Raw genomic sequence first — 144,179 nt, 5'->3', positions numbered from 1 at the left:
GTATGTATGAAAGACCTATTAGAGATAAACACGTTTCCACACATTTGGGGACGATAGGCCAATTTTTATTTTGTCTTTTTTGCCTATTTTAGCTCCCATTGCCTATTTTAAGGTTAAATGCCTTTTTTTTTAGCCTTTTTGCGTCGTAATTGCACATTTTCTACATTTTTACTGCATTTAAAATAAACCGCACATAAATTATATATAAAAAAACAAATAAGAACGGTTGTACAAATTAAAAATTATATTCACCTCACTCAAATATTTGCTGAAAATCTTATTTTCCAGCAATACATATGTTTGCAAAAAGTCGTAAACTTTTCTCCCCTACCGATTCCATCTTTTATGTCACTTAACAAAGATGTTTGAACAGTATAACCTTCAGTGCTCAAGTCAGTTCGGGGTTTACCAATGAAAGAAAGGAGATGAGGGAAGTATTAAAAGCAAATCTCCGGGTCCCGTTACTGTTGTCGCTTGCACGCATAAGTCACGCGTACTTTGAAGTCTCTAATCCCTTCTCACACCCCTCTTTTTGAGACAATACACAATCGGTTTTTCCCGATCTCTGAAAGAAAGTAGAGACAGTCCTTCTGAAATAAGTTGTTTTAAGTTTGCTCCAATCACTTCAGTAGAAGTAGAACGAACTTTTTCCACCATGAAAAACGTTCTCTCTGATAGGCGGCTCACTATGACAGTTAACAACTATGTTGTGACATGTAATCAAGGAAAGTGAGTACCGTATTGGTAGTCTATTAAGTATTTGTCTGTTTTTTGTCTGTTTCCATGAATAATAAATGCCTAGTTCACTGTCTATTTTTACTATTTTAGTGCGTATATGCGTGCCTATTTTAACCAAAATAAATGCCTAAACATCCGGGCTCTAATGATTACGAAAGGTTTCCCTAGCAAAAAGTTTGTGTGGGAATTCTAACTTCCTAGGCCTAACAACAATAGCTGTAAATACAACAAAGAAAACGATCGTGCAAAAACGAATATCATCAATAAACGTTGTTCATTTAATGACTACAATATTTCTGTTCTCCTGAAAGAATATGGAAAACCAATTTTATTTTAACGTGTATGCAATAAAATTATATATGCATATATACTTGAAAAAAGAAGAAAAGCCTTCAAATCCTAAATTGACTTCATTCTTTTCTGAGTTAGATATCATTTTCGGTATTGAATTTACATTTTCCGAAATTGAGGTCAGCTTTTCCGAAATTAAAATGAACTTTTTCCGAAAATGAGATTAGCTTCTCCGATATTGTGAAAGACCGTACTTTATTACGAATTCTATTCGCAATATATGTAGATCCATATCTCATAGTTTATAATCAGCAGACTCCTAAACGTGTTGAAGGTGTAGAAAATGGTTGTATGTATTTGTTAAGAGTGTAATAAAGGATGCAATTATGATATAATAAAATAAACTGCATAGATAGAAGAAACTTTATTCTTTCTTTTACATAGGAGGTTATATGGGCGATCTTTTATAGGGTCTGAGTAAACACTGTTCACAATCGTTTCATCTAAACTTGTACAGTTTCATCCTAGTATACTCACATAGATAAACGTTATTAAACGGTAAAAGATAATGACATTTTAGAAACAAACTTTTTTTTAAAATTAAAATTTAAGAAGTTATTAGCAATACTATATTCCATACTTATTGTTCAATCTGTGTATCTTTCTCGTTCTTCCATCTGATTCCCCTTTCTTTTCTTACCTATTTCCTTGTCTTTGGTTATTTCTTTTGAATTTTATGTTTCCTATTGTCTTTTTTCTCATTTTCAGTCTTATTGTTAATTTATTCCCTTATTTATCTTTCCACTTTATTTTACGTTCTTGTTTTTCAATCTTCTTTATTCTTATTTTACTTTTTCATTTTATTTAATCTTGATAAGAAACGTAAAAAATTATATATTACAGTTATATGAACACTGATAAATATAATATAATTATTAAAGAAATTAGCAATAGTCAGACATGTTTCGGAGATGCTTCTCCATCCTCAGTGACTACCACGACGGCTGGTTCAGGTGATCGTTGTTGCTTGGCTTAAAGGAGACTGACTCCAGCCAAGCAACAACGCGGTTCGATCACCTGAACCAGCCGTCGTGGTAGTCACTGAGGATGGAGAAGCATCTCCGAAACATGCCTATTACTAATTTCTTTAATGATTATATTATATTTATCAGTGTTCATATAACTGTAATATATATTTTTTTACGTTTCTTATCAAATCTATGAACACTGTATAATTGGCCCAATATGTGTGGTTTATCTTTGAATATTATTTAATTTTATTTCAATTTAATTTCCTTTTGGAATTTAATTTATTTCCATTTCTTAATTTTCTTTTCTTTTTTTTTAATTAATTTTCTATCTTTTCCCTTTCTAATTTCAAATTATTTTCTTTACTATCTTTCACTAACCTCTAGGTCTAGAAAGTCTACAGACGTTCGTGGAAACCATAATTTCAGTATATTCATTGATACGTCTAAGTAAAAGTTCAGTAATAAATTAAAGTTTTGAACGTGAATAGATGTACGCACATTAAATCTTAACGGATGTCTCCCAGAAGGGCCTAAAATTCGTTACTGCTCTTATTGGAGAAAGTCTCCTAGTGGTTGCACTGCCGATTTTCCCGTTTTGGGCTCCATCCTCGGTTACGCAATTCCTCCACGCCTCGCAACACCCTCGCAACACGCATTCCAGACTGCCTATCACGCCAGCAGATAAGTTATCACACCAGCAGCCAGCGTGTCTCTGCTGCATCCAGAAATACCCAACTGTTGTTCAAATTAGACTTCCAAGACAAGTCACTTGCTTCGAAAACAGTGGATTTCAATTTACCCTAAATTTACTTCCTAGTCTACGAAATGTAGTAAATAGAAAGTAAATATCTTTTGGACAGAACTCCATGATCGATCTTTCAACGTTCGTTCAATTGACCTTTTTGTTGTAATTCGAGATGCATCATACAAAACTGTCAGGTATTATTCATAAAATATGGCTGAGCTATTTATTTTCATATTATTTGTATGCATGGTATGTTCTGAAATAAAAGACAATAGTTGCTACTATATTTGAAATGTAAGGAAAACAAGCTCATTGAGCTATGAAAATTTTAACTGTGGTCATATGCAAATTTTTCGTAAAAAGTCATTCGAGTTAGTAGATAAATATTTAACTGCATCGTAGTGAACCTCTTTTTGGTGGATTACAACATGCAACTTAGTTGCTATGGATTCTTTCGTCAGGAACAGAAGCAACTAAAAGAGATCTATATTTAGAACGTCTGTTTCATGTTTAATGCTGTTGCCCATAGTTGACAGTCGCTTTCAGAATATTCAGAAAAGAACGTTTAATGGAATGCATTTATCGAAGATAATTTCTTAATCCATATCTTGAATTATATCATGCAGATGTGTTGGTTCCTATTAGTTTAATATGACTGTTTTATTTAACCCTTAAATTGACAATGTATCCTATAGGATACAACAGGTTAATAGGCTATCTATATTTATAATTTGAACTGGTAATGGAAATTACGGGAAAACGGCTGGACGGATTTTGATAAATGACCCCTCATTTTGAAGCTTGGAACTCAAAGTTTTTCGGAAAAATATTAGTTTTCAGTGAAATGTCAATTTTTAAACATAATTTTCCTATTTTCCAAAATCCATCTGTCGTCAGTTTTGATAACTAGCTAATAGCATTCACGGCCGACGTGATACATCCTTCGCTTTTTTGTAAAGGAGAAGCGAAGCGAGCATCAAGTCGGCCGTGTTGCATTTCAGAATAAAACAAAACACATACTACAGTAAACAATATTACACGAAGGCCATGGTCTGCAAGAATGCTGACATATTTAGAGCTCAAATTAAATTAGTTATTAAAAACTTAACTTACTAAAAATAATTTACAGGTTCGATTCTGTGGTGTGTAATTTTCTGGGTACAGCTGTGTATTGGATATTAAAAATTACAAAACTTGAGGTGGTTTGATGACATTATTACCATTAGAAATGAAAGATTATTGTAGTTAATGCCATGATCTGACTATTTTTAATCAATTATACATATTAATGCTATATTGATGATATGAAAGTGAAACGTTTTGGGGTTATATAAGTAGATGTAGAGAACAACTTAAATTAGATTTTGATTTCTATATTTTACTGAGTGGCGGCTATATAGTATATATAGTATATGTTACTGAAAGCTATAAAACTTACGTAAGATAATAATATTATTAAAAATCAAATATTTTTATAATTATTAATCAAGTGGGGTTGGGTCTTTTTCATATATTTAATGGCGGCGTGGTGTAGATATTTATATGCGTGGTTCTTTTCAGTATTGGCTCGAGAGAGAGTATCTTTCATTGTTATGGAAGCAAATAACTTTACGAATGTCTGGTACTCTTCATTGAAAATAAATTTGAAAATAGTAATATACGTTACAAGAGCGGTTTGTTGACGTTTTCATGTTCGAGGAAAAGATTGAAAAAGCGAAACGTAGTTGAGCTTTTTTAATTTCCGAGAACATGAAAACAAACATACCGCTCGTGTATCGTACATTATTTTGTGCGAAGATCGTTTATTACATACCTGAAAGACGAATTTCTAATTAGTTGCAATGAAATCTCCATGTTGGTTTCTGTTTAATGACGGCAACGTCGGAAAACCAAAATATCTTTCTTCAACATTGTTGCTATAAAATGTTTTCTGTGTTTACTATACTCCAGCAGGCCGTGATATACGTCTGTCTTTTTTTCCCCCCCAGTCTATAAATGCGAACTCAAAACAAACGGTAAGGTTATGTAATGATTTATTTTTCATTTTAATATTTTAACAATATTATTTATATAACATATTGCAGTAATAACATCGGCATCTGGAATCTTGTTGATTTTTTCACGGCTTCCTTAATGTTACTTGTATCAGTTTCGTGGAGTAGTAGACTTTACTTAATTTTTGCAAATATTTAAAAACAATAATTAACACTGCAATTTAGGTGAAATTGCAGTGGTAAGTTTCCAATTTATAATTATTACTATGTTAAACGTCTCTAAAAATAATATGTTAAAAGCCTAAAGCAGTAAAATGAATGTGGCGCTTAAGCGGTAAGAAGAGGGAAATTGTTATGTGTGTTACGTTGGGAATACTGAATGTGGTATTTGACACTTACCGCGTATTGGTTCTGTGCGGAAAACAAGCAAATACACACGATCTCGCACGAATGTTTATTTGAACGTCTAATGAACTTAATTTGCAGCATTTGCTGCACAAGCCACTAGTATGCTATAATTTTAATAGAACAATGGAAAAAAAATTGGTAGGAAAATTAAAATTTCACAATACTATAATATTGTACAACATATAAAATATAGACATTACGATAGTTGTTTTCTTTACAGTCCGACAAGGTTTAATAAACTAGTGTGAGAAATGAAGTTTTGCCAATTTAAGGGTTTGCCCATATACTTAGTTTTTGGCCACAGTATAGAGAACTCTCTATACTGTGTTTTGGCCGGAAGGGAGAATTATTGGGAATTGACCGTCATAATAAAATCCGCTCAATGTTTGCCAATGAACTTCGCCGGGCTGGAAAGTATGAGGTGTACTAGGAAACTGGGTGCCTTTCCGCTGACGGATCAACTCGAAGAGTAGATATCATTGTTATAGACCGAAAAAAAAAAATTGTGGATTCATTCTCGATCCCACAGTCCGTTTTGAGAACAGCGAGGAACAACCTAGAGAAGTCTGCAAAGAAAAACGGGCAATTTATCTGCCATGCTGCAGTGATTTGGGGACCAAATATAACATCAAGACATGGGACGTTATAGGAATTATGATTGGGGCTAGAGGCACAATCCCACGGAAGTCCTTAGAAGTCTTCCGAAAATTAAAAGTTCCTGACAGCACCCTGGACATGATATCCTTCACTGCACTGAAATCATCGATTTGCATAATTAATCATTTATATTCTTTATAAAATCTAATTTGTCTTGTAGCCTAAATTGGTTGTTGCATTTCCGATAAATTTTCCAACGAAAGCACCCTTAAAGGGGGTTTCTATTAAAGAAAAAATTGAATTAAATATAAATATTCATTTAGAATTGATTAGGAGGCCGATTATTAAACCCTGGTTGGGACGGCTATCAAATATCTATCATCTAATTTCTTGTCATGTGTATAGTTAGGTCTACATTGGCTTTCGTTTTCAATTTGTCATAATACGAAATATAAGAGAAAGTTTTGTTCAGCTGCTTGTCTAAGCGGATGACGTAAATATGTTAGGAAAAAATTCACAAACTATTAGGGAAAACACGGGAATTTTACTTGATGCAAGTAAAGCGATAGGTTTGGAAGTAAATCCCGAAAAGATAAAGTACCGTATTTGCTCGCGTAATTTGCGCCCCGCATATTTTGCGCACCCTAATTTTTAAGGGATTATTTTGAACTTTATTTTTGCTCCGTGTATTTTGCGCACACATTTTACGTACATATTTTTTTCAGTGTAGTAGGGATTACGTACATATTTTTTTCAGTGTTGTAGGGATTTTCCTTCCCTACAGTCCATCACCAGCAACTGAAGTACCTGCTTCAGAAAGAAACCCCTAAGTCCCGCTACTTTAACAATGCTTGTCCTTGGTAGAGACAAGTTACCGGTATAGAAAATTAGCCCTACCGTAAATACTTACCTATACATATACTAATTGAGATAAACTCAGAACAGGACCTCTTATTTGAAAAATCCGCATATTTTACGCACCCCAATTTTTCAGTGGCCAAAGTTAATTAAAAAGTGCGCAAATTACGCGAGCAAATACGGTATATGATCATGTTTCGTGACCAGAACATAGGGTACGAAATGGAAATATAAAAATTGGAAATTTATCCTTTGAAGTAGGTGGAAAAATTCAAATATCTTGTGGCAACAGTTAACAAATATAAATGACACTCGGGAGGAAATTAAACGCAGAATGCCTGTTATTATTCGGTTGAGAAGTGGGGTATGTAGCACGTATGGGCGAATCCAGATGTGCATATAGAGTTTTAGTTGGGAGACCGGAGGGAAAAAGACCTTTGGGGAGGTCGAGACGTAGATGGGAGGATAATATCAAAATAGATTTGAGGAAGGTGAGATATGATGGTAGGGACTGGATTAATCTTGCACAGGATAGGGACCGATGGCGGGCTTATGTGAGGGTAGCAATGAACCTCTGGGTTCTCTAAAAGCGATAAGTAAGTAAGAGAAAATTTTGTGCTGCTGAAAAAATACAGTTTTGATATTTTTGCGGAAATACACTTCTTAGAACCTCTGATACCTAAAGATTTGATGTAAGTCGCATTTTTGTATAAGTAGCGTGATTTAGCCTAAATTATTGGAAAGATTTTGTTCTTATTCACTTGTTCATCTTTTCTTTTCGTTCTCTCTTCTTTAAGTTATTTGTCTTATTACACCTAGGCATATACGTTTTCTCCTTATTTTGAGTTTTTCTTTTTTCCCTTGCTTTACCCATCTTGATTTTCTTTTTGTTCTTTTCTCAACTTCTCTCTTTTCGTTCGTGTTTGTTTTTCTCTTTTATAATTTTCCTGGTTTAATATTCCTGTTTCTCTTTTTGTATTTTCCGTTTCTTTCTTCGTTTCCTTCTCACCTTGCTCTATTTATTACCTCATTATTAGTTTTCTTCATGTTCTTATGTTTTTGCTTTTTTTTTTCAATTACTTCTTACTATAAATTCACTTCTTCATTTTCCTTTGTTGCTATTTATACCTGCAAAGTGTATTAACTTAATAGTTTTCTGTGGACCATACCGGATAATTTGTTATGGATGATTATATTAGATGCTATTTACCTTCCTCAATGCAAAATTCAGAACGAATTTGAAGACGTTTTAAGAAGAATTAAACAGGGAAAACCTCGATTCCCAAGTTACCTTTGAATAACGTTATGTAATATACTTGTATACTACTGTATATATGTTATGAATTTTATTAAATATTACAATATATTCGAGCATATAATTGGCACGCTTGCTTCGATCTGACATGATTCCTAACCTCCAGATGACGTCACAGCGGACTACGTAACAGCGTTCTTAAAATATAACAAAAGCTTTATTAACAAATTATATCAAAGTTCTTAAACCATGAAAGGTAGCTAAAATCTGAATACATACTTACGTATTTCACTCGCAATATGTATGGATCCAACTCTTGTACTTTGGACATGGCAGCAAGCGATTGAAGATGAAGAGTGAGCGAAAACTGTTGCATGTTTTCAGTAAATACGTAACGACGTGTAAAATGTTCTTTATTAAGTAAAATTAATCATTAAACTTTATTACTCTTTAAATAACATAGCGGTTTGTGTTTATCTTTTACAGGTATTGAGTTATTAGCATTTAACAATGTTACGCGCCAGCATGACTTGCTAAATGTTGTTTCTAGCACTTAAGTACAGAACGGGCCATAAGTCACGGTACACTTAGATATATACAATGTAATGTGCCGTAGAATTACTAAACCTGATGACAAATGGGTGTGGCAGTTGATAACAGTGACCAAAACATTTGATAGCAATGAAAGTAACAGCTGAATAACGATAATGGAATTGTGAGCATGATGGCGGATACGAGTAATTATTCGTTTGAAGAGCGGTTTGTTGCGAGTGTTTGGGTCCACGAAAGGCAGCACACGGGGCAGACAATGCAACCAATTATGATACAGTTTCAAAGGAGATTTGAAAGACCGCCCCCAAGAAAAGCAACATTGATAGCTTGCGAAAAGCGAGCATTCATTACTGGCAGCGTCAAAGACAGTCCCCGAAGTGGTTGACCAGTCGTCGGACTCGACACATGTGCTGTAGTTGCTGGATCCATTGAACGGATTATAAGCACTATTACCACAGTCTAATACATAGTCACGAAACTTCAACACTTTTTCTGCCAACATTCGCGACACTAGCGCCCAAGCGGCAGGCAAGGCACTGGTCATAGTCTCGTTCAGCCAGCACGTGCTTTAAAGGGATGCGAGATGTTATAATAACGTTTTAATCATGCGTCGGAATAAAGGCAATGTGTGCAATGACGAAAATTGCAGTAACAACAAGTTTAAATCTCCGAATTTGTCGTTCTTCAGATTCCCTAAAGACCAAGAGAAAATCATAACTCAGTCATGACCTATAATCCACGTTGTAGATAGCCTACGTATTGTGTTCTATAAAACATTTATTAGTTATCAGTTACCTATTTGTATGTCAGGAAGGAGAGTTCAAATAAAAACAAAGTAAATACCTGTTACAGTGTATTATTTTTTTGCAGAAATCATATGTGTAAATGTGTAACCATTCCGATTTTGGATAATGTATCTACAGTTTTTAATGCAGGTAATTCCATAATTTTTGTATTCGTATTTTTTTCTTTATATTTTTCAAAAGTTGAATGTTATATTGCATTCAAGTAGGGATCATGGTGTTAATTTTTCAAGAATTCATGGAGTATTGTAATCCTTTTGCAAAATATTCACTTCTTGAATAAATCCAGACTGTGTCGATAAATTTCTGATGTGTTGGTGTAGATTCATGTGGCAGACGTATTAAGTTCTCAAGAGCCTTTTTAAATTTAATATAAAAAGCAATCTTTTCTGTAATAATTTGCATGACTGTTATTGGTGTTGATTTTACATTCCCAATGATTATTTGAGCCGTTCAGAGCAGAAGTGGTGTAAGTCAAAATCAGGTAATGAGGTTTAAAATAAATATTCTGTAAAATACAGCGCAAAGTAGCAATTAATATATCCTTCGTGCTATTCACTGACTACTAATAGTTTAAATAAATTCAATATTAACTGCTACTTTGCGCTGTATTTTAAAGAATGTTTACTTTAACCTTCATTACCCATTTTGACTTACACCACTTCTGCTCTGAAAATAAATTTAGGCCTACATTTTCTGAGTTAATATTGAAGTTACAATTTTTTCAACAAAATTGTGTGTTCATTTATTTGTTCTCACCCACATCATATTAACAGTAAGGGCATGCAAATTACGTATTATATAGGTAGGATAAGTTAAAATTAAGCTTATGTGTGAAAACTGGAAATGTAATGTAAAATGCGGTAAACTTGCCATAAACATTTAAACCATAATATCAGCACTATTTGTCACTCAAAGTAATAAAGGAAATACCGGTTCTTAAGAAATGAAAAATAATGAAATTCATAAATCAATGTCATATTAAGGTATAAATCTTCCACTTTTTTATTTTCAAGTTTACCTCAGCGGCCGAGTTTACCCCAATTTGCGGTATGGAAAATGGTTAATTTCTCAGGAAATAGGGAGAGGAGTTCACCACGCAATGTACCCTACGAGATATGCCCTACAATTTTGACTCTTCTCACAGGAAATATAGGGTTCTAATGATTCATAAATATATTTAGGAATGAATTTAATTAACCATCCACGTACGAACAATTATATTATTTCAAACCATGATACGTGAACAGGGCCATGATTCAGTTGTAAGGAGCAGAAAGAATTACGTTTATTCCCAGCTTCTGAAACTTGTAGATTAACTGCGTGTGAAATTCTCCTAGGATTCTAAAGTAAAATTAATAAGAATAATATACACTTACTGTATAGCATAAAAATATAAAACAAATTACGCAAAACCCGTTTTCTGATGTGTTATCATATGTCGTGTGCACACTTTTAACTTGCCTGCCGCTAGAGGGCTATTGTCGCGCCAGCTGTCAAACGTTGGCATATTTTATACGTATGAGTTGCGTGACTGTAAGTATTAGACTGTGCTATTACCATGGCCTCCACGAAGTCCCGACTTGACAACACCGGACAACAGCCTGTGAGGGTACATACAAGAAAAAGTGGCTGCTAGACTACATCAAATGACAAACTGAAAGACGCTGTGCAGCTGCCTTTGAGGACATAATACCACAGCAGTTACGTAAAATGTCACAAAGGACCTGGAGAGGTATTCAACTTTGCATAGACAATGGTGGAGTTCACACACCCATTAGATTTGGTAAGTAAGAAATATTTATGGGTACTGTGACTTATGACCCGCATTGTAGATAAACGTTCTTCAACGTTAAAAGTAAATGGACATCAATGTGTGAGTGAAATGAGCTGTAAAGATATTGAACTTGGTTTCTTAAAAAAAACTGCCAAAAGAGTAGCTTGTTTGAACTTTACACAAAAGCCATAGAAGCCTGTCTTCAAGCCCATTCACAATGAAAATTGAACAAAAACGTAACATAAACACAGAAGTTTGCCGTCAGGTTACCAAAGGGGATTATTCACAACGATTCATATAAACACTGATATTAACATTAGGCTACCGTTAGACTTTAACACGAAAATTTGCAAACTGCAAACTTTCATGCTTATGCTTACGTGATTTGGAAACAATACATAATCGTAGAGCGCTGAAGCATACAACAGAATATGAGGAAATAATGTCGTTATGTTTACATAGTTACCGAGTATCTTTGGGGTTATGTTTATGTTCCCATCGTGAATGATGGTATAGACCCATTCACAATGAAAATTAAATATAAACGTAAGCATTAACTTAAGAATGTAAACGATACCGTAGAATCAAAGAGTGAAGGCTCATTCACAATGAAAATTAAACATAACGTAAGCGTTAACTTAAGAATGTAAACGTTACGGTAAAATCAAAAAGTCATACCATCATTCACGATGGGAACATAAACATAACCGCAAACATACTTGGTAACCATGGAAACATAACGACGCCATTTCCTCATATTCTGTCCTATACTTCAGCGCTCCACGATTGTGTTCTGTTTGCAAATCACGTAAGCATAAGCATGAAAGTTTGGAGTTTGCAAACTTCCATGTTAACGTCTTACGGTAATGTTAATGTCAGTGTTTATGTGAATCATTGTGAATGATCCCATTTGGTAGCCTGGCCGCAAACTTCTGTGTTTATGTTACGGTTATGTTTAATTTTCATTGTGAATGGGCCTTTACACCTTCTCGATGGGAACATAAGCATAACCGAAAAGATATTTCGTAACTATGGAAACACAACGTTATTTCGTCATATATTCTGTTGTATACTTTAGCGCTCTACGATTGTTTAATGTTTCCAAATCTTTCATGTTAATGCCTAACGGCAATGTTAATGTCAGTGTTTATGTGAATCATTGTTAATGATCATATTTGGTAACCTAACCGCAAAAACTTTTGTGTTTTTGTTACGTTTGTTAAATTTTCATTGTGAATGGGTCTTTAGTCTATACAACAAAATGTGACGAAATGACGTCGTTGTTATATTTCCAAGTTACCAAGTGTATCTTTGCGGTTATGCTTATGTCCCTATCATGAATGATGGTATGTCTTTTTGGTTTTACGGTAACGTTTACATTAGAGAGTTTTTTGCCATAACATGCTTCATGTTACCGTAAACTGTAATGTCACGTGACCGAATACGGTACAGTACAGTAGTGGGCTTTGCCATAAAAATACTTTTTGTCCAATTATCTGTCATCGAATGGAAGAAACACATATATTTCGCATTTTATCGGGGATTAGCAACTACAGTAACATACTTAACATGCTTTTAAACATTCAGGGCCATATCCTTAGACATTCTTAGCGCGGGTTTCCGGTGGATGATCAGCGAACTGAAGTTTTTCGTATTCATAAACCAGTGTTTGCGACATGATGTGATATGAATCCTGTACAAGTAATCAGCCGATAGCCGGGGCTAGTTTAGCACGCTCGTAGCACGGGCTAGCGAAATTTCTATGCATAGCACCCAAAATTACTTATTTTGATAGCATTTGGTACATTTCGCATTTATCGTGATTGTGAAAATCTACCACCTCTAATAATTAATGCATATTTATTCATATGTCGTATGTTAAACCAAATATACATAATGTGATAAGCTAAGACCATTGTTGAATAGTTATGAAGCTGTTTTGTTTCTTGCTTTGTACATTAATTTTGTCTGTAATGAAGAAAATACTTTAATTTTATGTTTCACATTATTATACTTACTTCCGTAAGTTTGCATTGTGAAATTTTCGCCATAATTTGATAAAATTATCCATGCTCTTTTATGACTCGTAGGGAGAAAGGTTTTCCAATTGCAGTCACTGTTTTCTCATGAATATCTTTTCACGGACTTAAGTTTTCATAGAGATTGGTTGCAATTACTTCAAGCATTAATATTAAGTCGTCATTAATATTGAAACGTACCCTTTCATGCTACATTCTGCACATGATAAACGAATGGGATTGTCGTGTCACCGTATCACGATTTCCGGTAACGATAATGTGACGCATGCGTAGAACATTGATCATGTGACCACAGTTTACCGTAAACGAAAACCAGTGTGGTAAAAACTATCTATTCTTAAGTTAACATTTATGTTATGTTTAATTTTCATTGTGAATGGAGCTTAAGAATTTTTAATTATGTGCTATCACTAGACATAATATTAACATTACTAATTTTTTTTATATTCCTACTTTCATTTGTTTTTGTTATTATTTCAAAGTTTGTTGTGCTTATTAAGGGATCGTTGCCATTTCAACTTTTGGACATTGAATGTGCGAAGACCGTTTGGAAAGCGATCGACGCGATGAATATGCAAGTTATTCATGAGAGTCCAAAGTTCGGTTTGTGTGCCTTCTCCAGTTGTAAGCTTTTTAACTGCCCTCAAATAACGTTGCAGTACCTAAATGATTTGGCAAAAATTAAGTGTGTTTTCGAACTGTTTATGTTTACAGTCCTTAGGAGCTCGTTAATAACTGCGAATCGTAATGTGAATAATCTATTCAATGTTTTATTTCACATTATCATGATAAACCTTTTATTTTTACTTTTCTATTTATAATTTGTATAAGCATAGTATTTAAAAGATTTTTCATAGAAATTGTCTGCACATTGTCAACGTCCCTGGTCCTGAAAGAAACTGTTTTGATCATGCTGTTTGTCTGTCCGTCTATCCGTCTGTCCATAACGATTGCTGCTGAACTATTGGTCGGATATTGTTCATATTCAGTATTTAAGGGTCGATAAATCCGAAAATGATACATAATTATTAGGTAGTCTCATAAGTAATCTTTTTTTTTTTTTTTTTTTTAAGTTTGGTGTTTTGTATCTAGTGATTTTCTTTAGTTAGACAATGCAATTTACAGGACATTGTAGTTATTATTACATATTGTGAGCATGTGACAGTCGTCAATTGCTAATACAAAGAATATAAAATGGAGGCAATAAAGTCTGATATTAGCATCTTTATAAAGCACTATTGGAAAAAAAAATTAAAATGCTGCCACGGCTCGAAAAATATGGGAAGTTGAAGGTTAAGGTGTCGTGAGTGTAGCACAACGATGGTTCCAGCGTTTCATTCATAGAGAAGGATAGCCTACATAAAAGATTTACAGATCTAAGGTATGGAATATTGAGAATGCATGCAGAGCTTCGAAAGAAAATCCACAAAAATACTATATGTTGTCAGAAGAACTTGATGCTTCAAAAGATACAATACATCGTCACATTAAGACGCTTAGGAAATCATACAGAGGCTGTAGATCTATACTTCATGAATTGACACCTAAACATGCTCAATGCAGAGTAGATATTTGTTGTCAGTTTATCGCTAATCGAGTGGATGATAGATTTATCGGGAGAATTGCCACATGTCATGGAAAATGGGTAGATTACCTCAACCCTGAAACCTCAAAACAGTGGCTCGATCCCCGTCAACCAACTAAAACTGTAAACAAAATCGGTTCGGCCACAAAGTAATGTTACGCGTTTCTTTGGAATTTTGAAGATGTGATTCATTGAGAGTTTGTTCCAAACGGACGTGTAGTCGATGCGGATCACTATTCTCAACAGCTAGAACGAGTTCATGAATTCTTCAGAGAGAGATATATCCTGCATTAGTTAATCGAAATAGAATTCTCTTGCAACAGAATAATGTGAGACACCATACCGCTGGAACAACTATGAACATAATCCAGGAATTTGGAAGAATCGAACTGCTACCACACCAGATATACAACCCTGATCTTGCGTCTTCAGATTCCTGCCATTTCCTGCGTGGAAGAAATTTTCAAAACTTGGAAGCCGTTGAAATGGGTATCACCGAATTCTTTGCATCAAAAACCAGAAGCTCTTACCGACACGGGATAACAAACCTTGGTGAAAAGAAGCTCAAGACCATAGAATCTATCGGCCTTTACTTTGGAGATTAGATTAATTTATTGTAATAACACCAACTAAAATTTTTCTCCAAAATCGACATGACTTACGAGACGGCATCTGTATGACACATATAACACTTAAAAATAATTGTTATACGTATAAGCGGCGTCTACTGCAAGGCAACTAGCGAAACGTGTATAGCGGTTTGAAAAATTGGAGAGTGTAAAATCAATTAAACGTCGTTTTAACAATGAATGGGTAGTTTGTTTGCGTGTTTAGTTGGTATAGTTTATATGTTTAGTTTGTATAGTTTTTGTGTTTAGTTTGTATAGTTTTTGTGTGTTTAGTTTGGATAGTTTGTGTGTTTAGTTTGTATAATGTGTGTTTAGTTTGAATAGTGTTTTGTGTTTAGTTTGTATAGTTTTTTGTGTGTTTAGTTTGGATAGTTTGTGTTTAGTTTGTATAATGTGTGTGTTTAGTTTGAATAGTTTTTTGTGTTTAGTGTGTATAGTTTTTTGTGTGTTTGGTTTGTATAATGTGTGTTTAGTTTGAATAATGTTTTGTGTTTAGTTTGTATAGTTTTTTGTGTGTTTAGTTTGGATAGTTTGTGTGTTTAGTTTGTATAATGTGTGTGTTTAGTTTGAATAGTGTTTTGTGTTTAGTTTGTATAATGTGTGTGTTTAGTTTGAATAGTGTTTTGTGTTTAGTTTGGATAGTTTGTGTGTTTAGTTTGGATAGTTTGTGTGTTTAGTTTGTATAATGTGTGTGTTTAGTTTGAATAGTGTTTTGTGTTTAGTTTGTATAGTTTTTTGTGTGTTTAGTTTGTACAATGTGTGTGTTTAGTTTGAATAGTGTTTTCTGTTTAGTTTGTATAGTTTTTTGTGTGTTTAGTTTGGATAGTTTGTGTGTTTAGTTTGTACAATGTGTGTTTAGTTTGAATAGTGTTTTGTGTTTAGTTTGTATAGTTTTTTGTGTGTTTAGTTTGGATAGTTTGTGTGTTTAGTTTGTATAATGTATGTGTTTAGTTTGAATAGTGTTTTGTGTTTACTCCGTATAGTTTGTGTGTTTAGATTGTAAGCTCTGGACTGGTTCCCCAATTGTAGTAGATCTTCAGCTCATCCTACACTAGTGTAAGAGGCCGTTGCCCTTATGAGACTTCAGGCTTTTCATATTTCATATTTGTTATAAGCTTATAATATATATTTTGATGTACCGAAGTACATATGATATTTCCACGCAGATATTCTGCGTCATCACATGATGAAAGAGAGATGGAACGGAGAAAAATTCTCTCCGGCGCCGGGATTTGAACCCGGGTTTTCAGCTCTACGTGCTGACGCTTTATCCACTAAGCCACGCCGGAACCCAAGAGATGGAGCTTAATCTGAGACGATTCTAAACGGCGTCGGGATTGTATCCGGCGTGGCTTAGTGGATAAAGCGTCAGCACGTAGAGCTGAAAACCCGGGTTCAAATCCCGGCGCCGGAGAGAATTTTTCTCCGTTCCATCTCTCTTTCATCATTAAGCTTATAATGTTCGTAGAAAATATATCACCTTGGAGGATCAAAGTACCATATGTAAATACAGAATTATGCAAATATCTAAAAGAACAAACGAATAAAAACATTTATCAACTACTGTTCAACGAAATCTGTGGAAAATACCCAAACTACCTTCATATTTATGCGGATGGTTCCAAAACTGAAGACGGCACTGCATGTGCAATAGTTTATCCTACTCACAACATGCTCCATACATTACCAACATTTTATACAGTTTACTCTCCTGAACTATATGCAATTAAAAAGGCCTTTGAGAATGAACTAAAACATCCTGATAGCGATCGGTATCTTCACGGATTCTCAATCTGCCATAAAAGCCCTACATAACTAATCCTCTAAATCTCCACTGATCAACGAAATTCAACATTATTACACTGAGATCTACAATCAATCAAAGCAAATTATCATAATCTGGATTCTTTCCCATCAAGGTCTGCATGGAAATGAACAGGCCGATATGGCAGCAAAAGAAGCAATTCGTCTTCCTATACAGGCTATGGACATTGACACTTGGAATAGTGATATAGCCACTCATCTTAAAACAAAGTTAAATGATCTATGGTACTCCAATTGGCTTCAAACGTCTACTAGCAAACTCAGGGAAATTAGAACTGCTTTCAGATTATCATATCCAACTAAACATCTATCAGGCAGGAATCAAGTTCTCATCAACCGACTACGTATTGGACATACCAAGCTCACACATGGTTATTTATTAAAGAAGAAACCTTCTCCAGTTTGTAACACTTGCAGTGAAAAGGCCCATTCACAATGAAAACGCAAACGTTACCGCAACGTTAGCGCAAGACATAAAGACGTGATACAATTCATTCACAATGAAAACGTAAGCGTTAACGCTAGAACATAGCACGACCTCCTAGAATTAACGTGGAAAGGTTATGTGTAGACACTGCCTACTGGATTATCTGATGAAAAGTCGCCTATATATTACGAAACTATAGAAATTGCAACAAATTACATAAGTGATCATTCATCTGTACAATTTATGTTCATGCAAGTTGCATTGCCTTTATAATACGTCTCTTGTCATAAAGACAACGCTGTTCTTGATACAAAGTAATTAACGTTTCATCAAATCATTCCGTAGCAAATGAAAATTATTTACTTGGAACATTGTGAAGTAGAATTTGATGAAAAATGCGGTTTGTAGAAACAGCCAACAGATGGTGTTAGTAAAAAAGCACTCTGCGATCATGTTTTGTTTCAAAATAACATAAACGCAAGCGCAAAAGTTTGGAGTTTGCAAACTTTTCTTGCGTTTATGTTAGCGTTTGCGCTTACATATTTCATTGTGAATGCTTTCATTAAATAACATGGGTCCAAGGTCTTGCGTTTATGTTGTGCTTGCGTTTAATTTTCATTGTGAATGGGCCTAAACTCTTTCTGTGAAGCACATCATCCAGGACTGTCCTCAATACAATCAGTTACGACAACAACTAAAAATCCCTAACGATATAGCATGATCTCTTGGTGAACCTTCTCACTGCAATAGTGTCATAAAGTTTTTCAAGTTGACTGGATTGTTTGATAAAATTGTGTAATGCTTTTTATTTTCTTTTTGTAACTTGCTAAATGTTATGTTAGTGTTAAAATTAATTCGTGTCGCGATATGACTTTTGCTATAAGTTAAAGCGACAATAAACAAATAAATGAAAAGAAAAATATTCGTAGAGTTCCGAATTACAAGTCGATAAGGTCATGGTACCGCATGTCCGCAGAAAGTGGATCTGTTAACATGTCACACACTGTGACCAAAGGCGTGTTCTCGAGACTGAAGCTGCTGTTAGCGCTGGTGTGACAGCAAGTCCCAAGAAGAGACTAGACACTGTACGCAGAGATAACTGTGTCATCCACAACTTCACATTTCCTGAACGTTTACCTCTACCGCATGCAACGTGTTTAGTCAGACATTTCGCGATTTGAATCTCCAGAAATACAACAATTTTGTTTTCCTTACCACAGCTGCAACTGAAAAATGACATGAACATGGTGTTCCAGCAGAATGACTCATTATCTTATTTAACAGGTTGTGTAGATTCTAGATGGCTGTGACCAGGAAATGAATAATAGGGGTATATTATGCGAAGTTTTAACGTCAGATGGCAGGAGCGTTCCATGCGGGGCAACATGTTGTAGGGCTATGTTTTTTCATATGCTACAGTTGATTACGTTTTCCCGCTTATTGGTTTTCTCTGCGTGTCAAAATTATATTTACAGTTATTTTGTATAACCTAATATACTTTAATACGAGGCGTGTTCTTAAAGTAAGTTCCAAAAGGGTGTAGTAAGTAAACGGGAAGATATTTACAAACTGTTTTTGTTGCATTGTATTCCCCACACTTCAATTACTTCTCAACATAATCTCCACCATTATTGAGGCATTTATCGAGTCGTGGCACAAGTCTTTCTATCCCCTCATTGTAGAATTCGCCCGCCTGCGATGCGAACCACTCCCGCACTGCTGTTTTCACTTCGTCGCCATCAAAACGTTGACCACATAGGAACTTCTTGAGGTACAGGAAGAGATGAAAGTCACTCGGAGCCAAATCCGGGCTGTATGGGAATGGTCAATTTGTTCCCAGCCAAATTTCGAGATGAGATTTTGGGTGTCGTCGCCATCAAAATGTTGACCACCGAGGAACTTCTTGAGGTGCAGGAAGAGATGAAAGTCACTCGGAACCAAATCCGAGCTGTAGGGGGGATGGTCAATTTGTTCCCAGCTAAATTTCGAGATGAGATTTTGGGTGTCGTCGCCATCAAAACGTTGACCACCGAGGAACTTTTTGAGGTGCAGGAAGAGATGAAAGTCACTCGGAACCAAATCCGGGCTGTAGGAGGGATGGTCAATTTGTTCCTGGCCTCATGATTTTTTTCATCGACAGCACGCACCAAATTGTCATTGACCAAAGATGGCCGACCGGTATGCTGCTCGTCATGCACAGAGACGCGGCCCACTTTGAACTTCCTAACCCATCTCCTGACCATTCCATCACTAATGGCATCATCACCATACACCTCACAAAGTTGACGATGAATGTCAGCTGGTTTGATGTTTCTCGCATTCAAGAAATGGATAACAGAGCGCATCTCACAGTCGGCGGGGTGCTCGATCACTTTAAACATTTCAACTGATCATAACTAACCCCACACACGGACTGAAGCTCTGAAACTGCATGCACAGCTTGTCTGAAGATTGAAGAAGAAAATATGCATGCGAAAAATAACGATTGCAGCGATGTGACGGCTATAATTGAAAACGGAACTTACTTTAAGAACACGCCTCGTATAATTCAATATTTTTTTACCTCATAATTTAATTTAATTTACAATAAATAATAACGTGAACCTGTATAATATTGAGCGATTCCCCGAGATGGGTGGGGAAATCTGCAGTATGCAGAATATAAATACGAGTAAATTGAATGTTCATGAACATAAACGAGAACTTTGAGAACAATATGCACAAATAAAAAAATATGAAATATGTCGAAAGTGAATAGTGTCCTCTTTAATAATTAAAATTTAAGAACCGTACGCTAAAAACAGGATATGCAGCCACCGATGTGTGTCTTTTTTATAGGGAAGAGACTATCGAGATTGAATTCCTTGTATTTTTCTGTAGTTGCGGAAAGATCAAATGCAATTTTTTATGGGATGATATAATACTGTATGATCGCAGTACTATCACGATTATTAGTGTGTTTTTTTAGGTTAAGGACATGCAGTTTTGAATACTGTGTGGATGATTTCGAAAATTTGAACTTAAAACATGGCTTTAATAATTAGGGTACAGTACATTATGAACATTATTAACGAAATGGATTTCACTAGGGATCGTCCTGGATAATAAACATCCCAGTTTATCGAGAGTTTACTGCAGGCGTAAACTTCGGAGACTCCTACAACTGCATATAATCTAAGCTAACATAGCTCGCTGTCGAGGTTGCATATGTTTTTATAAATTTTTCTTTTCCTCTTCCAAAATGAAACTATAGTCAACAATTCCTTGCTAGCACTTTCGAGGAGCAATTTAATTACTTATATTTTTTAAGGTTTAAAGCATATATTCAGAATATTTCGGGACCTGATTGAAGACAAAAAGCTTTCCCTGGTTTTTACATATAGGAACATAACAAAAGTTTGCCATTTTTAGTTGTTTTTAAGAGTATCTAATAGACTAATACACTACGTATATCCTCAATGTTTATATACCGAAAAACATGCACACGCAAAGCGCATCCCTCATAGTACACGTGCGCTATCTGTTGGTGCTAGTTCAGGATATCCCTATTATCTATCACTATCAATATAAGGGGGAAAAAGCCGTCTTCATAAGTAATTAAAGATGAAAACATTCCCTCAAGGTGAAACAAATGCCGTTGGCGTGAAAAGATTTTTCCGTTTACACAGATTAGTTATCAAGATATTACGCTAAAATCTGTGCACATAAAACTTATTATCCGGTTTCCGTATCTTGTTGGTAACGGCTCTGGTCTCACTGAACAAACTCCCAAGAGTGATCATGTGCTGGTCAACCATTACATTATTCCTTGGGAGAAATTAATCTTTACAATTATCTCTGCTGACATAATGAAAATTGAACGTATAAAGTACCCGGCATCTGTGAGAGGAAGTGACTGCTAATAATATTAATATTGTGAAAGTTTTGCAGTTACGCGTTTGGAAGATAAGACGTATTCTATGGACTGAAATAAATTAACTAATTTCAAGATTTTGTCTATAATTATGCACATTAATTACATTGATTAAAACTGTTCGAAGCTGGACCGCAAATACTGTCATCTGTAAGCGTCTTCCATGAACTAGCTTCCTGTTGAAGGAAATAGGAAGCGAAGAAAGGAAGAAGAAAGATCAGAAAGTTCTCGTAAACATGTCGTTATTATTATCTGATGTTAGTTATGCCTTTAACCTCGTGTACAATAAATTAACGGGAACGGAATTAATTTCTGTTTATATTTATAAAACAAAACAAACATTTCAGATCACTTGGAGGTTTAAATTTAATGATAGGTGTTTTTATAAATACACTTTAAGCTCGTCGCAACCCATTTCTTTATGATGTTGCCAATTATAGTACAATAATTGGCAAATATTTTTTTATAATTAATCTTCTTTAATTATCATTGAAACATATCTATACTAATAATAAATCTGTAGCCGAAATTTTTCTGGTAATTTTCGATTTTCCAAAAATAATTGGTCCTAACATATATAATTAACCACCCTGAAACCGAAAATCGCTTTTTTGACATTTTTGTTTGTATGTCTGTCTGTCTGTCTGTCTGTATGTATGTTTGTTACCTTTTCACGCGATAATGGCTGAACGGATTTCGATGAAAATTAGAATATAAATTAAGTTCGTTGTAACTTAGATTTTAGGCTATATGGCATTCAAAATACATTATTTAAAAGGGGAGTTATAAGGGGGCCTGAATTAAATAAATCGAAATATCTCGCTTATTATTGATTTTTCTGAAAAATGTTACATAACAAAAGTTTCTTTAAAAATAATTTCCGATAAGTTTTATTCTTTGAAAATTTTTGATAGGACTGATAGGACTGATATTTAATAGGACTAATAGGACTGATATTTAATGAGATAAATGAGTTTTAAAATTAAAATAACTGCCATCTAAGGCCGTGTAATGAATTAAAAAACAAATGACTTCGTCTATAAGGGGCCTTGGATAGCAACAATCGAAAGCTATGAAAGATAGCCTACAGAGAATGTTTCTGTGTTTGTATGAAGTAATATCGGAAGCTAAATTAACCGATATGTATAATTAATTATTATTTCACCATTGGAAAGTGTAGTTTCTCTAGATGGACATAATGCTATAATGTTATTACAGTAACTTCTGATATAATATAATATAATATAATATAATATAATATAATATAATATAATATAATATAATGTAATGTAATGTAATGTAATATAATATAATATAATATAATATAATATAATATAATATAATATAATATAATATAATATAATATAATATAATATAATATAATACAATTTAAGTTATTTGAAGGGTTCACAACCATAGTGGGCCATAATTCAATGGAAACCTATAACAAGTAAAATAAAATATACACATTAAATCTAAATGATGTCAATCTTCATTAAACTATGGTTGCATGTAATAAAAATTAAGAAACAGGTTAAAGGAATTGTCATTGCACCAAATGAGTGTCTCTGGACCAAAATGATCGCATTTTAATTATTTGAATGCAATTTAAATTAAGTAACATATTAAACGATTTATCCTTCTATCAAACACGAATGTTCCCTGGATCAAACGTCCTATTTTAATTATGTAATTACTTTATATTTATTTGTAATGGGTGCAGCGGAGCGCACGGGTACGGCTAGTACGTAAATAAAGTCGTTCACTACGCACTGAAGTGGATAAAATTCAGTTCTCTGTATTGCACAAAAAAGACATTTTTGTACAATAAAACGATTAGGTCTACATATCTAACCTCATACAAAGGGTTTAGAGCAGGTATGCTCAAAATTGTAAAAGCGCCGATTACACTGATGATGCTGCACTGCATAACACACACAGCGTAGGGACTGGGCTCCGCAACTACATTGCAGCACCGCCTGTGGCATAGTTCTTACACTCTTACAAATACGGATAATAAACTGAATTTGAAAATTAAAAGAGTATACACTGTAATATTCAGTTATTACATTATTTATTACACAGTAATTAATATATTTATGCTATTATTATATCATAGATAATGTTATTTTCATATTCCACCACACATTGCGGTCTATTCAACATGTGCATTCTTTTCTGCAAGTAATCGGAAATCTATTTCCAACGAATTTACTGCAATGCGCAGCTTCAAAAGATGCTCATCTGTTAATCGGGATCTATGTTTCGATTTAGTAACCTTCATTCTCGAAAATAATTTTATTTTTCGCACACATATGTCAGGCAAAGGTAGCTAACATAGTGGCAGCGAATAAGCTCATCTTGGGATATTTCGTTTTGTTCATTTTTCTAATAATTCTATTCTTGTCAAGTCATATTTCTGAATTTAGTTCAGAATTCTACGTTACTTTGTAGATCAATTAACTCGTCCTGGAACTGCACTCTCACGAATTGTACTAAATTTACTATGAAAGAATTAACAAAAAGATTAATATCACTCTCCATAGTTCAAAATAACTAAATATATATTCTGTGAATTCACATTTGAACTGTTCTAGCAGGCTACAGAGATATAATTAACTATATTTTGATCAGGCACCATACATCTCTTTACAAGTTAACCATCCGTGAAGGGTTTTAGTGCCTTAGCTAATTCCCAACATACTACATAACTTGCTCCTAAACACAGACTCTGAATTGTTCGACTCTCTTCAATGTTTGACCTTTCATTAAGTGCTTTCAATTCTTGAAGCTGTAGTGCACGTTGCACCCCTGGAAAATTATTTTATCAAAACATGTATTTCTGCTGGAATAAAATCACTACACTAATAATAATAATAATAATAATAATAATAATAATAATAATAATAATAATAGTAATAATAATAGGCATAATAATAAATATAATAATAATAGTAATAGGCCTAATAATAAATATAATAATAATAATAATAATAATAATAATAACGTTGGTATATGAATACATATTACAGAAAACAGCATGTTCTGGGTGGCAGACCCTATAATGTTGTTTTATGTTGCTTAGTAGTATTCCTGACAGTACCTTACAATATAGTAAACACTTAATGTTTTCACCGAACGCACAACAGAAATAGTGTTCCTCTCACACTGTACGGAGTGATCGTTTGTCATTGTCCCGCTCTGTTCGTACGTTTACTAAGTACTTGAACTGCCTTCCGCAGCCATCCGTCGAGCTTCGAACGAGGAACAGCACGCTCTACATTGGAAGGTCGCGATTACAGAACGTAATCGGGAGTCAGAGAATGAGCATACTTGGTTTAGAGAGAAAAAAACAGTTGTATCTCCACACTCAGTGAAAATTGGACACAAGTTTTTTTTATTGGGTTATTTTACGACGCTGTATCAACATCTAGGTTATTTAGCGTCTGAATGAGATGAAGGTGATAATGCCGGTGAAATAAGTCCGGGGCCCAGCACCAAAAGTTACCCAGCGTTTGCTCGTATTGGGTTGAGGGAAAACCCCGGAAAAAACCTCAACCAGGTAACTTGCCCCGGCCGGGATTCGAACCCGGGCCACCTGGTTTCGCAGTCAGACGCGCTGACCGTTACTCCACAGGTGTGGACGACACAAGTTTATATGACTTTCTTTTTTTTTTTTACTCAGAATAGTCCATACTACAATCCCTAAAATGTTCACTATTCTTCTTGAATCATCCTGTATGCAAATTGTATAATTTTAAGTACTGTACATGTTTATTATTAATTTTGCACAGCATATAAAATAAAGTCCCGCGCCGTGGCGTCGCGGTCTAAGACATCCCGCCTAGGACTCGCGTTACGGAATGCGCGCTGGTTCGAGACCTCATGGGGGAAGAAATTTTCTCGTGAAATTTCGGCCAGTGTATGGGACCGGTGCTCACCCAGCATCGTGATGCACTTGGGGAGCTACGATAGGTAGCGAAATCCGGTTGCGAATATCAGCTATAACTGCTAACCACACGATACCTCCATTCTGGTTAGATGATCGTCCACCTCTGCTTCGGCATGTGGGCGTGAGGCCAGCAGCCGGCTGGTCGGTCTAGGCCCTTCACGGGCTGTAGCGCCACGGATTATTATTATTATTATTATTATTATTATTATTATTATTATTATTATTATTATTATCATCATTATTATTATTACTATTATTATATAAAATTGCTCGTATATTGTTATCATTTCTAATATTAATTTGCTTTATACACAAAATCGGCATTTTAAGTAAATAGTGAAGTTAAGATTTATTTATGGTTCATACTACACATTTATTAAGGTTTCCATCATGGTCAGAGGCTAATTTCGTCCAAATACAAGTTGGCAAATCTATGCAAGTTGAATGTCAGAAGTGACATCACAAGGAGGTTTGACATTTTCCTGTGTCATGACTACATGTTATTAGTACTGCCCTCGAACGCTGTGTTGTCTGTAATTTGCGTGTTAAATCGAAATGTCTCGCGTGATGAATATGAATGGCAATATGGACTCTTTCAGCCGACATTGTTTCTTGTTATCAGTCAACTGTCCGAAGACAGGTCTGAACCTCACAGGTGGTACCAAGAAGGCACCACTTGTGAGGTACCTAGGCCAGAAGATAATGGGATAGGGTGGCCAGTTCTTTTCCCCCTACAGCTGACATTAAGAAGGATAATTCAACCTTTGAGCACTATAGGTCTACTTAGGGACAAAATAAAATATTTTTCTCTCAGAAACCAGAAAGTGTATTAAACTTAGAATTGGTGTCATAAATATTCACTACGTCTGCTTTAAGGGCAGCGGGCTATGAACGCATACAAAAATTAAGGCAAAACATGCAATAACACTTCTGAAAGTATCTACTACAAGATTTATAATAGCCATACATAAATTTTACCACTGAATCTTGAAAGAATGCTAAATTGAATGGCTTATTGTTCACTTAATTTATGTTATTAAGTTGTCCTTTACAATTTGTTTAATTATACACGTAGGCTACACGATTCCGCTTATCATCGCACACTGAGCGCACAATCCCGCCTATGTCGACGTCCAACCCTGAGTCGGGACGGGACGGGCCTCAACGGATCACGTGCAAAAATTCGCCTGCCGCCGTTGCATCTACTGCGCCCGTCAACAATATGCGATAACGGATTTTTGCGACCCATCATAATGTTCGCTTACCTCATTAGTTGACTGTAGGTGCTAAAACGGCAGTATGAAGCAATCGTTCTTGACATTTTCATAATCAGTATTACGAACTTTGTTTTAATAGAGTATAAACAAATTAGGATGTCCCAAGAAAGTAACAATATATAAGAATTCGCAGTCCATTCTCTATGACAGCAAAATCTTCATACGCTGTAATTCTATCCCTTGCGGAACTAACGCTTTTTTTCGAACCTTCAATACCTAGCAACCAAATTCAGTTTACAGATTGAAATTTACGCCAACAGTTAGTATATTGTTTCACTGGTTGCATGGAAACAAGCTTTGAGAAATGAAAGTGACATCGCTCTATGTCCATATTTTATAACCAATACTTATCAATTCAGGAAATATATAGCGCTTTACTGAAGGCTTCATGAAAGAGTTGCAGAATTTGATGCAGAATTTTATGTAATGTGTGTTTGTTTTTATATTATATTACATTACATTACATTATATTATATTATATATTATATTATATTACATTATACCTTAATATTTTTGTTGATTTCTTCAGTCTGATATTTTTTTTAATGTTCGCCATGGATTACAAACAATACTGTAGAAGTATTATATAATCGCCTTTATGTAGTCAAATCTCTGAACGTTGGACTGTGCTGAATTCTTTACTTTGCTGAATTCTTTACTTAAAGACGCTAGTAGGCATCGTATTATAAACAAAATTCTGCAACTTTTACGAATTCTTCATCTTTCACTATTGCGCTATAGGCTCCATCTTTACAAAACTTTTTATAATTAGTTATAAAAATATGAAATATTACTTGCAAAATTTCACTACCACAAAAGAAAACGTTATGTGGATATTGATGTGCATTCCATGTTTCAAAGGCTGTTTCCATGCAACCAGTCAACAATATATTAATTATTGCGTAAATTTCAATCCGGGAAGTGTATTAATAGGCTGCTGTCTTTGGTTGCTAGGTATTAAAATTAAAGGTTTTTTAAAAGGCACTGATTCAGAAACAAATTAAAAATACAGCGTTTGAAGATATTGCTATTATAATGAATTCGAAGTTATAAACGGGCTGTAAATTTGTACGGACTGTTACTTACTTTGGAGATCGTAAAATGTTTTATACTCTACCGAAACAGAAAGCGTACAAAAAGTAATATTATCTACGAAATAGAAGTTAAAATTTCAAACATGTAATCTTTCTATCTACACACGAGTACGTCAAGATGTGAATACCCATATAAAAAATGAGTGACTCCCTTTTCACTCAACCACTTATGAAAAGAAATACGCTATACGTAGAGTATGTCGTCTTTGATTCTTTGCTGCTCTTGTTCTTTCACATTATGAGTTTCATGAAGGGTGGATAGCAAATCGTCTTAGGTCCCTCTAGGACAGTGGTAACGGTATCCAACCTTTTTTTTTTTTACTAGCGTACCCCAAAATTCTTTTGTTTTATCTTCGTACCTCCAAACTGTATTGCAATTTTATAAGAAATAACAAAAACTATGACTGATACATTTCTGTTACTTGGTTATTTAACGACGCTGTATCAACTATTCGGCTATTTAGCAGAGGTTATATCATCGTCGCCGGTGGGCCGGAATTTTGTCCCGTAGGAGTTCTTTTACATGCCAGTAAATCTACTGACATGAGCCTGTCGCATTTAAACACTTAAATGCCATTGACCTGGGCCGGGATCGAACCCGCAACCTCGAGCATAGATGGCTACCCTAATACCAACTACGCTATCGAGCCCGACTTTAGCATCGACGGGAGTGGTGATAGCGAGATGATATTTGACGAGATGAGGCTGAGGATTCGCCATAGATTACCTGGCATTCGCCTTACAGTTGGGAAAATCTCGGGAAAAAAATCAACCAGGTAATCAGTCCAAGCGGGGATCAAAATCAAGAACCTAAAGAATTGCTTAAGAGGAAATTTTTCCGACCTGAAACTTTTGGGACAACTTTCATTACTAGGCTCAGTTGCCTAGAGTAGCCAGACATAACGAGCCCAAAAGAGTGGGCCACTCTTCAGGTCGTGCCTATGGAAGAGAAGATGGATGCAACCTGTATGTTGTTCCGAAACGTTGGAAATGTGAATTTCAGGACACGGTGGAGAAACCAAAACTCTATTTCTGAAAACTCTGTTGAAAAGGCATTAAATATACAGAGTGAACATAATGTCTTTAATTTCAGGAGATTATTCTTTGAGATATTTAACACATAAAAATTAAATATAGGCCTAATTTTGCTCATTTTTGTTTTGTTTTCGAGACAAAAATTCGTTTTATATGAAACACTTAATAGCGTGTTTTGGGAAAGCCGTTGACTTAATTTCTATTATGCTCAATCTATTTAAGAGAGCGGTGTATTATGATAATAAGTGATTGAAAGAACTGTAATTTCTGCACATTTATTTAAAGGACAAAACTAAAATTCTTTCAATCATTTATTACCATAATACATACTTACTTACTTGCTTTTAAGGAACCCGGAGGTTCATTGCCGCCCTCACATAAGCCCGCCACTGGTCCCTATCCTGAGCAAGGTTAATCCATTCTCTATCATCATATCGCACCTCCCTCAAATCCATTTTAATATTATCTTCCCATCTACGTCTCGGCCTTCCTAAAGGTCTTTTTCCCTCCAGCCTTCCAACTAACACTCTATATGCATTTATGGATTCGCCCATACGTGCTACATGCCCTGCCCATCTCAAACGTCTGGATTTAATCTTCCTAATTATGTCAGGTGAAGAATACAATGCGTGCAGTTCTGTGTTGTGTAACTTTCTCCATTCTCCTGTAACTTCATCCCTCTTAGCCCCAAATATTTTCCTAAGCACCTTATTCTCAAACACCCTTAACCTATGTTCCTCTCTCAAAGTGAGAGTCCAAGTTTCACAACCATACAGAACAACCGGTAATATAAGTTAACTATTTTATAAATTCTAACTTTCAGATTTTTTGACAGCAGACTGAACGATAAAAGCTTCTCAACCGAATAATAACAGGTATTTCCCATATTTATTCTGTGTTTAATTTCCTCCCGAGTATCATTTATATTTGTTACTGTTGCTCCAAGATATTTGAACTTCTCCACCTCTTCAAAAGATAAATTTCCAATTTTTATACTTCCATTTCGTACAATATTCTCGTCACGAGACATAATCATATACTTTGTCTTTTCGGGATTTACTTCCAAACCTATCTCTTTACTTGCTTCCAGTAAAATTCCCGTGTTTTTCCTAATCGTTTGTGGATTTTCTCCTAACATATTCACGTCATCCACATAGACAAGCAGCTGATGTAACCCGTTCAATTCCAAACCCTCTCTGTTATCCTGGACTATCCTAATGGCATACTCTAGAGCAAAGTTAAAAAGTAAAGGTGATAGTGCATCTCCTTGCTTTAGCCCACAGTGAATTGGAAACGCATCTGACAGAAACTGACCTATACGAACTCTGCTATACGTTTCACTCAGACACATTTTAATTAATCTAACTAGTTTCTTGGAAATACCAGATTCAATAAGAATATCATATAAAACTTCTCTCTTAACCGAGTCATTACCATAATACATCGCTCTTTTAAATTGACTGAGCATATTGGGAATTAATTCAATGGGTTTCCCAAAACACGCTATGAAATGTTTCATATAAAACAATTTTTATCTCGAAAAGGAAGTAAAAACGAGCAAAATTGTATTAAACCTTTTTGTGTGAAGTAGTTCGATTAATTAAAATGTGTCTCAGTGAAACATACAGCAGAGTCCGTATAGGTCAGTTTCTATCTGATGCTTTTCCAATTCACTGCAGGCTAAAGCAGGGAGATGCACTATCACCTTTACTTTTTAACTTCGCTCTAGAATATGCCATTAGGAAAGTTCAGGATAACAGGCAGGGTTTGGAATTGAACGGGTTACATCAGCTTCTTGTCTATGCGGATGACATGAATATGTAGGAGAAAATACACAAACGATTAGGGAAAAAACGGAAATTTTACTTGAAGCAAGTAAAGCGATCGGTTTGGAAGTAAATCCCGAAAAGACAAAGTATATGATTATGTCTCGTGACCAGAATATTGTACGAAATGGAAATATAAAAATTGGAGATTTATCCTTCGAAGAGGTGGAAAAATTCAAATATCTTGGAGCAACAGTAACAAATATAAATGACACTCGGGAGGAAATTAAACGCAGAATAAATATGGGAAATGCGTGTTATTATTCGGTTGAGAAGCTCTTATCATCCAGTCTGCTGTCCAAAAATCTGAAAGTTAGAATTTATAAAACAGTTATATTACCGGTTGTTCTGTATGGCTGTGAAACTTGGACTCTCACTCTGAGAGAGGAACATAGGTTAAGGGTGTTTGAGAATAAGGTGCTTAGGAAAATATTTGGGGCTAAGCGGGATGAAGTTACAGGAGAATGGAGAAAGTTACACAACACAGAACTGCACGCATTGTATTGTTCACCTGACATAATTAGGAACATTAAATCCAGACGTTTGAGATGGGCAGGGTATATAGCACGTATGGGCGAATCCAGAAATGCATATAGAGTGTTAGTTGGGAGACCGGAGGGAAAAAGACCTTTAGGGAGGCCGAGACGTAGATTGGAGGATAATATTAAAATGGATTTGAGGGAGGTGGGGTATGATGATAGAGACTGGATTAATCTTGCACAGGATAGGGACCGCTGGCGGGCTTATGTGAGGGCGGCAATGAACCTTCGGGTTCCTTAAAAGCCATTTGTAAGTAAGTAAGTATCTTAAAGAATAACCACATAAAATTAATGCAATTACTTACGATTCATTCTGTATAATAACTAATTCAAGTGAAAGTTAAAAGTTGTAAAGATAAAAGGCTTAACACATTAAGAAAGAGCGTTTCTGACGAGTGAACATCTGACAGACGATCTCGCACATGCGTCGTGCTTACCTGCTGTCGCGGCGTTTGCGATGTTTGATGCACTGCGTTGCCACGGCTACCGAATTGCCCATAGCGGGGCTGAATGAAGAGCAGACGCCTCCTCAGACTTTCATACGCCTGCAGACGTAAGCAGAGCGCAACCACCCAGCCAATTAATGCTGCTCTACGCTCACGGACTCTGCACAGCACACCCTTCCGCCCAGACCCAGACCACTCTGGTGTTCCCTCGAGGTCGTACCACCGTATATAGTGGTTACACACCCGGTCTGATCGATATGTAGGTCAGAATTTATGTAGTTCAACAGTTTTGATAAAGTGACACGACAAAATATTGCGTCCGTTGTCACTGTTTTGTGTCTTTAGTCTGGTGTTCCGAAATAATCGATGTCATGAAGGTGACACACTTTCTCAAAACACACGATTTCCAACAATAAATTGCATCACGTTACCGTCTGTCTAATATACGTAGATGGATTACATACCGGCGTTAAGTTAAAAGGGAGAGGAAGGTAGGTCGGTCACAGGTCCAATAAGAAAATCGTCAAGATGAAAGGAGTTTAATATTTATTTATACCATATTCATAACAACATGATTACATATACAGGGGCATCATTTTATTTTTACTTCAATTTTTATTGTACCTGAGTTTTTGAATGTACTTCACTCCCACCCCTTCTACTAATGAAGTTCAATCGTCCTCCACACAGATCCAAGACCGCATATGCAGGCATAGTAGCCTTACGGTCATAGTAAACAGTACGTTCCAAAAATATGTTCGCATTTTTCAGTGACGAAAGAGATTTCAATATTGCATCATTTTCTATTTGCCTACGTGGCATCCCGGTTTCCCCCATCTGCTTCTATTCGCCTCTCTGTAAATGCTAGTGGCTGGGCTGTCTTAGCTCTTTTCTGAGAACATTAATTTCTGTTAGGAATTGGACGTCTACGCAATATTATACAACTGTTTAAAATAACTTAAATAAAAGGGCCTCGTTAAGTAATTAACTGTCACGTGATCCCCCCCCCCTTCCTACGACCCTGCGACAAAACCACTTGAACTGACAGTAGATAGCATTTCTGAGAAATTTTATCTTTCGGATCGGGCAGAAGTGAAGATTAAATTTACAGTACGTAAGGTACTCTTTTATAGAGTAGGTACAGAATTATTTCAACATGAGTTACTAGTACGAAAGGACGTAACTGCTAATTGGAATTAGGTACAATAGTCTATAGTGCGATAATATGCACAAAAGAACTGAAGTCTGTATCGAAATGAACGGCTACCATTTTCAAAAATGTGTTTAAATATCCATATTATGATTATTTTTCAATTTAACTTCATTCTCTATATCGTACGCTAATGTGCTGTAACAGTACAATATACACTGCATAATTAATACGTCCGAATGGATAGCTCAATTCGTGAGTAAAAACACTAAGTGTTAATACAGTACTGTATTTTGATTAAACAAAAACCTAATGAAAATGATCAAACTCAAAATTTCGATATTTCATAGTTTACATAAATGAACTACTTTTCTTCCCTCTTATACCTAGTAAAGTGATTTGTTGTATTTTACGCCAGTATCATCGAACTCCAGTCTTGGAATGGGGAGCAAGCGGTGTTTCCGGTTCTAGACCTTTAATCCAGGTTCGTATTAAAATGTTAGTAAAAATAAAATGATGTCCCTGTATATGTCTTAAGCTAGGCATTGACAGTCTTGGTTCATTTTCGACCAGAAAGTGACATCCATCATTCTTGCAGTGGGCTCTTCATTTATTTATACCATATTCATAACAACATGATTACATATATTATGGAGCAGCTTATGAAGTAAATGTAAAAAAAAAATGCATCATCATAAAAATAAGTCTAAAATGAAATTAAAAAAATAAGTAAACTTCAAAAGACTTTGAACACGTGCAACTGCCTGTAATATTACCCGAGTAAAATTTGCGCTTACCCGTAACAATATTGACTATAAGGAAATGCAAGGGAAGAGCCACTCCATAATTTATTCATTCATAGTGTTCTGCCTAAGGACTGGTCTTTCACTGCAAATCCAGCATTCTCAAACCTTTCGTATTTTCCGCCTTCTTCTTAGTTTCCGCATGTGATCCATGTATCTTAATGTTGTCTGCTATCTGATATCTTCTTGTTATTGTTGGGTTGGCGGCACAGTTATCTGTTATGTCAGTGTACTGTATCTCAACTATTTTGTTTATGAGGCCCCTCTTTTCCTCACATAACTTCGTGCGATCACCTGGCCTAAGGTGTAACTGTAGAGTATAATCACACTCTAGTATATACAGTCACGAAGCTCAATACGTAATAAATATGCATCCATAGATAGTTGTTAACCACTAGGATCGCTACTATCGCCTAATCACAGACAATGCGAAGTAGTACCTGCACAGTTTATTGTTTCTAATACCCTCAAACTCAAGCTTCGTTACTGTATATACTAGACTGCGGTATAATGTAGTATAGGTACATAGGCCTAATAGTGCGAAATTTAGTATCAATTTAGAATGAAAATAATTCTATTATTATTATTATTATTATTATTATTATTATTATTATTATTATTATTATTATTATTATTATATTTGTACCCCCGGGTTGAGAATCGCTGGTATATACAGGATGTTTCAGGAGGAATAGTAAATATTTTAGGGGATGAGAGTATGGACCATGGATGTCCAATTGTAACTCGTACGAGATAACCCCTGGTGTAAGCAACCCGCAGCGCATAATCGTTTTTCCTATTTTATATGGAAAGTTATTGACCTTAGCAGAGCATGCTTGACGTGCAATATCTCCTGGTACTATAGGCGTTTGGACACCAATGGTATGGACTGTTCTGAGCAAAAAAGTTCATACAAACATGTGTCCAATTCTTATTGGGTACAGAGATACAGCTGTTAAAAAATTCCATGTAACATGTACTGTAGGTATCCAATTTTTATTGGGTACAGAGATACAGCTGTTAAAAAATTCCATATAACATGCAGGTATCCAATTTTTATTGGGTACAGAGATACGCTGTTAAAAATTCCACATAACATGCAGGTATCCAATTTTTATTGGGTACAGAGATACGCTGTTAAAAATTCCATATAACATGTAGGTATCCAATTTTCATTGGGTACAGAGATACAGCTGTTAAAAAATTCCATATAACGTGCAGGTATCCAATTTTTATTGGGTACAGAGATACAGCTGTTAAAAAATTCCATATAACATGCAGGTATCCAATTTTTATTGGGTACAGAGATACAGATATACAGCTATTAGAATGTAACCCAAGAAGATGTTAATCAAAGGCAAATGATTACGTTCAAAGTTGATTTTCATAAATTCCACCACCGACTTCAATGCACTTCGATTTCTCTTGACAACACCACGTGTAGCTCTTCTGAGGCCGTCTTGGCGTTCTTTTATGAGGACAGCATTATTCATAATCCGAACGATTAAATTTATTTATTTCGTCGTTCATTAGTGGCCTGAACATGAGCAGCTAATGCTGCATTTATTTTCTTGCACTGGTTATGATATTCATTTAAAGCTCAACTTCTCTTTTTCATGACCATGTTAAGATTTTTTTATCAAGAGTCCGAACCGGTACAATTACGCAACCACCAACCACTTAAACCTACTACGTATAGTAGGGGTTCTACGAATCCTCTGCCATCTTTTTTATGTAGATGTACTATAGATAAATGATGTTACTCCGATAGCATTTTCTCTGAGGACTGATGTCTTTTACCATAGCGTTTATTCAATTCTCGAAACATAAACAGTGCAATAGAAGCCATTTGATTTTAACATTTTAGAATGGTTGGTTACGAAGAGTATTTACAAGAAGAAGGTATTGCTATACGAGTAATTTGAAATTATTTCTCTCACTGAAATAAAAACGAAATGTGTCGCTGTGTAGTTTATAGGTTAGTGTAATGTAACAGGATATGAACGAACGCTTCTATGGGAATATAGATCATAAAAATGAACTTTAGATGTCAGATACCCAAAGTGCTTTACCTAAAATTCCGGGTTGGCAGCTTAAAGATAGATTGAAATAAAATAATTATATTACATTGATGTAGGTAAGATTCAGTTAAAATTACGAGCTACCGGTATGCTTTCTTAGAAGTAAGATACAGGCTACATGACATTTTAAGCAATTACTTTATTTGTATTTTGTAAGAATATGTTTAGATACTAAATTGCGATTGAAGTGTGTGTTTTTTAATCAGGCATTTTACTCTCCAAGTGTAAAAAACAGTTCTATTGAATGAGGTGGGAGTTGCATATGGCTTATGAAATAAAATTAATCTATTGTGTAATAGTTTAAACTCATGTTTTCTGTCTTCAAGTATGTATACGAAGCACTGTTTTTAATTTACATTTAAATTTTGACTCTATATATTTCCTTAGCCGATATCAGCCAATATTTCTAGTAGAATTATATTTTTTATTAATTTATTTAAAATGCAAACATTCACTATTTTAATTTGCAGTAACTACATATGTTAAAGATACCAGGATGTAAAAAAATAAAAACAAGCATAATTTTGATATGTTGATGCACTTAATTCTGAGCCGATTAATACAGATTACACATATTTTACCATTTTTAATTTCCTTTGTTACTTTTAAATTAGACACTTTCGCTAGACACTGCAATAAATATTGTTTCTTGGAAAACTTTTTAAATAAAAACTAAAGTTTTTAAATTTATATGCACCTTTGTTACGAAAAGAGGTACCGGTAGTTATTATTCTTGTCACTTGTAAGGCCAATGAGTAACATTCAAACGACTGTATCACCATACCCATTGAAAAGTGGGGTAATTATTTAGAAAAACGCCTTTTTTTCCATTCAGAGGTCGCAGCGTAGCATTTCGAATGTATTTTGAGTGCTGAATCCATGGTATAATTTTTATTTGGCACAAATGACCGTAATATAATTAAATTAATGAAGAGAAGTCATTGTACTTATGTCATTTTTACGTAAACATTAAATACACAGTTTCGATATAGAGTGCTGTGATCGAAACTACGTAAGTGTTGTGTTTTTTTTTTTATCCTTTTATTAGATTATTAGTAGAGGCTATGGCAAGAAGTTGTTCGGATGTTCTTGGAACTTGCAGTAAATGGTCATAGAATTTTTTAGATTGTGCGCTGACGAAACTGTTCATATAGCAGAACCACTGCTATCCTGACCATCGAGACCGCGTGTGCACTATTTGTTTAAGGCGACGGCGCGTTGTATTCGCTGCTTCATTATTAAAATTGAAGTTAAAAAAGCGATTGAAACTTTGATCTAGCTATGCAACACACATGGGACCGACATCAGATTTGTGTTGCGTTATTTCATGATGAAATCAAACTGAGAGATAAGGTATAACTTTATAAATACATATACCTATTTATATATAAAAAAAATAAATAAACGAGTTTTCCTAAGGCCGAGAGTCAGTGACAGGTTAGGTTTGGTTTTGTTGAAGCTTTTGGTGTGTCTCATATATACTTTTTTGGTAGGTAGGTAGATAAAAAGCGAGTTTTCGTAAGTTCGATGATTAGTGTCAGGTTATTTTAAGTTTGTTCTAGCTTTTGATATGCCTTGCTTTACAGATTTTTTTGATCAATTCCAACATATTTTCATAGTTTTAACACATGAAAATATTTATTTTTGGCGCAAAGACCGTATAAAAAGTTAGCAAATATGCCAGTCTTGCTCTCACCAAAGTCGATCAGTTTCGTTGGTATTCTCAGAACAAGAGACTGTAGTCATAAAAACAACCGTTCCTAAGCAACGATTATTATTGTGGAAATCTCTCAGCGAAAAATGTTGTTGTTTTCTAATGCCAATGTTTGACAATAAAGTCATTTGACCTCTTGTACTCCAATATTTTTCAAAGATATTATCATGACTAGCCACTGAAGCACAGATTTTGAGGTGTTCCGAATCCATTTCTTGGTTTGAGTTGCACAATGGGCAGTTAGGGGACTGATATATTCCATTTCTATGCAGGTGTTTGGCCAAACAATCATGACCTGTTGCCAATCTAAATGCAGCTACAGACGATTTTCGTGGTAAATCGGGAATTAACTGTGTATTATGATGCAGAGAGTTCCATTTTTTCCCTTGAGATTGTGTTGTCAAATTTTGTTTGTTGAAGTCTAAGTATGTAGATTTAATAAATCTTTTCACAGAGTAATACGTAGATTTAGTAACAGGTCTGTAAGTAGCAGTGCTGCCCTTCTTTGCTAAAGCATCCGCATTCTCGTTTCCCAAGATTCCACAATGGGATGGTATCCATTGGAATACTATTCTTTTATTGAATGATATTAATTGAGAGAGCATTTTAGTTATTTCTGCCGTTTGAGATGAAGGTATGTGTTTAGAGACTATTGATAGAATAGGTGCTTTGGAGTCTGACAATATAACTGCATTCTTAAATTTATTGATGTGGCATAGAAGATTCCTGAGACTTTCACTTATTGCAACGATTTCTCCATCAAAACTTGTTGTTCCATATCCAAGAGATCTATAAAGTGAGAAGAGACAGCACGTAACACCTGCACGGCACCTTGTTCTCTGGAGATCAAGGATCCGTCAATGTATAAATGAAGCCAGTTTTGTGGAGGGTACCTAATATTAATTGTCTCTAAAGACAATTGTTTCATTATTTCAGTGTTTACTTCTGATTTCAGTATTTCTTCTGTTAAATTTAGATTATATTCTATATTTAATAGAGTTAAAGGGTTTTCAGCGAAAAATGTAAGTTACATTTTGTGGACCATCTAAGCAATATGTTTTTAACGTGTTTAAAAAGTGACTTGAAACAGGCTCTGGTTTAAACAATAAAAAGACAAAATGTAAAGAGAGCCGTCACAGAAAATCTTGACGATGTGAGAACAAGATTGTTGTGAAGTCCAAGTCAAATCTTTCAAGTCTTGTTTGCCATGCGAGGCACGTTTTTTTTTTAGTTGGTTATTTAACGACGCTGTATCAACTACTAAGTTATTCAGCGTCGAGACTGGTGATAGCGAGATGGTATTTGGCGAGATGAGGCTGAGGATTCGCTATAGATTATCTGGCATTCACCTTACGGTTGGGGAAAACCTCGGAAAAAACCCAAACAGGTAATCAGCCCAAGTGGGGATCGAAACTGCGCCCGAACGCAACTTCAGACCAGTAGACAAGCACCATAACTGACTGAGCCACGCCGGTGGCGGCACAATGTTTCTTTGGCTAACTTAAGGCCCATTCACAATGAAAATTAAACATAACTGTAACATAAACACAGAAGTTTGCGCCCAGGCTATCAAATGGGATCATTCACAATGATTGACATAAGCATTGACATAAACATTACCGTAAGACGTTAACGTGAAAGTTTGCAAACTCCAAACTTTCATGCTTATGCTTACGTGATTTGCAAACAGAACACAATCGTGGAGCACTGAAGTATATGACAGAATATGAGGAAATGGCGTCGTTGTTATGTTTCCATGGTTACCAAGTATGTTTGCGGTTATGTTTATGTTCCCATCGTGAATGATGGTATGACTTCTTGATTTTACCGTAACATTTACATTCTTAAGTTAACGCTTACGTTATGTGAATGAAAATTAAACATAACCGTAACATAAACACAGAAGTTTGCGCACAGGCTACCAAATGGGATCATTCACAATGATTCACATAAGCATTGAAATAAACATTACCGTAAGACGTTAACATGAAAGTTTGCAAACTCCAAACTTTCATGCTTATGCTTACATGATTCGCAAACAGAACACAATCGTGGAGCACTGAAGTATACGACAGAATATGAGGAAATGGCGTCGTTGTTATGTTTCCATGGTTACCAAGTATGTTTGCTGTTATGTTTATGTTCCCATTGTGAATGATGGTATGACGTTTTTATTTTACTGTAACGTTAACGCTTATGTTATGTTTAATTTTCATTGTGAATGAGCGTAGCCAACACTTACCGTACATGAAAAAGAATAGGATGAATTTAAAAGAAAGACACACCATTTATAAAAGTTAACACTGTTTTATTTGGTTCACAAATTGAGAAGAATAGGACAGTGTTTCTTCATAACTTCATGCATAACAGAGATGTCTGACTTCTTGGATGATCACACAGAGAACATGGCAAGCCTAAGAGGCTGGTGATGCACATTTGTACTTTCAGCCCTGCAGAAGTCAACAGCAGGGGGGAAAAAAGATGATTTTATGATCTTGTTATCAAAATAAAGCCCATATTTCAGCAGCTACACATTCTTTGTAGCATACGACCAATGTTAATTATAAATAATCATCACAGACAATGAAGACAATCGGTTCTGACTTATATCTACATAATCACCAGGTCAAATTGACTTCTGATGAAGTCTCACAGGCATGCACCATATTTGCATACACCTAACACTTCAGACCTCTATGGTCATGAAAGAAATTGTGTCAAATATCTTGGAATTACTACATTTTTAAGAGCATTGCTACATATTGCATACATATTGCTAATTCTGTTGTGATTGTATTACAGTTTTATTAATAACAAAATTATTTTTACAGTCATGGCAACTTTTTTATATTAACTTGATTAATAAATAAGTGATATTCAATTATTGTGAAAATGAAGAGACTTTTCCTTTCTTACACCAAAAGAAATAAATATATGTTATGATCTATGAAGTAAGAAAATGAATATGAAATACAATAGAACCTCGATTAACTGATCTGTGGACTATCCTTCGTCAAAAAGAAGAAGGCGATTTTTTAAGTATTGTGCATAACAGTCTTTCCTAGTTTCTAAATCATGTCTACTCTGATCACATAACCTTTGTTCGGTTCTTTATCAAGTTATATAATTACCTTTTGGACTAATGTAAAAATATCCCTTCGTACACCCTTAGAATATTTATTATTAACTAGTAAGCTTAAGGTTCATCCACAATAAACTGGGAATGGCAATCAGAACGAGAATGAGTGAGTATGGAAAGTGAAGGGTGTAAACGGTGAAGATCTTTTATTAAAAGAAAACTGAGAATGGAAACAATTATGCATATCCATACATGTGTCAGCAACAATATGTAAAGTCGACATTACGCACTATGATGTTGTGTATAAATGAACAAATATCGTCGTCTTTCGTTAATGAAAGCATCTTGGAAAGCTTATGTACAACATATAAATATCTGTAATACTCTTCTTCGTGTTGATGACTGCCATCCATCTCCACAATGTTAGGGACCTTGTAAGCGAAAACGTTTCTGCTCTGTCAAAATTGAATATCACAGCTATTGATGCTATCAACTGGTCAGGTCGTAAAATTCGTAAACACTTAAGAAATGACGCATTCCAAACTTGGACAAACCATACATTGCGTGGTAAAGGGGTTATTCTTTATAGTGATCTCCCCAAGGCTAACTCATTGGTAAGCAATCGAAAGGGCCTATCTTCCTCAGAATGGACCAATGCTTTAAAAATGTCGAGCAATATTTTGGCGGTTCGCACAATACCGGGCAGAACTCTAAGCACAACCCGCTGCCGTCATCCAGACTGTAGTGAGCTTGAAACACTTGGACACGTGCTTGGACAATGCCCTAAAGGTGAGCTGCTGATCAATGCTAGACATCATCGTGTGCGACGTGCTTTGGCGACATCGTTAAAAACTTTAAATTGGGAGATTCATGAGGAGGTACATTGCATATCATCAGATGGTTCTTTCAGACGGGCAGACATTATTGCTATTAACGGACGCTTAAAACAGGCTCTTGTTCTTGACCCTACTATCCGTTTCGAAAGAAACCTAAATCAGGCCACCGAAGTTGATATTGAGAAGAAGTCCATATATGAACCTTGTTTGCCTTATCTTTCTCAAAAGTACAACGTCCCTCTTAAACAATGGTCTGTCATTGGTTTGTTGTCTGGCAGTAGAGGTTCTATTTCCAAATTCACATGGAATTATCTTAAGGAACTTCACATTCCTTTTGATTATGTAATGTCTGTCCTTATAAATATTATCAAGGATTCCTTCAAATATTACATCATCATCATCATCATCATCATCATCTCTATTTCAATTAATCCACTTATATTTGCCTTCAACAATTTCTTTTTTCTTTAATGTATCACATCACATTATATTGTACATGTTTATTGTATTCAGGACCCTTGTGGTCACTCAAATTCTTAGCTGATGTCTATAATTTAGAAAATATATGTCATGAGTATAAGCCAGCCAACATAAACACAGGTTAACCAACTTCAAAATTTATAACACGTGCATCAGTCTGTCACATATACACGTAGCATATATCGAAAGTGATATTACTGAATTTCTGTGTTAGTTAGAAACGATGGATAAAGAAATTATGTCAAGAGTTCCTTGTTACAAAATATTCGACGATCAAATAGCTTAATGATGACAACATAAGAATCTAGAAGGCTGTGATTGGAACAGATAACGGCAAAGTTAAAACTTCAACTGTCATGTTCCCATTCCCAAACTCCAGCAAGCTTCTTGTTAAATGTGAATGCTTACATTTAAATCTATTTATTTTAACAATTTTTCTGTTCTTGTAATTTTTGTTCCCAGTTTATTGTGGACAGGCCTTAGAGTGGATGAAAGAAAGAAAATTATTTGTAGGAAAGTGCAGAAAAAAACGACGTTTTTTTTTTTTAACATTCTTAAATGATACTAGGTAGATTTATACCAATTAAAAGTTATCTAGATAATCGAGGTTTTACTGTAATTTTATTTGTATGTTACTTTCATACATTATATACACACACACACCAAATAAACTAACTCCACTTTCTATGTAATTTAGTTAGTTATGTGGTTAGAATGCATCCTAAACACAAAATTGATCAGTTCCAAAGTGATTAACTTCAGCTACAGTCCTGCAGATCACAGCATCTATTCTGTTGTTCTGTGACTGACTACTGTATCGAAACTTTAACTCCTGTTTTCTCTGTTTGATCTCAATGAAGTTAATCGGTTTGGCTTCTGATGTTTTATTTTAATAAATTTTGTTATGATGAATGCTTAAACTTAACATTTGTAATTTTCTGGCATTCAACACTGCCTCGACAATTAATACTGTTTATGTAACATAATTTAGTAGTCACAAAAATATTTTAAAACTATTTTTAAATTACATACTTCAAGATGATTACTGAAAACGCTTGTTCTTGTAGGTGTGCAAATATGGTACTGATATGCCCGTCCAAAAAAAAGTAATTAATAATACCGTCTAGTCACAGGGAAGTGTCCACCAAGACATTACTCCATCTCCCACATACTGTAATAATTCTAAAATGCACTAAAGTAATGGAAATTAGATCTTTACAGTAATAACTTACTTAAATTACATTCGGTTGCTCTAAATTGCTTTCGTCACTGAAATACAAAAGAAATATATAAATACTTAAGTTGTGTTATGCATATGTAAACATCTAACACAGATTAGTCTTCTTGGTCAATTGAAAAATAAAGTAAAAAATGTTTAATAATAATTGGAAGTAACAGAAAGTCTGGCAAGACCTATAACAATGCCAGTTCTGTGTGTGGTCACTTCTTTTGTTCTTCGTATCCTTTCTCCAGCAAAGTTTAAATTTTCCTTCTTATACTGTATTATAAAAATATAAGTACAGATGTCAATAACAGATGCAGATGTTATAACACTATCTCAGCAGTCTGTAAATCTAATTAAATTTATACTGAAAGCAATATCATACACAGCTCTAAACATAAGTGATGCCTAGCAAATGAATACTAACATGTAACTAACAGACTCAGAAATTTACACGCTATTCTCTTGCTCTAGATTGAAATAAGACAAATGAAATCAATGTTGAGAAAAGAAGTAAAACTAATTTTGTTAAATCTATGTTGAAACAATTTAATGTAATTTTAATTAATATTATTGTAAAGATCAAACAATAATGATACTAATAAATACCCAAAATTGTTCTCGAGTGTTCTTACAAGCCATTAAATATTTAACAATGTTACTGTTGAAATGTTTTCTTTAACTGATGTTATCTGTTGTTTAAAGGAGCCATATCTATTAAAATATTCTTATTAAATTAATTATCAAAGGAACTTCATTCAAAGAGTAAACTAGATAAAAATTATTCTAATAAGAAGCCACTATACAAGTTCCTGCTTTAATACAGCGACTTGACTAAAATCAATAATACTGGAAATAATTTCAAAATCTTGCTTAAATTCTCCTGGAATTCAGATGATAAACAAGATTACAATAATATAACTAAAAAAAAAGTTTGACTTCCATTCATAATACTGAAACGATTGCAGCAAGTTTCATGAGTTACAAATAAGAAAAAATTATAATAATTATAATACCATGACAGTGAATACTATATGGCTCTCATGTTTTAGCTAAGGCCCTTAGATAAACTCAACTATTACCAATTCAATCACAACCGTTCCTCCTTCATGCTACTGTTATATCTCCATGCAGTTTGTCAGCTAAACAACAGCATCACCTCACATTTTTTCACTTCTCAAACATATAACTTAAAAAAAAAAACTATTACTACAGTATTAACACACACGATATACTGAGAGATAATGAAACCTAAGCATTTGCAGATGTATTGTTTACAAATGTTTGAGAAGATCTTACTTGCACTCATTAGCATATGATAGTTATTTAAATTACATAACGTGAAATTCACGGTATAATTACATTTTGATTATATTGGAGAGGGGAGGAGAGCTAAATTTGGTATTAATGAAATACCAAACTGAAGTTCGAAGTTCCAGTACAGCACATAAGAAGAATAAACTTCCTGAACAAGAACTTCTATCTTCTCCTTGTTAAAGAAACATAGTGTTGTTTTGACTTTATTATGAAATATTTGAATTTGCATATCGCAATTGAAATGCCTAAATTAATTTCAAAGCATATAGTGACAAACAGAATTCCTGCAGAAAACTTTCTGCCCCCTTTTCTTATGTTTTTATGAACAAAAACCTCTTCCCTTTTTTTTTTCCCCCTGAACAAAAAATTGTCCCCATATTTTCACATTTCATAAAAAAGTCCTTTTTTGTTTTCCTGAACAAAAACTTTGTCTCCTCGTCTGTTGTTTTCCTAAATAAAAATGTGTCCCCTTTTTGTTTACATGAACAAAAGATTCTGTTCACTTTTGTTGTTTACCTGAACAAAGGTTTCTGTCCCCTTTTATTGTTAACCTGAACAAAAACTTGTCCCATTTGCTATTTACCTGAACTAAAACTTCTGTTCCCCTTTGTTGTTTACCTGAACAAAAACTTGTCCCATTTTGTTGTTTACCTGAACAAAACTTCTGTTCTTTTTGTGTTATCTGAACGAAAATTTGTCTCCCTTTTCCAGAAAAAAAAACTTGCGTCCTCTTCTTTTACTGTTTCATCTGAACAAATACTTATGTTCTGTTTCGTTTTCATTAGGAACTAGCAAATTTTTATTCCTTACTTTTCAGGAATTATTTTTAAGATTCCTTGATTTTATATTAAAAATAAATTTAGATTTTCCACCTGTGAAATAATAGAACTAAATTAATGTAGTGTATAAGAACAAAGATTTCTGTTGTCACTGTCTTATTAGAAAACATTTTGTTTTCTTTAAATTATTATTTTGAACGAAATATGCTTTCGATTAATAAAACAGCAATATATTAAAAATACCATCATCCAGGACAATTGAGATTTTACAGGTTAAAACCGAAAAAAACAAGACACCTAAAGATGTAATAATTTAAGTAACATTTTGAAGTATTCAATTCTCCTCGTTTATAACAAGTGCTCTACTTTGCAAGGAAGTATCAGTGCCAGTATCAAATATCAGTGTTGTCTGTAAATGCCAGGTTTCACCATGGTAATCTAGGGAGGACTATGATCTTGAATTTTACTACCCCATAATGAGAGTTTTCCAGGATCTCGACTCAATTTTGTTGGTTGTATAATACTGTGAATGATATCCTGCCTATGGGTAGTAAAAGTCAAGTATAACACATAAGATTGGAAAAGAAAGAGGACGACCATCTACACGAATTAGATTTCAATACTGCTAGCTTTACTAGTTTTCTCTATCTTGGCGTTCTTTAGTGTGGGCAGCTCTGGCCAGGGATAGACGGCTGGCAGTGGGCAGTCATAGTTGTGGTTGTACATTGCAGCTTCTACTATTGCTCTCTTATCTTCTGGCTCAGGATATGTAGATGCCCAACCTACAAATGAATAATAACGTACTGATTACATGTCTTCAACGAATATATGAAATTGTCTGTAGAAAAGTAACTTCTAGTAATATGTGACAAGAAAATGAATGAACATTTGAGGAATGTGACACATAATTACAGCTACTGTATTAAATAATGCGTACTGTCAATGACACAGCTCATCTGCCCAGAACCTTGGGGAAGTTAGGGGTGTTGTTTAGAGGGGTGTGAGGCTAACTTTGGAGCAAGCGGCTGGCTAACGGTACTTTTGGTGTGAATATCCTCTGCTTAATACCCTTTCTATTTTCTCCAAAAAAACATTTCTCTCTCTTCATTTGTACTTGGAAGACGAAGGTGAACGTTTGCTTAATAGAATTGCTGGTGTAAAGATATATTGAAAGTTAAGACGTAGCAATATAACTTTCATGTGTAGTGTACTCCATAGTAACGTGGTGCGGAATTGGTAAATCAATGTTTTTATAATGCATGCTACATTGTATTTCTAACTTTCCCTCCATCCACTCCATCCACTACTAGTGCGAAACTACTACCCCAACCCCGCATTCCTTCCAGGGCAGATGAACTGTGTCACTGACAGTACAGCCAACACTAATAATATTACAGTATGTCCAGATTACTCAGGCTTGTACTTGTGCTGGGAATCTGGCTTGTGCCCTTGTTGGCTAAAAGGGATAAGGCTAGTGAAGATCCAATGGGTGACGACGACATTCATCTTCTTTTTCAGTTCATTAGCACTGATTCCATCATATTCATTTAAAACTGCCTCCCACGTGTTATTTTTTGGTTCAATAGTTTATAAAACTGTCCTTGAAAAGTGCATATTTTGTGTATTGGTTTAGTTCTGAAGGTTCAGTTCGTTTGTTCACTCAATCTTGTATGTTATTACGCCACAAATCAACTACTTTGTGTTCGTCCCTGGCAAAAGGCTTGTAAGTCTTGTCATATATTTTTTCTTTTTTTGCTATATCGACATCAATTAGAGCCAGATGAGACCTGACTTGTGTTACTTGTATCAATGCTCATGAGCCTGCCCACATTGTATTGTATTGTATTCATTAACATTCCATGGTATTCATACATCACTTCACAGCTAGAATATGGAACAAGTCAAACTTAATACTATTATAAAATCTTAATTTATAGTCACAGTCTAGATGAAATATATACAGAAGAGATTTACAATATAGTGTACTAGTACAACACAAAGTTTTAGTATCAATTTCATGAATTGTTATTGAATGTCATGAATTCACCTACAGAATAGAAGGCGTGAGAAATTAGGTACTTCTTTAATTTGGCCCTAAATAATCTTATGTTTTGAGTTTCATTTTTTATATCGATAGGGAGGCTATTAAAAATTTTTACTGCCATATAACGCACTCCTTTTTGATAGCATGATAGACTTGCCGATAGAGTATGAAAGTCGTTTTTTTGACGTGAATTTATGCTATGAACTGTTGAATTAGTTACAAAGTTTTCACGATTACATAAGAGGAAGATTATTGATGAAAAGAATACTGACAAGCCATGGGCATTATTTGTAGTTTTTTGAAAATAGTCTTACAAGATTCCCTAGATTTGGCACCTACTATTATTCTAATTACTCTTTTTTGTAATAGAAATATATTGTTACTATCTGTGGAATTTCCCCAGAATATTATTCCAAAACTCATTACCGAGTGGAAGTATGCAAAATATATTGTTTTTAAGGTATTGATATTTACTATCTTTTGCATAGTTCTAATAGCAAAACAAGCTGAATTTAGTTTGGAGGTAATTTCTTTAATATGATTTTTCAAATTTAACACATTATCGATTTTTAAGCAAAGAAATTTGGTTGTTGTTGTTTCTAATAAGGGTCTATTGTTAATTATTGCGCTAGAAATTTGCGAGGTTGAATTTGGAAAGGATTTAAATTGAATTAATGCAATTTAATACTAATTTATTGACTGAGAACCAGTCACATATTTTGAAGAGAATTTCCTCTGTTGAAGACTGGAATGTGTTGGAGTTATTGGCTGTAATTACTATACATTATACGAGCTTAACAATAAGCCTCAACATATAGTCCAAATTCAAACACAAGCATGAATAAATGGACGCACTTTTAAAGACACTACCGGTACTGTTAAGTGTCACACTCTTGTGTCACATTGCTACTTACATATCTTTTTTAATGGTTTCCTGCGTCTTTGTAATAAGGGATATTTATTATTATTATTACTATTATTATTGTTAATTTACCTCTGACTGAGGCTGATATGTAGGTCTACATCTATTATCAGGTATTACATCTCACTTGACAGTATGTGTCAGAGGAAGAACAATTTTTTGTATACAGATCAAGTCTTATTACTGAACTATGTTATTACGTTATTAGTCAACAATGTATGCAATGGAGGAGCTACTACCCTACTCCATTATTTGCTGGTTTAGCTGCCTCATGAATGATTCTTATTGGTGTCATTTATGAAGTTCCAACCAGTTTTCGGACTGTTGACTGAACATTATTATTATTATTATTATTATTATTATTATTATTATTATTATTATTATTATGACTACTACTTTGTGAAATGTTCGAGTCTCCTGTTTTTGGAGTGCCAAAAGAAACATTGCTACCCTGCAATTATTTGTTTCTGACCAAGTGATAAACATTTCTGTGCTCTACATTGACCATTCAACTGCAGTTGTTACAAAAATTAAAATTAATTAAATATGCAGTAAAAAATATTAATGATAAAAATACAGTATGATGATTTTATTTTAAAAAGCCAAACTGTACATTTTTATGCAACATAAAATCAGCTTTAATGCGAAAATATGCTATAATAATATAAATACCGTTATCATAAAAACAGTTTTAATGCGAAAATATGCTATAATAATATAAATACCGTTATCATAAAAATTATGCATTTATAAAAGAATCAAAATATGCAAATATGTGCAACATAAAAAGGTTTATTAGGGTTGAATGTTGATGATTCGTGAAGATAATCAGCAATTAATTATTTACAGTTAATGAAAAAAAAAATATTCAAATGGATGAACTTTCTAGTCCTACTGATAACACACAATATACTGAAATTTGTGGAGCCATGAATGTCATGGCATCCATGATAGTGATATTATGCTACGAGATTTTAATATTATCACTTTTTTTGTTTTAGATAAGCGAGGACAACATCAGGGATTGTCAATGGAGTCATCTGCAACTGAAGGTAGGAACTGTACACAGCCAATGGGTGTGTTTTGAAAAGATTTCTTCTAACATTAATCAACAGAATGTTGTAATAAGTTTTGTATATGCCAAATTTATTACAAAGTAGAATTCACAGATTTACTTTAATCTCAGGTAAAGCTGTACTTCAGATGTTTTTGTTCTATATGCCATCACTCTAAGAGCTGTGCTTGTATCCACAATAGGTAGGTCTATGGAGATTATTTATTTGTTGTTCAATTTTAACGTTATGGACAGTTACGAAAGTTTTTCTAACACTAAAGACTCAAAGTTGACGTGAAACTAGTTACAAGCCTTGATTATGTCCTTATGCAAATACATTCTAGATTATGTCTATAAATACGTAAATCAATTTAAAACAAACTTACAAAACTGATAGATCCTTTAAAATTCTCAAATAATACTGGAAAGATTAGTTGATAATATTTATTCTTGATTTATTTATTATTGTTTTTTATTCGGTGTTTTTGGTTTCTTTGAGATTTTATTTCTTTATAATATTTTTTATTTTTATAATTTATTATTTAGAGATTTAGTGAAGAGATTTATTAAATCTACATACTTAGACTTCAACAAACAAAATTTGATAACACAATCCCAAGGGAAAAAATGGAACTCTCTGCATCAAAATCCACAGTTAATTCCCGATTTACCACGAAAATCGTCTGTAGCTGCATTTAGATTGGCAACAGGCCATGATTGTTTGGCCAAACACCTGCACAGAATTGGAATATATCAATGAATTAAATACTATTATAGTCACAATCATGCCATGGTATGAAAGAAAAATTTCACAACCTCGAGCGGGAATCGAACCTGAGACTTCCTGTTCTCCGGTCAGGCGCTCTACCACTGAGCTATCGAGTTCGTCTCACGCCAAAGGCTCGGAATTATCCTTTCATACTGGCGACTCTGTTATAGAGTACTGTCCATAGCGTCTGAACTTAGTCAGCACTGCTTATGGGTGGAAAGAAACTTTACAAAGGTAATCTTATCGTAAGATGAAGATTACCTTTGGAATATATCAGTCCCCTAACTGTCCATTGTGCAACTCAAACCAAGAAATGGATTCGGAACACCTCAAAATCTGTGCTTCAGTGGCTGGCCATGATAATATCTTTGAAAAATATTGGAGTGCAAGAGGTCAAATGACTTTATTGTCAAACGCCTGGCATTAGAAAACAACAACATTTTTATAATTTTGCGTACAAGGCTTTTCAAAAGTCGGAGAACTTCTGAACTCATTGAAAATTTTGTTAAACATATAATTAAGAGAAGTAACATGTGCACATGTCTCCACCCAACACGCACAAAATAAATTACTGCCAGACAATCAAAATGTAATCTACAGAACATGTCGCAGTTCTGCAAGTGGATAGAGTCCCATGAAAATGGTTTAAGTTTTAATGAAAATTCGTTTTACAATTTCACGATTTTGGTGTTATTACAAATTTGGCGGCAATGTCATTTTAAAATTATATTCAAGTTTTATTATTCTGACTTATGATGCTGCATTTATTTTGACAAAATGTCTGAACGAAATGTGCTATTGGGAGGAGGGAAAGACAAATTATAGCAGTATTAATATTTAAAAATACATTATTATTATGATTTCGCGAATAAAACAAGTATTGTTGGAATTCGATTAATCTTGCACTGGTTGTTATATGAGCATTTTGATCATGTTTCAAATTTAAATGATGATAACATCAAAATGGAAGGGGTTGCAAGTTTGTCCCTCTCTCTAGCTGACCTTATAAGTGTTGACTATTACCTGCTATAAGGATTTTTTTCAAATAACAAACACACTTCTCCGTAGAAAATATATTTCTCAGACTAGTAACTCAATTGTGATGGAATAATTAGTGTCATGTCTCCGCAAAGTCAATGGAATTCTAATCCTATTTGGGTTTATTATTTCCTTTTAAATGTTCTTAAACCTGTGAATGCAGGATTTCGACAGGCAACTTAACCCTTCCTAAAATAAAATGAAAACATATACTGTATTTTGCAGTACAAAGGCCAGTTGAACATAAATATGGCTGGGAAGTGTTAAAGCAGGTATGGACATTCTTTTCAAAGAAACTATATACATTGTGATAGATCAAAAGAAAATCACAAGTCTTAAGAAAACACATGTTCTCACTTCAGCTCGATATTTCATTCCTTTCAAAAGTTATATAAGAAAAAATTTAATGCTGCATTAGTCTCGACAAAATGCTGGGTATGCGACCACCTGAACTATACTGTACATAGCAATCTCAGCATTAATAATGTTTTTGTTTCGCGTTATTTCGTGATTCAAAAGTGCGTTTTTTAAGGTTATGGGAGTCAATCTTCTTAATGTATCCAGCTGTTTGCTGACAACATAAAGTCCACTACAGTCCACTGTAGTCTATTCAGTTATTGTTTTTCACGAGAAATGAGGGGTATTTTGAACGGTGTTCATTATAGATGCCTGTTGCTAGTAGCCAGAGGTGGGGTGTGGTCAATATATACTGCAGGGCTGTGTCTTCTGCAACTTGTACTGATGATTTTAATTTACTTCTTTTGTGGTTTATGGATGGACAGTATAGAAGAATGTGTTCCAGATCTTCATCATGATTATTACACCACAGACAAGTAGGATTATCAGAAATGTGAAATCGGTGTAGATACAATTGAGTGACAATGTGACCTGTTCTGGCTCTTGTTGAAAATATTTGAACATGTCTGGGCAAGTTTTTGTACATTTCCAGGTCATTTGGTTTCTTTTGTACAGACTGTAAAATTTTACCTTTGTCAGAAGAGAGCCAATTGTTGATCCATAGGTTTGTAAAATGAGACTTTACTGAAGCAAAAGCATTGGATAGAAATATAATTTGAAGAGGTCTTGGTTGCAAATATGTTGCCTGTTTTGCAATATTATCGACTTTCTTGTTTCCAGGTATACCACAATGACTAGGTATCCATTGAAATGTTATTTCCTTTTGGAGTTCTTTTAGTTTACTTAGTTGTTTCTGAATTGGAATAATTCTATGTGCGTATAGGTTTGGTACATATTTAAATATGTTAAATATAGCCCCCTTGGAGTCGGTAAGTATGCAAATAGATTTTTCAGAAATTTGAGTAACACACTGAAGAGCAGCATCAATAGCTAGCAATTCAGTGTCAAGACTGGAGGAGGATGAACATGGTATGAAATAACTTTTTTGATATTTTGGAATATAATACCCTGCTCCTGATGTCCCATTATTAGGATTTAGAGATCCATCTGTATAAATTTGAAGGTGATCCTTATATGTACTGCAGAGTAGTTCCATGGAATCTAACTTAAGAATGTATGGAGGATCAGTTTTGGAATTATTTCCTGGAATTTATATGCTATGTTCTGGAATCACCCATTTCCATGGAGGAATTTCGTTCACAACTGGAGTTTTAGCAATGAGTGTGTCTGTGATATAGATTGGTATTTCTTCTTTTTTATTTTATAGAAATTACACAGGATATCAACTGACAGTTTGAAGAATATCTGAGATTTGGATGAGTCTTGCAATTTTAAATGTATTTTTAGATTCTTTTGTAATATATAGTGTCTGAGTGGTTGAATATTACATTCAATTTCTAGGACAACAGTTGACGTGGTTTTTGGTATCCACATAAGCTGCATTACCACCAACGCAGTTCCACTATATTTTTCACTGTTTATATTCATGGAGTCCCTCAGTGTAAAATTCTCCGGAGGTAAAATAGTCCCCCAATCTAGGTCATCCAAGTTTCTGGACAACAGACTACTACTTTTCATACATACCTTTCTCGTAGGCATACTTTGCAATTCTTGTTGCGATCTGGACTGAGCATTCTCTGATGTTTCGCAGTGGGGGGTAAAGGCTGCCCTTCCTGATGTCTTCCTCTGCCACATTGTCAGCAATAGTCTAATAACAAAACCACGTTATAATCAATTTGCATGTCTGATTTTACATTAAAAGTCTCAGAACGCTAGTACCATACTAATTTCTAATCATTACTATAACAACGAGGAGATAATCAATTACAATGAATGGTACTAAACAATAGGCAGGAACACCTACAGAGGAGGGGAAGCATCTCTACTGAAAAGTCGTACATTTTTATTTTTTAATACATTACAAGTACGCAGGTATTTTAAAACGTCATATTGTGTTCACGATATAATAAAATTTTATTGAAATATTAATGTTAATAATTAAATATTAATAGTTAATTAATATTATTAATTTAATTAAAATATTAATGAAATTAAAAACACAAAATGGCTATTTAATCCAAATCGAAGCCAGTGATTTTGTTAGTTTTTCTTTAATATAAATAGAATAGACTAGAAAATGAAACATGTGGCTACTTATCATTGCGATTTCAGTCTCAGTTTTAACACCTTCCGTCTCAGAAGATATGGAAGATTCCCTCTTTCTTAAAGAATTAAGTCAATGATTGCAAAAACCATCTTGCTATGGTTGAGCGAAATTCTACAGAATCAATTAGTTTTACAACTTGAAAGATAGTATACTGGATGAGTAAGCTTAGAATATCTTTATAAACCCTTAATATATTCTTTTTTTTAACATTTATATATCACTTTTAAATAAAGTCAAGTATCTTATTTTCTGGGATTACAAAAAAATTGCTTTCGTGTGCAATTCAGAAAACGAAAGGTCATCATCTTTGAGTGCATAGTAAATAATTCCATTTATATAGTACGTATTTTGAGTAATACCTAATTTAACAAAATAAACTATAAAAGGTAATATTTCCAAAAATAATATGAGAGCTAAATAATTGTTGCAGAAAGTATAAAACATATAATTTCATTTTCTTGAACTGGGAGGATAATTTCGACAAGGCAGCTGTGTTAGTATGATGATAAGTGTCATTTAGAATGACACTTATCATGCCGTATGCCGTATTTTTAAAATTACATTTAAGTTTGTCTGTCTCTTCTGTTTATTATTATTATTATTATTATTATTATTGTTATTATTGTTGTTGTTGTAAAGTTGCTGCTTGAGTGTCTATGTTTTAACTAGAGAATTATAGCTATTATTATTATTATTATTATTATTATTATTATTATTATTATTATTATTATTATTATTATTATCATCATCATTATCATTATCATTATTATTATATTAAATCCAGACGTTTGAGATGGGCAGGGCATGTAGCACTTATGGGCGAATCCAGAAATGCATATAGAGTGTTAGTTGGGTGACTGGAGGGAAAAAGACTTTTGGGGAGGCCGAGACGTAGATGGGAGGATAATATTAAAATGGATTTGAGGGAGGTAGGATATGATGATAGAGGCTGGATTAATCTTGCACAGGATAGGGACCGATGACGGGCTTATGTGAGAGTGGCAATGAACCTGCAGGTTCCTTAAAAGCAATTTGTAAGTAAGTAAGTATTATTATTATTGTTATTGTTATTATTATTTATTTATTTAATGCAGAAGTAATTGACAAATGTCATTAACTTTACAATGACCAAAAGCAAAAGAAACAGAGAATATACAAAGACAATTGCAAGAGTATAATTTAAAAGTAAGTTAAATAGTTTAGAAATTCATCATTTTTTCTCTGGCCTCCCAGTATTTGTCCACAAGACTGCTAGATGAGAGTGATGAGCAAATTATTATTTATTATTATTATTATTATTATTATTATTATTATTATTATATGCATTTATTTATACATGTTTCAACATCTGTGGTGATATTCCATGAGTAGGTTCTTTGAGTACATCACTTGAGTTGCTTCTATTGTCATGTATTATGTAACTGATTTAGATTTTGTATTAATGTTCATGAATCATGATGTCAGTGATTGAGGCGGTGATGAATCATGGTATGTAAATGTCCACTCTGGCATTTGCCTTTGTGACTGAGGGGAAACCATGAAATACCCTGATCAGATTGGTCGAACTCCAAAACACGTGTCTCAAATGTTATCGTCTAAATATCTTTCCTGTATGGGAATATTTGTCAGGAGGCAAAAAATGCAGGCATGCATAATAATGGAAGATGACAGTTCAATAGGCTTAAGTGCTTTAAATGTTTAGGTTGCTTTAGAGGAAAAATATAATTACTGATGAGACAGTTTGATAAAAGTATTCAAGTGTTCAAACCTGTGCAGCGATGAGGAACAAATCTTCCTGTATGTGGTGGATGCCAGTGCAGATCACTCCCAGAGCCACGCCAGGGAAGATGTACGCGTTGTTGCCTTGGCCAGGATAGAATGTCTTTCCATTGTGTGAGACTGGGGGGAATGGAGACCCACTGGCAAATATGCACCGTCCCTGTTTACAGGAATAAGATGCTGTATCGGTTGTGTTACATTAATTTACAATACATTGAAATATACCAGAATGTAACACCGTAGCAAACATATAAAGTATCATAAGTCATCTAGTACATATAGTCTGTTACACAGTCATTCTAGCTCACCTTGCTGATTCTTCTTGCAAGGAATGTCATTCAATATACCAGTCGACAATAGTATTTTATATCACATATAACATACTTTTTCTTCATTACAAACTTAATAATGTTCTTCATAACCACCACCACCATCTTTATTTTCTTTAAATTTATACTCTTTATCTTTTTCTTCTTCGTCATTATCGTTATCTTCCTAACGTCCATTATCATCATTATTTTCATATCACTATCTTCAATGTTGCCATTTTCCTTCATATTTTTTTATTTTCGTCGTAGTGGTCTTCTTCATCTTCACTGTTGTCATCTACCTCTTTCTCACCCTCCTTTTCATCTCCTTCTTTCATCATCATTCTTTTCATGTCACCATCGTCATTGTTAATATTTTTTTTCGTCTTCATCCTTCATCTTTTCTTCTTCTTCTTCTTCTTCTTCTTCTTCTTCTTCTTCTTCTTCTTCTTCTTCCTCTTCATCATCATCATCATCATCATCATCATCCTTGATCAGAAGTATAAGACTGTTCTGGCTTAACTCAGTCCATCATTTTCTGGAACATCTTTCTTATTGTTGAGTTTTATTTTATACAGTACCAGCATTGGAAAGTTTTATTATTAATTCTTTCTGTCAAGGGAGCTATTAATGTGCTCATGTCGAAACCTTTCCTCAAATTGTGGAGACAGATATCCACAGCAGATAGACAAATAATGGCACATACTTGGAAGACAGTAGTAAGTTGAGTTGTCATTCTCTTGAATCCCTGTTACATCAAAGTAACATGTGAAGAAAGCTTGTGCAGCCCTCTACCAGCTGAATGAGCACCATCTGCCCAATTTAAAAGACTAATGTTTAATAATTTTTCATTTTACCTTCAATTTCCTAATATTACAGTTATCATGGATGACTAAATGAGATAAAAATCCTTAAATAACTGTCTATTATAACCTAATGAGTAATACAAGGAAATTTTTTTTTTTTTATCCAATGCCACCAGGTTGTCTTTTCGACATCTCTGGTCTTCTCTCCTGGCCGTTGTAACCCACTTCTGAGGTTGGGGCGCCTGGAAGGCGGAGTTACATTACTCCGATGATGTGATAGGATGATTATGATAATGTGGTGCCAGGAGAGGTCTTAAATCTAAACTTAACCTAAATTCCAGACCATGGACGAACACAGGAATAATCCCCTTTAAGGAAAAATTCCTGTGCTCTAACCGGGAATCGAACCCGGGACCTCATGAACTATAGCCAGAAGCTCTGACCACTAGACCATGAGGCTGGAATACAAGAAATTACATTAGGTCATTATACATTAAAATATGACTAGCGCTTTCGCCAATTATCTTTTGCTCCGTATATGTCTACTCTCCTTACTTAAACACTTTTTTGATTCTTACAGATTCATAACACGCTACCATTCTTTGCGTCGTGATGACTGCTGCAACTTTTTTTACCCATTTTAACCGTGTCATCTTTATACTCATAAGCTGCACACATGTTTTGCAGACTTCTACTCAAGGCACAGATTCTGTATTTTAACATCTAGACTCTATATGAGGTTTAATTTACTACAACCACTATGCCTTTTTCAAGTTATTATTATCACATTGCTTTCTGTTTGTGCAGTCATTCATATAATGTTGTAATTATCGCAAATCATGTATTTTATCATATTTTATTATGTTGCTTTTTACCTATGTCTTTATGCTTTAAGCATTACCATATGCTAATTAGACCTGAAGATGCCATTTAATTGGCGAAAGCACTAGTCATATTTTAATCTGTAATAACCTAATGTAATTTCTTGTACTACTCATTAGGTTATAATAGACAGTTATTGAAGGATTTTTATACTTATCTCATTTATATGCTAACTTGTCGGACCAATATGGCTCTTAAATTAAATGGATGACTAAGTTTTTATATTTGTTGATCTGTTGTATTGTATTGTATTGTATTTATTAACATTCCATGGTATTCATACATGCTTACAGCTAGAATATGGAACAAGTCAAAAAACGTAATACTATTATAAAATCTTAATTTATAGTCACAGTCTAGATGAAATATATACAGACGAGATTTACAATATAGTCTACTAGTACAACACATAGTTTTAGTATCAATTTCATGAAGTGTTATTGAATGTCATGAATTCACCTACAGAATAGAAGGCGTGAGAAATTAGGTACTTCTTTAATTTGGCCCTAAATAATTTTATGTTTTGAGTTTCATTTTTTATATCGATAGGGAGGCTATTAAAAATTTTTACTGCCATATAACGCACTCCTTTTTGATAGCACGATAGACTTGCCGATGGAGTACGAAAGTAATTTTTTTGATGTGTATTTATGCTATGAACTGTTGAATTAGTTACAAAGTTTTCACGATTACATACGAGGAAGACTATTAATGAAAAGATATACTGACAAGCCATGGGCATTATTTGTAGTTTTTTTTTTAAATAGTCCTACACGATTCCCTAGATTTGGCACCTACTATTATTCTAATTACTCTTTTTTGTAATAGAAATATATTGTTACTATCTGTGGAATTTCCCCAGAATATTATTCCAAAACTCATTACCGAGTGGAAGTATGCAAAGTATATTGTTTTTAAGGTATTGATATTTACTATTTTTTGCACAGATCTAATAGCAAAACAAGCTGAATTTAGTTTGGGGGTAATTTCTTTAATATGATTTTTCCAATTTAACACATTATCGATTTTTAAGCCAAGAAATTTGGTTGTTGTTGTTTCTAATAGGGATCTATTGTTAATTATTGCGCTAGAAATTTGCGACGTTGAATTTGGACAGGATTTAAATTGAATTATGTTAGTTTTGTTACAATTTAGTACTAATTTATTGACTGAGAACCAATCACATATTTTGAAGAGAATTTCCTCTGTTGAAGATTGGAATGTGTTGGAGTTATTGGCTGTAATTACTATACTTGTGTCATCTGCAAATAATATGGGATGACCTACATTTTTTATAAGGGGGGCAAGATCATTTATAAAGACTAGAAAAAGTAGGGGACCTAATATTGATCCTTGAGGAATTCCATTATTAATAGTTCCCCATGTCGATGTAGATTTCATAGTTGTATTGATTTCAACTTTCTGTTTCCTATCTATGAGATATGAGTGAAACCATTGGTGTGCAGTTCGGGGGAGAGATTTCGACATGAGCTCATTAGGTTCCATTGTAAGTGACTAACATATTTATTTTCAATTTTCTGGAACCTGGGTTATCTTAGCAACTTTAGTTCGTTTCTTATATCGTAATTATTAAATTTACCATTTCCAGAGTATCTCTTAGAAGTCTTAGAAATTGCCACTCTGTTGTTGTTGATTAGCTTTGTTATTTCACTGCCACATAGCAAGCACACTAAGCAGTAATCATTATATGGAATTTAAATTCAGTTTCTTTCATAGCATTATCATTCAATGCTATTTTTATTGTGCCACATATGAGGGGCTCACAACCAGAGTGGACCAAGTCCACCAGTGGTCAGTTTGTGGATTAATACAATTTCGGATGAAGAAAACTTAGATTTATTCATTGCCATAACAAACCAAGTCCATAACTCATTTGTTACTCCACAGAGGGCAGCATTTCCTATGGAAGGTGAAGGTTGCTAAGCATGAGCCAGAAACTTTAAGACTCAATTTCTCAAAATTATTCCAGAAGGACTTGGTCCACTCTGGTTGTAAACCCCTCATATATTCCTAAACTTGTCAATTTAATTTTATGTACTTGTACATGTGGTATCAGGCTGCAAAAGGGTATCTGTCGGATACAGGGGGGAGAGCCATTAATCCTTCCCATTCAAGGCCTTAAGGAACCAACCTGGACAAATACCTAATGTCCCATCCCTACCGTGGTGCAGCTGTTAGTAAGCATAATTTTACGAGCTGAACTAAAGGGAGGGGCTACTCATCAATTAGCACTGGTCAGCTTGATGAGTTAATGACTGAATTTGGTATAATTTTCCTCTATTCAATACCTAATTCCCTCTTTACCCTTTCCTATCCAGTCCTCTGACTGAACTCTTACTTTCTTCGACCCCGACGGCTTTAGAGCATTCGAGGCCTAGGGGTTCATTTCACTTTCCTTCCTCCTCTTTCTACTTTTCTGTTCCTAGTGCTGACCTGCTATGGCACTACAATCGTCCTTCAGTGGCTTAAGGAGGGAAAGCTGGTGATCAACAAGATCTCCCAGCTAGGTCCAATGGACCCATCGACCAACAGTAGGTGTGGTCCTCCAGACATTCTGGGGGTTGTGTGTGAATGAAGTAGCCACCAAAACGTTAAAATATGGTGTTCACTTAAATCGGCTACAACTTGCCATTTTCAAATACTGGAGCGCAAGAGGTCAAATGACTTTATTGTCAAACACCTGGCATTAGAAAACAACAACATGTGGTATCACAATTCTAAGAGAAAATGTTTAAAACTTTGAAATTTTATTGTAGATTAAAGCTTTCCTCTAGCAAGATATTTTTCTCAGAATGTCAGTGCTTTGTCTTAGGAAATGAGAATATTATATTGTAATTCTTGTCCACTTTATAAGAACGGATGTTTACATAGAAACTGTGTTGGCCTAAGAGCTGTTTGGAAGTTATGATTAAAATAAAAATCTCCTTACATCTGTCCAGCACTGAATAACTAAACAATAGCTTTCTGGAAACTTACATCTGTGTTTACATATGCTTGCTCTGCAGTGCATTCTGCTTTACTTGTCGGGTTACTTAGAGCAAAAATGATAGGATTCTTGTTGAAGGAGGCCATGTCTTGGAGGATCTCTGGTGTGAAAGCACCTCCAGCAGCTGAAGCACCTAAGACGAAAATAATCACAGCAAAGTTAGAGTGTGGCATAACAAGTGATAGTCTGTAATTTATCAATAAAAAAGACATATGAAAATGTACCATATAGACAGAAGTCTAGTGCAAATCAAATTAAGTGTTTGTTGCGTGTAATTCCTAAAGAAGAAGCCTTTAAAATGCAGGATTTGTATCACCAATATGTAATACTGATTTCTCTATATTGCAGACTGAAAGTTTTTAGTTACTAATAAAGAAAAATTGAAAAATATGTCATGCAACTATAATCAAAGAATACATATCTACACATTAATTAAAAAAATTGCTGTTGTTGTGGGGTTTGAGGGAGATATCCCTATAAATCACACTCACTCACTGACAGTACTGGGCATTTCCCCTCACAGGGTACCTATATATTTAACTTTGTGACACAGTGAAGACTTACAGAATGGTATTACTAACCGATCAGAACTGATGGTTTTATTTCTTTTACAATTTCACCGAGGTTCTTCATCACAGCATGATCTTTTGCATAGAACATTTTGTGCCCTGAAAAGCAAGATTAGCAAGATAAATATCCGATCACAAAAGAAACAGAAAATTCCTGTTACAATATGAAAAGTGTAAATTTTAGTTACTGAAAAGTCATATGAAATTGAAATGAAATATTGTGAAAATTATATTTTTTTTAGTTAAAAAGAAGTCTGAAATCTCCAGGAGGACGTCTTGTTTCGTGTTCTGTTTTTGGTCCAGGGAAAATACCTTGCCTTTACGAAAATATTTGCAGCAGCCATAATTATTCTATCCTGTCAGTATTATATAACTTACTCTAATTTATAACAGTCCTTGACTCCTGTCACTTAGCAATTCCCTCATTTAACCCATCACATCATATAATATCACATTCCTCGACCTCATGTTGCTTACCTATCCCCTCATCTAACCCACTCTAATCTTCTCACAGTCCTCGGTCTCCTGTCACTTAGTTATTCCTCATCTAACCCACTCTAACCTTGTACAGTCCTCAGTCTTCTGTCACTTAGCTAAAATGACAAACCTTCTAGTCTGCCTTCTGGCCTATTCTTGGCCAGAAGTCCATCGATGTCCACCATCCAGATCTTCTCTCTGGCGTCTTGTATATTCGTGCCCTCTGCCTGCATGGCTTTGACTGTAAGGTCAGCGATTCCTATTGCAGCTTCTCCTGCCCCCAGAAACAGGAACTTGTTGTCGGACAAGCGGTTGTTGGTGACGCGACGAGAGGCAAGGAGACCAGCAACAGCTACTGAAGCAGTTCCTTGAATGTCGTCATTAAACGTGCAGTACTTGTCTCTGTATTTGTCCAAGAATCGGAAGGCATTGTGATTTCCAAAATCTTCAAACTGAAACAAAATTCATTAAGCAATTAAAGGTTTGTAGAGAATCCTGAAGCAATGATGGTGATTCTGATTTTGCAAGCATACGTTTGGAGTTAAAACTTTCTTTCATGACTGGTTGGTTCATTAAAAATGCCTCCAAACAGTGGCGGTGCGTCAATAAGAGCACAAGAGCACATGAACACCTTGTTTCCATTAATGCACGACTAGTTTTATTATTTAATACCGTACTGATGTAGTGGGGATGTATAATATCAGAATCGAGTATTTTAAACTTCCCGCATCTTGCATAAACTTTTTATGTAAACTTGGCAACATCCGTTCACGTACAAGCCGTGCTCTTTTCAAGAAGGTTACAGGAATTTCACGCATGCGCGGGAGAAAATTGTCTTTTGCTGGCCGCTTATGACTCGTCAAGAGCACAAAGTGTTAAGTGAACAGTGAATCTATCCTACAGATGTCGGGTGCATCGTATTTTAGCTTGTAGGTGTCAGTATCTCACTGTTGGAACGTTTACTTTATGTGGATGTGTGTACAGTGCTGCTACGAGAGTGCAGTTTATGAATTACCATACTTTAGTGTTTAGCATAGTTTGGCTTCCAAACACATGCTGGCTGAATGTGATGATGGTATGAATAATTTAAATATCTGAATGGTGGTGTATATTATTTAAGAACAATATTTACTGGCATGTATTTATAGTAATCAATCTATGCGAATAGGATTACAGTACTGGTATAGGCTATAGTGTATCAGTGTGTTGTGAACCAAATGTATTACTGAACACACGCTTTTGTAAATAACGGCACTGTGGTATGTATTAATTTTTAACAAACGTAAACAATGAACTCAGTTCACGCAATTTTGAACAGTAAAGAACTGAGTAAACTGGCTTACCAGGAAAAATTGGAAATAAAGAGACTGGGTTTTCATTATTATTATTCTTATTATTATTGTTATTGTTGTTATTATATGTTTTGAATTTATATACGATTTTTTCGATAGTGAAACATTGGAATCATGACATTTCATATTAGGCTAAACGTACGATTTCAAATTCTCTTCGATTTTGGAACACAAAATTGTGAACACACATAACATTTTATCACTAGCCGCCATTGCCTCCAAATATAAACTAAGGGCTCTTTCATACTTAAGTGATAAATTGCACTGTTAAGTTGACCATGCACATTAGTGAAAAACCAATTAATCTAACCAACTGCATGATTACCTCCCAAAATATTTAGTAATAATGGTGCTGAAGTATGAAGATTATATGAGAGTTCGTTTTCAATACGTTTCTTGTCTACCTGATAACGAAAATGAGCTTCCTGTGTCCAGGCATTCTTCAGATATAACTCTACATACAACTGTCATGATTTGACTTTAGAATGCCCTCTAAACCACTAAAATCTTGTGTTGAAAGTGACTATTGGAATCAAACTGACTCTTGTCCACAACAAAGTTGCGATAAAATATTAGTTCCGGCTTTGGAATAAGACTCTGGTGCTCCCATTTGATTATAAACACACTCAACCTCTTTTATTTCATGATGTCTCTTGCCTAGTTGGTTAGAAATTTCCCACAAAGTTATGGGAATGGACAAGGGTCGTTTTGAAAATAAGCTCCTCATATGTTATACAATGAACTGTATAAGGGAAAAATGATTTCTTTTAAAAAATTAGAGAATGATTTGAAGAGTTACTGCCAAGATAGTCAACTCACAGTCCATGGACAGTATATGAAATGTAAGGTAATTTTGTGTGGCCCACGAAAAGATTTATTAATAAAATTGAAAACTAAATTTATTATTATATATACTGTATTTGTTCTAGCCACGGACTTCCTGATATGTGCATATTTTCATACTTTTTTCTGATAAAGCATAGTACATAATATAAGAAAATGAAACTATTTTTATTTTTAAGGAAAAAGGTAAAATTTCTCGGTGAACATATGAGAACCAATATAGAAGTGACAACAGAAAAGCTATTCAAACCGCATTTTAAAAGTTCACTTGTCTTTCTAACAGACATCACACACTACATGAAGAGACTTAATCTGAAGTTAAGAAGCAAAACCATACATCTCGCACCTTACTGGACAACTAGATGAGTTCATAAATCGACTAAAGATTTTTTAATTCAGTTTTTCCATTGGAAACTTCTTGTATGTACTTCCCTTCTTATAAATTGTTGATGAAGGAAAGCATGACAATGATTTCAAGTTTTATGTGCGAATATTGAGCATGCTTTTGAAGCAATTTTATGAGCGATTTTCTTTTTTGAATGACGTTATTAATTAACGTGATAAAGTGACACATTTCAGAGCATCAAGACACTATCCAATTGAAAATATGTGGTAATGCAAAGTAACTCCTTTCTTCAGTCTAGGCAAGAGACAGGCATTGACTTTCGGAAACTGATACTGCAAGAAAAATATTCTCAAATATACCCAAGTGAATACATCCCCCCCATCCTATTTTGAAGGCAGACATTGCTTTAATAACATCATTATTATAAAGGGGAAAAATGTATTCTAACTAGCATTCTGAATTTCTTTACGTGTGTAACTGTGTATTTGGTGGTGTTTTATCTGTGGGTATATTCCTGAACATTGGTTAAACAAACATTGTGCGACCCATGACACCAATACACAACATAATATTGGATTTAGTATATATTGAAGTTACTGTTTATCTGGCCCTGGAAAAAGTAATAAGGGATGCAGGGATCCAAACAAGAGGGACCATTTTTTATAAGTCAGTACAGGCACTAGCTTATGCAGATGACACGATATTATTGGCAGGTCTGAGAGAGACATAAAAAGAACATTTGTGGCACTAAAAAACTCAGCGGAGAGAATGGGATTGGAAATAAATGTAGGAAAAACTAAATAAATGATAGTTACTGATAAAAAGAAACACACAAATAAAGGTTTCCTAAAAATAGACGATCAAAACTTTGAGAAAGTAGATAGTTTCGTATACTGAGGATACTTAATGAATAATACTAATGTATTAAAGAAGAAATAAATAGACGAATACAGAGTCCCAATAGATGTTACTCTACACTACTAAAGTATTTAAAATCCAAAATACTCACAAGAGAAACGAAGGTAAGACTCAATAAGACATTAATAAAACCTGTACTGACATATGGAGCAGAGACATGGGTATTGTCTGTGGGCGATATGGCTAGGCTTCGGGTGTTTGAAAGGAAGATTCTGAGGAAGATCTATGGACCGACCAGTGAAAATGGAGAGTGGCGAATAAGATACAACAGAGAACTCTATCAACTATATGATTTCTCAGACATTATTACGGATATTGGAATGGCAAGACTAAGATGGGCTGGACATGTTCAGAGGAAGGAGAGAGGGGATATGGCGAGGAGGATAATGGAAAGCAGAGTGGAGAATAGAAGAAATGTTGGGAGACCGAGACTGAGATGGATGGATGGGGTTGAGGAGGATGTGAAACAGTTGGGGATCAGGAATTGGTGGCAGATCACCAGAGATAGGAACGCCTGGAAATCAGTTTTGAGGGAGGCTTGGCCTGCTTGGGCTGTTAAGTCTATGATGCTGATGATGATATATTGAAGTTGGCTAACCCTGAGTTACTAGATTACATAAAGATGGATAGTACATGTGTTGAAATTAAATTTTGTTGCTGTATTATTCAGTATTAATATTCCGTTAGGCATGTTTTTTTTTCTACCTTATTTATTGTAAGTCTGCTATATTTGTCACATCTACTGCCTTACAATCCACTTCTCACACAATCTATAAGAGAACTACTTCACTTGAAAACTGATGGAGAAATGTTCCCTCTTAAACTTAGCTTCAAAACACTATCACCCTACCAGCTGAACTGTATCATATGTATATTAAATATGTTAGCAGTTACACAGAAAACCTACATTTCTTTCATTATTCTCTTTCCATAAAGTGCTGTTTCTTTAATTCAGCTAATATATCTCTCAATGTTGGGTCCGGTTTGGCAATTAAATATATGATGGTATATGATTGAATTAGGTTGTTTGCAAAATATGCAGGAGATGCAATATACTATAAGTAGTGTTGAAATTGTGCAAACATTAAATTGCAACATACAAAATATAAAAATTACTTCTGAAAGTAAAATCCTGAAATCTCGTATCCTGCAGCTGATGCAACAATAGTGTACAAGGAACATGCCTCTTCCAAACCTGAATGAGTGTGTTCTGCCCGTATCTCTTGACAACAGCTTGCATGAATTCATCAATGAACTCGTCATACGGAGCCCCTGTCACTCGTTTATGTCGAAGTCCAACATACAAGGGATCATCCAGTAATTGCTAAAACAGACAAAAGAGGACATTTTTTAAAAGACTGCACTAAAGTATATTAAGTGCTGATATGTGTATATCTGATATGATATAGTTACTGGTGAAACAATAGGCTACTACTGACAAGTAAATACATTTAGGAGCCTCAAATATAGCCTATGCCTTAAAATTTTACAAGAAGTCTTAAGTTCTTGTAAAATATGGCCTTATACCCTTCTTTTTTTTTTTTTTGCAAATAAAATACTACTTGAATAAACATTAGTACCAGTACCTGTAAATGAAAATAATTTACATAAAAAAACCACATACATTTGCGAAAGACTGAATAAAACTTCAGGACCTAAGTATGATTAAAGATGTTAACAGTGTTGAACTTTGAGGGAGATTTTTGAAAATTCTATTTCTATGATACAGCAGGAAGAGGATAACTTGGCCCACTCAAATCTCAAACAAGAAAACAAGAGGAGACTGAAAACAACTGAAATGTGATTTTTCAAGGGTGGGGGGAGGGGGGGAGGCAGGCTATATATTTCTGGATCAAAAGAGAAATGAGGAAATTTTTAGAGTAATTAAAAGTAGAACTAAACATTGATATCTTCTATCTTCCACCAGTTCAAAGATGCGTCCTGACATTTCCATTCCAAGACAAATGGAGTTAATCTCTCTATCTGGTTCTAGGATGCTCTATGTCGTGTATGTAGAAAAGTTTGGCTTGTTGTTAGATGTGTAAGAAGTATTCTTTGAACATGATGATACCATTTTAACTGATAGTTTTTATGACTCAGTCATTGATAAAACCAGAAATACAAAAATTACTGCATTCGACACAGTTTGAGAATGAACAAACACAGAATAACTAGAATAATAACAATACAAACCAAAAGGTTAAATCTAGAAAATGAACAATGTCCGCTAATACCTTGTGCACAATTGATGACGAAGGCCTTACGCACAGTTGATGATGATGATGATGATGATGATGATGATGATGGTATTATTACACACAGCTTTAAAAGATACAAATGATATCATGATACAGTAAAATAAAATAAACATTGATTTGCACGATTTAGAAGGCTGTGATGTACAGGATCTAACGATCATGTTCAATTTTGAAGTCAAACTTCACTGTTTATAAAGCTATTTTAATACTACCAATTTAATAAAACTGTTTCTCCTAAGGCATTGAAATTTAGGAAAGGTACTTTATTTAAAGCATTTAATGATGCATTGACGAAAGGTGACAAAGCAGTATTGGTATTTGGAAAGAAATTTTGTAACTTTTGCGGCAGTATTAACAGCTGATTTTATTTTTTCTGTGAGAATCTTGCTTATGTTTGTAGAATATTGTAGAATTAGGCCAATACAATGCCAAGTGTCTTCTCTATTGCAGTATTTAACCTAAAAATAGTTTTCATTGTAGGCCTATTGCTATTTTGAACGTCAGGGTTTATGTCATAATGAAAAACATACTTCTGTGCATTATAAATTATTTTTACGTTACTAATTTTTTTAAATTACAGAGCTAAAATCCTATCAACTTCTTTTGCCAACCATTCTTTTCTTGTAAGAAAATATCCATATTATACAACTTACCTACTAATACAACCATTATTTCCTGAACAGAATAATATTATATAATATTAATTAATGTATGCTTAAGTATACAAGTATGAAGTTTAAAGTAGCCTACAAATGTGAAATACAATTTTACTAGTTACAAGAGAAATTACTTGCATATAATTAGTCGATACTTTTGTGAAATATGCCCTAGAAGAGGAAAACTGATAGGTTAATTGCCACTCCTGAGAATCATAGAAACAATGACTACATTCTCATTGTGTGAACCACACTTAAGGACTTATTTCCGCTTAAAAATGATCGCCCTTGATCAGGATTGAATCCTCAATATTTGAGTACAGGGTAAGGATTCCATAACCATTTGTCCAGTGAAGCCAAATGAATGGAAAAAAAACTTTCAACAGAAAATTCAATTAAAATTTCTTAATTTTACTGAACTGGACTCAATTAGGAGTATAGCCTGAGTCTCAATTCACAACACCCATTTTCTTTAGACTAAAGCACGCTTCTGGGCACTTAACACTGCTGTTAACTCAGTTCTACTCCAACAAGTTTTTAGAACATCATATACATGTCTTCAGTAATTAGTATCAATGCTAGGTTTATGTCCTGTTTCAATCTTAGAGTTCTCTGCAGTCTCACAGATCTGCAGAGACATCTCACCACGAAAGAAGGAACTTTATTTTCCTTAATGACTTGACAGTGGCCATTATGAATTGATGCAATATTTATCAGTAGTTGTTTTACTGTCTTATGATGAAGTCTGTAACATCCTACAATATTATGTTTTTAATTTGATCTTGCATATGCAGAAAATAATTACCTGGTTGTTTGTGCCCACGTCTAGTGTGATGGGCAGGCACTGATGAGGTTTTATGCCTGCTAGAGCTGTGTAGAGGGCTAATTTGCCCACAGGAATGCCCATGCCACAAGCGCCCAAGTCGCCCAGTCCAAGAATTCTCTCTCCATCAGTTACAACAATGGCTCGGACATCTGGTTCTGGCCTAAAACATGTACACATACATGAGTGTTCTGCAGGATGAACATCCAATGTTCATGTATATAATATGGGGCAAATTAAATTACATATAAATACAGTTGGTATGAATTTGAGGCAATTATAAGAACAGAAAAAAATATATATAGATAAGGTACGGTATGCAATATAAACAATTCACAATTAAATTACAATCAGTGGTAGAGTTAAAACATGTGGTAATTTTCAAAGAACTCATCTATAGTACAAAAGAAGTATTTAAATAAAAAACCATAAAGAATTTTAAATTTGTATATTGAACGCGATTATTTTAAATAGTTCGGCAAATAATTAAGCATATGAAACTATTCTTGCACGAACTTTTATTACATAGAATACTGAATAGATATTTCGTCTTTCTTGTGCAAATGGAGGTATGAGTGTGTTAAAAACAGCCTTAAATTTGTTTTTATGAACATTATACGAGGGCTATTCAGAAATCAACTTCCAATTGGCTACAAAAAAAACACAAACAATGTTACAAAATATTTATTGCCTGGAAAACATTCCTGGATAGTGATACTATTTTTCAAAATAGTCACCATATAAATTCAAGCACTTGTCATAACATGGGACTAGCTTATGTATTCCTTCTTCATAAAAGGACGCCGCCTGTGTACTCAGCCAGGTTTTCACTCGTCCATGAGCTCCTCATTGTCATTGAAGTGCTGAGTGGCTAACCAGTTCATCTTGAGAAAGCGGTGGTAGTCGCTTGGTGCCAAGTCTGGACTGTAGAGGGGATGTTCGAAAGTTTCCCATGTGAACTTGTCCCATAAAGCCTTTGTGCAAGCAGCAGTATGAGATTTCGCATTGTCATGGAGAAGAATGACACCCTTAGAGAGCAATCCACGGCATTTGTTTTGGATTGCTCTCCAAAGCTTCTTTAGCATTTCACAATAAAAATCTGCTGTTATTGTGGTCCCAGACACCATAAACTCTCTCAATAATACTCCTTTTTGATCCCAAAAATCTTTCGGTTCGAGAATGTTTGTTTGAATTTTTCTGGCTTGTTCGGGGATTGGGTGTGTATCCACTGCTTTGACTATTCTTTGGTCTCAGCATTCACGAACTGTACCCATGTCTCGCCTCCTGTTACAAATCTGTCCAGAAATTGATCATCATCATTGTGGTAATGTTCAAGGAACATTAAGCCAAGGTCATTCTCTGAGCTTTATGCTGGTCAGTGAGATTTTTCAGCACCATTGTGCATAAAATTTGTGGGAACCTAACCTTGTAACCTTTTCTGGAAATGTTTTCAGCTTCACTGATACTGAGAGTGGTTTTGGAGTGGCTGTCTGTGTACAGCAATTTCTCCTAAGCTATTGGGCGGATTTTGTTGATATTCAGCGTCAATTTGATCCAGGAATTATATTACATTGTAGTAACAAATTAATGGATCTTTATTAAAAATCAAAACAATTGGCACTCCAATTTTTTCTTGATCTTTTGTATTCCATCCCCACTCCCAAAAAAAATATTTAACAGTCATGCAAAAACGTTTGGCTCAAAGAAATCGATTATAATTATACAGAATTACTTCTACTTTCGTTGTGATAGTTTGTAATACATGACTTTTCTCATCTCTTACATGGCTACTCTCTTCTTAAGCAATGAACCGTGCACTAGCAAATTACAACCCATTATCATGATTAAAGATGAAAGTAAGAGTAGATATTTGTTAGAAATGGTAACCATTTTCTTGTATATACAGCCTATCCTTGCAATAAGATTTTCAGAATCTGATGCAGTTCTTCACGCGAATTTTATGAATATTTTTTTCAAGCCGGTTTTTAGCTTGGTGCACTGAACTCTTCGATACTGTCGCATTTAGTGCTAAATGGTGCTGAGACTATAGTTTTAATTTTCAATCAAAAATCAATTTCGTGAAATTTTTCTTCAATCAAGCCACCTCAAACTTCCTTTATTTCTTTTATCTGACACAGATTCAGTTGCATGAAATTTCACTATTAATCAGTATATTACTTCTTTAGTAGGAATTACAAAATCCAGAACCTTGTCGGCCTCGGTAGTGCAGTTGGTATAGTGCTGGCCTTCTATGCTCGAGGTTGCAGGTTCAATCCCGGCTCAGGTCAATGGCATTTAAGTGTGCTTAAATGTGACAGGCTCATGTCAGTAGCTTTACTGGCATGTAAAAGAACTCCTGCGGAACAAAATTCTGGTATACCAGCGACATTGATATAACCTTGGCAGTTGTGAATGTCGTTAAATAATAGTACATTATGCAACAAGCCTATAATGGTAGTAATTAAGACGCAGTATTTGTTTATGAAACGGATGCAAGCGAGTTTCATAATTTTCATACGAGCATCTTAATTACCATTATAGGCAAGTTTCATACGACTTTTTATGCTCGACCATATTTCTAACTTGAAATTATTCATAAGTATTCATGTTATGGTTATGTAAGTGAGGAGCGGAACTGACTTTCTAAATTGTGAGATGTGCGCAGATGCGAAAGTATTGATTTTTTCCGAGGAACGAATGTCATTGACCTTGATATAATCTAGAGAATAACATGAACATTAGTCTAGATATAACCTGGAAATTGATTTAGAATTTAAAAACGAGATGACAAATTGAATTTATTTGAATATTATTTACAATTAACGCTAATTATTACAGTAACAGAACATAACCTTCTGCGACAGTATTGGATTTCCAGCCTCCGTGACTTTTCGCTAGTTGTCTTTCGATTGCATATCCGAGAATAATCGATACTTGCGGTTTTATAATGCTACAATGGTGATTTCTCATTGGCTGAACAACTGAACTATAATGAATAGGTGTACTTTAATGAGGTGCATTAAAGAGCTACTACCAGGTGTATAATTACTACATTTCGGCATGGTCGAGCATAAAACATAATTTTTTATAAAATTTCCAGAACCTTCCTATTAAATTTCCTGCTAAACTTTCCCCACCTCATTTTTGCATCATGACTACTACACACTATGTATTTTTTTCGGTCTTTCAGTCAGTACTAACATCTGCCTAACTTCCATCTGTTGTTTCCACAGCTGACAAGAGAAAAAAATAAATGCAGTGAGAGGCTTGACTACCGACACACTTTCTCAAATTCTGAGGCATTTATAAAAAATATCTCTATCAGAAGCTAAATATCCAGTTTGTTAGTAACAACTGAACATAACACAGAATAAATACAAGAAGCACGAATGACTACAGATACTAATCTGTTTAGGAACATCATTAAATGTTATAAGAATACAATGAAAATCGTTAGCTATTGTGATTTAGAGTTTAATTGGTTTTTAGCTTAAATTATATTAAACTACGTTAATATTTCACTAAGTAATTACGTAGGCCTACATGAAATAGTTTCCACACTTTCACATTAGTATCTACTTACTGTCTGCGACTAGCTATGCAAAATGCAAACTGTTGTGAATTTGTGGGTTTGATTTAAAAAACAGTGAAGTTCCACAGATTAATGAGGGTGGTTTGAGAAAAATCATGATGTAGGCATTCATTTTAAAACTCATTCAAGAATCCTTGACGTACCAATTTTTAAGGACATCATAACAATATCCTCTGTCATTAATAGTAATAAAGAGTCCTCTAGGTCTTCTGTAAATGAGTCCAAACTTCTGACAAGCTAGGCCCACTGTGGGAGTGTATACAATTGGCATCATCTGTTCCACATTCTCCGCCAGAAGACGGAAAAACAGACGTTCATTTCGGTCCTGGAAATGAACACTTAATTATTGTCTCCTATTTTGGCCTTAGTAACTACTTCTGTTGTACAGGAACTCCACCAGTATAAGGAAGTATACAATGAAACCCAAGTTTCCGTTAAAACAAGTCCGCTTAACATGAAATCTCTAGTAAGAAAATTATTGAGGTTTTACACCATCTAATAGATGTAGAAATATCTAATGTTTTGGAGCTACATACTGGCACCATCATCACGAAAGGTAAGCAAGACGAATCTAACTTCTGAATCTGTTACAAAGATAGATGTTTCTATATCTGTGACGGAATATTTTTGTAGGAGATTCAACACATATAGAAGGCTAAGTTTCTCTTTGCTTGCTTTCCTTTTATAGCTCCGAAACGGGGATTTTGTGGATCTTATGATTCAATAATTAGTAAAAATTCAATTTCTGGTGACATAATCTGGGTCTTTCAAGTACCTCCCACATAACACTTATGTAATTGCTGAGAGATTATATTAGCTATTGCTACTGTAACTCGATTTTGTAAATCTTGTAAAGTCGTTGGTGGTGTTCAATAAATAATATTTTAAAATGAGAAATACAAGAAATCTGACAATTACCTGACTTTTTCAATTGCTTCATGCCTAACATTACGTAATTGCTCAAGGGTTATTAGTAGCTATTGCTATTGTGACTGTATTTTTTAAATCTTGTGAAGTCATTGATGCTGATGAATAAAGAATATTTTTTAATTGAGGAAATACAAAGAAGTTTAACACTGATAAGTCAGGTGACATAGCTGGCCACGTTGCTTAATAATAAATTGTATAATTGTATAATAATTTGTTCACCATTAAGTAACAAACGAACATTGATTTATTTCAAACAGCAATCTTCCATAGCTATTATTGTTGTTTGCATACACAGGTCTATTAAACAAAAAACTATCAATTTAAACCTGGAAGCATTATGTCATTATGTACATACATACATTTATAGCTTCAGAATTTGAAAACTAGTAAAAAAATGTAAAATGTATGGCATGTCACATTCGAAAAAAGAAATTGAATTAAAAGAAATACCAATATGAACAAGTAAAAAGAAATATGACTTCGGTTTCACCATAGCAAATTTGATGGAAACTTGGATTTCATTGATTAAATTTTGTAAAAATATGACTATTTAATTTAATCAAATACTTTTACTATGAGCTAGACATACTGGTAGGAATATACAAATTTGACAAAGGTATAATGTAATTGGTGTCTCTGTATATAAACAACATTAAAAAGTCTGAAATTTTAGACTGGTGAAGGAGTCAGTGTTGTATATCATTTCGTTGAAGTTTCTTAATGTTTTCAGTGTTTATAAAACTTCTCTCAGTACTGGTAACAATATAATGGAACTTTTGGATGATTGGTTTATATGTTGAGCTGAACCTCTCAAGGATACAACACAAAATTTCTACATTAAATGATGACATACATTTCAGTCTGTAAAGCAAACATTCTCAGTACAGTTTGTTAATAATGGATGTTAGCTGACACTATCTATATGTCTTCTACACACAAAAGGAATGAAACAGAACAGCCATTCTAACAGCACATGTGAATTCATAACGAAGATATGAAGAGATAATCAGAAGTAGACTTTGGGTGTCCCACTGTGTCCTGCAACTTAACATCTCCAACATTCTGGAATTACATACAGTTTCCATCATCAGAGCAAATGGGTACAATCTGAAGTCACCTAAACTGTTAGGTTCGTTAGCCTACATATGGTTACTTTTTTTTTTTTAAGGAAAAAAGAGTAGGTCCTAGGTGACTCTTCAGATCGTTCTTATTTGAAATATTGTGGAATTGCAAAAGTAAAATAAAATTAAAAAATGTTCCCGAATTAATATTGAGTGAAATAGGTCCTATACAGAATGAACCGTAAGTAGATAATGTTATTAATTTAAGGGGGTTATTATTTGAGATATTTCAAACATAAACGTGAAATACAATTTTGCTCGTTTTTGTTTCCTTTTCGAGATAAAAATTGTGTTATATGAAACATTTCACAGCGTGTTTTGAAAAAGACATTGATTTAATTCCCAATATGCTCAGTCAATTTATGAGAGCAGTATATTATGATAATAAATGATTGAAAGAATTTTAATTTGTTTTCTTTAAATGTGCAGAAATTTTATCTGAACAAATATAACTTTTTGTTCTGCAAAGCAATTTTACAATGCAACTTTCGGTGCTGGGCCCTAGATTCATTTCACTGGCATTATCACCTTCATATCATTCAGATACTAGAGAACCTCAGCAGTTGATAAGGCGTTGTAAAATAATCAACTAAAAAAAAAAAGAGACATTGTTTTAATTTCCTGACATACCCCTTTCTGTAAGAATATAATATATATTTTGAAGTAAAATGTAATAATATTACCTGTGGAAATGTACATGGAAATACATATATTGGGTGGAAGGGGACTAAATAGAGTCCTTTTGAGAGATGACTCAGGGAGGGTAGTTAAACATAAAAGTCTAATATCACTGGGGTCGTTTGGGAATAGTTTTGGGCATACTCATGCAAACAGAAGCAATTAGATGGCAACATTGCTACATGTGTTCATGTAACAGTAGTGGTTGAGTTGCAAAATTATGTACGTAATTGCAAGTAAGGTTCAGTAACTTAACGCATCACAGAGGGACATTGGTGGCTGTGCATTTCCTTCTTCCTGCTCTAATTTTTCTTCCGACTTGCTTCTACCATTACTGAATGCGAAGTGCCACTTGTGACACTTTGTTACAGATCTTCAATGAAATTACTGTCAAACCATCGTTGTTACAAAACGAACAAATAAAGGATACATTTGTTGGTATTTGCTATATAAAATTCCCCAACATCTCCCGTTTTCCTGGAGTACGCATTCCAAAATTCAACCAGAAATCCTACTTTTCTCAAAGCCTGTTCATAAAAGACTACAATGACATTAGACTTTTATGTTTAACTCATTGTCCTGATTCATCTCCCCAAAGGATGCTATCTGTATACTTGAACAAAAACTACATCATATTAACTACACTTCTATGTGCCATGTTAGCAGTTGCTTGTAGAAATTGTTCTACCAATGACAAGGAAGTAAGTACACGTGCATTTGTTAGTACCAGGATTAAACATACTCTTTTAAATTTGAAACTGTCCATAGTTTTATCTATCTTGGCTCTGAAATTAACAACAAAAATAATGTTAGTTCTGAAATAAAAACGAATATTATCTGCCAATAGATGTTTTTATGGTCTTAGAAGACATATGAAATCTCAAATTACATTTAGAAGTACAAAAATTATGATGTATAAAACTCTTATAAGGTCTGTACTATCTTACGCATCTGAGACTTTGCCAGTGTCGAAGTCAGATGCGACATTATTATGTACATTTGAAAGAAAGATTCTTAGGCAAATCTTTGGACCAGTTAGAGAAAATGAAACATGGAGAAGAAGATATAATTTCGAACTGTACAGATTATATAATGAGCCGGACATCGTTAAATTCATAAAAATAAGAAGATTGGATTGGGCAGGGCATGTTGTGAGAATGCAAGATGATAGAGTTGCGAAGAGAGTTTTTAAATTTATTCCGATGGAAAGAAGGAAGGTTGGGAGACCGAGATTGAGATGGGAAGACTGTGTAATGGATGACATCAAGACTTTGGGTGTTAGAAATTGGAGAAGTTTGGCATTGGATAGGGAGGAATGGCGAAAACTTCTGAAGAAGGCCAGGGCCCATGATATTGCCATTGATGATGATGATGATGATGATGATGATGATGATGATGATGATGATGATGATGATGATGAGGATGAGGATTAAAACTACAGTGAACAAGTTTGTAGCTGTTGAATTCAAGGTTCGCAGTTTCAATACCTGTCAAGGGCAATGGATTTTGTACGATAAAATTGTTTGAATGGCTTTTTTGGGAGGGAAGTAAAGTTGAGACATCCATATAGTGAATTTACCTATAGAGAGATCCAGGCAAAATATTCTTACGTAGGTCCAAATTTGGAGGTAGCACAATGAGTCCATAATAATGGCACAAATGTATGTGTGTGTGTGGGTCTATCTCGTGCTACATATACCTTTGGAGGAAGGAAGGAAAAAAAAATAAAAGGGATGGAAGAAAGAAAGAAAAAATGGAAGAAATTAAAAAGGGAAAAAAAGTGGAAAATGGGAAGAAAAGGAGCAAAATGATGGAAGGGAAAAGAAAAGAAAGCAACAAGTGAAACAACAAATGAAAGACTGTATGGATATAACCAAATTCCATTCAATCTAAAAATATTACCATGGGCTTTGCACCTACTTGTGCTGTGGTTTGATTGCATAAAACAAATGAACATTAAGTTTTATCAAAATCCATTGTTTTCTATCAGAGTTATTTCAATACGTATCAGAACAGATGATAGGCAAGTGTGTTACACGAGGCTGTAAATTTACCAAAGAAAGAGTGAATTACAATATACTTATACAATGTCCGTGACTACACAAAATGTTTTACAGAAATTACCTGCAGCTCTACAAGATAGAGGTATTTGTTGAGATCTTCTTGATACCTGTCCACACTCGTCTTGCATAATTCTAATTGTTCCTCCTGAGTTTTGAATCTCGCTGGCATCAAGCCATGTATCCCCAGCTGTTGCCTCTCCTCTAGCGTAAATGCAAGACCCTGCAAAGAATGCATCCATATTTATAAATATAACAGGCATGTCATAAATGCTGGCAGCTGCCTGCACAAGAAATTTGATGAGTTCTTCAAGGACGTAGAGGACAGAAAAATAAAGTGTTCATATTGCAAGTAGCTTTTAATTCATCTAATATTGGCCGAGGAGACCACACCCATGCAATTTAATTTCCTCATCGAACATCCTTGTTATTGGAAAGCTCTACTGTGTCCACAAGAAATATTTTTTATGTGATATAATCTTATGACTTGCGATATAGTCTTGACTCTGTTACAGTATCTGCAAGATCACATGCATTAGAAAATATTTATTTATTTATTTTATTGCTACTAAGTTTGAAATGAATACAAGTTAATACAATGTAAGATAAACTAGCCCACTCCTGAATGAGTAAGACTCGTGCTCAGGAGGGGATTCCAATACAGACAAAAATAAAATTAAAATTGATTAATATGTGTTTAAAAAGTGTTTAATATGTTTAAACTCAAACTATAAATCCAATACAAATTTTTTTATTTTTGCTTTTATTAATTTGGAGAGGATTTGTGTCAAAATAATATTAGAATAAAATTTGTTTAATAATCTGGGATCTTGACTCATGCTAGTATCATTGTAAATAAATTGTATTCGCTTATTGCAACACATTAAACCAGATGAAATTATACTTCCTCAAAGTATCTAAGACATTTTATGTAGCCAATATGAGTACAGTGAAACCTCTCATATATGGACATCGAAGGGACGTAACAATCTGTCCGCATCTGGGAGATGTCCTTTATTGGGAGGGACTCCCCAATCTAACAGTAAATTTATAATATGCACAAAGTATCCCTTCACGCTTTAAATGAAATTTATTACTGTAGTTTAATTCTAAATACTGTCTACTACAGTAAATTCTTTGCAACTTTGAACTACAGTAGATAAGACCGAAAAAGGAAAATACAGTACTGTGCCATGCAATTTTATTTTAGATCTACAGTTATGTAAGTACTGTAATTGACAATTTTCAACTTAACCTGTACATTCAGGTGTCATGTCTCTCGAAACATAACAACTAATTGAAGTGAAGAGAATAATCCTTCTAACACTCTCATGTGTCGAATACAATTTCACGATCGCGAAAACCTTGGACCCATCAGACAGGTTAAATTTTATGACTTTGTATATCCACTTACTTCCAGCTAACAAGGGATAGCCGACTGGGCTAGTGGTAGCCTACGAGACCCTTATTGTCTTCTTTCATGTTAAGAAATTCTCAAAACTAAATTTTCCATTTTTGTAACACATTACGTCTTGAAATCCAAGTTCTGTCCGCAGTCAGGAGGTAAAGCAAGCTTTAGGACTGTGAAACTGTCCGTGTCCGTGTCTGAGACTGTCCGTAAACGAGAGTTACATTTATAATTATTTCTTATTATTTCAGTTGGGACATAAAAATCTGTCCCTATATGAGGAGTGTCCGTATCTTGGGGGTGTCCTAAGGAGAAGTTTCACTGTATAATGTAAAGTTGATAACATATGAAGAGTCCACTGCAAGAATGATGGATGTCACTTTCTTGTCGAAAATGAACCAAGACTGTCAATGCATAGCTTAAGACATATAGAATGTACATAGAGAGTTACATGGCATTAACACTGATAGTCATTGTCCAGTAATGATCGGAAAATCACAGTTAAGCTTTGAGCGCTAAGCATTTCAAACTTTCAATCGCTTCTCCTGCAAAATGTATTCCAAATGACATCCATCATTCTTGCAGTGGACTCTTCATATGTTACAATGATACCAATATGGATTATTAATTTTTCTTTAAATTTAGCCACAGTTCGCTTTTAGTAAAGAGCTTAATGATACGCATTTTTCAAATTATTATGTCAAATTAAACAATTATGAATCCTAGCCACGAAAATAATAGAATGCTGGATGAAAGAATAAGAGAAAAAGAGTCAGAGAGAAGCAAAAAAACGAAGGAAGAAAGAGAGAAATGAATCAAGGAAGGGGAAAACAGAAGAAGGAAAAGATGAAATGGAAGAAGAAAAAAGTAGCCAAGGAGAGAGACACAAGAGAAGAAAAGAGGAAAAGTATGGAAGGATGGAAGGGGAGAAGGAAGAAACAGACGAAAGAAGAAAGGAGAGGAAAGGGAAAAGGGAAGGAAAAAGAGCAGAAAGATGAAGAAAGCAAAAGAGAGAAAAGACAATAAGACAGAAAATGTGAAAAAGAGAGGGAAAGGAAGGAGGAAGGAACAGAGAATAAGGAAATAAAAAAAATCTTACAAAGTAAAAAAAAGGAAGAAAAGTGATAGGGGATACATAGATCCTTTTATTGCGTGGACGTCACGTGATTTAGCAGTAATTTAAGAATGAAGTGGACATTGCTGTCTAGTGTGTCGCATGATCAGATAATGTCTTTTATAGAGACATATTTAACATGTAAGTTTTATCAGAGACGTATAAAGACAAATGCATTACGATTATTCTGACATTTTAATACCAGCAAAGAACACAATTTTATTATCAGTTGATACGCCGATTTCATGAAACTAGATCTGTGGCAGATATGCCAAGAAGTGGGAGGTCCTAGCTACTCACTCCATATGTCATTAGGGATGTCCAACAGTGAATGATATGATCTCAATGGAAACAAACGTAGGCGACTTCATCAGAGGATATTAAAGTGTCAGTTGGAACAGTAAAGAATTTAAGTTGCATGTTTGTTGTGTAAATATGAAGCAAGAACTTAAGTCGTCGTCAGGTGGTTGGAAATCACTGCTGATGGTTTCGCAGTTTCATTCACAACAATGCGGGCATTCTAAAAAAAAAAAAATAATGTTTTTCACGATGGATGCATCAAATCTCGGAACATACGAAGAATTTGAATACAGAAAATTCATATGCGAACTAAAGGTACTGCTTTATCCTCAGAAAGGTGGCATTTAATGCCCTGAATAATTTTGGAGAAATTTGGCATTCCTGTTTTTCTAATCCATAGTAGATGGTGCTGCACTGTTTACAGTTTATGATATTGTTAGAATTTAAACGTGATTGTTAGTTTCAGGAAGATAATGTAATGTACCACACCTTGAAGGGAATGGTGGATATATTTTCATAATCACTGCATCTCCAAATAATCTTTGTCTGCCATGCTCTCCCGTGATATAACTTCAATGGATTTTTTTCTGTGGGTTTTGTAAAGGAAATGATATAAAAAGGTAATTCCCATATATTGGATGATCTGAAGCAGGCAACTACTCGAATATGGGCACAATCACACCCATAATGCTCGGAATCATTTTGAGTAACTTTTGCAAGTATGCGAACATGTAATGGAAGAAAGCTGAATGCATTTGAAGAATATTTTCAGAGCTAATTCAGCACTTCAACATTGTATGTTTGTATGTATAAATATGTATGCAGTTTCCAAATATACCGCTGTATATTTTGTATGAAATAAATAATTCATAGATTGAGTATGTGAAATTTATAACCATTCTGTATATATTTTATTCGACAGTTAACAAGAGCATTCAGTTCCAGACATAAGTGACGGCTTACAGTCAAAAAATCACTAAATAACTTATGGAATGAACAGATATGTAGCCTATACATCATTTGAATGTGTCTATTACCAAATAAATGAAATTGATTTATACTTGGCCCCAGGCAGTTAGAACCTTTCACAGTAGTGCTTTTCAGTATCACTAGCAAAGCAATGATTTAAATGGAGATATTCACCCATGAGGTGCAAATGGGCCATTATGGCAGTTGGTGACCGACCCTTTCCACCACAACCGACAGCTTCATCTGATGAAGCATTATCTACTCATACAAAACTGTCAACGAAGTTAATGAACTGTACTAATTGATGGCGCGTTTGAGCCACACAGCAGCGCCACTCGGAAGTGCTGCTGCGAAATAGCCGTGTTTGAAATAGCATTTAATCTACTTTCTGCAACATGATTTGTACCTTGTTGAGTCTGGGATCTCTGAGGTGGTCAATACCCTGTACCATAGAGGGACAAATAATGTCCCCTGTGACTTCATGGTAAGCTCGTTTCTGTGTCTGTCTCTGGGGTGCGGAGAGCAAGTTGTAGAGAGCTCCCAGGGCTGTCTGCCTGCTGCTGCAACGGAAGAGTCCATTGCAACTGTCTCTGGAAACAGAAAATAATACGTGTTAACACACATACATGCATACACTTCAAAGAAAAAATTGTATATTATGTTTTATTTAATGATGCTTGCAACTGCCTAGGTTATGTCAGCATCACTGGTGTGTCGGAATTTTGTCCTGCAGTTCTTTTACATGCCAATAAATCTACTGACATGAGCCTGTCGCATTTAAGCACACTTAAATATACCATTGACCTGTGTCGGGATCGAACCCGCAATTTCGGGCACAAAAGGTCAGCACTCTACCGACTGCGCCACCCAGGCCGGCACTTGAAAAGGAAAAAAAAAGTTCGCAAAGCTAGTTCTTTTGAGTTTACTGTTTTACTTTTCAGTAGAATTATTTTTCCTTATAATCCATAGTCATAATTCCCGTCTACTTATGTTTGTCCTGGAGGAAAATGTATAAATTCAACACTGCTTTCTATAAAATATGTCTCTCCTAGTTAGAATGCTCTCTCTCTCTCTCTCTCTCTCTCTCGCCTGTAATAACACAGTTAATATTGCCAAGTTTGTCAAGGTTACACGATACATCATAATAGGCAATCAGACAACATCGTGCACCTAATGAAACGTAAATAAATCAGATGTGTACGCTGAATACCTAATTCTACATTATCAGCATGCCTCATATTGCTGATTTCTTATCAGTGATAACGACGTAATCAATCTCTAGATCCTCTTTACATCGTTTGAAAAATGTAACTCTGACGTTGTTGGAGTTATCACAAGCAGGCACTTCTAACATTCCTTTTACTTTCTCATTATACAAGATAACAAATGTAATGCTGAAAATATAAATTTCGGTATCACTATGTAACTAAACGTTTTCATCGTTCTTGACAACAAGAAAATTATTTCTTGGCTTGCTGTCCTGTGTACAATGATTTCTCCTACACTACTGAACGAATTTTATTCGTATTTGTTATTTCGTAACATATATTCATGTGGGAATGATGCGCAAGAATTACAGGCCACTTTACTAAAAATAAGAAAAGGCAAACAAAATGGAAACTTGATTGAAATCGGTTGTAACAGTTTTATTTCCTAAGATTTTGCTCTTACGTAAAATATGGTAAAAATGAAATGGCATAAGCAGTATGATTTTAGATTCTATAGTGCAGAAGAAATTGTTGTTTACATAATTAATTATGTCTTTAGAAAAAACTGCTTCAGAAAAAAATTTCATGGCTTAAATATATCCATACAAGTAACTTTTTGAAATTAGCGTGACATTATGCATTGCGGAAATGAGCAATGATAAGAGTTCAATTTTTTTTTTTTGTAAATTGAACGTAATTCAAGCCATTCAGAAAATAAACCAAAATGAAGGATTCTGTTTCTCCGAGAAGCTCTCATTTTTCTATGCAAGCCTTTATAAATGGCACATTGTATGATTACCTGATTTTTAAAGTCAATTGAAAATATCACTTTTGTACTCCCAGGCTAAAGATTATATTTTTCTGTAAACTTTGATATTTAAATATATGTGGCAAAGTGTAAACCTAGAGTTTCTGATTTTCACATTCAGTTGGAAAGACCATTTTTGTTCTCACAAGCGAGTATCCAAGGTGATCTATCTACTGTATATTATTTATTCATATCATCTGACACAAATTCATGTGACTTCTCCGAATATGAGTGATGTCGATCACTTTCAATATGTGTTACATGAACATGTAAATTTCACATGTGAATGGGTTATTTATGAAAGGGCCTAAGTCGCTAATTTTGTGAAAATGAGTTTGTAATGTAATAACTGCTTTTTGGGTGTATATATGTCGAATTAGATACGAAGAGGACTAAGTTTCACACTCTAATGCTCAGTAGAATTTATGATACAATTTTTATTTCAGCCGTAATTTCAAAATTTCGGCCTGTAAGCAGTTTTTTCTTAAATTGCTAACAATTTAGTATTCAAGACTTAAGCCCTTTCATAAATAACCCATTCATGTTGAGTATACCATACAAGTTTCTTTCAACTTACATTTTATATAAAAAGCCACTTGAAGTAATAAAAATTAGTCATCCTTAAATTTATTCATCCATACTCGACATGTCTTCATCTTCTGCGCGTCATTATATATTTTTTTTTTATTTCTATATCTCCCAAGACAGGTCAAGTAATTCTCTCACTGAAAATATATGTTGTCTTGTATGTATTCCAGTTTTCAGTGGTGTTCATGCTAAAGTAGTAGCTACACAATTAGAACTGGTTTGCAATGTATACCAAGATTTCAGAGGTGCAACAGCACGCCATTAGTCATAGAAGTGGCTATCTGTGTCTCTTGAATACGTAGGCATAAGCATAACAGTGGGAGGGTAATAAGTACTGACTATAAATTTAAAAATGCTATGGCATCAGTGGAATTGATTTTACAAAATAATGCAAAGCTTTGGCAAATACAAATTCAATGGTTTCTGTGTTTTGTTACAATAATTGTGGCTATGACGGATCTGTTACAGAAAAAAAAGTGTAACGAAACATGAGACAAAAAAAAAAAAAAAAACATGACGTTACAAAACCTACCGTGGTGAAATATACTGGTGGCGAATCTGATCGTGACGAAAACGCCTAAACTTAGCATTCCAAACGTTGCTTCCCACGAAGTTTTGAAGAAATAAAGCAGCTGCCTGGTTTTAGTTTATGTTTACAAATATTCCTATATCACACATTACAGTCGTGTGTTGAAATCGCGTTCAGACGTTGTGTGTCACGACGTATGTTGGCTAATAGTAAAGTTGTGTAATTTATATAACCAGTCGACCTGGTTGGCGAGTTGTATAGCGCTGGTCTTCTATGCCCAAGGTTGCGGGTTCGATCCCGGGCCAGGTCGATGTCATTTAAGTGTGAGTAAATGCGACAGGCTCATGTCAGTAGATTTACTGGCATGTAAAAGAACTCCTGCGGGACAAAATTCCGGCACATCCGGCGACGCTGATATAACCTCTGCAGTTGCGAGAGTCGTTAAATAAAACATAACATTTTAAAATTTTTATATAACCATACCTCCTGTTACTTTAAAGCGTTATGTAGCCAGAGTAGGGAAATTTAATAATTTAATTTACCGCTGACAATTATTTGGGACAAACTACATTCTTACCTTTATTCATATCCTTTATTCACATACTGTACGCATTACAGTATAAATAATAATAATAATAATAATAATAATAATAATAATAATAATAATACTTTTATTTTGTTTATTTATTTACTAATATTTATTGTGCTGTACAACAGCCTAGGGCCTATAACAGTTAAGCACAAGATGTACAGTGAATAAGGAATTACAAAAACAGTGCATACGAATACTTACTTACTTACTTACTGGCTTTTAAGGAACCCGGAGGTTCATTGCCGCCCTCACATAAGCCCGCCATTGGTCCCTATCCTGAGCAAGATTAATCCAGTCTCTACCATCATATCCCACCTCCCTCAAATCCATTTTATACAAATAATTATTAAAATTAGAACAATTACAATAAACAATAATGACAAAATGAATAGATGACTGCAAAATACATGATACAGAAAAGCTCAAAAACAACAAAAACGAATGAAATTATTGAAATGAATGTGATTTTGATGAGTATGCTTAATATAAGAATAACCAAACAACAAATTATACTCGTACATTAAACAGATCTGAATTAATACAATGTAATTAAATTTTGAATACAATTAATTTACAATAATAATAATAAATTGAAATAAGTAAAATTAAATTTTAATGTTAATCACTGGAAGCATATAAATAAAAATAAAAGTAACAATAATGATAAAATAAAAATAAAAATAAAGAAACAATCTTGAACGAAGAATTTTCCTCTATGATATAGTATACGGTACTATGAGAATAATAGTGATGATACAATGATAATTACGTATAATGTCTGAAAGATTACATAAATGATAAATCATTGCCAAGAGCAAACTAAATATATACATTGAAGGGATCGAATTCGCAGCCATGCATGTTGGCATTTTTAATGCATCTGGAGACTGGTGAAATAAATTTTGAATATTTATTATAGAAAAGTTTGTGGACTCTCATATCTTTCGTTGGAATACGTAAGGTAATATTGTTTAAGGAGTCACAGGATACATCACCTTTGAGGACTTTACAAAAGAACAGATAATCTAGCTCATGGCGTCTAGCATATAGGTTTTGACAATGAAAATATTCACATTTTCTCTAGTAATAATAATAATAATAATAATAATAATAATAATAATAATAATAATAATAATAATAATAATTCAAGCAATAAAGTCCCAAGAAAGCTATCGAACTTGACGATTTCAACTAAATAGTTATTAGACGTACTGTCTGCAGCTTAAGCCTAGATGTGCAAGAGGATCCTGTGCAGATCAAAATTTTTTAAGCTCTAAACGTACTCGTTGGTGTTCTTAGCTGGTTACTATGCAGAATACAGTGGACTCCCCTTAATAGGACCACATTGGGATCATGCGTTTTGGTCCAATAATGCGGCTGGTCCTCGTAACCGAAATTAGGTACATATATTGACGTGTACTGTATTTGTCCCTTTAAGCCTGGTCCTAATACGCAGCTTTAACGGACCAAAAAGCATGGTCCCAACGGGGTCCTATTAAGAGGAATCCATTATACTTCCAGAAATTTATTGTAACCTTGAGGGATGCCTTTTTTCGAGATAATAAAACTGTATTATCTCAAATGTCGAGATAATCCACTTCAGCAAGAACAGGAACACATGAACTTTGTTTAATATTCATTACTCTCTTGTGACGACAGTACCGCGCCTGTCTGTCTGTTTCCGCAAAAATTTAGCTGATTATTTTTTTACAGATAGTGTCATAAAAGCTTCTACTGGTGTAGTCTCAGGTTAACGAATAGGTCTCGAGATCAGAGGTTGTTCTCAGACGTGCTTCGAATCCCGCTTGAACATATTACCTGATTTTTTAAAAATAAAACTACGTCCTTCCCCGAGTAAGTGTGTGTGTGTGAAGGGGTATGTAGGTACACAGTTTCGATGTCCCAGAAAATCCAAAATTTGAAACGCTTATTGCACGGAAACTATAAGAGCTATGTTAATGATCTATTTACAGTTGGATAAAGGATACTGTCGTTCCTTAACAATATATAAACCGGTTGGATCAGTTGCATGAAGGGCGAGGAGAGCGCGGCGAAAACGATCGTCTTTAGCGACCTCGGCTCGGCGCTGCGATATGAGGCAGGGCCGATTGGGTCAGTATGACTTGAGATACGGAAGCGTGCAGGACCTCGTTCTGTAGCTTAAAGAAAACGCTATCAGTGGATAAAAATACCATTTGTCTGCCAGTTAAATTACGAGAGTTAGGAGACCCAGTTTGAGGAAGTAAAAGATCTAATGAAAATTTCAAACATGCCCAAGAAATTTGGAGCAAAATACCATCGTGACCAGCAAAATGTAGGCTACTAAGAGTAGTGAGCGAGGGTACAAAGACTCAGAAAAGACCACATATGTCGGAAGTACTAGAAAGGAAACAAAAATTAAATTTTATAAGATAATGGCAGTCGCCAATGTTGCTTTATGGGTCTGAATTTTGGATCCTGACTAAAAAAGAAGAAAGAAGAATAGAAGCAGCAGAGATGAAATTTCTAAGATCTGTAGCAGGTTACACCTTATTGGATAGGAAAAGAAGTGAAGATATAAGGAGGGAACTAAGCATTTTTAAATTAATAGACAGAATAAAACAATACAGAAACGATTGGAAACATATACAAAGAATGGAAGCAGACCGCATACCAAAGCTGATGATGAACTATAACCCAATAGGTAGAAGAAATGTTGGTACACCGAAAACAAGATGGGCTAAACAGTGTTAAAAAAAATGAGACCGGAACGAGCCTTATAAGGCTTAATCCATGATGCTGATGGTGTCGGAAGCCGAACGAAAACATGAGTATAGAGTCTGACTGAAGGTAGCGAGCGAGAGTGGGAATTCGCTTCGATGTGCAATGGAAACAAAGATACTGTAAATACCCTAAGTGGCTTTGACATTAAGTGATATTCAGATGTTTCTGTGATCCAGAATTTTGTAGTTATTTTGTTTTTGTTAGCAACAGAGAAATTAAATGGAGAAAACAATCTATTTCATTACTTAAGCAGTACATAGTAGTAGTTCTACGTTTAAAAGCTTGCAGCTATGCTCCGGGATTTTTTTCTAAGTTTGTTGTTAATTTTTCTATACCTAGTGTGTTTGTGATGTCGTTACTTATACGGCCTTTTTGGAGCAATATCCCACGTACAACCCTGAAGTCCTAGATCTCTTTTATGTAGGCTATGTCCATGTTAGGTTAGGACGACCTTTTGGAGTCGGGCATACTGAGGTCTATTGTGCACCTCGAATTTATAGGATGAATGAGGATGAGGGTGTACTAGCCCATCGGCCGCATGTAACCACTCACCCGCTTACCCAATGGGGCCTTCTATCCCCCCCCCCCCCGTACTAAGTTCACACCGCCAAGGTGACCAAACAGCACAGGATCAATTCCAACGACCCTTGCAAGGTGTCGAAGCGCCCTCACGTAAGCGGATGAAGACATGCGTTTTGACCTGAATATGGCTATTGAATGAAATGAAGATGAATGATATGAAATTAAATCTAAATTCTTTTTCTATACGGCAGGGGAAGGGAAATGAATCGTGGCAATGAAAATTCCAATCCGGCATTTGTCTAAGTAACTGTGAAAAACCACGGAAAAAAACATAGATTGGTCGGTCCGGGAATCGAACCACGGACCTCCCGAATGCGAGTCCCATGCGGAACGCATGAGTCAACTCGCTTGGTTATGTGTATGTTTTTGAAGCATATCGACGGCCCAGTTCAAATGGGAAAGAACTAAAAAATTTAAAGTTTTGGGAAACTTACATTTTAAAGCTTAATGTTGCTGTGAAAAATCAAAGGATCGTTGAAATTACTCCAAATTCTGTTAATGATGTTTTATATATATTACAAGTTTCAAATTATAGTGTGTTAATTGAATTTTTCGCAGCAACATGAAGTTTCAAAATTCAGTTTTCTCAAAATTTTAAATTTTGAGTTGTTTCCCTTTTGAACTGACCCGTCGATATATTAAAGCTGGTTTGAAATATGTTTTATACATTGCTATCTTACTCCTTATAGATATATCTTGTTCCGAATCACTTTCGATTGGAAAGAAGGTCTCTATCATACAGAAATAATTGTGAGGAGTTCATGACTGACACAACATTGTAATTTGTCGAACTCTCTGGCTACTGTCCTTGTATTTAAAAACAACTTTCAATTGGACACTTGCCATGAAAATGAAAGTCAAGTGAACCACTAAATTGCCATTCATTTGACATGCCTTCGAAAGTTTGATCACTAATGCAGTAAAATTTGCCATTTAGAGATCACCCAATTATTTTCCGAAACAAGTTTAATTTTTCACGTCATGTGCTATATAAATATAACGTCTTATTTCAGTGGTCAGCTCCGATCACGGTCAGCGGTCTGGCAACTTTATAGCTTCACTTCTACTTGACGGTACCAATTATTCATTAATACTGTCCAGAGATAATCATATGAAACCTCACTGGTCCAAATTACAGAAACTGTAAAAATTATTTATAAAAATGCCATTGAATTGGACGTGGTAAAGTTACTGCTATTATTTGTGGCATTGAGCTGTTTATTTTTCCTTTGGACTTTGTATTGGATGAAATAAGTTATGTAAAAATGTGCGACACAGAATGTGGAAATATGTGATAACCCGTTAAATAATATCTTTCAGAAATAAATGCGTTCAAAAGATTCTATGTATGTATGTATGTATGTATGTATGTATGTATGTATGTATGTATGTATGTATGTATGTATGTATGTATGTATGTATGTATGTATTAAACTCTACAATTGGATATACACCCGGTGGCAGTGATATATAATATACAATAATAACATTACAATAAATATTAATACAATTTACAATAATTGCAGGAAAAAAAACGTAAATCTAATTCTAACCATAATTAAATAGATGCAATAAACCTAGGACTATAAATAAAAACTATGCTATAATAACGCCTACAATAAGCAAAAGTAAACCTAACTTATAAGTACTTCTATTAAACCCAACTATTATCAACTTAATTAATTTCATATCACTTTAATTAGTAATTACATATCACCTTAATTGATGACCGTTATAATATGACATTTTTGAGACAGTTACAGGCCTACGTAGGTAATATTTAGATAACTAGAAGAAAAATGTAGATCAAAAGATATCTTATGCGAAATATAGAGCAATAATATCTCCCTTCTGTGACTCAAGCATTACAGGTTCTAGCTACAAACCTAATGGATCCAGGTTCGTCTCCTGGCAGAGTAGAAAGTACACTCCGTGACAAAAAAGCGAGCCAATTTAATTTCACGGTAATGTATAACATTTAATACGAATAATAATAATAATATCTGAATACGAGTCTTACTCATTCAGGAGTGGGCTAGTTTATCTTTCATTGAATTATTAACTTGTATTCATTTCAAACTTACTAGCAATAAAATAAATAAATAAATAAATAAATAAATAAATAAATAAATAAATAAATAAATAAATAAATAAATAAATAAATAAATTTATTTCATTCTTTATAACGACCTGGAGTATATGATGTTGCAACAGTGTCCAATTTCAGAAAACTAGTATGCTGCAACAGTGTTCCTTGAGACAACAATCAGTATTATTTCACTGTTTCTGATTTGATATTTTTACAAATATTAATCAAGTGTAATGAAATTAAAGTGGTTCGCCTTTTTGTCACTGAGTGTACAGTATTTCCGTTCGTAGATCTCTCCTGGTATGCTTCCCATGTCGCATGTTTGTTCGATGTTGTTCTAAACGTGGTCATGTTGACCACAAAACTAGATATTTCGATATTATTGTGTATGCATATTATTTCAGAATTCTCCCAAGAAGAAAGAATAGGTCAGTGGCCCATTTCTTGAAGGATAAGGATGATAATGATGATAAATTTACCGTGGATGGGAAATGAACCAAGAGTTGACTGCTCCTAGGAAGTAGGAATTGATATAAATAGCGAGTACTGGTAGCGTTGAGCAACTCAACATTCGAGCGTGTGAATCGTGAATAACCGGTGACCTTGACTTTCTATTTATTCAAGTGTCGTTGATTAATACAAGATTCAGAGAACGTGCTTTATCTTGTGGGACTCTGATTTTAATGAATTAAACGAAAGGAATATTGATAATCGTATAAAATTTCGCTTTTGTAATTTGTTGCCATGACGAGAAAGTGTGTGATACTTTCATTTGTTATTAGTATTGAAGGGAAAAACTTGATTATATTTTCTTCTTCAATTAAAAGGCATAATATTTTTGAAACGCTGCATATATTAAATCTGGGATACCACCAGTAGCGACCACGCTCGAGCCCCGTCTGAGTCATGAAGGAATTTGTGGTAGACAAGCGTGCATGAGGGGTTTCTCCTCACCAATATCATTTCACTAATACTTCATGATCATTCTCAGTTCTCACTCTGAGAGATCCCGAGCCAGCATCCAGAACAAATAAAAAAAAAATTGAAAGTAGTACGTATATAACTTACTGGTGTTTAATAAATACTATTAATAGGCTTCTCGAGAGGGTTGCGACTATAGGTTAAAAAATGAGACGATTCGTGAATAGAATAATAGGCAAACATCCCGGTATTCAAAGAAAATAAATAAAACAACTTAGAATAAAGCTAACTGAAATATTTCACACAATATAATAAAAGTAATAATTTTATTTAATGATAAATATTTACAAAAATAACCTAACCCTCTACTGCATGAGTTATTTTTTTTCTCAAATAACGTTCAGCTGTTTTATTGGCGCCATAGGCTCAGAGATACCAACTTCTTAAATTTTCTTCGACTCTGTCTTCGTTGCTATCTTCAGAGCGTTGCCTCAGAGCAACAGAATGCGTATAAACATCACACAGAAAAAATAAGAAAATAAAAAGTAATTGTTGCTTTGAGGCAACACTATGCAGTAGAGGACTAGATAACATTAGTAAGCTGTTGATAAAGCGTCGTAAAATAACCTACCAAAAAAAAAACATTAGTAGATCAGAATACTACTTGTTTGCTATACCTATATTGTGTGTATATGTTTGTTTGAAAATAAAATGTGACTAATTTGAAATTCATTTGTATAAAATAATCTTTAAATGTGTCTATTTATGTATTTATTCAAAGTAAGTCTATGTGCGTGTGTCTATACACAACTAACAATAAAGACAAAGTTTAGATTCACCTTGAATGAGCACATAATTAGACACCAGGTCAACTGTGTTAATTTAGAATCTCCAATGAGTGCAGGAATATTCTCTGGATTCAAGAGGTTAATCATATAAATGCTTGTAGTATCGGAATTAACAATGATTATGATTACATTTCCGAGCTATTAAGCACGTACACATGGCATATGACTTTATAAAATATTATACTATAATATATTTAATTTCATAATACGAGAAATAAGATTAGAAAAAAATTACTTCAGTTTTTCCGAAAACAAATACGTGTAGGTACAGAGGCCCATGTCCCTAATTCTATATAACTTATGCCTATTTTGGGTTTTCTGATGTAAGGAACCTGCACCATACCTATAGCGAAAAATGATTTAACTAGGCATACCTCTGAAGTTATATACATAATTATTAGTGCTGTCGATCGATCAAAATATTTAATCGATTAATCGAGCTTTGATCAGGTTTGAAAAAAGTTTTAATATACTGTAATGCACAATTATTATTAAATTTAATTTGTGTTCGGTGATAGCATAAGTATTAGATGTTGTATATCTGTATTATATTGTATCGTTGTATTACAAAACAATACTATTTTAGTTATTTACTAACATATTTATTATGTGGGTTTATAATTTACTGTGTCAATTTCTCCAGGGATTTTGAAACACAAATAAAAAAAAAGTATGAAGACTCATCCAGTTAATACTGCTTCATCGATGATTTTAAACATGTGAGTGCATTCACATACACCGAATTAAGTGCCGCTCTACGATTATTAACAGTGTTTCCTGCATCACTAAATAAGAAAAAAACTTATTTTCTGTGAAGCACTTCTCCACGATCGTTCAATTTAAACCCAAACGTTTCACCGAGTTTACTCGCAAATTCTCATATGTCATAATGGAGTTTTCATTTTTCACAGACCACAGAAATCTGATTTTTTTCTTTAGAAAATTACGATTACGCTTCATCTACAAACACAATAAAGAAACTGCAACAGTGCAGCGGTTAAAACAGCAGACTGGCCCCTATTATAATTGGGTTACAAAATTTTAAAAAAGAGAACAAGATAGTTATTCTCTCACTTGCACACAGTGTAGCCATGGCTAAAGGATGAGAAGTATGTATGTATTTCATATGCTAGGAAGACGAGCTGACAACAAAGTGAAAGTTTTCTTGGAAAACCGTAAAACTTAATAAGGGTTTCGCATTGTGTTTCAACTTTTAATAGGGGTAGACCAGGTCACGGTCCTCATATCTCCATCTCTTTTTGAAGTCTTCGTGGAAAGATTTGCCCTGTGCTACCTGCTTTACAGTAAGAAAATAACGGTACTATTGTGCTTTGAAGTATGCAATTTCTGAGAGACTAATGTTGTCGGAGTTTTTAGTCTGAGTTTGTATTAAGAAAATAATAATTAATATCAAGTACAACCGATTAATTTTAATCGACTCCATTATTCGATTAAATATAAAAAAAATCTGTTTACTCTCGTGTGTTATACAATATTTTATCCATTACTGGTATCTAAATTTAATTTTAAATTGTACGCCTTTTTTGTGATGTGATGTTTGTGAAGAAGTTATAAATAAATGGTGCACTGCTGGGAAAAGTGGCATAAGTCAGTTTCCACAAACATTTTTTATTAATTTATTGACAACTTGCGGAACATCTGTTAGCTTGGGAAAAGGAACATAAGTATTTCTCCCATTACAATAATTCATTCAGAAGAAAATCAAATAGACATAAACCAGTGTGAACACAGTTTTTTTTTTCCTTTTCCTGTAAAATTAACATTTTTGACCTGTACCACTTTTCCCGAGCACTACGGAATGAATGTATGGATTTTATGGTTGCTAATGTGTTGGTTGTCATGGAAAAAGTTTTAATTCTGTGCTGTTATTCACAGTATTGCTTAGGTTGCTAAGGACGATGAAATAAAGGCCAGTTTAGATACCAGTCACGGATAAAAATAATAAATCAAGGTTTTTCAGAAGATATTATAAATCATGTCGTTTGTAAATGTTTTCGATGACGTCATAAATCGCAAAAATATTTTGTTCGCATAAAAATATTCCTTTTTAAATACAAGATTTGACGTGTTTGAGCTGTCTGTCCAAGATCTCCTCATTCAATTTTAATTGCAATGACGTGTTTCTTTTGAAAAACCCTGTATAATAGAATACCAGTTTAGTTCGTTAAGATGCAGAAGGAAGTCCCAGTACTCAATACCTTAAAAGTCAGAATAACGACTGATTTCCCTTTTCTGAAATAAAGCTACGGGACGTTACACAACCCAAAGCAAATGTCGTTCGCAGACTCACCATGAAAGGCTTGCACTGATGTGTTATTCCTTTACAAAATTTCACACGTGCAAGGAATCTGTATAAGAAATGACACAATAAAAATAACATTATTATGAGAAAGCAAGAATCGACAAGTCTCTCAAATAATATAAAGTGATGTGCGAAGAATCTGTTACGGACAAGGCACAATATGAATGGAAAACCAAGATTTTTTTAGAGGTTTATTTATACACGTTTTAACATGTGGTAATATCTCGTGAAAACCAAGAACTGACGCAGACGCACATTCATTTGTAATTTTATGAAACGACGTGTGAAGAATTTGTATACGGAATGATAAAATGTATGCGAAAGCAAGAATTGGGACACTTCTGATGTGTTATAACATAGATATACGAAGAATTTATACCTAATACGACAATATGCATAGCAAAGCCCAAATAAAATTACAGGACTGCCACAATTTCGAAATTTTATAAAACTAAGTATGAAAGATATTTACTAAAAACGGCAGGCTACAATACGTATGGAATTGCAAGAGCTGACACATGTATGTAGGCCTAATTAAGTAAAACAATGTGCTAAAATGTAGTATTAAATAACAATATGTATGGGAAAGTATGGGCGGCCGGTTAGCTCAGTTGGTAGAGCAGCTGGCTACGGACTGGAAGGTCCGGGGTTCGATCCCAGGTGGTGACAGGATTTTTTCTCGTTGCCAAACTTTCAGAACGGCCCCGAGGTTCACTCAGCCTCCTATAAAATTGAGTACTGGGTCTTTCCCGGGGGTAAAAGGCGGTCAGAGCGTGGTGCCGACCACACCACCTCATTCTAGTGCCGAGGTCAAGGAAAGCATGGGGCTCTACCTCCATGCCCCCCAAGTGCCTTCATGGCATGTTACGGGGATACCTTTACCTTTTATGAACTGGCACATCCTGTTACTCTGTAAAGCGAAATGGGAAGAATTTATATACAAACACAATAATGTATGGAGGAAAAATTGGTACAGGTACGAAATTTTATAAAACTACGTGCTAAGAATTGGTGTATTAAATTATGCAGTTTGTAGGAAAAGGTATTAATTTGACACACCGATATTTTTAAAACGATATACAGTATAAAGAATATGTACATGAATTGACCCTACTATCCGTTTCGAAAGAAACCGAAGTTGATATTGAGAAGAAGTCCATATATGAACCTTGTCTGCCTTATCTTTCTCAAAAGTACAACGTCCCTCTTAAACAATGGTCTGTCATTGGTTTGCTGTTTGGCAGTAGAGGTTCTATTTCCAAATTCACATGGAATTATCTTAAGGAACTTCACATTACTTTTGATTATGTAATGTCTGTCCTTATAAATATTATCAAGGATTCTCTTCAAATATTACATCATCATCATCATCATCATCATCATCATCATCATCATCATCATCATCATCATCATCATCATCATCATCATCATGTCTGTTTCAATTAATCCACTTATATTTGCCTTCAAGAATTAACTTTATTTTTTCTTTAATGTATCACATCACATCACATTGTGCATGTTTATTGTATTCAGGACCCTTGTGGTCACTCAAATTCTTTGAGCTGATGTCTATAATTTAGAATTTTATTATTATTATTATTATTATTATTATTATTATTATTAACACACTAATAATAACTGACATCGCTCTGTAATACATAAGCTATAGCATAAGAATATGTATATAGCAGCGGCGGATTTTCAGGGGAGGCAAGGGAGGCCGTGCCTCCCCTAATATTTTACCAGTAATAATTCCAGCTGAATTAAGATCACAGACAAGTTACAGCAAATGACGAACATTTTTCCTTTTATATTAATTTTACTATTCACTACGACTAAGATGTACAGTAAGATACGTAAAGTCGATCACATCCAGTTATTGATGCCCGCTCACTATACTGTAGATAGTACGAATAATTCGTACTGAAAAATAACAGATAGCATTGTAACCCGTATAGTCGACATCTAGCAGCCTGCTGTATCTATGCGAGAGCGGGAGAGAGGAGTCGGCTACATGACGCTACTCCCCGGTAACCATGACAACAGCAGTTCAACCAATAAGATAGCTGGTAAGCAGAGTGTTTAAACTTGATCGAACGCGCGAAGGGAGCCGATTTGGAGACGTCCTACCCACCGCTGACAGCTGTACTGTATAGTCACGGCTGGTTTCGGCTGTATTGGGGAGCTCTCTCTCTTATTCTCTTCTTGGTTTTAGAAAATTGAGTCACGTGTTGTTAGTTTTCTCTCCCTGCGTAAAAGTTTTCATTTATGTTGTTAGATTTTCTATTGTTTGTGGGTGTTCTTGTTATTTTATTCTTTTGTGTTACGAGATGTATTTACTTATACAGTATTTTAAATACATCGAGAGTTTAGAAACAAATGCAGATTTGTCTCTAGCTTCTTCTAGTAGCAGTTATTCAGTATGTTGTGATCTATTTGATCGGTTTGCGAAGAAAGAGGAACATCGAGTTAATTTGCTGTAAAATTAGACTATATAATAGTAATGAGCAAGCCCCGGATTCTTAGGTTCGAATCAATTTTGTTGCTATCTACTTACTCTCGAAATATTGCTTTTCTTATTCCTTTTATGTAGCAAAGCGTAACGTTCTTAAATTCAATATGACCTAAAAAGACCTAATTCGTAGGTTGGGACTTAGAGTGTCCTAAAGAGAGGCAAACTTTACCAAGCCCTTGTAATATATTAATAGTATATTGTTTATTTTTATTTTTTTCCCGTAAAATCATATAAATTCCTAAACATAAGATTTAAAATCCTAAAACATAAATTGGAAAACCTAATTTTAATTTCTTAAAACCTATAACTTCTGTGCTTGGTAATGAGGTACGTCACAGGCCTTATATTTTTATATTCTCATCATTCACGTCTTGGCCTCCCCAATTTTGAAACCCACCGTCCGCTACTGGTATATAGGAAATGGTATAACACGTATAGCAAGAACTGACACACATTTAGAATTGTATGAAACGGCAACAGCACGTTATTTTATGGATCGGAATTTTGGACCTTGACAGAGCAACAGTAAAAGCGAACGTAGTCACACGAATGTGTTTATTTTAAAGAATGAGTGAGAAGAACCTTTTACGAAAACGTAACAAAGAGCCTAATTTTTCTCAGCCGAGTAGCTCCACAAATAAATAGCAATAATTTTTAACTTAACAGTGCTAAAAACCATGCTGTTATGAAAAGCTTTGTAACAAGTATTCAATAAGTTTGTTTGGAGCTCAAGGATTTGTTGAAGATATCAGTGACAGTGAGAAGTAGTCTGAGTGAGTGTGTGTGTGTGTGTGTGTGTGTGTGAGAGAGAGAGAGAGAGAGACAACATGTGTGAAAAGTGTGTGTGAGAGAGAAGTCTTTTGTTAAATTGATCGAAGCTGTCAATAATTGAAGCGTCGGCTGGAACAACGTTATAAGTTACATTTGGTAAAATTTACAGGAGCTGCAAAAATGTGTACGCGTACAACGTTGTTCTTATAGGGTAGCAAACTTTTGAGCGGACAAATTTCACGTACTGCATTGATGGACAATTGCGAGCCAAAGAGTATAGCAAGGTAACATGACATACAACATTATTACACGGAAACACGCCGAATGAAAATTTTGTAACTTACAATGTTGTTCCAGCCGACGCTTCAATTATCTACTCACGTTCCCTACTTTTATATTCAAAATTCCTATGTTAAATACTTACATAAATTAACATTTTTGTCAAATTATAGTTTAAATTGCAGTGTACCGCTTGAAGTAATGGTCAGTTACCAGATTGCAAAACTTGTGGGTCTGGACAGTGCTTAAAGTGGCTTTTTTTTTTAAATAGGTGACAGTATGCAACTAATATGAGTAAATACAGGAAAGGTGATGGCGATAATTTCAAGAAAATCAACTACATTTGATTTTTTGAGTTGGTTATTTAACGATGCTATATCAACTACTTGGTTATTTAGCGCCAATGGGATTGGTGATATCGAGATGGTATTTGACGAGATGAGGCCGAGGATACGCTATAGATTACCTGACATTCGCCTTACGGTTGGAGAAAACCTTGGAAAAACCCAACCAGGTAATCAGCCCAAGCGGGAATCGAACCCGCGCTCGAGAGCAACTTTGGATCGGCAGGCAAGCGTCTTAGCCGACTGAGCTACGCCGGTGACTACTTAGAAAAATTAACTTCAAAATGGAACAAGATGTAACATAGAGCCTATTAAAAAAATTCAATTATATAAACTACAAATAACCTCTTATCATGCAACATAACTTGAAAATGATACTAATAGAAAGTTAAGACTGGTTCATAATAAACCGGGAACGTAAACGACAACGAGAACGAGAACGGAAATGTTAAAATAAATGTATTTAACAATATTTCCGGGAACGGAAATGTTAAAATAAATGTATTTAACAATATTTCCGTTCCCGGTTTATTGTGGACCAGCCTTTATTCAGACCTTGGTAAGACACAGTTAACATTGTTATCAGAAACTCTCAGCAGGAGCCACAGCTTCTCACGCTTCCCTTATTTTGCGTTTTGGACACATTATGTAGTCTCATACATTATTTGAAACACTGATGATCTCTCACATGTTTCACGGGTCAACAAGGTCCAGTTTATGCCAGATAATTTTTTTCGCGTTTACTTATTTCGTAGCGCTTGATCGATCGACACCTCAAACTTCCAAAATGATTCAGATCTCTCGGAGTTACACGCTTAAAATGAGCATCCTCATTCCGAATTATGAGTGTGGTGTGTCCAAAGCCTACCCAACCGCATATTGCGAATAGATGGCAGGACTGTGACCCATTTCAAGTTGCACACCACTTCGACGGGCCACGCTGTATATCTATGGAGAGTTATGTCGTGTTCTAGGATGAGTTTATATATATAGGCCTATAAGTGTTGGTGTAAGTGTAGTGTAGGGAATGGTTGAAGTGATGGTGAAGATGAGGAAGGGAGAAGGGGAAAACTGGTGCCGGCACGTTGCGTACTCCTGTCGAATAGCACCAAGGGGGCCGCCAGGCTTACCGTCCCCATCCGACGGACGAATCACTACCAACAGTGACATATGCCTACCCTTCATATGCACTGCGGGGAGATTTGGGATTTAACCCAGGCATATTGGTGCACAATGTAATGATTAGAAGTTGTGCACCGCCACCTCTCCTAATCAAGAAGTAGAAATTTTACACGACAATCTCTGACTTCACCGGGAATCGAACACGAGTCGGCTAATCTGGAGGCAGACGCGCTACCACAGACCTAAATCGGCGGACCTATCCCGAATTATTATAAGTTAATTACCCTTTCCTTACATGAAAAATGTATAACAATTTCATTATAATATTATGCAAAGGAGCTTTCATCGTATTCGTAATATGTAATTAAATGTAAATTATTTGGAATGGATGATAACCTTATATAAAGGCATATATTAAATTCAAATTTTTATTAGTCATGCCATATCGGATTGTTTCTCAGATTTCGTATGTGTATTCGGTTCATACTGGCTCAAGATCGAATCCTGGTTGGGAGAAATTACCTGGTTTTGCTCAACGTTTCGAGCAAATGCTGGGTAACTTTCGGAATTTGGTTCTCTGGCTCATTTCGCCATCGTCGTGTAGCGTAGTCGGTATAGCGCTGGCTTTCTATGCTCGAGGTTGTGGGTTCGATACTGGCACAGGTCGATGGCATTTAAATGTCTGCGGGACAAAATTCCGGCACACCGGCGACACTGATATAACCTCTGCAGTTGCGAGCGTCGTTAAATAAACCATAATTTAATAATTTTTCGCCAGAAATGGAAAGTAACGGAACACTACTGTGTCTATCATAAATTTCCCTAGTACTGTCTGGTAGATGCCGGATCGTTACGGTCAGACATAGTCTGGTTGATATCAGATCGCTAACGATCGTTCCGGTCGGGCACTTAAATGCCACTAGTGGTTCGCAGGCCACAGGTTGCAAAACGCTGATCTAACTTGAATGAAACACATGTTTGTGTTTATATATATAAATTACTTAAAATGTACCGCCCGTTGAGAGAAAAATGTTGTGCCGTCGTAACTAAGAGTGAGAGAGTAAATGTCACGGGTATAAATGGGTCAGCAAAATAAAAGTCTCCTAATTTTGGATAGAGGTGAATGTCCAGTCCTACATGCGAACTGGATGGATGAAAAAATGTGTGTCAGCGTAATTATTGCATAACGGAATTCGAGGAGTGGAGACAAGGACACTTATCAGTAATCAATGTCGGGGATTTTACATGTAAAACATCTGTGTGACTTGCTTCAATTTAGCCTACTTTAAATCTGGTTTACAGAATTACAAGACACTCCAAATAGACAGGGTAAGTCACCGGCGCAGCTCAGGCGGTAGCGCGTTTGCCTACTGATCCCTGAGCTGCGGTAGGGCGTGGGTTCGATTCTCGCTTGGGTTGATTACGTGGTGTGATTTGGTTTTGTCCGACGTTTTCCCAAACCGCAAGGAAATGCCAGCATTAATATGGTTTAATGATTCTTGCACATTGCTGTGATAAATTTTGCTAATGCAATTTTGCCACTTTTTCATGATGTCATAATCAAAACTGAAGGTGAGAACATAACTGCAGTCGAGTCTTACATTGTTATCGAAATTAAGAAAAAAAAACTGATCTCCAGGAAAAGAGATAAATTTATTACACTATCAGTTTAGCAACATTTGGGCATCTTTAGAAGAAGTGCTGTTGAATATCCCAGTGCCTCAGTTATTCGTTACAAGATAAGATATCTATGAAATGTACTTAAATTGTTGAGACCTCCTCTATAAAGAGAAATGTTCGAAGATACATAGATGGATTTGACTTGAATGAAGATAATTTTTGTGATGAAATTTATTGATTGAAGATGTAGGCTATGTGACAAGAGAAAATGACGAAGTGGAATGAAGAAAATGCTACTTTTTGTTCAAAACTGAGTGGAATTTTTAATTTTTTTTTTTTGAGAAAATGATTCCCTCTGTACAATTTCAGAAGCTGAACTATCTGTGTCCTGAAAGTAATTCTTTAGTCAAGAGAGTTTTTTCAATGAACATGATGTGGACGAACATCCAAAAAATCCAAAATGAGTTTAGAAACTGTTCGTGCCAACTTCAACATGACCTGTCAGAAATTTTCTGAAGAAAAAACAATAGAAGTTTAGTATGTAATACAATGAGTATCAGTACTTCAATTCTTAAATTGTGTAAAAATAATATAAATGAACGACAATCTAAAAAAAAAAAAAAGTTAAAAGTTATTACATGAACGTATTGCTACTTAACCACTATTGCTCAGTGACAGAACCAATACAAAAATTCAGATAGGTTCTCATAGGCACTGTATTCCACAGCGATCTTATAATGAATACTGTATTTCTCCGATGAAGTTCCGGTAATCTTACATAGCACATTTCGGTCTTTCAACACCTTGTCATAAAACTTCTCACATTCCATGACACAATATTGCCTTACAAATAACATAGCCCTCATTGTCTCAACACTTAAGCTAGATTTCTCCTTTGTCCAAATACTGTTCATTACAGAAATTATTCTCTCAACTGGTGCTGTACTTCCTGGACGACAATATTACAAAAGTCTTGAAAGTCTAGGCGTTTTTCGCTCTTTCAGAAAAAGTCTGTACCTACCCATCTGTCAGATACGGGAATATTATTTTTATTCCAGGTATCCAATTGCCTTACTGATTTCTCTGCCTCCATGAGCAACGGAAAAATGGACAATACAATGTTCACAGACCACTTTTGTTCTATTATTAAATACATTGTTCAGTTGAGTAAATTTGATTTCTTTCTGGAGTTCGTCACTAAAATGCACTTTCGTCTCTGTGAAATTGCAAGGATATACTTAAAGCTTAAAAAACATGGCTTAATTAAAAAAAAAAAAAAAAAACATGAATTTTATGCCAGCAACATTGAAAACAAAACTACCCGTTAGCATATACACAAAACTAAAATACCTGATCAATCAAGATACAAGTATGTATATTGATAGTATTTTCTTTCTCGAGTTTTCTTTCAAAGGAACATACGAAAAGCTTACACGACCAAGATCTAGAAAATTGTGCGTAGAGTTTTAGTATTTTTTACACGAAGTAATAACGATTGTTGTAACGCTGTAAATAATACATTTCGAGAATTTTACGGCTATACACGTCTTCTATACACCTCTAAAGGGTACTTTAAGAAGTTAATTTATTACGTAGGCCTACAGGCATTATTGAATTGTATGTTTTTTTTTTTTACGATTGCAATTTTTCAGCCTTTACATTGATGTTACGCGTTTCTGCGGTGTATAGTCCGTATTACTGGTGCGTTATTAAGAAAGGGACTATATTTTTGAGTTGCATTTTAAATTAAAATTCGTATTTGTACGGTAAGCCTCTATTATTTCAGTTCAATTTACGTAATGCAAGTGATTTAGTTAAAAGTTATATATTTTTCGTTTTACAATATTTCATATTATACCTATTACAATAAAATTAAAAATAGCTTGTTTACAACTGGACAGAGAACGAGAGCCCGATCCATTTTTGTGAAAGTAAATTATAACACCGTGGCAATACTAATGAATGATATTCTATTACTCTCTAGCTATTCCTTTAAATAATAATAATAATAATAATAATAATAATAATAATAATAATAATAATAATTACACGATGACAGACTTTCCAATTAACTTACGTATGCCACTCCATACAGCTAAATGAATACCGGTGTATCATTTTAATATTTTGACACAACGATGCACAGATTATTTTAAATACCACTTCACACTTTCAATTATTAATCTTTTCTTGATATCATAGAAGCAATAATACAAAAGTGCGGAGAATTATTCAGTTTAATTTATGCCACAACAAAGTTTAATAACCATTTTTTCACACCTGCCAGTAATAATCCGCAGTGTTAATCTTAAAGCCTATACGTAGATTAGTTTACTTAACGTTGTTAACATTTGCACATGTTTTGTGTTTGAAGTTATTAATATTTATTGCCGGCAAAACGAAAAACTAGAGCATTTAATACTTGTCTTTGTTTGCAACATGGATATTTGGGGAAATGATTTTGATGATACTTTGTAGCCTAGTGCTTTGCAAAATGATATTTGCAATGATAAAAACAGGGTCATGAAGCTTTTTAATATTAATTTAAGAAACTGTCAATCTACATCGGCAATAATTATTGTTGGAAAGATACGGTATCTGAATTGTGGAACATAAAAACACCATCATAAAAGGCCACAGTCGTTTTGTATAATGCTTCAGTAACAAACGGAAATAACTAATTTCACTGCAGAACTCAAGGCCAATGCAATTAAACGTTCACGGTCATTGTCATAATCACTCTAAGCCACAAAAACATGTTTCCATTGCAACAAACAAACTAGGAATAAAATACGGCAGCAACCTAGTTTCTTTACACCTATTGATCGGAAGGTGTTAGTACGCTATTTTTGGCACCATACTATGTATTTTAAATCAGTATATGAGAATTGACGGATTTTAAGGATATATTAGCAGCTACACATATTGCAATCTTCAAAATAGTTGAGCTCGAACTTACAGTAAAATTCCTCTTGGGAACAGCGAGACCATTTCGCTGTGCAGGCCAGCAACAACAGCACAAAACAGCTGCTCCACAGCCACTGCCTTCTAGAGCGTTCTGCCGCTTCTGCTGCCGCCCGGTTTGTGTGGGATAAGGCATTTCCTGCTCACTTCGACCACTGAAATGTATAGAATGGAGGGGCCAATTCAACATGGCGCGTTGTTTGGGAATTTCTTGCCTCGAGCAACAATTGCTGACGTATGTTTGTCACATAAAGTGCGATTTTGACAGGATAGTGATATTCCGTGTTATAAAAAGATATATATTCTCGAGTTTTCTACGAAAACACGAAAAACCTACGCGACCAATATTCAGAAAACTGTGTGTAGAATTCTATACTAATATTTTTTATGCGAAGTAATAACAATGTAGTGCTGTAAATAATAAATTTTTGGGAATTTTACTGCTATCCACATCTTCAGTACCCCACTAAAGGGATTTTCGGGGTGGTGTTAGTCTCTGTACAGCGGTTTATCTTGAAGTGATTTATATAATAAAATAAATATAAATAGCCGATTTGTATTTAAAATAAAGACTACAAACGACGTTTTAGTCCTAATGAACTCAAATGATTTTCTTTGTGAATTTTAACATTATGTAAAATAAATTGACAAACAATACATTTCGTAGGGACGATAAAATATGTCTTCCTAAGAGAAATTAATTATTTTATAAAAATTATTTTTGCTTTTTAAAGTTTTTGTCCCTAACACAAAACACCACTCAAGGATTAGCAATCGGTAGTTACAACAGTCTAACCTATCACATATAGGGAATTTTCTTCCTTAGAACGAATTAGTTTTACAACGGTTTGATTGGCATTAGGCTACTGCTAAGTATTTGAAAATAAATCAAAATACTGTATTTAGAATGTCATAAACCGCTAATAATGTTTTAACATGTATATTACTCGTCTTTTAGATGCCAGTTTTTGTAAGTAGGAAATAGGCCTATTAGAAATGACTACAATTTACGAATAACTGTTCTATGTGAAATTAGTATGTAAAAAGGGCATTCATCTACTACTTAAACTGTATAGTTCATGAACCATAAGCACAGTCTAGTTATACAGTCACGAAGTTTGAGTCGTTGAGGGTACTAGGAACAATAGACTGTGCCGGTACTGTTTTTAACAGAGCGAGGCTTGACTCCATACCGAAAATGCATTCCATATATTCTCAGTGAACATATTGAAGACAGAGTGCCTAATCACTTTCCGGAACGATTCGGTTATTGGATGGTCCTGACAGCCATACTCATCCGATCTCAATCTCTATGATTACTTACTGGGTTTCCTGAAGGATGCCTTGTTCAAAGTTAATTCACATAATACTGAAGCATTCAGAATCGTAATTTTGACAGTATTAATCCGTATGTCAAGAGAAACCCTTCATTAAAGTTGTGGAGAACTTCCAAAATCGGTTACAGTTGATCTTAGACGGCAATGAGCATGTATCGAAAATGTTTTAATATAATTACTTTTTCGTAGTTTACTGATCACGTGATCACATACAAGAAATACTAAGACATGGTTATATACTGTAAAATAAAATTCAGCATTTCACATTGTCTGTGATGAGGAGATAGTAGCGATTCTAGTGGTTAGCAACTATCTGTGGATGCATATTCCCTACGTATTGAGCTTCGTGACTGTATAATATACTAGACTGTGCTATAATCTTTAAGGGTTTATAGAGCACTTTATTTTTGTGACTAAAAAAAATCTTATCGTCTACTTTGGGTGCATAATAAAGTAAATAATTTCATTCACATGTATCTTTTGAATACTGTTTCAAGAAATTAAACTATTAATGGATAGAAAATAGATAATGTAATGCAAATTCAATTGTTGAAAAAAGCGTAAAACCTGGAATGATAAGCCTGTTATCTTCATGAAACAGTTTTTTTACGTGTTATCTTTGTAAAGCGATTTCTTCTAAAATACTGGACAAGTTTCGTTCATTTTCATGTCTGCGTGTTAGTTCATTGGTAATAGTGCACAACTAATGTAATTTTTTTAAATTCATCGCTGTGGAGTAATGGTTAACTTGTCTGACAATGAAACGAGTGAGCCTGAGTTCAAATCCTGGTTGGAAAAAGTTACCTGGTTGAAGGTTTTTCCTGGGTTTTCCCTCAACCCATAAAGAGCATACTTTCTGCGCTCGATCCTGGACTAATTTCGCTGGCATTATCACCTTCATCTCACTCAGATGCTAGATGACCATCGCAGTTATAAAGTATTGCAAAATAACCCAATAAAAATTTCTAAAAACAAGTATCGATAAGCTGTTATTTGTAAAAAAAAATAATGAATAAAATGGTGACTTATTCGAAATATGCTCAGACCATGTTCTCCTTGTTCTTCTATCTTTACCATAATTTCTCCGTGTATCAGCATAAAAAGTTATAAAATAACTCTTGTCCTATGTCGACTGTCAAGAGATCAGGGAATATTTGAACTTATTGTCATCCTACCGGTATTGTTCAAACGAAAAAGATGACATGACTGCCAATCTCCACATCTTATTTGCATACATCTTTCTCACTTTAAAATTGTTTTCCTTTCTCGTTATGCTCTGCAGCTTATTCATATACATACAAGGTTAGTCTCCCTTAAAGGCTTACGTACAATGTAAGTGTTAATGATGTCAGGCGACTATAAATTGTGCAAACGTGGGCTTACTTTCTGACGGAAGGAAGAAACTTCACTCTTCCATTGTACGAAGTATATAAAATACACAGGCCAGTAATGCTAACAAAATAGATTCTTAAAGTTCTAAAGGAATGCACAACTAGACATTTCTCATACTAAAGATTCTTTTTGCCGTCTATTTACATACCTTTCTGTTTGTATATCTTTTTTTTTATCTGCAAGTCTTTCAGGGTGTCACTGTGTTAGCAATTCAGTCCTTCTATTTGTAAGTCATTCTGTTGGAAAGGCAGTCTGTAAGTCTGCTGACAAGTTAGTGCGTTAATCTGCTGACAAGTCAGTAAGTTAGTCTGCTGGGGAGTCAGTAATTAAGTATGACAAGTCAGACTATCTGCTCTAAAGTCAGCCTGTCTCTCTGTCTGTCGGCAAGTCAGTCGGCCGATTTTTGACAAATTAATTCGGCCCGTCTGTTGACAAGTCAATTCTGCCGGTCTGTCAGCCAGTCAATTTGGCCAATCTGTTGGAAAATCAAGCCAGCCAACCAGTTGAAAGTCTGCCTGTCTTTTGTAGATATTTTTATCCTCAAATATTAGACAGATTTTGTTTCTTTTGAAGACTTAGGCATACGCGTTAATTTAATAGAAAAATGTGCGTATGAAATGTTATGATATATTATATATATTTTAATTTATTGGCCTGACCCAATATTTTGGGTTTGCCCTGCGACACAGAATAGCTCACAATAAAATTTAAAATGGAAAATTATATAAACAGGTTTCAGACAAAAGTGAATAAGACATAAGAAAAAAAAGTATAATTTAAATTGAATGTACGCCATAAAGATGCTAACGAAATATCGCTACAGAAAATTTTATAATGGTGGTGACGATGGCATCTTGAAGATCTCTCGTCAGCTTGTATTTTTCTCTCCACTTTACAAAGGCTTTCGGAATGGTGCCTCTCGCTCCGAAGAAGAGACCGGTAACTGTGATTTTCTCTATGTTGTATTTCGCTGATAGGTACTGAATCGTGGGCTCGTAGATTTTCTTTTTCTCTTCGTTCACTTCAGATGGTTGAGTGGCTGAGATTTCAAATCTGATCGTAGGGTCAATTATTTCGGCTGTCTGTCTATCAATTTGTTTTATTAGATTTATTTTTTATTTATTTTTAGAATTAGTTTTTTTAGGTATTTATTTTGTTATTATTGATATGAATTAAATTCATTTCTTGAAAAACCAGAAACCATTGAAGCCGAATAACATATCATTATTAAATAATAATTATTAATAATTATAAAACAGATTTTTTCAAATACTTCGAAAATGTAAGCGATAATAGGGTTATTATGGAACGGTAGTTTATAGTTACTGATACATAAGTTTTCACAGTAAGACTTCATATCGTCATGTGAAAGCAAGAACTAGGTAACTCGAAATTTGCGTGTTTTAGTTATCTCTCTTAGTACATAGCAAAAATCGCAGAGAATGTAATGCAAGAATTAGGTAACTGACCGAACGGTACCAGCGACATCTATTTTCCAATATAACAAATAGGCGCTATCTGAAAATAGGAAAAATTGAGTTACCTAGTTCTTGCATTCAGGTGACGATATAATATTTTCTCTTATGTAATTTCCGTAATAGTTTATGCTTAAGTATTAAATGGAGAGTTATGTACTAACAAATAACTATTGCTTTTATTTTTTAATATGAATTAGTCCTATTGTGATTATGCAAAAATTCTATTTCTATATTTTTACGGAAATTCATATTTTCAGCATCCTTGATATAATTTAAGTACTTTTTCGTCTTGCCGTCTGGCTGTTGTTGTTGTTTAGTCAACTGTCGGAAGACAGGTTTGAACCTCATAAGTAACACCGATAAGGCATCACTCATGAGGCAACTAGGCCAGGAGATAATGGGGTAGGGTGGCCAGTTCTTTTCCCCTCCAATGCATACATCGCCGATTAACTACTGTATATATTCCATTCAGATGCATACAAACAATTGTTCTTCCTCTGACACATATCGTCAAGTGAGATGTAGGCTACTGCCTGATAATTAAATGAGAGGTACGTCTGGCTGTGTACAATGATTTTTTTAAAACTGTTAATTGGATTTTGTTCCTGTTCAGTATCTACCAATCAAACTGGGAATTATGTAACTTACGTGAAATATAATCATTTTTGTTTTTCGGTTCAATTTTCTATGTCAATTCGTTTTTTTTAGCTTATCTTGGAAATACTCCTACAATGACAATAATAATAATAATAATAATAATAATAATAATAATAATAATAATAATAATAATAATTCTTTATTTATACTAGCAGAGTTAAGGCCATAGGGCCTACTCTTACTCTCTACCAGGTCACAAAGTATACAAGCAGTTAACATTTAAGAAAAAGTTAAAGAACAGAATACTAACATATTACAAAAAAAAATAATAGCATAATAAAATCGACACTAAACAACATGAAAATAATACCATAATAGAAAAAAAAGAAAGTAAAATATATTGGGATATAGTGAAAGCAACTCATTTAGTACGAATGGTTAATATGGAAAAACGTAAGGACGAATATACAAAATGGAATGTAACAAAATAATAATAAAAAGGAAAAGAAATACGAAAATTAAATAAAATTCACGATAAAAAGTCTATGATAATAAATTCATCGGCTGATAAAGAGAACAAAAAGGGGAAAGGAAGGAAAAAGAAATATATAGCCTATATTTTTACAAAACTATGGCAGAGAAAAGGGCTTATAACTGAAAGGAATCTAATTAAAAAAATGTTATGACAGTTAAAAATATTTAATGAAGGGCAGTATATTTGTCACATAAAATTTGTATTTGTTTTCTATTATATACAATAATACTTACTATATAAATAGTATTTTTGCCACACAACGAACATTTATATTTGTTTCTTATTATGTGAAATAATAAACTTATTATTTAATTGCATTACTAATTCCTGGTATATAAAAATTGTATGCATTGCATAAATTCTTTCCTGAGTTATAAATTCCTTTACTTAATGTCATATGTAAGGATTAAAATAACATCTGAATAGACTTCAGTTGCACAAGTCACATTCCTTACCTTTATTAGTCACGTCCGTTACTCTAACAAGAAAATATTCAAACATTAGCAATTCGTAAATCAAACTTCTGAATATAAAGTCATTATTTTCAGACTTTAAGCTGACTCTAGGTAAAATACTGTTATATAAAATGAACCAGAATAGTGGAAATATCAGGCCTTGTAACAGCATGCAGCATTACTCCTTCCGTGCGAGTCACACCCGTTACGACTACCGCTCTCGCACATCTAGATGTGTTATAAATGAAGATATGAGTAAGATTTTAGGTACAGGACTCTTTTATATATTAGATGCTTACTTTATTAGGTGTATTTACTTTTATTATTTTAACACTGAAATTTTGTAAAAATAACTGTGCTAATGTCACACCCGTTACTTAGGAATGGCCGACATGCAGCCAAAATTTTACTGAAAATAACTAGAAACAGAATAAGTAGGAAATTGTGAATACGTCATCGTTATATTTATAATGTGACGTAGGCGAGGGTGCGAGCAGAGAGACGTGCCTTCTTCCTCGTTCCTTGACCTTTACGCATCATTTCCCTCTCATTTGTCCGATATGGCGAATAGCATTTCTTGGTAGACAGCGCGGCGTGGTGTGACTATTCACGGATGTGACATAGGTAGGAAATGTTCGCAATCTCTCTCTCCCTCTTTTCTCGGAACCTTTATGGCTCGGACGTGTTTGGAAGAGGCGATTAGAGTAGGCTACAGCATTTAAACGTCACGTAGATTTGAGATTTTATGAGATTTTAAGTTTTCGCGGTGTTTGTACTTCAAAATAGACTTTTGAATACTCCACCGTGTGCTGGAAGATAGTTGTGTCTTACCTTACAGGTTTGCTTTGTTAAAATTTTTAATTTTAATAATTTTGTTTCTCTTATACACTAAAATGGTAAAAATAAATAAATAAATAAATAAATATGTAAAGAGAGAGAGAGAGAGAGAGAGAGAGAGAGGGAGAAATAAATAAATGGTTGAGTGGGTGAATGGATGGTAAGTGGATAGATAAATGAGTGAGTAAATGAATGAATAAATAAATGGGTGAGTAAATGAATACTTGAATTAGTAAATGAATGAGTAAATAAATAAATGAGTGAGTAAATAAAAGAGTGGGTGAATGAGTGGATTAATAAATACATGAGTGAATGAATACATAAATCAGGTATGCTCAAAATTGTAAAACCCCGATTACACGGATGATGCTGCACTGCATAACACACACAGCGTAGGGACTGGGCTCCGCAACTACAGTGAGGATCACGTAAGAGTAGTTCCTAAAAGGCTAATTTCGCCGTCTCTTCAGTGTTGCTAACTAATACCAGATAGCACTAAAGAGGGTAAAATCACAATGCTACGTACTGTAATAATAATAATAATAATAATAATAATAATAATAATAATAGTAATAATATATTGTTAACAATAACAATGTCTTGTTTATTTACCACATCTCATCTTTATGTTGCAAGGTGTTTCCTAAATGGTTCAATAATTTATTTATGAAATATTATATTTTCCTCCTGAACTTCTCGCATATTATGTTGGTAATTAGGATATGTATGATCTAATAATACAATTTATTTTGTCAGGCAACATGAAATTCATTGCTTTCACTAAAGAGTTTACGATTCATGACACCTAACCTAAAAATTTATTTACTTACTTGCATTTTCATCAGTTTGCTTTACTGTAAACCGAAATCATTGCTGCCAACATAACAGTTAGAAAATAACTGCCAGTTGTAGTGTTTGCCAGTACCCGAAATTCGAAAAGAAGTTGGTAAAAGAAAAATCAATCTGAGAGCTAGAAAATCACTATAATCCACTAGCATATTTAGTAATAGTGGAAAAATGGTTAGGTTTCACCCTTAGGGTATTAAGTAAACCGATCCGGACTCTACATTGCATTGTACATTGCAGCACCGCTCGTGGCATAGTTCTTACACTCTTACAAATACGGATAATAAACTGAATTTGAAAAAGGAAAAAGTATACACTGTAATATTCAATTATTACATTATTTATTATATTTAATATACTTATGATATTATTATATCATAGAAAATATCATTTTAATATTCCACCATACATTGCGGTCTATTCAACATCTGCTTTCTTTTCTGCAAGTAATCGGGAATCTATTTCCACCGAATTCACTGCAATGCGCTAAAGATACTCATCTGTTAATCGGGACCTATGTTTGGATTTAGCAACCTTCATTCTCGAAAATAATTGTTCGCACCCATATGTCGAGGCGAAGATAACTAACATAGTGGCAGCGAATAAGCTTATCTTGGAATATTTCGTTTTGTTCATTTTTTAAATAATTCTATGCTTTTCAAGTCATATTCTCTACATTTAGTTCTGAATTCTACGTTACTTTGTAAATCAATTAACTCGTCCTGGAACTACACTCTCATGGATTGTACTAAATTTACTATGAAAGAATTAACAAAAAGATTAATATCAATCTCCATACGTCTAAAATCACTAAATCTATGTTCTGTGAATTAACATTTGAGCTGTTCCAGTACAGAGACGTAATTAACTATATTTTGTTCAGGCACCATACATCTCTTTACAAGTTCACCACCCGTGAAAGGTTTTTAGTGCCTTAGCTAATTTCCAACATACTACATAGGCTAACTTGCTCCTTTCATGAAGAGCTTTCAATTCTTGAAGCTGAAGTATCTATTTCTGCTGGAATAAAATCATCACAATAGTAATGGTAGTGGTAGTGGTAGTGGTGGTGGTGGTGGTGGTGGTGGTAGTAGCAGATTTATATTGTATAGACAAGTGCCACCGGGTGCTTGCCCACTTGCAGTGTAAATAAATACATACATACATATGAATACATATAACAAAAAACAGATTCCCTGTCACTTCGACATGTTCTGAGTGGCAGAGCCTACAGTATAATGTAGTTTTATGTTGCTCAGTAGGTTTTGACTGTGTCATTGTCCCGCACTATTCGTGCGTTTACTAAATACTTGAATTGCCTTCTGCAGTCATCCATCGAGCGAACGAGGAACAGCACGCTCTACATTGGAAAGTTGTGATTACAGAACGTAATCGGAAGTCAGAGAATGAGTATACCTGAATAAATGATTGAATGAGTAAATGAATAGCTAAATGAGTGAGTGAATGAATAGATAAAAGAGTGAATGAATAGGAAAATGAGTGAGAAAATGAATGAATGGGTAAGTGAGTAAAGGAATAAATAATTATTAAATGAGTAAATAATTCAATAAATAAATAAATAAATAAATAAATAAATAAATAAATAAATAAATAAATAAATAAATAAATAAATAAATAAATAAATGAGTAGATAAGTGAGAGAGTGAATAATGTCAGGCACTTGACATGTCTTTTATTCAAGTGTGCCCAGTATCTCAATGTACTATAATAGCTGCGTCTTTTTTTCTTTGTTGAATGTCTGACCAGAACGATCGTTAGCGGTCTGATAGCTGTCAGACGTGCCTGATCGTAACAATCGTACTGCAGATCCGGCAGCCTCTAGAGTTCTACACTGTATCAGGGAAATAGATTATAGAAACTGTAGTTTCATCCTCTTCAACGCTTTGTAAATATGTCTCTCGAAGTTGAAAGCTGTGTAGTACAAATATTTGCCTTAGCTTGTAAACACCGTTTTCAACAGCTGGGTACACTCTTAAGGATCAGTGTTACGTAATAGTGTGCAGGAAGTGATTTTCAATGTTCCGAAAACATCAAAGCGAAGAAAACACGCGAATGCAATCATGAGTGTATGCAGGATTGTTTCGGTGAGGGTTTGACAAGAGGTGAGCTTTTAGTGTGGGTTTTTTTTTTGTCTAGTATGTTGTGTATCTTTTACGTGGTGAAGAAAATATCGAGATGGGCATACTTCAACTCAAAAATTCATTCTTATTATATGTTCTAGAATATACAGGGTGTAAGGGGTATAAGTGCCATTATTTTAACTGATGATTATTTATGTCATAAGGACGAAAAATGCCCTTACAATTTTTTTCTAATTGTAATATATTTAACTAATTATTAAAGATTACAATAATATACTTTTGCAACGTTGCTGGATGGGGGGAGTGGGTTTATAAGTACACAGTACAGCTCAAGCGGGTACAGGCATACCGGTACAGATGTTCTGTTCTAATGCAGGAGCGGACCATAATAATACTGTTGCTTACATAAAACGAGCAGCAAATACAAACTTTCAATCTCATTAATAGAACATTATGGTAAATTTACATTTTATATAACAATATTACTCCATGTTAAATTTGTCTAAAAAATAAACAATAATGGTTTTCTGCACAAACTCTCACGAACTTTTTTTCTAATGCAAAATTTTTATCTCTTCTGCTTCCGTAAAGCAGAATCATTTTTAAACAAATTTCTAGTTGTGTGATTTTTGAAACGGGGTAAGAGACTCCTAGTTTCTAAAAATCGTTGAGAAACTACTACAAAAGTTCGCCGATTAGATAACCTTCTTTGAGGAAAACGTTGACGGTACATCTTTCTTGTCTCACTTGAATTACGACGACTTTCTCCATAAATTACTAACATATGATATTCCTAAACTGTAAATTACATTGTAAGTTGTTTATCGAATAGCCTGTACTGAACTGTCATCCGCTCGGCAGTAGAGCTATGGACAGGGAGCTTGAACTCAGCTGACTCGTACTTATATCTATGCAGAGTACTAACTGCTGAACACTTTGCCACATCTCTCACGCCAGAATATAGCAAATTTAAGCATGCATTTTTATTTAATTTCACGTAAACGTAATAGAACACACAAATATTTATTTAATCTCACATGTTAACTCTTTGCTAGGTATACCTACTGATGTAATTATTTTCGTAATTTTACTAACGATATAGATTAAGCAGTATAACGCAAATAAAATAAGAAAATCATTTTTTTTCTGGGAAAAATATCAAGTTTTCATCTTATGTTGTATGGACATTTTTTGATCCTGTAGACCGTCCCCGATGACTGTGAAAAGGACGGCACTTCTACCCTGTATAATAATAATACTGAATATGGTTATGATGAATTATTATTATTATTATTATTATTATTATTATTATTATTATTGTTTTCTCTATTCTCCTGTAACTTTATCCCTCTTAGCCCCAAATATTTTTATAAGAACCTTATTCTCAAACACCCTTAACCTATGTTCCTCTCTCAAAGTGAGAGTCCAAGTTTCACAACCATAAAGAACAACCGGTAATATAATCTAATCTACTGCTGAACACTTTGCCACGTCTCTCACGCCAGAATATTAACAAATTTATGCATGCATTTTTATTTAATTTCGCGTAAACGTAATACAACACACAAATATACAAAACACAACAAAAAACCCTACGAAGAAAATCGGGTGGTATATTCACTCACAAATCTGTGGTGTTCGGGTAAATGGGGATAAGTCAGTTTTTTCGTGCAGATGGAATTTTCTTCCCCAGATGAACAAAAGTTAAATTATACATGCGAGTGTTCAAAAAAAAAAAAAAACTAGCAATTGATGTGTTTTATTTGTATAGAAAGTTATTTGCAATAAGGGTTTCGAGTTTAATTTTCATTTATCTCCAAACTCATTTTTATGAATTATCTCTCTTTACCCAAACAACACAGAAATTCATAGATCTCACAACTCAAGTAATAAAAAAAAAATCTGCTCACGTCACTGTAAGAGTGCAGTGAACAAAATCTATGTTATAGTACATCTTCTGCCATTTGAACTATACCATCAAAATTACATTTGTTGCTGGTATAATTTCGTGGTAAATTAAAAAGAAATATCACGAAATTAGCCGAGTTTGCCCTATTAGGCCCATAAAATATTTATATTTTAGGAGCAAAATTTGTGTTGTAAATGTTGAGTTTCAAAGTTTTTTCTGTTTGTCATACTATGTCGAAATCCCCCCCCCCCATTATGGGAGAAGTCGACAATTCGACATCAATTTGTATTTTTTATACATCTTGATTATACAACGTTTAGCACAATATCACACGGAATATGTATTATACAGTATGTCTTTCTCGTGTTAAATTTTACCGTACCTGGTTAACATGTCTCAGCCTGTTATGAGCCATCTTCAGAACTGGTTGTTACTATAATCCACATTACACTACACAAACACACCCCCACAGGAAATACAAACAAAAGGCGCCAAGGCCAGTTCTGAAGATGGCCCATAACAGGCTGAAACATGTTGACCAGATACGGTAAAATTTAACACGAGAAAGACACATATATTCCGTGTTGTATTTTTTTAAATAAGTGATATAAAATTATCACATTGCCACCAAATACGTGAAATGTACAGAAAACAAGTCCCTAGAATTACGGGAAAAATTAGAATAAAATTTGCATATATTGGTCCCAAAATTAACATTTTTCCTTAGCGTGTCGAGATGGCCTTAAACGACCCTATGTGTAATTAATTTTAACAAATGTTCATAAAATGTTTGCATATGCGGGATTGTGATCTTTTTTATATTAATTTTGTGTTTAATAAAATCGTAATTTAAAAGTAAAATAAATGTTAAAATATTTTAGACACTGCTTTGATTCTTACACGGGTAACGAATAGACCTACGAAAAGTAACCCTAATCATACTACTATCTGAACTACAATGAAATGCTCTTCACTAAAGGCAGTGGCTAACCCGTTTAGTTAGAAAATATGCGCAGCGAAAAGAAGAAATTTTGCGTACAATAATTTTATTAATTTCTACGAAATACAGGGACTTTATCTATCAACTCTCAGAATATGTGCACTTAAATCCGTCATTCCTTATACTTGATGGTTTTTATTTAGTGCTTCGACTTATTCTTCTCATGTTCTGTATAAGACCCTATTATTAAAACAATAGTAGGTATACAGCTATGCAATTTCCACTCAAACTGTATTTCATAGGAAGGTATTATTAGAATACGTCACCTTTCTAGCCAACCTATCAGCCAGTAATCTCCGCTGTGATATAACTAATCAGAGATAAGTGCCACATCCCTGGGAGAGTTTTTCGTATACTGAAGAACATAACCGACAGGTGAATTTAAATTCGACGTTAAATATCTATGTTCGAGGTACAAGAGAGAAAAATTGTAATGTTTTAACATACGAAGTTTACTCTGACGTCACTTAGGGTACCCTGGAAACATACGTGTAAGTTGTTTTCGACGAGGTCCGTCTTGCTCCATTCTCAATTTACTGAGCCTCGAAGTTTTCATACAATAATAATGGAAATATTGGGTGTATGGGTGACATATTATTGGCCTATACATGAATATCATATAAAATGCATTATAGTGTTAAAGAAAGTACATATTGCATTTTGTTTCTTTAATTCGAGTATAGACATTTCATGGGTAATCATTGAGATTTTCTCAGATCCCCTGTCAATATTTTTCTTTGTGTTTCACGTATTCCGCATGGTTGCCACAACTACTATGTTGTCTTCCGAAAGAGAGCAGTACCTTCTGCCATTTCAGTGCGCTACTTATTGGTCAGATGACTAGTCTGTCACGGAAGACAGCTAAAGACGTATGAGATCTGATGATTAAGAGTTACAGAATTGAATTACGTAAATATCAGCTGAGCTAGAGATAAGATAATAGAACAGAAATCTTTATTTTTTTTTTTATAATACAGTGCATGTTTAATAAATTGCAATAAATCCTTTTATTGTGATAACAATTTGATAATATGAGCAAGTGTGTGATATATGCAGAGTAAAATAGCATTTCGTGCCTGAACAGGAAGTCGTCACATTATTTCTTGACAGATTTTTCGAGTAAGTCCAATAGTGCAGGAATGCCTACACCCATAATTTCGCTGTAGCTTGGAATTGTATTCTTGGTCTTCTCAAGCCATCTCGAGATATTTGGATGTTTCTTCAGGTCGTAACCAACAGCCTGAAAAACAAAAACAACTTGGAGAAAAAGTGATTCCAAAAACAAAGAGTTTCTTGCATTTGGAGGGTAAATTAATTCTCTGTGGTACAGATTCTTGCGTAAACTGACAGTATGATTCCTTTTGAAGATGTCATGAAAGTTACTTTTAGTAGAAGAAAAATGCAAAGGTTTTTAAATGAAAAGTTTTGGTTGTTACCGAGCCATTCAAGTAGAATAATTGTGAGAAAGCAGTAAAATCATGACCTGTTAATACTCCATTATTATTATTTTTTTTTGTACAATTATTTAATACAACGGTCACAAAATTATGGTTTTCGGAAACCAGAGTTTTCACGTTTTCACAAGTAGGACAGTCAATGCAGCTATACAGATGTCCGCGAGAAAGTTCAGATTAAACGATTACTTTTGTCAGAAGTATTGTAGTTTTATTATAGCATACTGAACTATAATCTATTCAGCGTATATAGTCGAAATAGTCCATGACTATTTCACTATGTTAACGATATACCAGTAGCGGCTGGTGGTCAAAATAATGAGTGTGCTACAATCTCTATATCGGCCTACTGTATACACTTATATATATTTATCTTAATTTGAGACTCGCCTAGTGACGATACATGAAGTCCTTACGGCGTTCCTTCCTACTGCAGAACTTGTCAATTACCCTGGTGTTAAACCCCTCCATCTTGGACATCATACTCTTTTCTATTGACAGTATAGCAAGAGCAGTGAGATGATCCTGGGACATAGTGTTCCTTAAAAAAGTTTTTATGCGTTTCAAGCAAGAAAAACATCTTTCTGGCTCAGCAGTGGTCATTGGTATTGTAACCGAAATAATGAACAACTTCGTTACTTCACAGAATGGATCATGTAAATTGTTGGAGACTATGTATTGTAACAATTGAACAGCCACATACATTTCAGAAGTCGAGTCTTCCGTATAGAACTACAAGTTGTGTCTGTAACACTCTTTTGTTCAGTAGAGTATAACTGTTGATAGCAATTTCAACAGGTAGATGGCAGCAGCAGTCGGACACTTCAATTACCAAATACATTGTAAGTAGTTCCGAGTTTTTCCACAACAAGCATTCTTTCGTTACGCTTTACTTTTGCAATCTCCAAGCTGTGTCGTGCTGAAGCTGACTATAGCAATTTCCCGCGTAAAATAGCCAATCTGAGCAGTAATTTCAGCTTCGCACATACGCATAATTGTCTGCATTCTCATGTGGAGTTCTGAATAGCACAACGAATCCTCTGAGGCACCGAAGAGCGAAGACTAAACACTTTATAACGTGTCATGAACATAACCACGGAAAATTGTCAAATGACAGATCAAATACTATGGTATTACAAATACATTATTTGAGCAAAAATTATCATTATGCTGTAGCATTGTAGCACATAAGGACGGGCCGCCCCTGCGGTATACAGTACACGCACGCAAGCACACACAGAATGATCCGTAAGTAATATTAATTTGAAGAGGTTATTCTTTGAGATATTTCAAACAAAAAGTTTTATAGAGTTTTGCTCGTTTTTGCTTTTCGAGAAAAAAATTATTTTATATGAAACACTTCATAGCGTATTTTGAGAAAGTTATTGAATTAATTCACAATATGATCAAGCAATGTAAGAGAGCAGTGTATTATGATAGAATTTTAGTTCTGTCCTTTAAATGCGCAGAAATTTGTTCCGAACAAATGTAATTTTTATAACGTAATGCACTCTGACAACGCTATAAAGAGACAGAAAGATATACGTAAGCCCAGGTACCCTGAACAACTGGCGTGTTCGAGACGACGGGTGAGAAATTAGAAATGTAAACATAACACACAATTGCTTTTTTATACGATAGTGCGTAGAGTTGTATTTTACCCACTATTATCAGTGTGTAAAGTGAGCCTTTAAAATATCAGTGACCACGTCTGTGGTGTAGGGTCAGCATGCTGGTCTCTTACGCAGAGGGCCCGGGTTCGATTCCCGGTCGGGTTGAATTTCCTGGTTGAGGTTTTTCAGGGTTTTTCTTCAACCGTAAGGCAAATGCCAGGAAATTCGGGCCACAACATCTCTGAAAATCACCGGCCTCATTCATCACCGAAATCATATTCATAACAAATCAGTAATATATATACAGTCGCCATCTAGTTCACAACTATAGAACCAGTCTCAACAATAGTACACAGGCCTTCGGATTTCAACCAAAGATTAACTCGCGATATGACCAAAGATGTTAAAGAGAGTATAAATAACAGCGGGGGGGGGGGGAAATATCAGTGCGTAAAAAACTAATCACTTCAGGCACTGCTATTCATTTTACGCATTGCCAAAGAAAATTTAATATTCAATGTGCGAACTTCATTCAGTAAGAAATTAATGCATTATCTCGATCTTTCATTACTTAAATATTACACGTAACATAAATAAGTAACAAATTTAACATTCATATGTCATTATTCTGAAGTTAAATGTAGTACTCATTGTAACAAGACTTATCATTCATCTGTTCCTAACAGCTTTGTTGATTATATGGTCGGTTTAGACGACCATGAAATAGTGAATATGAATAAAACAGGCTGCCATTCCACTTCTTAATAGTTCTGAGTTTAGACGATCATGACATTGTGATCTTAGGCCTATACCTCTCCAACTTGAAATATTTATTTTGCCTAATGTAAATTTGTGCTATCGTAGAAAAAACATTGTATGACATACATTCGTAATGTTATCTTTTTGGCTGTCGTGTGTTTGTGAAACTTTACACCCGTGCCAAAAGAAAGCCGTTACGAACTTGTCTCATAAATTTAACATTAAAGACGACTCGGGAAATTTGATTTCTTGTATGTTAGTTTACCGGCTATCACTTAAAAATGAAAGTGGGAGAGAAATATTTCCTAATTGTCTGAAGAAAATTCTTGCAGTACGACAAAGGGAGTACTTTTAATCATTAAGTAGATTTATATAACGTAAAATAAGCTTTTCTTTTTGCCTTTGTTCACCGAATAATTCATTAAAATTAAATCGAAAGAGTTCAAAAATATATTTAATTTTGTTCGTTTAACCCTAGATCATATATACCCAGATTGCTTGACCTTATAGGCTTTGATGGTAACAACTCTTGTCAGGTTTACTATGCTGCCATCTAGTTGTTACATAAGGAGTCACGTCATAACTCCCATTTGAGTTGCATTAGCGACTGTAGTGTCATCTCGTGTTCGTTTACGGCGGACGGGTGGCGATCCTGGCGGTTGTTCTCTTCAAAGTGCTACCGATTTTAACATATGGATGAACTATCTGTTATATATTATGATCTAGGATTTAACGTAAAATAAGAATTTCGTATTTTTATTTCTGCTTGTAGAATTTTAAATGTTTTAAAATTTTGTTTTTAAAGTGAATTAAGAATCATTATTATTTTCGTTCTCTAGAATATTCAATTGAAATGTGAGTGTAGAAATATTTCTTAATCTTTTATTTTGAAATAAGCTATCTTATCGTCTGTATTCTTTGAACATTTAATTAAAATTAGATTGTAGAGTTTATTTCCGATTTTCTAAGATTCTGTTTAACGTGAAATGAAGTGTGCATTCCCTACTATTTACAGTGCTGCACGATCTCATAATTCACGTAGTTATTTTAAAATGCACGTTTTTCTGGAAAACTATTCAAAATATAGCAAAGTGGTATTTGACGGTTTTGTTGCTCTTTACCAAAGGAATCATCCACCAGAATTAATGACTTTACTTACGGTTCACTCTTTATATATAACTCAAGCGGCAGGCGCGTTTGCCTGATGATCCGGAGTTCCGTTCGGGCGTTGGTTCGATTCCCGCTTGAGCGTGGTTTTCCCCAACCGTAAAATGAATGTGAAGTAATTTATGGCGAATCTTCTTTCTCGTCTCGCCAAATACCATCTTGCTGTCACCAATTCCATCGACACTAAACTTAGTAGTTGGCACAGCATGTTAAATAACAAATTAAAAATATAACGTAATTAAATAACCAATTGAAAGAGAAATTATTTTTGTTAGAATTCGCACTACAGTTGGCAGACTTTCACGGTGCTATCCATAGACATTTCGCTAGCCCGCGCTACGAGCGAGCTAAACTAGCCCCGGCTATCGAGTGATTACTTGTACAGGATTCATATCATATCATACATCATATGATATATCATATCATATATCATATCATATCATATCATATCATATCATATCATATCATATATCATATCATATCATATCATATGATATCATATCATATCATATCATATCATATATCATATATCATATATCATATCACATCATATATATCATATCATATCATATCTTATCATATCATATCATATCATATCATATCATATCATATCATATCATATCATATCATATCATATCATATCATATCATATATCATATCATATATCATATCACATCATATATCATATCATATCATATATCATATCATATCATATCATATATCATATCATATCATATCATATCATATCATATCATATCATATCATATCATATCATATCATATCATATCATATCATATCATATCATATCATATCATATCATATCATATCATATCATATCATATCATATCATATATCATATCACATCATATATCATATCTATCATGTCATATCATATATCATATCATATCATATCATATCATATCATATCATATCATATCATATCATATCATATCATATCATATCATATCATAGCCCTGCCAAGACTCTGGAATTCGCTACCTGCTAGCATCAGGGACTGTCGAAATAAAATTGAATTCAAACGCAAACTTACTAGGGACTTGGTTAGTAATTGATTTCTTGTAAATAGTTTCCTTAATCTATCACAAAATATTTCAATTCCAGTAATTTCATCACTATACAATTTTGTTATTCTAGGTTTAATTTGTAATTCAATAAATATTCTTTGTTTTTCTATAATAAATTATCTACCTTTAATTAGTCAGGTAATCTTTTCCTACTTTGATTTTTATTGTAATTGTAATTGTAAATTTAATATTAATTGTAATTTTATTTGTAATTGTAATTGTAAATTTAATACTAATTGTAATATTTTATTCTTCATAATTATTATAGTTGGAATCTCCTGGTAGAGGGGCAGAGAAGGCCTGACGGCGTTATCTCTACCAGGTTAAATAAATAAATACTGCTACTAATACTAATCATATCATATATCATATCATATATCATATCATATCATATATCATATCATATCATATCATATATCATATCATATCATATCCATATCATATCATATATCATATCATATCATATCATATCATATCATATCATATCATATCATATCATATCATATCATATCATATCATATCATATCATATCATATCATATCATATCATATCATATATCATATCATATATCATATCATATCATATCATATCATATCATATCATATCATATCATATCATATCATATCATATCATATCATATCATATCATATCATATCATATCATATCATATCATATCATATCATATCATATATCATATCATATCGTATCGTATCGTATCGTATCATATCATATATCATATCATATCATATCATATCATATCATATCATATCATATCATATCATATCATATCATATCATATCATATATCATATCATATCGCTAACACTGGTTTATGAATACGAAAAACGTTAGTTCGCTGATCATCCACCGGAAGCCCGCGCTAAGAATGTCTATGAATATGGCCCAATGTTTATACTGTGTTTTTGGAATTATTCACATATTCAAACTAGCACAGTACAAGAAGGTTTCTTTTTGTTGTATCTGGGAAGTATGGAAACCACCAGTCAAACTGTAGTGTGTTGTTTTTAAGTTGCACAAATCAGTGCAAAAGTCCAAAGGTTGTAAATGATAGGCATGAAAAAAAAAAAGAAAAGAGAAATAGCAGGCAGACAGATGGACAGACTGGAACACGCAGTTAATATGTAATAGTCGGTTGGCAAATTGGTCATGACTGCAAGTGCAGAAGGTCAGATATATATCTTACAGTTAACAGGCTCTCTTTATGGTCTGGCTATAATAAGGATGTGAATGAGTGGACTTTAATGTGATTGGGCTTGCAAGTGTTCAGTAGCATCATATTAATTATTTCCAACTTGTTTCATATGAGTATGTCAACGCCAAGACTGTCCAAGTCCTTGGATCTTTCTTCGCAGAATATATCTGATGTCAGTTGCCATACTAATACAGATGATATTTACAGCACAGTTCAGAAAAGAAATACATACTTTATTAAAAATGTCATCCTGTCTCATATTTTTATTTTTATTTTTATGTAATAAAACGCCATATTTGTAGGATGGATAGTAGCTGCTGATTAGTTATTAGATCAGTCTTCACAACATACTTTCAATTAAATCATTGTAAAGAGAAGGGAATATAATCTCGAAAGATAACATTAGTGAAATACAATTTCAGTAAGTCAATTAATACGGTATTTTATTGTATTAGAGTACTTTATTTCTTCTAATCTTTATATACTTTCTTGTAATCGTGTAATAATCAATTAAATCCCACTTCAGTTTTGATTTTCTCTAGATATATAAAAACCTCTAGTGAGATTACTGTTGATAAACCATTCCTTGCATTCTGAAATACGAATTTACCAAAGAGGTGGACATAACCTAATTCAAGGTATGATGTCATGTGGCAAATAGCAGTTCCTCTGCCATACATTTTTATGATGTCACTAATAACTTTTTACTAATACCACAGTTTAGTATATACAGTCACGAAGTTTGAGTTGTTGAGGGTACTAGGAACAATAGACTGTGCCGGTACTGCAAATCTAGTCTTTCAGGTAAAGCTCCCTGTAAAGCAGATTTGAACAATTTTTCCCTTGAAATTATTCAAATCTGCTTTACAGGGAGCTTTACCTGAAAGACTATATTTGAATAATATATTACGTCACTGTGTACGTTAACAGAAAACCACAGTTCCAAGTCACACAGAGATTGTGTGCACTCGATGTGAGTCTCTGGCGTTTCGTCAGCCCGCGCGAGTTGTGTGAATATAAGGGGAAAAGTTGAGACGGTGTCGGGTGGAGTTCCCGGGTAGCTCAGTTGGTAAGAGCGCTGGTACGTTCAACCAGAGGTCCCGGGATCGATACCTGTGCCGGTACTGTTTCACGTTGTATGTGATGAGGCGATAGTAGCGATCCTAGTGGTTAGCAACTATCTATGGATGCATATTTCCTACGTATTGAGCTTCGTGACTGTATATACGTATTAGACTGTGCTAATACTATACAACTGTTGTACATTATTTTGTGGAACAGAAAGTAATAACTCCATACTATACAAACACTTTTACTAATAACTAATAATGTATTAGATCATACTTTTGTGGAATAGAACCCAGAATATAAGACAGTTCTAACTTCCCACCTCACTGAATGATCAGACCTTCAGACTGTCATGCAGTCGGCCCGGGTTCGATTCCCGGTTAGGTCTGGAATTTTTTCATTGAAAAAATCCATAGACACTTTTGGCAGACAAGGTCGCAGTCGGGGTTTTTCCCGAGGTCTCCCGATTTTCCCCATATTAGGCATTTACATCATTCCTCACCATTTCTCAATTTCGTTATCATTCCATAGCATTCCGAACGCCAGCTGGCGATGCAAGGAGGGTGCTGGCCTAGGGACAAGTGGGGTTGCCTGCTCGAAACCTGGGCACACAGAGAACCTTAGTGTGGTCAGCCAGTGTGGGTTTGGGAATGCGTCACCAGAGGGTTAGCGCAATAGACCTTAACAGGTTGCAATGCTGGGCCTCCTCCGTTAAATTCAATTCAATTTCCCACCTCTGTTTGAATTGTGTAGGCCAGTGATGTCAAAGCAAGCGCATTTTTCTGACCTTGACGTCGTGCGCGGGCAGCAAGCGCTAAGTATGGAAAGAGGAAGGTTTGTGTATATGAGTAAGCAACCTGTTGGATTAAGAAAACAATGGTGCACAAACTTCAAACGGAACGTGAAATTTTATGTCGTTATTTTTATGTGGCTTCTTTCTGTTTAATATTATCTATATTGTCTGTAAAACAAAAGTACTAACACTGATTTCTTAATATTGCACTCGTGTTTTAAATCTTAATAACATAATAGAGAGTTAAGAAGGAATATTCACTTAAATTCCATAGTAGTATAATATTATACTGTATTAAGTGGATGAAACACATCATTCATAAAGAAAGTGATATTCCAAAGAAAGAGATTGAGTATGACATGATTAGTTTGAATTTATATTGATGATACCTTTAGCCTTACAAAAGTAATCAAGAAACTAATCAAAACAATATTACAGTACAAAGCAAAGTTATCTAGGTACTGTATCTGTTTTAAGTGTAACTAATATTACATAACAAAACTCTTATCGCATTATGCTTTTAAGGTGATATTTGTGAGCAACTTCCTATCATCAAAATATTAAATTATTTTCTTTAAATCTCCTCAAGCTATAGAGCTGACATTTTTACAACACATGGGCACGTATCTTTTGGTTATGATGTAACAGTAGTTGCTTTGTTAATTTATTTCCTTACAAACAATTTCCATGCGAATATTTTCAAAATTTTCAATACACTATCTTTAGTAATACGTATATACGGTATATTAGATTTACGAAAACATTCTGTAAGGCTACTAAATAAATAGGCCTATAGAAAATATTTCTTTTGAATAAAAAAATCAAACTTGTGAAAAATGAGCATTAAAATTAAAACTTACATTCTTATAATGCACTTGTACTTCTCAGGAAAACCTAAAAATTAACATGGATACAGTTTTAATAAGTTCTCTTCCCTTTATCTATTGAATCAGTGCTGGCCATCCCTGAATGTAGCTCGACCAAGCGGCATATACCACCTCTTTCGTCTGTCTCTTTCCTTTCCGCTGTAAAGCGCTCAGGCTCTCATGGGCTCTAAAGCGCGCGCTTGCTCCTGTGTGCATCAATTGACATGCCTGGTGTAGGCTATATGCGAACACGTTATTTTTATATTTTCTTTGCGGTACAGAAATCCAGCAGTATTGTAAAGGTTCAATTAGTTGGAACTGTAAGTACCTCCATGTGGCTGACAGTTACTCCTATGGTATAGTCCGCAATGGTGATGTCATTGCCAGCGACCCATTCATTTCCCTCGAGGAACTTCTCTAGGAATTCCAGGGGCTGCTCAAAACCGGCAACATGGGCTGGATCAGGACTCGTTCCCTGATATATTATGGGCATCTGTTGGAGAGAAGTTAAATAATAACATCCTCTAGTACAGGTTAATATTTTAAATTTGCTTTTATAGATTTTTCAGTGACTTACTTGTATCGTTGCTTTGAGAAAGTTTAAATATTGTCAGTGTATATATATAGGGGAGACTGTTGTACCTTTAGCATAGTGTACCTTCGAACATTTTTTGTTTTTTAATTTTTTCTGCTACCTAGAGGACTCCAACAGAAGTAGACTGTAGAGAAAGCCGCTAAGTAGCTCTGATCGTAGTTTCAGTTTGATTTATTGCAAAGTGTGAGTTCTGTGGACAGAAGTTCTTCTTTTAGTACCAAAAGTAAACATTTCGTTCATTGATATATGTTTTCTAACACAAAACCAGATTATATTTGTTACTATCTATCAAGTACAGTGTGTCCCCTATCATCTGGTGAGTAATAACATATTTTAATTTCCATGACTTATTCGAATCTCTAGTTTTCGGAGCCATATTTGTTTAAAAGTGCACCCTCTTGTACCTTTGAACACAGAACATCTTGTACCATGGAACATGTTCCAAAGTACATGATACTATCGGTTTTTGTTTTTCTTTTATTTTAAGATCATGTCACGAAGTAAGTCTGGAGTTAAAAGGCCCCCAATTGATCCGGATGCCTTGAAGAAAGCTGTTGAAACAGTTATTGCTCCTCCAGGAAATAAAATCTCAATCAGAGAAGCCTGCTCTGAAATATGGTGGCAAATACATTTTAAATATGATCGTCAGTTTTTACACCTATATTCCATGTGTTCCAACTTACAAGAGGGTATGTTCCAAGGTACACGAACTTGTTGTACCTTTGAACACCTTACATATTCCTTCATTTTATTTTTTCCATCCTTAATAGATCTGTAAAATAGGAAAATACATACAGGAAGTTGTAAACAAATTTTCAATGATTATTTCAATCATTTTTTCATTTAAAAAATTTCATTTCCCAAAATTAAAAGAAATGAAACGTTAAAAGTGTTTAAAGGTACAGTCTCCCCTATATATATATATATATATATATATATATATATATAATCGTCTGTCATACATTAGTACATTATGCAACGAGCCTATAATGGTAGTAATTAAGACGCGAGTATGTTTATGAAACGAGCGTTTTAATTACCATTATAGTAAAGTTTCATACGACTTTTTATGCTCGACCATATTTCTAACTTGAAATTATTAATAAGTATTCACGTTATTCTTATCTGACTGAGGAGCGGAACTGACCTTGTGCAATACCTCATAAATTGTGAGATGTGCGCAGACGCGGAAGTATTGATTTTTTCCGAGAAACAAATGTCGACATTCACCTTGATATAATCTAGAGAGTAAAATAAACATTAAACTTGATATAACCTTGAAATTGAATTAGACATTGGAAAACGAGATGACAAATTGAATTTATTTGAATATTATTTACAATTAACGCTAATTATTATAGTAACAGAACATAACCTTCTGCGACAGTATTGGATTTCCAGCCTCCGTGACGTTTCGCTAGTTGTCTTTCGATTGCATATCCGAGAATAATCGATACTTGCGCTTTCATATTGCTACAATGGTATTTCCTGATTGCTGGAACACCTGAACTTTAATGAATAGGTGTACTTTAATGAGGTTCATTAAAGGGCTGCTACCAGGTGTATAATTACATTTCGGCATGGTCGAGCATAAAATAACAACCGACACAAAATCGATCAAAGAATATCTATAAAAAGAAGCCGTTACACTTAGCAAAATAGCCACAACTCCATTACAAAATAACAATCAGTACCACCAAACCAACAACCATTATTTCAACCAAAACAGTCATTTTTTTACCAAAACAACAGCCATCATCACCATAAAAAAACAACACTACCACAGATGCAACAAAATAGCCATCAACTTAAAAACAGTTGTCGTCATCACAAAAACTAAACATCACTACCGGAAGAGAGTTATTAGACCTACTACCTAAATAACCATATACATCAAAACAACGTTCATCATCACATGGAGAAATGTATTATTTATTTTATGAATAGTGAATGGCTCTAAGGGTCCTGCTATTCATAAACATTTCGCAGCACGCGCTACGAGCGTGCTAAGCTACCCCCGGCTATCCACTGGTTACTAGTACAGAATTCAAATCATATCCTATCGCTAACACTGGTTTATGAATACGAAAAACGCTGATTATCCACCGGAAGCCCGCGCTAAAAATGTCTATGAATACGGCCCTAAGTGCTTAGCATTTTTGAGCAGGTACTAATTTTGAAGTTTCCTTGGCTGTTGTATCCTACTGTGATGCTAGTGTTGATGACGATGATAAGAATATTAAAACTACAATATCTGTTTGCAGTTTATTTCTTTCCACGAAATATATTGAAAATAAATTGAAGCATATTGATTACCAAATTACTTTCTAACATTATTGTATACTTACGTAATAAAGAATATATTTTGGGTAGAGTGTACCGATGTCGAAGTACAGTCTTTGGTTCACTAAGGCTCGCTTCTTGGGGTCCTTCGGGTAGAGAGAGTCGTCTTTACCATATGTTTCCACCAGGTAGCCGAGGATGACACGGCTGGAAATACCACATTATTTGCAGCTCTAATTAGTGGAGACATTTATAAATCTTCAACAGGCAACACAGCGTTATAACTTCTAGTTAGATTTTAAATATTTTGGTAAAATTTTGGACTACTTTACTTCAAAATTTTTTTTATAATCATCAATCATTTTCATCCTATCATCTTCCGCAAAAAGTTAGAATTTGTTTGTTGTTGCAAGAGGTGATGAAGTTATTGTCATTATGAAATTTTATTTAGGCGTTATATTTCATAATCTTGTGCACATTATTTTCATATTTTATTGTCATAGAAGTATTTAAGATGAAAAATATATAATTTGAACTGGTAAAGGAAATTACGAGAAACGGCTGAACGGATTTTAATAAATGACCCCTCATTCTGAAGCTTGGAACCCAAAGGTTTTCAGAAAAATAGTAGTTTTGAGTGAAATGCCAATTTTTCAACATAATTTTCCTATTTTTTGAAATTCATCTGTCGTCAGTAACTAATTGCATTTCAGAATAAAACAAAACACACACTACAGTAAACAATATTACACGAAGGCCATGATCTGTAAGAATGCTGACATATTTAGAGCTCAAATTAAATTGGTTATTAAAAATTTCAAGACTAACTAAAATTAATTGACAGGTCTGATTCTGTGGTATGTAATTTTCTGAGTACAGCTGTGTATTGAATATTCAAAACTACAAAACTTGAGATGGTTTGATGACATTATTACCATTAGAAATTAAGGATTATTATAGTTAATGCCATGCTGTGACTATTTTTCATTAATTACACTATTAATGCTATATTGATGATATGAAAGTGAAACGTTTTGGTGTTATATAAGTAGATGTAGAGAATATCTTAAATTAGATCTTGATTTATATAATTTACTGAGTGGCGGCTATATAGTATATGTTATTGAAAACTATAAAAGTTGCGTAAGATAATAATATTGTTATTAGAAATCAAATATTTTTGTAGTTATTAATCAAGTGGGGTTGGGTCTTTTTCATATATTTAATGGCGGTGTGGTGTCGATTTATATGCGTGATTCTCTTCAGTATTGGCTCGAGAGGGCTCAAAAATTAGAGTTCCTAAGGAAAGACCAAAAGGTCTTACTTACTGATAAAATATGACGCCTACAAGATTTTGTAGTCTCCCGATTATTTCTTAGCAGGATAAAATGATTTTACCCTACATTTCAAGGTAGTTTACGAAACATGCAGCAGCTATACCAAGATGCTATGTCTATTGTTCGAAAGCATAGCAAACCTGACAGTTTTTTTTAACTTTCACCTACAATCCGCAATGATCTGAAATAGCTACTGCTTAACTCTCACATGAAAAACCGACTGATCGTCCTGACATTGTTACTTGCGTTTTTGCGTTCAAACTAAAAAACTGAAGGTGTGTAGGTTCAAGAAAAAGTATTTGGCATAAAAAAGCCATTCAGAGGGAGTATGTTTCATTATTATGGAAGCAAATAACTTTCAAAATATCTGATATTCTTCATTGAAAATAAATCCGAAAAATGTTTATTTGAACGTCTAATGAACTTAGTTTGCAGCATTTGCTGCACAAGCCACTAGTATTAATATATTTTTTAGAATTGTTATTAATTTTGGATAGCCTATATATGTTTTGATGCAATGGACTTATTATTTATTTGTCAACATCCTGCATACTCCATGATTCTATAGACATTTAGCTTAGAAAACTTTTATTGTCGCTCTTACCTCTCCCATAGAATAAATCCGTTATCATTGATGGTAGGAACGCAATGCTGTGGGTTCATCTGAAAAGAAAAAAAATAGTTTTAGCATTAAACTCTACGTTCGAGGTACAGGAAGGAAAATTGTAACGTTTTGATAAGTCCATCGCTGTGGAGTAACGGTTAGCCTGCCTGACCGTGAAACGAGCGGACAAGGGTTCAAATCCTGGTTGGGACACGTTACCTGGTTAGGCTGACCAGACGTCCCCGAATTAAATTTTGTCCCCAAAAGCTTTGATTTTTTTTCAATAACATTTTACACGTAAATATTTAAAGGATCGTGATGGAACTGCTGCGATTCAAGCACATTTCTGAACACTTCTCAGTATCAGACAGAAGAACCAGCTAGCACAGTATGAGATATTCTGCACTCTTTGAGAAGAACATAGCATCTTTATCTTTGGTCATCTTAGCATTCGCGTTGCGTGGAAGCGTTAGAACTGCCGCAGCGTCCATTTGTAAGTAGTTCAAAAATGAGAAATTTTGTGACAAACCAATAGGTGAAAAGTGGTATGATATTTTTCAACATTTTAAGAAAAAATTCATTCCGTTTGAAAATCTTCTCAAAATAGGGTCAATCATGTGTCTTCTAGTCAGTAATTCATCAGTTGAAAGGCTTTTCTCCACAGTGAACTCAATCTGGACTGATAAAAAGTCAGAAAAAAAGTTGAGACAGTTAAAGCTTTCTTAGTTCAAGTGAAAAAAAATCCTTCCTCATTTGAAGGACTTAGTGTGAAGCTGTATAGGAATGAACAGATCCTTAAAAAGGTATATTCTTCAGACAAGTACTTGTAAAATGTGTGTGTTAGAATTCAGTGTGCACAATAGACCTATCATGTGAAAGACGTCCATGCATGCATCAGTACTGAAATTGAATTCTTAGTAACTATAATTATCTATATACAGGAGTTAAGTGTGTTTATGCATTTAATTCAAACCTTTAAGATACTCTGTAAATTTAATGTGCAAAGTTCTATCGTTGTATCTATTGTTACATGTATTTTCTTTAACATTTCAACGGAGAGTGATAGGTAAGCATTTGTGGGGTTTCTTGAAATTTCCGATGTCCCCTGCTGGACCATAAAAAATCTGGTCAGCCTACACTTGGTTTGTTTTTTTCCCGAGGTTTTCCCTCAACCACTTGAAGCAGAATTGCTGGGTAACTTTCAGCATTGGACCTCGGACTCATTTCGCCTTCATTAGCATCATTTCATTAATCATCTTCAATAGTTATAGGTTAACCAAGAGAACATGGTTCCAGGATCCATCTACAGGTGCCATCTGTCTACGGGAGCTGCACATATCCCAGAGAAGCTGCAGGGGCTTCAATTAGCGGACTGCAGTAGACAGGGGGAGTGTAGTTGCCTCGGATAGATAGCGCCTTGGTGGCTCGTGGAATCGACGACTGAGTGGCCCTCTGGTTAAGGATGCAGCAGATTCATGCACGTGAAATGCGAACAGATGCCATCGATCTGAAGAGGCTGCAGAGGAACATCACAGGGAGGCGGAGGGGCGTTCCTGTTCACGCGAACTCCGTCAGACCTGGATGCTGTGGCTGAATCGATAAAATGGCACCAGACAGTGAATCACGTGCTTGATGCGCCGTCATAAGGACTTCAGAAATCATCGCAATACAGGAGTTTTTACATTATAAGGCTAAGGCTACAGTGCTTGCCTGCGGACTCCTCTTCGAAAGAAAAAAGAAAAACGTTTTGATAAGAAATGTATAGACGTATTCTGATGTCACTCGTGGCACCAGTGTAAGATGAACTTGCAACCTCGTGGTTTTCCACGCAGTTTGTCTCGCTCCATGTTTAATGTGCTTCGAGGTTACATTTCTTAGCTTATTTTTCTAAATTATTGACGTTCACTTCCTTCGTTGGGCTCGCAATTCTTCGAACATTGGCTTCGCGGTCTATTTTGACTGTAAATCCTGGCGTCTGTCTAGCTGTCTACCCTCATCAGACTCTTGCATGTGCTCACAGTGTCGCAGTGCAGTAACGGTTAGCATGTATAATCGTGAAACGAGAGGTCGCGGGTTCAAATCCTGGTTGGATCAATTTACGTGTTTGTTGTTTAGTGAACTGTCCGAAAGTAGGTCTGATACCAAAATGGTACCACTTATGAGGCAATTAAGCCAGGAGATAATGACGGGTGGCCAGTTCCTTTCCCCCTCCATTGCATACATCGTCAATTAGCTACATATTACACTAGTCGGAATTCAGATGCATACAAAAAATTGTTCTTCCGTTTGACACATATCGTCAAGTGAGATGTAGCCTACTGCCTGATAATAGATGTACAGTAGTGGCAAAAAAAAAAAAAACCGGACCGACCCTTGTAGCTGATTTCAGAGCCTTGTTCACTCCAGAGCACGATAGACTGGTAACCAAGACTTTCGTGATTCGAATCCTGCCTGGGAAGGAAACTTTTTTTTGTCCTTATTCAAATTTATTCCCAATACTTTTCGATTGCTGGTAACATTCATGTTCTGGGAATAATACGTTAATTAAGTAGTAAAATATCGCTGCAATTGAAAAATATTCGGAATAAATTTGAATAAGGAACAAAAAAAGTTTCCTTCCCAGGCAGGATTCGAACCATGAAAGTCTTAGTTACCAGTCTATCGTGCTCTGAGTGAACAAGGCTCTGAAATCAGCTACAAGGGTCGGTCCGGTTTTTTTTGCCACTAGTGTACATATCAGCCAGAACCTTAATCAGAGGTAGGCCTATAGTTGAGTTTATCGGATAAGAAATAATCATTTATATAGCAACTGAGTCGAATTTCAGTTCCACATAATCCCTTAATTTTTTCATTATTATAGGTCGAATACACATAGATGTTGCACGTCAAAAGTTTGCATTATTATTCTAATAATAATAATTTATTTATTTATTTACTTATATTTAATGTGCTGTACAACAGCCAGAGGCCAATTACAGTTCAGCACAAACAATATAACAAAAACATTAGCAATAATTTACAATAAAAGTACAAAGAAATAATTAAATTAATGGCAATTAATTAAAATGATAATTACGAATGAAATAATGGAATCATAAATGAAGAATGGAATCGTATAAAGTAGTATTACAAAGATATACAAGATTATAATACAACGACAATAATGACAATGAATGGACGGGATAAAATGGATGACTAAACTACATAGCATAATGAGATTAAAGGTAATTGTATTTGAAAATGAAAGGATGGAATCAAGTAAATTAATAAATAACAAAATGATATAAAAGTTAGCGAGAATAATATTAAAATACATATTTAAACAAAAGATATAAATGAAAACTGATATAAAACTTCAAAGTATATAGTACACATTAAATGGATCCAAGCTTGATCCATGCAAATTCGCATATTTTATACATCTGCAGACCGGAGAGAGAGATTTAGAATTTCTATTGTAAAACATTTTATGATATCTTAAACCCTTAGCAGGAATACGAAGACTGATATTGCTTAGGAAAGATTCACAATAATAATAATAATAATAATAATAATAATAATAATAATAATAATAATAATAATATGTACAATGTTACTTAAACTCGCATTTGCAGCATAGATTTTATAACATGTCAAGTGTTACATAAGTACTACTGTATGTCGCTTCACTGTTTTCTATATCGGAACAATAGCTATTAAGATCCAGCTGCCTAAATGAATATAACATTTTAACTTCGGAGCCCAAAATATCGAGGACGTAGAGAAACTGTCAATAAAATACAAAACGCTAGTCTGACACTCTACACAACATATTCGTATAAATGTTGTCCATAATTTGGATTGCCTCTGAACCCAGTAACAATCGTCTGTTTACGTCCACTGTACGGATATTGCAGGCAGCAGAGTCGTGAGGAAGGGTTATTATACATATAATTATACATAGTTACACATTAGAAACATCTTGATATATGACTCATATGGAAGAGTTGGCTTAGCACCAGCTGAACAATATTGATTCTATTAATGTGTGTATCTTTTTGTTACCTGTACCTCTTATCACGGGATTCAATTACGTCACAAGAGTAAATCCCTTTCCTGTCACCGACACCACGCATCGCTGTCACGAGAACATAAAGACCGAGCTATACACGTTAGAGAAGAGTGTTTCTAAATGTTTTTGATAATGAGGCCCTTTTCATTCTAACATTAGGCATACTTTAGCGTAGCCCCCTGGCCTAATAATCATAAAAGTTTTCTTTTTAATATTCTGAACTGTCTATCAGTATCTAATTTGGAGTTGGATAACAATAGAACGTTCAGACTGATGTTCTAATGAGCGAAAAGCAAATTAGTTGAACTTCTGTCTTTAATTCTGTTCTGAAATTATAAATGTAAACATGAACTCAGGACCGTAGCCAGAATGATTCATTAGGTAGGGCATCAAAATACACAGGGGAGGATGATATAATAGATGCGTCCTGAAATCAATGATTTTTTATTTTTCAAAGTAATCTGAAACAGAACAATGAACATGAAAGTATGCATATCATACGGTATCATTATTAATTACATTTACAAAAGAACAATGAAATAAAGTTAATTAGCAATTCGTTTTTACTCACTCAAAATAACTGCAGTCTGCAATTTCGTTTGCCTGAGAATTTCCTCAGGACATTGTCAAACTCCAGGGCCTGTATTTGCTGCTTCTTTAAAAAAAAAAAAAAAAAAAAAAAAAAAAAAAAAAAAAAAAAAGTAAGTTGAAAATGTTGATTCGCATGCTGCTGTGCTGTTCTGTGTTGCCACTGTTGCGAAATTATTCATATGTGTTTTTGAACACTTCTGGGCTTTGAGCAAATTATAAGCTTTGTTTTCATTAGGTTTTGAAGACAAATATGTCTATACCACAGACACCTCTTCTCTGCTTTGCAAAGTTAGACCTAAATCTTCTAGGGGTTGAAGATTTTCTATTTTGAGTTCTTCCACACTCTCAATAGTAAATAAAAGTTCTTCATTTTCACTGAAACATGCATTTAACTAAAGCTTCATAGAATATAAAGGGTGGAAGTGAAATAACTGGACATATTCAAGGGACGTTAAGAGCACCTTATAACTATAGCAAAACCTATATTATATTTTGTTGTGAAATGCACGGTTAATTAGATAATTAAGTTTAAACGTTCAGCAGAGCGGCAACATCGTGTAACCTCTCGTGGAAGTGAACTAACTTCAATGTAAACAAACCATTTCATAGGCTACCCGCAGGGTATAACCTCTTGGGCTTACAATGACCCACCTGTCTTTGAACTTGAATGTAAACAAAACATTACGTAGGCTACCCGTAGCCCTTAACCCTGAAGTTTAAACTTCAATGTAAACAAAACATTACGTACTTGTTCATTTCCATTAGCTTATTAACAGTTATTCATAATTTAATGATACTTTAAAAATTATTATTATTATTATCATATGGACGTAGGATGGAAAGAGATTGGCAAGATGAGACCAGAGGACTCAAGAAAAAGATTGTGACCTTGAAGGGGAGAGTTTCTTGTGAAAAGAAAGGAAGTATGAGATGAAATGAAAAGAAGAGGAGTAAGGAAAGGAAATTGTGAACACGTGGGAAAGAACGAGAATGGAAATTAAAAAGAAAAAAGAAAAGAAAAAAAAACTTGATCAAAAAGGAAAAGAAAGCACTGAATGCTAATTCTGTATTATTCAAAAGAAGCATGTTTGAAGTGTGACAAGCATTGACGCTCGTGTGCTTTTACCTGCACGAATTCCGGCTTTCTGTGATCCCCCGCGGAGAGCGTGATTTCTTTCAAGTTCAATTCCATCCCCAAGGTCTTGGCCAGCATCATGATTGACTGGCAGGGAGCGCTCGCATCAAAGTAGTAGAAATCTATCGGCATGTTGTGTGGCGAATAATTCAGTACAACTCCCCGAGAGCAGCCACCTCGCTAAACTGACAGACTGTGGCTCTGATCCTTGAGTCCTCTGAGCTGGCTCCTCCCCTCACAAAATTCGGTTAGTTGTGACAGCGCGCGTAAACAAGATCACGTGCTTTGGTGTTAACCATGCAGTGATCACGTGATCCTCGTCTTCGCGCAGGGATGTCCAGAGTTATAAAATTAAATTAAACTGAGAGACACGTACTGGTTGCAAACAAACAATGAGCTATAAAACCTCAGTTACGAACTTACAGTACTTCCAATACTGACTGTATACAATAATGTGACCATTAATTAATTGGTCATTCATTCATTCCTTTGCTCATTAACTAAAAAAAACACATAAGTCATAGTAACCATAATCAAAGTACAAATGCTTAAAAAAAGTATACGGTACGGTATACAAAGTGAACCGTAAGTAATGTCATTAATTTCAGGGGGTTATTGTTTAAGACATTTAAAACAAAAATGTTTAATACAATTTTGCTCGTTTTTGCTTTCTTTTCGAGATAAAAATTGTTTTATACGAAACATTTTATAGCGTATTTTGGGAAATCCATTGATTTAATTCTGGATATGCTCAGTCAATTTAAGAGAGAGGTGATAGTAATTGACTGAAATAATTTTACTTTTGTTTTTACTGTGATAAGCGCCCACTTACTGCAGACACATAATTGGTATGATATAATTGGTGTGATTACAATAAAATTGGTATGATTGTAATTGATGTTTAGAGTGACATTATTAATACTGTAAATCTAACTGTATTCCATCCTCATAACTCGTGCAGACTTGACCTAAAATTTATAATCTGAGTCTGGGGTTAATGACTAAACGATTATCTTTCAAAGTCCAAAGGCCACGGCGTGAGTACGCCATCGAGTAGACGCGAATCACGCGGACTTCAAAGGTCACCGTAGTGTCACTGGCGCGAGCCGATAAAAGGGCACGGCGATCTTGGAGAGGCATCATTATTATAATAGCTCTGTAGTCAGCAGAAGTACTGGGGAGAGCGACAAGTGGTCCACGTGGCAACGAGTAATCATCATCATCATCATCATCATTTGCATTACGCCTTGTATTTCAAGTTTGATTAATAAACTTAAGTATTGCCAGCCCTTGGTTGTGTACCTAGGTCTTTTACTAACCCACCTACAACGCACTCCAATAGAAGTTATTCCAACAAACTTCATCATATTACATGTGCAGAAATATTATCTGAACAAATGTAACTTTTCGTTCAGAAAATAAATTTTACAATGTTACATTTGTTCGGATCGAATTTCTGCATACTTAAAGGACAAAACTAGAATTCTTTCAATTATATATTATCTTAATACACTAATATCTCAAATTGACTGAGCATATTGGAAATTCAATCAATGGCTTTCCCAAAACATACTACGAAATGTTTCATATAAAACAATTTTTATCTCGGAAAGGAAGCAAAAACGAGCAAAATTATATTAAACGTTTTTGTTTGAAATTTCAAGAATTTGCAACCAACTGCTTCTATTCAAACAGAATAGCCCAATAGCTGATACTTCGAAACCCCAGAGCCAGGGCACTTTATTTTTTAGAACTACATCAGTGATTAAAACTTATAGGGTGCTATACATAGACATTTCGTTAGCCCGCGCTACGAGCGTGCTAAACTAGTCCCGGCTATCGACTGATTACTTGTACAGGATTCATAGCATATCATATCGCTAACACTGGTTTATGAATACGAAAAACGTTAGTTCGCTGATCATCCACCGGTAGCCCGCGCTAAGAATGTCTATGAATATGGCCCATAGTATTTATTTTATAAAGATAAGTTTGAAAGCAAGTTGCTTTACTTATTTTTATCTCTGTAATAACACGATACAAATTTTAATGAGTATGTATTGTTACATAAACTAAACTCTTATTTTTAATGTTATTAGCGTGTGGATTTACTACTAAAAAAATCGTTAATGTGTTTCTGCATCGGTAAGTATACCAGTACAGTAAAAAAGTAATCGAACATGTCTAGATGTTGTAGATGACATGTAACCATTTACACAAGACCGCCTTCAACGTACGTCCCTGGACAGTGGCACACTTCTGCAAGCGTCTATACCACTTCTCGAAACATTCCTGCAGTCCATCTTTGGTCACTTCCCGCAGAGCGCGCATCGCACGAATTTTTACCTCTTTGGCTGACGCAAACCGCCGTTTCTTGATTAGGGATTTGACCTTTGGAAATAAGTAGAAATCTGCTGGAGCAAGATCTGGAGAATATGTATTGTGCGAGGAATTCGCTCACCAAGAGTGACCGATGTGCTGGGGCAGGGCCTATTATCATGATGAAGATTCCAATTCTGTCCTTGTCACAAACTGGGTCTTTTTCGTCGAACTGCATCACGAAGACGTCGAAGAATTGCAAAATTCGTCTCCTTACTGACACTTCGAACCTCTGGAATATACTCGAAATGTACGAAACCCGGGATATCGAAGAACACTTCAAGCATTACCGGTATTTTCCTCTTTGATCGGTCGGCACTCTGAATCTGTACGCCTGGAGAGTAGGCCACATAACACACGGACAAGGCAGAGAAGTTGCCTACAGAGCATGGCGTTGCCACCCGAAGTTCGGGTACTTTGTGACTCTACTGGTGTATGTTTTTATGTATCGATAATATAAAAGTTAATCAGATTTCTCCCCTAGTGTATCCTGTCAAGTTGATGGAATAGTCATATTATACATTTGTTACTTGAACTTCTGATATGATCATCTACTTTCTAGTTCTCACAGCGTACATTTGAGCCGTTGAGAGCAGAAGTGATGTAAGTCAAAAATGGGTAATGAGGGTTGAAGTAAATATTCTGTAAAATACAACGCAAAGTACCAATTAATATTGCATTTATTTAAACTATTAGTAGTCAGTGGATAGCACGAAGGACATATTAATTGCTACTTTGCGCTAAATTTGACAGAATTTTTACTTTAAACCTCATTACCCAATTTTGACTTACACTACTTTTGCTCTGAACGGCTCATCTATATTTCGCAGATCAAATTTCATTTTTCAGTAAAGCACTTGCAATGGCAGGTGGTAGTCTATTTCTATGGCACAGTGTTAGAAAAGCAGTGGTATTTTTATTTCTACATGTGATTACAAGCCATATACAGTGAAACCTCTCATTTACGGACATCGAAGGGACGTAACAATCTGTCCGCATCTGGGAGGTGTCCTTTATTGGGAGAGAGGCTCCCCAATCTAACAGTAAATTTATAATATCCATTATGTATCCCTTCACGCTTTAAATTAAATGTATTACTGTAGTTTAATTCTAAATACAGTATACTGTACTACAGTAAATTCTTTGCGACTTTGAACTACAGTAGATAAGGCCGTAAAACGAAAATACAGTACTGTGCCATGCAGTTCTATGCAGTACTGTAATTTACAGTTTTCAACATAACCTTTACGTTCAGGTGCCATGTCTCTCGAAACAGAACTGATAGAAGTGAAGAGAATAATCCTACTAACCCTATCATGTGTCGAATACAATTTCACGATCACGGAAACCTTGGACCCATCAGATAGGTTAAATTTTATGACTTTCTTTATCCACCCGCTTCCAGCTAACAAGGGGTAGCCGGCTGGGCTAGTGGTAGCCTACGAGACCCTTATTGTCTTCTTTCATGTTAAGGAATTTCTGTACAGTTCTCAAAACTAATTTTCCATTTTCTTAACACACTAGGTCTTGAAATCCAAGTTCTGTCCGCAGTCAGGAGGTAAAGCAAGCTTTATGACAGTGAATCAGCTGTCCGTGTCCGTGTCTGAGAGTGTCCGTAAACGAGAATTAAATTTATCATTATTTCTATATTATTTCAGCTGGGACATAAAAATCTGTCCGTATATGAGGAGTGTCCATATCTTGGGGGTGTCCGTAAGGAGAGGTTTCACTGTATTAGGGAACATTAGAATTACGAAAAATCTTATAGAAAAACGAGTGTAATGTTTGTGTAGTTTCAGAGAAAATATACAGCTTTAAGCTTATGAATATAATTTTTAAATTTCATTACATTTCGGTAGTGTTTCGATTATCGCCTCTACGTCCCCCGAAGCCTCAAATTCCGATACATTTGGGCACACTGTCCTGTCTATTAGCATGCTATCACATCCGCGTCGAGTATGTTTGAAATGCAGTTATTTTAACAGTTTGTAGAATGTAGTCCTCCGAAAATATCCTAAATATCTCGATCTTCGTTCACTGCTACTAATACTTTGTCAATAATTTGTTGGCAGTTGATTGCGAAAGAAAAATTCATATATACCTTTATTCTTATCGCATTTCTATGAAACTCGTCTACACTTTCCGAAAGCTTTTTACGAAGTTTTTCTTTCTTCGACGACTTCCCTAATCACACGAAACACTCAAGATTCATTAACTCCCGCTGAACCAGCTGCTTTCCTAACGATATCAATAATTGTTAAAGCGTCCTGAGTCAGCTCTCATTCCATTTTACGTACAGTAGTGGCAAAAAACTGGACCGACCCTTGTAGCTGATTTCAGAGCCTTGTTCACTCCAGAGCACGATTGACTGGTAACTAAGACTTTCGTGGTTTGAGTCCTGCCTGGGAAGGAAACTTGTTTATGTTCCTTATTCAAATTTATTCCCAATACTTTTCGATTGCTAGTAAAATTCATGTTCTGGGAATAATAAGTTAATTAAGTATTAAAACATCGCTGCAATCGAAAAGTATTGGGAATAAATTTTATTAAGGAACAAAAAAAAAAGTTTCCTTCCCAGACAGAATTCGAACCACGAAAGTCTTAGTTACCAGTCTATCGTGCTCTGAGTGAAGAAGGCTCTGAAATCAGCTACAAGGGTCGGTCCGGTTTTTTTTTTTTTTTTTTGCCACTACTGTACTGTACGTTCAGAATCTTGTGTTTTTCTGACGAACTTAACGATTTTATTTTCCGTGACTTCTCAGATGGGCTCAGAGATACCATATTGGTTTCACTTGCAGTCTCTGTAGAGAACGACATCATGATTTACTCGCAATTAGGCCTAATAAACAAAAGCAGAATAATAAAATAACTTCCTATTAGTAAACGAATATAAAATTGAAACAAATAAATACATATAACTCAAAATACACATACTTACAGAAACAATATGAAAAAAAAAAAAGCACGGATATGAAGCTAAATTCAGGAGACCGTAAGCGTCATCACGTGCGCTGCAACACTGAACCAATTACAAAGGGAGCGCGTATACCCCTAGCAAGTAGCTCTCAACGTCACTCTGTCTGTTGTTTACGTTCAACGTTAACAGCGCTGTCTCGTCTCGGCGAGTATTGGATCCTAGTGTAGTGCTGTTCAATTCTTCTGACCTAACGGAACAGATGTAAAAATGTTAAAGTGACCTTGGCACTGTAAAGCTGTTTCGTTAACGAACGGGACAAGAGAAAGGAAAAAAATAAAATGTATGTATGTATGTATGTATGTATGTATGTATGTATGTATGTATGTATGTATGTATGTATGTATGTATGTATGTATGTATGTATGTATGTATTTTTAGTAGGTTATTTTACGACGCTTTATCAACATCTTAGGTTATTTAGCGTCTAAATGAGATGAAGGTGATAATGCCGGTGAAATGAGTCCGGGGTCCAGTACCGAAAGTTACCCAGCATTTGCTCATATTGGGTTGAGGGAAAACCTCGGAAGAAACCTCTATACCAGGCAACTTGCCCCAACCTGAATTGAATCCGGGCCACCTGGTTTCACGGCCAGACGCGCTAGTCGTCACTCTACAGGTGTGGACCGTATATATATATATATATATATATATATATATATATGTATGTATGTATGTATGTATGTATGTATGTATGTATGTATGTATGTATGTATTTTTAGTAGGTTATTTTACGACGCTTTATCAACATCTTAGGTTATTTAGCGTCTAAATGAGATGAAGGTGATAATGCCGGTGAAATGAGTCCGGGGTCCAGTACCGAAAGTTACCCAGCATTTGCTCATATTGGGTTGAGGGAAAACCTCGGAAGAAACCTCTATACCAGGCAACTTGCCCCGACCTGAATTGAATCCGGGCCACCTGGTTTCACAGCCAGACGCGCTAGTCGTCACTCTACAGGTTTGGACCGTATGTATGTATGTATGTATGTATGTATGTATGTATGTATGTATTCCTTTTTTGAGCAGCATGTTCCATTACAAATGGAAAGTAATACTACATGCCTAGGTTTACCTTCAAGTACATAATCCATTTACATTATATATTATTATGTTGCCATTCTAGATTAAATATGGACTAGTGTAGTTCATCTACTATGTGTAACTGCCAAGATAATATTGGTCCTTCTTAATCTAACTTATTTTCCTATTCCTAACCTATGAAGTACAAGAATCTATTTACATATTCTAGCATTAAAATATTTACAGTATTTACATATTTACTATCTCTTGATCAGCCTGTTTTCAGATAAATTATACCCTCTAATATTGTAGCTTATTTACAGAATGTAAGTAACCTATTTTTGACCCTTATCACTTAATTCTGACTTTTAACCTATCTTCCCAAATAACTTATCCTTATATACTAGCCAGCCTACTGTAGTTGTTCAAAGTCTATACTATTTGCAAACTTTATAAAATATTTTACATAACTTTTCACTAATTTTGTCTTGTCCACAGGCCACTTCCCACCACATTTATGTATAGACTGGATTAGTGTTCTTCTTTCCTTTCCTAATTTCGTACAGTCATAAATGATATGATCCACTGTCTGATCCCCATCCCCACAGACACATGTCGCACTATTCTTGATTTTAAATCGATGAAAATATGCGTTGAGTCTTCCATGTCCGGTCAACAGAGTCGTCAAGTTAGGAGTTACTTCTATCTTCAATTTCAGTCTATCTTGGACACTAGGGAAGAACGCCCTGGTCAGAGTACCTTTGGAAGTAGTTGACCATTCACTTTCCCATTTTCCTTTGGATATGACCGCTAGCTGGTTCCTTACTTCACTCATCGGGACCTTGTCGTAACAGATCTGTAGATCGACGTCACTCGCTGCCTGCTTCGCTAGACGATCTGCCAGTTCGTTACCGTAGTTCCCCACATGAGCCTTGACCCATCCGAAGTCCACTAGCCATCTGTCGTTCTCCACCAGCCGTAGATTCGTTCGGATGCCTTCAATTAGGTTGTTGTGGTTGCTTCCATTCCTTAGAGAGTCCAGAGTAATTTTACTATCAGTGTAGATGGCTATTCGTCTTTCGTCTAATGGTCTTTCACCTATTGTTCTTAGTCGTTTTATATTGTCTAACGCTT

General features: G+C 34.6%; 2 protein-coding genes across 2 annotated transcripts; both read right to left on the bottom strand.

Moving 5' to 3' along the window:
* Nucleotides 1-39,670: 39,670 nt before the first annotated feature.
* On the bottom strand, nucleotides 39,671-103,722 carry LOC138712319 (NADP-dependent malic enzyme-like). Its single transcript, XM_069843950.1, has 12 exons — nucleotides 103,565-103,722; nucleotides 81,110-81,293; nucleotides 76,977-77,135; nucleotides 72,267-72,448; nucleotides 68,514-68,694; nucleotides 65,990-66,118; nucleotides 61,466-61,787; nucleotides 60,871-60,957; nucleotides 60,280-60,422; nucleotides 55,276-55,446; nucleotides 52,925-53,048; nucleotides 39,671-45,878 (listed from the first exon to the last, which is right to left on the bottom strand). Exons 1-12 carry the CDS (start codon nucleotides 103,594-103,596, stop codon nucleotides 45,706-45,708), a joined length of 1,887 nt encoding a protein of 628 aa, XP_069700051.1. The 5' UTR covers nucleotides 103,597-103,722; the 3' UTR covers nucleotides 39,671-45,705.
* A 13,267-nt stretch (nucleotides 103,723-116,989) lies between these two features.
* On the bottom strand, nucleotides 116,990-136,900 carry LOC138712315 (glutathione S-transferase 1-1-like). Its single transcript, XM_069843945.1, has 5 exons — nucleotides 136,662-136,900; nucleotides 130,894-130,952; nucleotides 129,018-129,159; nucleotides 126,403-126,567; nucleotides 116,990-117,297 (listed from the first exon to the last, which is right to left on the bottom strand). The coding sequence occupies exons 1-5, from the start codon at nucleotides 136,800-136,802 to the stop codon at nucleotides 117,154-117,156; spliced, it is 651 nt and encodes a 216-aa protein (XP_069700046.1). The 5' UTR covers nucleotides 136,803-136,900; the 3' UTR covers nucleotides 116,990-117,153.
* Nucleotides 136,901-144,179: the final 7,279 nt, after the last annotated feature.

This window comes from Periplaneta americana, chromosome 13, assembly GCF_040183065.1.
Source record: "Periplaneta americana isolate PAMFEO1 chromosome 13, P.americana_PAMFEO1_priV1, whole genome shotgun sequence".
Lineage (NCBI taxonomy): Eukaryota > Metazoa > Arthropoda > Insecta > Blattodea > Blattidae > Periplaneta > Periplaneta americana.
The sequence above is the reverse complement of the archived record's forward strand: the minus strand, read 5'-3'. Positions and strand labels throughout refer to the sequence as shown.

What these genes read in the sequence shown, in the direction of transcription:
- LOC138712319 (XM_069843950.1), bottom strand. Translation starts at nt 103,596, where the DNA reads ATGGTCTCGCTGTTCCCAAGAGGAATTTTACT. An exon ending in ACGTGGGCACAAACAACCAG is followed by an intron (nt 66,119 to 68,513) that starts GTAATTATTTTC and finishes TGTCTGTTTTAG; the next exon opens with CAATTACTGGATGATCCCTT. An exon ending in AAGCATATGTAAACACAGAT is followed by an intron (nt 55,447 to 60,279) that starts GTAAGTTTCCAG and finishes TCCTGTAAACAG; the next exon opens with GGACGGTGCATATTTGCCAG.
- LOC138712315 (XM_069843945.1), bottom strand. Translation starts at nt 136,802, where the DNA reads ATGCCGATAGATTTCTACTACTTTGATGCGAGCGCTCCCTGCCAGTCA. An exon ending in GAAAGCCGGAATTCGTGCAG is followed by an intron (nt 130,953 to 136,661) that starts GTAAAAGCACAC and finishes TTTTCTTTTCAG; the next exon opens with ATGAACCCACAGCATTGCGT. An exon ending in TAACTGTCAGCCACATGGAG is followed by an intron (nt 117,298 to 126,402) that starts GTACTTACAGTT and finishes TTTGTTTTTCAG; the next exon opens with GCTGTTGGTTACGACCTGAA.